The sequence below is a fragment of the Scyliorhinus torazame genome, chromosome 16 (assembly GCF_047496885.1).
Source record: "Scyliorhinus torazame isolate Kashiwa2021f chromosome 16, sScyTor2.1, whole genome shotgun sequence".
NCBI classification, from domain to species: Eukaryota; Metazoa; Chordata; class Chondrichthyes; order Carcharhiniformes; family Scyliorhinidae; genus Scyliorhinus; species Scyliorhinus torazame.
In genome coordinates, this window is record NC_092722.1 from 94,075,995 (window position 1) to 94,220,173 (window position 144,179).

A 144,179-nucleotide genomic window follows, 5' to 3' on the forward strand; every position below is an offset into this window, starting at 1 on the left:
ATTTTTTGCCAGGCATTCATTGTGGAACAAAAGTTATTTTCTCGGCGAGTTAAGCATTTTGAGTAATTTGCCGATTGGTTTCAGAACGTCTTGCATTGAAATTTACCATTTTTTGCCAGGCATTCATTGTGCAACAAAAGTGATTTTCTCGGCGAGTTAAGCATTTTGAGTAATTTGCCGGTTGGTTTCAGAACGTCTTGCATCAAAATGATCTATTTTTTCCCAGACTTTCATTTTGGAAAAAAAGTGATTTTCTCGGCGAGTTAAGCATTTTGAGTAATTTGCCGATTGGTTTCAGAACACCTTGCATCGAAATTAACTATTTTTTGCCAGACATTCATTGTGGAACAAAAGTGATTTTCTCGGTGAGTTAAGCATTTTGAGTAATTTGCCGATTGGTTTCAGAACGGCTTGCATCAAAATTAACTATTTTTTGCCAGACATTCATTGTGGAAAGAAAGTGATTTTTTCGGCGAGTTAAGCATTTTGAGTAATTTACCGATTGGTTTCAGAACGGCTTGCATCAAAATTAACTATTTTTTGCTAGATATTCATTGTGGAAAGAAAGTGATTTTCTCGGCGAGTTAAGCATTTTGAGTAATTTGCCGATTAGTTTCAGAACGGCTTGCATCACAATTAACTATTTTTTGCCAGGCATTCATTGTGGAACAAAAGTTATTTTCTCGGCGAGTTGAGCATTTTGAGTAATTTGCCGATTGGTTTCAGAACGGCTTGCATTGAAATTTACCATTTTTTGCCAGACATTCATTGTGGAAAGAAAGTGATTTTCTCGGCGAGTTAAGCATTTTGAGTCATTTGCCGATTTGTTTCAGAACGTCTTGCATTGAAATTAACTATTTTTTGCGAACCATTCATTGTGGAACAAAAGTGGTTTTCTCGGCGCGTTAAGCATTTTGAGTAATTTGCCGATTGGTTTCAGAATGTCTTGCATTGAAATTAACTATTTTTTGCCAACCATTCATTGTGGGAAAAAAGTAATTTTCTCGGCGAGTTAAGCATTTTGAGTAATTTGCCGATTGGTTTCAGAACATCTTGCATTGAAATTTACTATTTTTTGCCAGACATTCATTGTGGAACAAAAGTGATTTTCTCGGCGAGTTAAGCATTTTGAGTAAGTTGCCGATTGGTTTCAGAACGGCTTGCATTGAAATTTACCATTTTTTGCCAGACATTCATTGTGGGGAAAATGTGATTTTCTCGGCGACTTAAGCATTTTGAGTAATTTGCCGATTAGTTTCAGATCGGCATCCATCACAATTAACTATTTTTTGCCAGACATTCATTGTGGAACAAAATGATTTTCTCGGCGAGTTAAGCATTTTGAGTAATTTACCGATTGGTTTCAGAAAGTCTTGCATTGGAATTTACTATTTTTTGCCAGACATTCATTGTGGAACAGAAGTGATTTTCTCGGCGAGTTAAGCATTTTGAGTTATTTTTCGATTGGTTTCAGAACGTCTTGCATTGAAATTTACTATTTTTTGCCAGGCATTCATTGTGCAACAAAAGTGATTTTCTCGGTGAGTTTAGCATTTTCAGTAATTGGCCGATTGGTTTCAGAACGGCTTGCATCACAATTAACTATTTTTTGCCAGACATTCATTGTGGAAAGAAAGTGATTTTCTCGGCGAGTTAAGCATTTTGAGTAATTTGCCGATTGGTTTCAGAACGGCTTGCATCAAAATTAACTATTTTTTGCCAGACATTCATTGTGGAAATAAACTGATTTTCTCGGCGAGTTAAGCATTTTGAGTAATTTACCGATTGGTTTCAGAACGGCTTGCATTGAAATTTACTATTTTTTGCCAGACATTCATTGTGGAACAAAAGTGATTTTCTCGGCGAGTTAAGCATTTTGAGTAAGTTGCCGATTGGTTTCAGAACGGCTTGCATTGAAATTTACCATTTTTTACCAGACATTCATTGTGGGGAAAATGTGATTTTCTCGGCGACTTAAGCGTTTTGAGTAATTTGCCGATTGGTTTCAGAACGGCTTGCATCACAATTAACTATTTTTTGCCAGACATTCATTGTGGAAAGAAAGTGATTTTCTCGGCGAGTTAAGCATTTTGAGTAATTTGCCGATTGGTTTCAGAACGTCTTGCATCAAAATGAACAATTTTTTGCCAGCCATTCATTCTGGGGAAAAAGTGATTTTCTCGGCGAGTTAAGCATTTTGAGTAATTTGCCGATTGGTTTCAGAACGGCTTGCATTGAAATTAACTATTTTTTGCGAACCATTCATTGTGGGGAACAAGTGATTTTCTCGGCTAGTTAATCATTATGAGTAATTTGCCGATTGGTTTCAGAACGGCTTGCATCAAAATTAACTATTTTATGCCAGACATTCATTGTGGAAATAAACTGATTTTCTCGGCGAGTTAAGCATTTTGAGTAATTTACCGATTGGTTTCAGTACGGCTTGCATCAAATTTAACTATTTTTTGCTAGATATTCATTGTGGAAAGAAAGTGATTTTCTCGGCGAGTTAAGCATTTTGAGTAATTTACCGATTGGTTTCAGAACGGTTGCATTGGAATTTACTAATTTTTGCCAGACATTCATTGTGGAACAAAAGTGATTTTCTCGGCGAGTTAAGCATTTTGAGTTATTTTTCGATTGGTTTCAGAACGTCTTGCATTGAAATTTACTATTTTTTGCCAGGCATTCATTGTGCAACAAAAGTGATTTCCTCGGCGAGTTAAGCATTTTGAGTAATTTGCCGGTTGGTTTCAGAACGTCTTGCATCAAAATGATCTATTTTTTCCCAGACTTTCATTTTGGAAAAAAAGTGATTTTCTCGGCGAGTTAAGCATTTTGAGTAATTTACCGATTGGTTTCAGAACGGCTAACATTGAAATTAACTATTTTTTGCGAACCATTCATTGTGGGAAAAAGTGATTTTGTCCGCGAGTTAAGGATTTTGAGCAATTTGCCGATTGGTTTCAGAACGGCTTGCATCAAAATTAACTATTTTTTGCCAGACATTCATTGTGGAAATAAACTGATTTTGTCGGCGAGTTAAGCATTTTGAGTAATTTACCGATTGGTTTCAGAACGGCTTGCATTGAAATTTACTATTTTTTGCCAGACATTCATTGTGGAACAAAAGTGATTTTCTCGGCGAGTTAAGCATTTTGAGTAATTTGCCGATTGGTTTCAGAACGGCTTGCATCGAAATTTACTATTTTTTGCCAGACATTCATTGTGGAACAAAAGTGATTTTCTCGGCGAGTTAAGCATTTTGAGTAATTTGCCGATTGGTTTCAGAACGGCTTGCATCGAAATTAACTATTTTTTGCCGGACATTCATTATGGAACAAAAGTGATTTTCTCGGTGAGTTAAGCATTTTGAGTAATTTGCCGATTGGTTTCAGAACGGCTTGCATCACAATTAACTATTTTTTGCCAGACATTCATTGTGGAAAGAAAGTGATTTTCTCGGCGAGTTAAGCATTTTGAGTAATTTGCCGATTGGTTTCAGAACGTCTTGCATCAAAATGAACAATTTTTTGCCAGCCATTCATTCTGGGGAAAAAGTGATTTTCTCGGCGAGTTAAGCATTTTGAGTAATTTGCCGATTGGTTTCAGAACGGCTTGCATTGAAATTAACTATTTTTTGCGAACCATTCATTGTGGGGAACAATTGATTTTCTCGGCTAGTTAATCATTATGAGTAATTTGCCGATTGGTTTCAGAACGGCTTGCATCAAAATTAACTATTTTTTGCCAGACATTCATTGCGGAAATAAACTGATTTTCTCGGCGAGTTAAGCATTTTGAGTAATTTACCGATTGGTTTCAGTACGGCTTGCACCAAAATTAACTATTTTTTGCTAGATATTCATTGTGGAAAGAAAGTGATTTTCTCGGCGAGTTAAGCATTTTGAGTAATTTACCGATTGGTTTCAGAACGGCTTGCATTGGAATTTACTAATTTTTGCCAGACATTCATTGTGGAACAAAAGTGATTTTCTCGGCGAGTTAAGCATTTTGAGTTATTTTTCGATTGGTTTCAGAACGTCTTGCATTGAAATTTACTATTTTTTGCCAGGCATTCATTGTGCAACAAAAGTGATTTTCTCGGCGAGTTAAGCATTTTGAGTAATTTGCCGGTTGGTTTCAGAACGTCTTGCATCAAAATGATCTATTTTTTCCCAGACTTTCATTTTGGAAAAAAAGTGATTTTCTCGGCGAGTTAAGCATTTTGAGTAATTTGCCGATTGGTTTCAGAACGCCTTGCATCGAAATTAACTATTTTTTGCCAGACATTCATTGTGGAACAAAAGTGATTTTCTCGGTGAGTTAAGCATTTTGAGTAATTTGCCGATTGGTTTCAGAACGGCTTGCATCACAATTAACTATTTTTTTGCCAGACATTCATTGTGGAACAAAAGTGATTTTCTCGGCGAGTTAAGCATTTTGAGTAATTTTCCGATTGGTTTCAGAACGGCTTGCATTGGAATTTACTATTTTTTGCCAGGCATTCATTGTGCAACAAAAGTGATTTTCTCGACGAGTTAAGCATTTTGAGTAATTTGCGGATTGGTTTCAGAACGGCTAACATTGAAATTAACTATTTTTTGCGAACCATTCATTGTGGGAAAAAATGATTTTGTCCGCGAGTTAAGGATTTTGAGCAATTTGCCGATTGGTTTCAGAACGGCTTGCATCAAAATTAACTATTTTTTGCCAGACATTCATTGTGGAAATAAACTGATTTTGTCGGCGAGTTAAGCATTTTGAGTAATTTACCGATTGGTTTCAGAACGGCTTGCATTGGAATTTACTAATTTTTGCCAGACATTCATTGTGGAACAAAAGTGATTTTCTCGGCGAGTTAAGCATTTTGAGTTATTTTTCGATTGGTTTCAGAACGTCTTGCATTGAAATTTACTATTTTTTGCCAGGCATTCATTGTGCAACAAAAGTGATTTTCTCGGCGAGTTAAGCATTTTGAGTAATTTGCCGGTTGGTTTCAGAACGTCTTGCATCAAAATGATCTATTTTTTCCCAGACTTTCATTTTGGAAAAAAAGTGATTTTCTCGGCGAGTTAAGCATTTTGAGTAATTTGCCGATTGGTTTCAGAACGCCTTGCATCGAAATTAACTATTTTTTGCCAGACATTCATTGTGGAACAAAAGTGATTTTCTCGGTGAGTTAAGCATTTTGAGTAATTTGCCGATTGGTTTCAGAACGGCTTGCATCACAATTAACTATTTTTTTGCCAGACATTCATTGTGGAACAAAAGTGATTTTCTCGGCGAGTTAAGCATTTTGAGTAATTTTCCGATTGGTTTCAGAACGGCTTGCATTGGAATTTACTATTTTTTGCCAGGCATTCATTGTGCAACAAAAGTGATTTTCTCGACGAGTTAAGCATTTTGAGTAATTTGCGGATTGGTTTCAGAACGGCTAACATTGAAATTAACTATTTTTTGCGAACCATTCATTGTGGGAAAAAATGATTTTGTCCGCGAGTTAAGGATTTTGAGCAATTTGCCGATTGGTTTCAGAACGGCTTGCATCAAAATTAACTATTTTTTGCCAGACATTCATTGTGGAAATAAACTGATTTTGTCGGCGAGTTAAGCATTTTGAGTAATTTACCGATTGGTTTCAGAACGGCTTGCATTGAAATTTACTATTTTTTGCCAGACATTCATTGTGGAACAAAAGTGATTTTCTCGGCGAGTTAAGCATTTTGAGTAATTTGCCGATTGGTTTCAGAACGGCTTGCATCGAAATTAACTATTTTTTGCCAGACATTCATTATGGAACAAAAGTGATTTTCTCGGTGAGTTAAGCATTTTGAGTAATTTGCCGATTGGTTTCAGAACGGCTTACATCACAATTAACTATTTTTTGCCAGACATTCATTGTGGAAAGAAAGTGATTTTCTCGGCGAGTTAAGCATTTTGAGTAATTTGCCGATTGGTTTCAGAACGTCTTGCATCAAAATGAACAATTTTTTGCCAGCCATTCATTCTGGGGAAAAAGTGATTTTCTCGGCGAGTTAAGCATTTTGAGTAATTTGCCGATTGGTATCAGAACGGCTTGCATTGAAATTAACTATTTTTTGCGAACCATTCATTGTGGGGAAAAAGTGATTTTCTCGGCTGGTTAATCATTTTGAGTAATTTGCCGATTGGTTTCAGAACGGCTTGCATCAAAATTAACTATTTTTTGCCAGACATTCATTGTGGAAATAAACTGATTTTCTCGGCGAGTTAAGCATTTTGAGTAATTTACCGATTGGTTTCAGAACGGCTTGCATCAAAATTAACTATTTTTTGCTCGATATTCATTGTGGAAAGAAAGTGATTTTCTCGGCGAGTTAAGCATTTTGAGTAATTTGCCGATTAGTTTCAGAACGGCTTGCATCACAATTAACTATTTTTTGCCAGGCATTCATTGTGGAACAAAAGTTATATTCTCGGCGAGTTAAGCATTTTGAGTATTTTGCCGATTGGTTTCAGAACGTCTTGCATTGAAATTTACTATTTTTTGCCAGACATTCATTGTGGAACAAAAGTGATTTTCTCGGCGAGTTAAGCATTTTGAGTAATTTGCCGACTAGTTTCAGAACGGCTTGCATCACAATTTACTATTTTTTGCCAAGCATTCATTGTGGAACAAAAGTGATTTTCTCGGCTAGTTAAGCATTTTGAGTAATTTGCCGATTGGTTTCAGAACGTCTTGCATTGAAATTTACTATTTTTTGCCAGATATTCATTGTGGAACAAAAGTGATTTTCTCGGCGAGTTAAGCATTTTGAGTAATTTGCCGATTGGTTTCAGAACTTCTTGCATTGAAATTTACTATTTTTTGCCAGACATTCATTGTGGAACAAAAGTGATTTTCTCGGCGAGTTAAGCATTTTGAGTAATTTGCCGATTGGTTTCAGAACGGCTTGCATCACAATTAACTATTTTTTGCCAGACATTCATTGTGGAAAGAAAGTGATTTTCTCGGCGAGTTAAACATTTTGAGTAATTTGCCGATTGGTTTCAGAACGTCTTGCATCAAAATGAACAATTTTTTGCCAGCCATTCATTCTGGGGAAAAAGTGATTTTCTCGGCGAGTTAAGCATTTTGAGTAATTTGCCGATTGGTTTCAGAACGGCTTGCATTGAAATTAACTATTTTTTGCGAACCATTCATTGTGGGGAACAAATGATTTTCTCGGCTAGTTAATCATTTTGAGTAATTTGCCGATTGGTTTCAGAACGGCTTGCATCAAAATTAACTATTTTTTGCCAGACATTCATTGTGGAAATAAACTGATTTTCTCGGCGAGTTAAGCATTTTGAGTAATTTACCGATTGGTTTCAGAACGGCTTGCATTGAAATTTACTATTTTTTGCCAGACATTCATTGTGGAACAAAAGTGATTTTCTCGGCGAGCTAAGCATTTTGAGTAATTTGCCGATTGGTTTCAGAACGGCTTGCATTGAAATTAACTATTTTTTGCGAACCATTCATTGTGGGGAAAAAGTGATTTTCTCGGCTAGTTAATCATTTTGAGTAATTTGCCGATTGGTTTCAGAACGGCTTGCATCAAAATTAACTATTTTTTGCCAGACATTCATTGTGGAAATAAACTGATTTTCTCGGCGAGTTAAGTATTTTGAGTAATTTACCGATTGGTTTCAGAACGGCTTGCATCAAAATTAACTATTTTTTGCTAGATATTCATTGTGGAAAGAAAGTGATTTTCTCGGCGAGTTAAGCATTTTGAGTAATTTGCCGATTAGTTTCAGAACGGCTTGCATCACAATTAACTATTTTTTGCCAGGCATTCATTGTGGAACAAAAGTTATTTTCTCGGCGAGTTAAGCATTTTGAGTAATTTGCCGATTGGTTTCAGAACGTCTTGCATTGAAATTTACTATTTTTTGCCAGGCATTCATTGTGCAACAAAAGTGATTTTCTCGGCGAGTTAAGCATTTTGAGTAATTTGCCGGTTGGTTTCAGAACGTCTTGCATCAAAATGATCTATTTTTTCCCAGACTTTCATTTTGGAAAAAAAGTGATTTTCTCGGCGAGTTAAGCATTTTGAGTAATTTGCCGATTGGTTTCAGAACACCTTGCATCGAAATTAACTATTTTTTGCCAGACATTCATTGTGGAACAAAAGTGATTTTCTCGGTGAGTTAAGCATTTTGAGTAATTTGCCGATTGGTTTCAGAACGGCTTGCATCAAAATTAACTATTTTTTGCCAGACATTCATTGTGGAAAGAAAGTGATTTTTTCGGCGAGTTAAGCATTTTGAGTAATTTACCGATTGGTTTCAGAACGGCTTGCATCAAAATTAACTATTTTTTGCTAGATATTCATTGTGGAAAGAAAGTGATTTTCTCGGCGAGTTAAGCATTTTGAGTAATTTGCCGATTAGTTTCAGAACGGCTTGCATCACAATTAACTATTTTTTGCCAGGCATTCATTGTGGAACAAAAGTTATTTTCTCGGCGAGTTGAGCATTTTGAGTAATTTGCCGATTGGTTTCAGAACGGCTTGCATTGAAATTTACCATTTTTTGCCAGACATTCATTGTGGAAAGAAAGTGATTTTCTCGGCGAGTTAAGCATTTTGAGTCATTTGCCGATTTGTTTCAGAACGTCTTGCATTGCAATTAACTATTTTTTGCGAACCATTCATTGTGGAACAAAAGTGGTTTTCTCGGCGCGTTAAGCATTTTGAGTAATTTGCCGATTGGTTTCAGAATGTCTTGCATTGAAATTAACTATTTTTTGCCAACCATTCATTGTGGGAAAAAAGTAATTTTCTCGGCGAGTTAAGCATTTTGAGTAATTTGCCGATTGGTTTCAGAACATCTTGCATTGAAATTTACTATTTTTTGCCAGACATTCATTGTGGAACAAAAGTGATTTTCTCGGCGAGTTAAGCATTTTGAGTAAGTTGCCGATTGGTTTCAGAACGGCTTGCATTGAAATTTACCATTTTTTGCCAGACATTCATTGTGGGGAAAATGTGATTTTCTCGGCGACTTAAGCATTTTGAGTAATTTGCCGATTAGTTTCAGATCGGCTTCCATCACAATTAACTATTTTTTGCCAGACATTCATTGTGGAACAAAATGATTTTCTCGGCGAGTTAAGCATTTTGAGTAATTTGCCGATTGGTTTCAGAAAGTCTTGCATTGGAATTTACTATTTTTTGCCAGACATTCATTGTGGAACAGAAGTGATTTTCTCGGCGAGTTAAGCATTTTGAGTAATTTGCCGATTGGTTTCAGAACGTCTTGCATCAAAATGATCTATTTTTTCCCAGCCATTCATTTTGGAAAAAAAGTGATTTTCTCGGCGAGTTAAGCATTTTGAGTAATTTGCCGATTGGTTTCAGAACGCCTTGCATCGAAATTAACTATTTTTTGCCAGACATTCATTGTGGAACAAAAGTGATTTTCTCGGTGAGTTTAGCATTTTCAGTAATTGGCCGATTGGTTTCAGAACGGCTTGCATCACAATTAACTATTTTTTGCCAGACATTCATTGTGGAAAGAAAGTGATTTTCTCGGCGAGTTAAGCATTTTGAGTAATTTGCCGATTGGTTTCAGAACGCCTTGCATCGAAATTAACTATTTTTTGCCAGACATTCATTGTGGAACAAAAGTGATTTTCTCGGTGAGTTAAGCATTTTGAGTAATTTGCCGATTGGTTTCAGAACGGCTTGCATCAAAATTAACTATTTTTTGCCAGACATTCATTGTGGAAATAAACTGATTTTCTCGGCGAGTTAAGCATTTTGAGTAATTTACCGATTGGTTTCAGAACGGCTTGCATTGAAATTTACTATTTTTTGCCAGACATTCATTGTGGAACAAAAGTGATTTTCTCGGCGAGTTAAGCATTTTGAGTAAGTTGCCGATTGGTTTCAGAACGGCTTGCATTGAAATTTACCATTTTTTGCCAGACATTCATTGTGGGGAAAATGTGATTTTCTCGGCGACTTAAGCGTTTTGAGTAATTTGCCGATTAGTTTCAGATCGGCTTCCATCACAATTAACTATTTTTTGCCAGACATTCATTGTGGAACAAAATGATTTTCTCGGCGAGTTAAGCATTTTGAGTAATTTGCCGATTGGTTTCAGAACGTCTTGCATTGAAATTTACTATTTTTTGCAAGACATTCATTGTGGAACAAAAGTGATTTTCTCGACGAGTTAAGCATTTTGAGTAATTTGCCGATTAGTTTCAGAACGGCTTGCATCACAATTAAGTATTTTTTGCCAGGCATTCATTGTGGAACAAAGTGATTTTCTCGGCGAGTTAAGCATTTTGAGTAATTTGCCATTGGTTTCAGAACGTCTTGCATTGAAATTTACTATTTTTTGCCAGACATTCATTGTGGAACAAAAGTGATTTTCTCGGCGAGTTAAGCATTTTGAGTAATTTGCCGATTAGTTTCAGAACGGCTTGCAGCACAATTAACTATTTTTTGCCAGGTATTCATTGTGGGAAAAATGTGATTTTCTCGGCGAGTTAAGCATTTTGAGTAATTTGCCGATTGGTTTCAGAACGTCTTGCATTGAAAATTACTATTTTTCGCCAGACATTCGTTGTGGGAAAAAACTGATTTTCTCGCCGAGTTAAACATTTTGAGTAATTTGCCGATTGGTTTCAGAACGTCTTGCATTGAAATTTACTATTTTTTGCCAGACATTCATTGTGGAACAGAAGTGATTTTCTCGGCGAGTTAAGCATTTTGAGTAAGTTACCGATTGGTTTCAGAACGGTTTGCATTGGAAAATTAACTATTTTTTGCCAGACATTCATTGTGGAAAGAAAGTGATTTTTTCGGCGAGTTAAGCATTTTGAGTAATTTACCGATTGGTTTCAGAACGGCTTGCATCAAAATTAACTATTTTTTGCTAGATATTCATTGTGGAAAGAAAGTGATTTTCTCGGCGAGTTAAGCATTTTGAGTAATTTGCCGATTAGTTTCAGAACGGCTTGCATCACAATTAACTATTTTTTGCCAGGCATTCATTGTGGAACAAAAGTTATTTTCTCGGCGAGTTGAGCATTTTGAGTAATTTGCCGATTGGTTTCAGAACGGCTTGCATTGAAATTTACCATTTTTTGCCAGACATTCATTGTGGAAAGAAAGTGATTTTCTCGGCGAGTTAAGCATTTTGAGTCATTTGCCGATTTGTTTCAGAACGTCTTGCATTGCAATTAACTATTTTTTGCGAACCATTCATTGTGGAACAAAAGTGGTTTTCTCGGCGCGTTAAGCATTTTGAGTAATTTGCCGATTGGTTTCAGAATGTCTTGCATTGAAATTAACTATTTTTTGCCAACCATTCATTGTGGGAAAAAAGTAATTTTCTCGGCGAGTTAAGCATTTTGAGTAATTTGCCGATTGGTTTCAGAACATCTTGCATTGAAATTTACTATTTTTTGCCAGACATTCATTGTGGAACAAAAGTGATTTTCTCGGCGAGTTAAGCATTTTGAGTAAGTTGCCGATTGGTTTCAGAACGGCTTGCATCAAAATGATCTATTTTTTCCCAGCCATTCATTTTGGAAAAAAAGTGATTTTCTCGGCGAGTTAAGCATTTTGAGTAATTTGCCGATTGGTTTCAGAACGCCTTGCATCGAAATTAACTATTTTTTGCCAGACATTCATTGTGGAACAAAAGTGATTTTCTCGGTGAGTTTAGCATTTTCAGTAATTGGCCGATTGGTTTCAGAACGGCTTGCATCACAATTAACTATTTTTTGCCAGACATTCATTGTGGAAAGAAAGTGATTTTCTCGGCGAGTTAAGCATTTTGAGTAATTTGCCGATTGGTTTCAGAACGCCTTGCATCGAAATTAACTATTTTTTGCCAGACATTCATTGTGGAACAAAAGTGATTTTCTCGGTGAGTTAAGCATTTTGAGTAATTTGCCGATTGGTTTCAGAACGGCTTGCATCAAAATTAACTATTTTTTGCCAGACATTCATTGTGGAAATAAACTGATTTTCTCGGCGAGTTAAGCATTTTGAGTAATTTACCGATTGGTTTCAGAACGGCTTGCATTGAAATTTACTATTTTTTGCCAGACATTCATTGTGGAACAAAAGTGATTTTCTCGGCGAGTTAAGCATTTTGAGTAAGTTGCCGATTGGTTTCAGAACGGCTTGCATTGAAATTTACCATTTTTTGCCAGACATTCATTGTGGGGAAAATGTGATTTTCTCGGCGACTTAAGCGTTTTGAGTAATTTGCCGATTAGTTTCAGATCGGCTTCCATCACAATTAACTATTTTTTGCCAGACATTCATTGTGGAACAAAATGATTTTCTCGGCGAGTTAAGCATTTTGAGTAATTTGCCGATTGGTTTCAGAACGTCTTGCATTGAAATTTACTATTTTTTGCAAGACATTCATTGTGGAACAAAAGTGATTTTCTCGACGAGTTAAGCATTTTGAGTAATTTGCCGATTAGTTTCAGAACGGCTTGCATCACAATTAAGTATTTTTTGCCAGGCATTCATTGTGGAACAAAGTGATTTTCTCGGCGAGTTAAGCATTTTGAGTAATTTGCCATTGGTTTCAGAACGTCTTGCATTGAAATTTACTATTTTTTGCCAGACATTCATTGTGGAACAAAAGTGATTTTCTCGGCGAGTTAAGCATTTTGAGTAATTTGCCGATTAGTTTCAGAACGGCTTGCAGCACAATTAACTATTTTTTGCCAGGTATTCATTGTGGGAAAAATGTGATTTTCTCGGCGAGTTAAGCATTTTGAGTAATTTGCCGATTGGTTTCAGAACGTCTTGCATTGAAAATTACTATTTTTTGCCAGACATTCGTTGTGGGAAAAAACTGATTTTCTCGCCGAGTTAAACATTTTGAGTAATTTGCCGATTGGTTTCAGAACGTCTTGCATTGAAATTTACTATTTTTTGCCAGACATTCATTGTGGAACAGAAGTGATTTTCTCGGCGAGTTAAGCATTTTGAGTAAGTTACCGATTGGTTTCAGAACGGTTTGCATTGGAATTTACTATTTTTTGCCAGACATTCATTGTGGAACAGAAGTGTTTTTCTCGGCGAGTTAAGCATTTTGAGTAATTTGCCGATTGGTTTCAGAACGTCTTGCATCAAAATGATCTATTTTTTCCCAGCCATTCATTTTGGAAAAAAAGTGATTTTCTCGGCGAGTTAAGCATTTTGAGTAATTTGCCGATTAGTTTCAGAACGGCTTGCATCACAATTAACTATTTTTTGCCAGGCATTCATTGTGGAACAAAAGTTATTTTCTCGGCGAGTTAAGCATTTTGAGTATTTTGCCGATTGGTTTCAGAACGTCTTGCATTGAAATTTACTATTTTTTGCCAGACATTCATTGTGGAACAAAAGTGATTTTCTCGGCGAGTTAAGCATTTTGAGTAATTTGCCGACTAGTTTCAGAACGGCTTGCATCACAATTTACTATTTTTTGCCAGGCATTCATTGTGGAACAAAAGTGATTTTCTCGGCTAGTTAAGCATTTTGAGTAATTTGCCGATTGGTTTCAGAACGTCTTGCATTGAAATTTACTATTTTTTGCCAGATATTCATTGTGGAACAAAAGTGATTTTCTCGGCGAGTTAAGCATTTTGAGTAATTTGCCGATTGGTTTCAGAACTTCTTGCATTGAAATTTACTATTTTTTGCCAGACATTCATTGTGGAACAAAAGTGATTTTCTCGGCGAGTTAAGCATTTTGAGTAATTTGCCGATTGGTTTCAGAACGGTTTGCATCGCAATTAACTATTTTTTGCCAGACATTCATTGTGGAAAGAAAGTGATTTTCTCGGCGAGTTAAACATTTTGGGTAATTTGCCGATTGGTTTCAGAACGTCTTGCATCAAAATGAACAATTTTTTGCCAGCCATTCATTCTGGGGAAAAAGTGATTTTCTCGGGGAGTTAAGCATTTTGAGTAATTTGCCGATTGGTTTCAGAACGGCTTGCATTGAAATTAACTATTTTTTGCGAACCATTCATTGTGGGGAACAAGTGATTTTCTCGGCTAGTTAATCATTTTGTGTAATTTGCCGATTGGTTTCAGAACGGCTTGCATTGAAATTTACTATTTTTTGCCAGACATTCATTGTGGAACAAAAGTGATTTTCTCGGCGAGCTAAGCATTTTGAGTAATTTGCCGATTGGTTTCAGAACGGCTTGCATTGAAATTAACTATTTTTTGCGAACCATTCATTGTGGGGAAAAAGTGATTTTCTCGGCTAATCATTTTGAGTAATTTGCCGATTGGTTTCAGAACGGCTTGCATCAAAATTAACTATTTTTTGCCAGACATTCATTGTGGAAATAAACTGATTTTCTCGGCGAGTTAAGTATTTCGAGTAATTTACCGATTGGTTTCAGAACGGCTTGCATCAAAATTAACTATTTTTTGCTAGATATTCATTGTGGAAAGAAAGTGATTTTCTCGGCGAGTTAAGCATTTTGAGTAATTTGCCGATTAGTTTCAGAACGGCTTGCATCACAATTAACTATTTTTTGCCAGGCATTCATTGTGGAACAAAAGTTATTTTCTCGGCGAGTTAAGCATTTTGAGTAATTTGCCGATTGGTTTCAGAACGTCTTGCATTGAAATTTACTATTTTTTGCCAGGCATTCATTGTGCAACAAAAGTGATTTTCTCGGCGAGTTAAGCATTTTGAGTAATTTGCCGGTTGGTTTCAGAACGTCTTGCATCAAAATGATCTATTTTTTCCCAGACTTTCATTTTGGAAAAAAAGTGATTTTCTCGGCGAGTTAAGCATTTTGAGTAATTTGCCGATTGGTTTCAGAACACCTTGCATCGAAATTAACTATTTTTTGCCAGACATTCATTGTGGAACAAAAGTGATTTTCTCGGTGAGTTAAGCATTTTGAGTAATTTGCCGATTGGTTTCAGAACGGCTTGCATCAAAATTAACTATTTTTTGCCAGACATTCATTGTGGAAAGAAAGTGATTTTTTTCGGCGAGTTAAGCATTTTGAGTAATTTACCGATTGGTTTCAGAACGGCTTGCATCAAAATTAACTATTTTTTGCTAGATATTCATTGTGGAAAGAAAGTGATTTTCTCGGCGAGTTAAGCATTTTGAGTAATTTGCCGATTAGTTTCAGAACGGCTTGCATCACAATTAACTATTTTTTGCCAGGCATTCATTGTGGAACAAAAGTTATTTTCTCGGCGAGTTGAGCATTTTGAGTAATTTGCCGATTGGTTTCAGAACGGCTTGCATTGAAATTTACCATTTTTTGCCAGACATTCATTGTGGAAAGAAAGTGATTTTCTCGGCGAGTTAAGCATTTTGAGTCATTTGCCGATTTGTTTCAGAACGTCTTGCATTGAAATTAACTATTTTTTGCGAACCATTCATTGTGGAACAAAAGTGGTTTTCTCGGCGCGTTAAGCATTTTGAGTAATTTGCCGATTGGTTTCAGAATGTCTTGCATTGAAATTAACTATTTTTTGCCAACCATTCATTGTGGGAAAAAAGTAATTTTCTCGGCGAGTTAAGCATTTTGAGTAATTTGCCGATTGGTTTCAGAACATCTTGCATTGAAATTTACTATTTTTTGCCAGACATTCATTGTGGAACAAAAGTGATTTTCTCGGCGAGTTAAGCATTTTGAGTAAGTTGCCGATTGGTTTCAGAACGGCTTGCATTGAAATTTACCATTTTTTGCCAGACATTCATTGTGGGGAAAATGTGATTTTCTCGGCGACTTAAGCATTTTGAGTAATTTGCCGATTAGTTTCAGATCGGCTTCCATCACAATTAACTATTTTTTGCCAGACATTCATTGTGGAACAAAATGATTTTCTCGGCGAGTTAAGCATTTTGAGTAATTTGCCGATTGGTTTCAGAAAGTCTTGCATTGGAATTTACTATTTTTTGCCAGACATTCATTGTGGAACAGAAGTGATTTTCTCGGCGAGTTAAGCATTTTGAGTAATTTGCCGATTGGTTTCAGAACGTCTTGCATCAAAATGATCTATTTTTTCCCAGCCATTCATTTTGGAAAAAAAGTGATTTTCTCGGCGAGTTAAGCATTTTGAGTAATTTGCCGATTGGTTTCAGAACGCCTTGCATCGAAATTAACTATTTTTTGCCAGACATTCATTGTGGAACAAAAGTGATTTTCTTGGTGAGTTTAGCATTTTCAGTAATTGGCCGATTGGTTTCAGAACGGCTTGCATTGAAATTTACTATTTTTTGCCAGACATTCATTGTGGAACAAAAGTGATTTTCTCGGCGAGTTAAGCATTTTGAGTAAGTTGCCGATTGGTTTCAGAACGGCTTTCATTGAAATTTACCATTTTTTGCCAGACATTCATTGTGGGGAAAATGTGATTTTCTCGGCGACTTAAGCGTTTTGAGTAATTTGCCGATTAGTTTCAGATCGGCTTCCATCACAATTAACTATTTTTTGCCAGACATTCATTGTGGAACAAAATGATTTTCTCGGCGAGTTAAGCATTTTGAGTAATTTGCCGATTGGTTTCAGAACGTCTTGCATTGAAATTTACTATTTTTTGCAAGACATTCATTGTGGAACAAAAGTGATTTTCTCGACGAGTTAAGCATTTTGAGTAATTTGCCGATTGGTTTCAGAACGTCTTGCATTGAAATTTACTATTTTTTGCGAACCATTCATTGTGGGGAAAAAGTGATTTTCTCGGCTAATCATTTTGAGTAATTTGCCGATTGGTTTCAGAACGGCTTGCATCAAAATTAACTATTTTTTGCCAGACATTCATTGTGGAAATAAACTGATTTTCTCGGCGAGTTAAGTATTTTGAGTAATTTACCGATTGGTTTCAGAACGGCTTGCATCAAAATTAACTATTTTTTGCTAGATATTCATTGTGGAAAGAAAGTGATTTTCTCGGCGAGTTAAGCATTTTGAGTAATTTGCCGATTAGTTTCAGAACGGCTTGCATCACAATTAACTATTTTTTGCCAGGCATTCATTGTGGAACAAAAGTTATTTTCTCGGCGAGTTAAGCATTTTGAGTAATTTGCCGATTGGTTTCAGAACGTCTTGCATTGAAATTTACTATTTTTTGCCAGGCATTCATTGTGCAACAAAAGTGATTTTCTCGGCGAGTTAAGCATTTTGAGTAATTTGCCGGTTGGTTTCAGAACGTCTTGCATCAAAATGATCTATTTTTTCCCAGACTTTCATTTTGGAAAAAAAGTGATTTTCTCGGCGAGTTAAGCATTTTGAGTAATTTGCCGATTGGTTTCAGAACACCTTGCATCGAAATTAACTATTTTTTGCCAGACATTCATTGTGGAACAAAAGTGATTTTCTCGGTGAGTTAAGCATTTTGAGTAATTTGCCGATTGGTTTCAGAACGGCTTGCATCAAAATTAACTATTTTTTGCCAGACATTCATTGTGGAAAGAAAGTGATTTTTTTCGGCGAGTTAAGCATTTTGAGTAATTTACCGATTGGTTTCAGAACGGCTTGCATCAAAATTAACTATTTTTTGCTAGATATTCATTGTGGAAAGAAAGTGATTTTCTCGGCGAGTTAAGCATTTTGAGTAATTTGCCGATTAGTTTCAGAACGGCTTGCATCACAATTAACTATTTTTTGCCAGGCATTCATTGTGGAACAAAAGTTATTTTCTCGGCGAGTTGAGCATTTTGAGTAATTTGCCGATTGGTTTCAGAACGGCTTGCATTGAAATTTACCATTTTTTGCCAGACATTCATTGTGGAAAGAAAGTGATTTTCTCGGCGAGTTAAGCATTTTGAGTCATTTGCCGATTTGTTTCAGAACGTCTTGCATTGAAATTAACTATTTTTTGCGAACCATTCATTGTGGAACAAAAGTGGTTTTCTCGGCGCGTTAAGCATTTTGAGTAATTTGCCGATTGGTTTCAGAATGTCTTGCATTGAAATTAACTATTTTTTGCCAACCATTCATTGTGGGAAAAAAGTAATTTTCTCGGCGAGTTAAGCATTTTGAGTAATTTGCCGATTGGTTTCAGAACATCTTGCATTGAAATTTACTATTTTTTGCCAGACATTCATTGTGGAACAAAAGTGATTTTCTCGGCGAGTTAAGCATTTTGAGTAAGTTGCCGATTGGTTTCAGAACGGCTTGCATTGAAATTTACCATTTTTTGCCAGACATTCATTGTGGGGAAAATGTGATTTTCTCGGCGACTTAAGCATTTTGAGTAATTTGCCGATTAGTTTCAGATCGGCTTCCATCACAATTAACTATTTTTTGCCAGACATTCATTGTGGAACAAAATGATTTTCTCGGCGAGTTAAGCATTTTGAGTAATTTGCCGATTGGTTTCAGAAAGTCTTGCATTGGAATTTACTATTTTTTGCCAGACATTCATTGTGGAACAGAAGTGATTTTCTCGGCGAGTTAAGCATTTTGAGTAATTTGCCGATTGGTTTCAGAACGTCTTGCATCAAAATGATCTATTTTTTCCCAGCCATTCATTTTGGAAAAAAAGTGATTTTCTCGGCGAGTTAAGCATTTTGAGTAATTTGCCGATTGGTTTCAGAACGCCTTGCATCGAAATTAACTATTTTTTGCCAGACATTCATTGTGGAACAAAAGTGATTTTCTTGGTGAGTTTAGCATTTTCAGTAATTGGCCGATTGGTTTCAGAACGGCTTGCATTGAAATTTACTATTTTTTGCCAGACATTCATTGTGGAACAAAAGTGATTTTCTCGGCGAGTTAAGCATTTTGAGTAAGTTGCCGATTGGTTTCAGAACGGCTTTCATTGAAATTTACCATTTTTTGCCAGACATTCATTGTGGGGAAAATGTGATTTTCTCGGCGACTTAAGCGTTTTGAGTAATTTGCCGATTAGTTTCAGATCGGCTTCCATCACAATTAACTATTTTTTGCCAGACATTCATTGTGGAACAAAATGATTTTCTCGGCGAGTTAAGCATTTTGAGTAATTTGCCGATTGGTTTCAGAACGTCTTGCATTGAAATTTACTATTTTTTGCAAGACATTCATTGTGGAACAAAAGTGATTTTCTCGACGAGTTAAGCATTTTGAGTAATTTGCCGATTAGTTTCAGAACGGCTTGCATCACAATTAAGTATTTTTTGCCAGGCATTCATTGTGGAACAAAGTGATTTTCTCGGCGAGTTAAGCATTTTGAGTAATTTGCCATTGGTTTCAGAACGTCTTGCATTGAAATTTACTATTTTTTGCCAGACATTCATTGTGGAACAAAAGTGATTTTCTCGGCGAGTTAAGCATTTTGAGTAATTTGCCGATTGGTTTCAGAACGGCTTGCATCACAATTAACTATTTTTTGCCAGACATTCATTGTGGAAAGAAAGTGATTTTCTCGGCGAGTTAAGCATTTTGAGTAATTTGCCGATTGGTTTCAGAACGCCTTGCATCGAAATTAACTATTTTTTGCCAGACATTCATTGTGGAACAAAAGTGATTTTCTCGGTGAGTTAAGCATTTTGAGTAATTTGCCGATTGGTTTCAGAACGGCTTGCATCAAAATTAACTATTTTTTGCCAGACATTCATTGTGGAAATAAACTGATTTTCTCGGCGAGTTAAGCATTTTGAGTAATTTACCGATTGGTTTCAGAACGGCTTGCATTGAAATTTACTATTTTTTGCCAGACATTCATTGTGGAACAAAAGTGATTTTCTCGGCGAGTTAAGCATTTTGAGTAAGTTGCCGATTGGTTTCAGAACGGCTTGCATTGAAATTTACCATTTTTTGCCAGACATTCATTGTGGGGAAAATGTGATTTTCTCGGCGACTTAAGCGTTTTGAGTAATTTGCCGATTAGTTTCAGATCGGCTTCCATCACAAATAACTATTTTTTGCCAGACATTCATTGTGGAACAAAATGATTTTCTCGGCGAGTTAAGCATTTTGAGTAATTTGCCGATTGGTTTCAGAACGTCTTGCATTGAAATTTACTATTTTTTGCAAGACATTCATTGTGGAACAAAAGTGATTTTCTCGACGAGTTAAGCATTTTGAGTAATTTGCCGATTAGTTTCAGAACGGCTTGCATCACAAATAAGTATTTTTTGCCAGGCATTCATTGTGGAACAAAGTGATTTTCTCGGCGAGTTAAGCATTTTGAGTAATTTGCCATTGGTTTCAGAACGTCTTGCATTGAAATTTACTATTTTTTGCCAGACATTCATTGTGGAACAAAAGTGATTTTCTCGGCGAGTTAAGCATTTTGAGTAATTTGCCGATTAGTTTCAGAACGGCTTGCAGCACAATTAACTATTTTTTGCCAGGTATTCATTGTGGGAAAAAAGTGATTTTCTCGGCGAGTTAAGCATTTTGAGTAATTTGCCGATTGGTTTCAGAACGTCTTGCATTGAAATTTACTATTTTTTGCCAGACATTCGCTGTGGGAAAAAACTGATTTTCTCGCCGAGTTAAACATTTTGAGTAATTTGCCGATTGGTTTCAGAACGGCTTGCATCAAAATTAACTATTTTTTGCTAGATATTCATTGTGGAAAGAAAGTGATTTTCTCGGCGAGTTAAGCATTTTGAGTAATTTACCGATTGGTTTCAGAACGGCTTGCATTGGAATTTACCAATTTTTGCCAGGCATTCATTGTGCAACAAAAGTGATTTTCTCGGCGAGTTAAGCATTTTGAGTAATTTACCGATTGGTTTCAGAACGGCTTGCATCAAAATTAACTATTTTTTGCTAGATATTCATTGTGGAAAGAAAGTGATTTTCTCGGCGAGTTAAGCATTTTGAGTAATTTACCGATTGGTTTCAGAACGGCTTGCATCAAAATTAACTATTTTTTGCTAGATATTCATTGTGGAAAGAAAGTGATTTTCTCGGCGAGTTAAGCATTTTGAGTAATTTACCGATTGGTTTCAGAACGGCTTGCATTGGAATTTACTAATTTTTGCCAGGCATTCATTGTGCAACAAAAGTGATTTTCTCGGCGCGTTAAGCATTTTGAGTAATTTACCGATTGGTTTCAGAACGGCTTGCATTGAAATTTACTATTTTTTGCCAGACATTCATTGTGGAACAAAAGTGATTTTCTCGGCGAGTTAAGCATTTTGAGTAATTTGCCGATTGGTTTCAGAACGGCTTGCATCGAAATTAACTATTTTTTGCCAGACATTCATTATGGAACAAAAGTGATTTTCTCGGTGAGTTAAGCATTTTGAGTAATTTGCCGATTGGTTTCAGAACGGCTTACATCACAATTAACTATTTTTTGCCAGACATTCATTGTGGAAAGAAAGTGATTTTCTCGGCGAGTTAAGCATTTTGAGTAATTTGCCGATTGGTTTCAGAACGTCTTGCATCAAAATGAACAATTTTTTGCCAGCCATTCATTCTGGGGAAAAAGTGATTTTCTCGGCGAGTTAAGCATTTTGAGTAATTTGCCGATTGGTATCAGAACGGCTTGCATTGAAATTAACTATTTTTTGCGAACCATTCATTGTGGGGAAAAAGTGATTTTCTCGGCTGGTTAATCATTTTGAGTAATTTGCCGATTGGTTTCAGAACGGCTTGCATCAAAATTAACTATTTTTTGCCAGACATTCATTGTGGAAATAAACTGATTTTCTCGGCGAGTTAAGCATTTTGAGTAATTTACCGATTGGTTTCAGAACGGCTTGCATCAAAATTAACTATTTTTTGCTCGATATTCATTGTGGAAAGAAAGTGATTTTTTCGGCGAGTTAAGCATTTTGAGTAATTTACCGATTGGTTTCAGAACGGCTTGCATCAAAATTAACTATTTTTTGCTAGATATTCATTGTGGAAAGAAAGTGATTTTCTCGGCGAGTTAAGCATTTTGAGTAATTTGCCGATTAGTTTCAGAACGGCTTGCATCACAATTAACTATTTTTTGCCAGGCATTCATTGTGGAACAAAAGTTATTTTCTCGGCGAGTTGAGCATTTTGAGTAATTTGCCGATTGGTTTCAGAACGGCTTGCATTGAAATTTACCATTTTTTGCCAGACATTCATTGTGGAAAGAAAGTGATTTTCTCGGCGAGTTAAGCATTTTGAGTCATTTGCCGATTTGTTTCAGAACGTCTTGCATTGAAATTAACTATTTTTTGCGAACCATTCATTGTGGAACAAAAGTGGTTTTCTCGGCGCGTTAAGCATTTTGAGTAATTTGCCGATTGGTTTCAGAATGTCTTGCATTGAAATTAACTATTTTTTGCCAACCATTCATTGTGGGAAAAAAGTAATTTTCTCGGCGAGTTAAGCATTTTGAGTAATTTGCCGATTGGTTTCAGAACATCTTGCATTGAAATTTACTATTTTTTGCCAGACATTCATTGTGGAACAAAAGTGATTTTCTCGGCGAGTTAAGCATTTTGAGTAAGTTGCCGATTGGTTTCAGAACGGCTTGCATTGAAATTTACCATTTTTTGCCAGACATTCATTGTGGGGAAAATGTGATTTTCTCGGCGACTTAAGCATTTTGAGTAATTTGCCGATTAGTTTCAGATCGGCTTCCATCACAATTAACTATTTTTTGCCAGACATTCATTGTGGAACAAAATGATTTTCTCGGCGAGTTAAGCATTTTGAGTAATTTGCCGATTGGTTTCAGAAAGTCTTGCATTGGAATTTACTATTTTTTGCCAGACATTCATTGTGGAACAGAAGTGATTTTCTCGGCGAGTTAAGCATTTTGAGTAATTTGCCGATTGGTTTCAGAACGTCTTGCATCAAAATGATCTATTTTTTCCCAGCCATTCATTTTGGAAAAAAAGTGATTTTCTCGGCGAGTTAAGCATTTTGAGTAATTTGCCGATTGGTTTCAGAACGCCTTGCATCGAAATTAACTATTTTTTGCCAGACATTCATTGTGGAACAAAAGTGATTTTCTCGGTGAGTTTAGCATTTTCAGTAATTGGCCGATTGGTTTCAGAACGGCTTGCATCACAATTAACTATTTTTTGCCAGACATTCATTGTGGAAAGAAAGTGATTTTCTCGGCGAGTTAAGCATTTTGAGTAATTTGCCGATTGGTTTCAGAACGCCTTGCATCGAAATTAACTATTTTTTGCCAGACATTCATTGTGGAACAAAAGTGATTTTCTCGGTGAGTTAAGCATTTTGAGTAATTTGCCGATTGGTTTCAGAACGGCTTGCATCAAAATTAACTATTTTTTGCCAGACATTCATTGTGGAAATAAACTGATTTTCTCGGCGAGTTAAGCATTTTGAGTAATTTGCCGATTGGTTTCAGAACGCCTTGCATCGAAATTAACTATTTTTTGCCAGACATTCATTGTGGAACAAAAGTGATTTTCTCGGTGAGTTTAGCATTTTCAGTAATGGCCGATTGGTTTCAGAACGGCTTGCATCACAATTAACTATTTTTTGCCAGACATTCATTGTGGAAAGAAAGTGATTTTCTCGGCGAGTTAAGCATTTTGAGTAATTTGCCGATTGGTTTCAGAACGCCTTGCATCGAAATTAACTATTTTTTGCCAGACATTCATTGTGGAACAAAAGTGATTTTCTCGGTGAGTTAAGCATTTTGAGTAATTTGCCGATTGGTTTCAGAACGGCTTGCATCAAAATTAACTATTTTTTGCCAGACATTCATTGTGGAAATAAACTGATTTTCTCGGCGAGTTAAGCATTTTGAGTAATTTACCGATTGGTTTGAGAACGGCTTGCATTGAAATTTACTATTTTTTGCCAGACATTCATTGTGGAACAAAAGTGATTTTCTCGGCGAGTTAAGCATTTTGAGTAAGTTGCCGATTGGTTTCAGAACGGCTTGCATTGAAATTTACCATTTTTTGCCAGACATTCATTGTGGGGAAAATGTGATTTTCTCGGCGACTTAAGCGTTTTGAGTAATTTGCCGATTAGTTTCAGATCGGCTTCCATCACAATTAACTATTTTTTGCCAGACATTCATTGTGGAACAAAATGATTTTCTCGGCGAGTTAAGCATTTTGAGTAATTTGCCGATTGGTTTCAGAACGGCTTGCATCAAAATTAACTATTTTTTGCCAGACATTCATTGTGGAAATAAACTGATTTTCTCGGCGAGTTAAGCATTTTGAGTAATTTACCGATTGGTTTCAGAACGCCTTGCATCGAAATTAACTATTTTTTGCCAGACATTCATTGTGGAACAAAAGTGATTTTCTCGGTGAGTTAAGCATTTTGAGTAATTTGCCGATTGGTTTCAGAACGGCTTGCATCAAAATTAACTATTTTTTGCCAGACATTCATTGTGGAAATAAACTGATTTTCTCGGCGAGTTAAGCATTTTGAGTAATTTACCGATTGGTTTCAGAACGGCTTGCATTGAAATTTACTATTTTTTGCCAGACATTCATTGTGGAACAAAAGTGATTTTCTCGGCGAGTTAAGCATTTGGAGTAAGTTGCCGATTGGTTTCAGAACGGCTTGCATTGAAATTTACCATTTTTTGCCAGACATTCATTGTGGGGAAAATGTGATTTTCTCGGCGACTTAAGCGTTTTGAGTAATTTGCCGATTAGTTTCAGATCGGCTTCCATCACAATTAACTATTTTTTGCCAGACATTCATTGTGGAACAAAATGATTTTCTCGGCGAGTTAAGCATTTTGAGTAATTTGCCGATTGGTTTCAGAACGTCTTGCATTGAAATTTACTATTTTTTGCAAGACATTCATTGTGGAACAAAAGTGATTTTCTCGACGAGTTAAGCATTTTGAGTAATTTGCCGATTAGTTTCAGAACGGCTTGCATCACAATTAAGTATTTTTTGCCAGGCATTCATTGTGGAACAAAGTGATTTTCTCGGCGAGTTAAGCATTTTGAGTAATTTGCCATTGGTTTCAGAACGTCTTGCATTGAAATTTACTATTTTTTGCCAGACATTCATTGTGGAACAAAAGTGATTTTCTCGGCGAGTTAAGCATTTTGAGTAATTTGCCGATTAGTTTCAGAACGGCTTGCAGCACAATTAACTATTTTTTGCCAGGTATTCATTGTGGGAAAAAAGTGATTTTCTCGGCGAGTTAAGCATTTTGAGTAATTTGCCGATTGGTTTCAGAACGTCTTGCATTGAAATTTACTATTTTTTGCCAGACATTCGTTGTGGGAAAAAACTGATTTTCTCGCCGAGTTAAACATTTTGAGTAATTTGCCGATTGGTTTCAGAACGGCTTGCATCAAAATTAACTATTTTTTGCTAGATATTCATTGTGGAAAGAAAGTGATTTTCTCGGCGAGTTAAGCATTTTGAGTAATTTACCGATTGGTTTCAGAACGGCTTGCATTGGAATTTACCAATTTTTGCCAGGCATTCATTGTGCAACAAAAGTGATTTTCTCGGCGAGTTAAGCATTTTGAGTAATTTACCGATTGGTTTCAGAACGGCTTGCATCAAAATTAACTATTTTTTGCTAGATATTCATTGTGGAAAGAAAGTGATTTTCTCGGCGAGTTAAGCATTTTGAGTAATTTACCGATTGGTTTCAGAACGGCTTGCATCAAAATTAACTATTTTTTGCTAGATATTCATTGTGGAAAGAAAGTGATTTTCTCGGCGAGTTAAGCATTTTGAGTAATTTACCGATTGGTTTCAGAACGGCTTGCATTGGAATTTACTAATTTTTGCCAGGCATTCATTGTGCAACAAAAGTGATTTTCTCGGCGAGTTAAGCATTTTGAGTAATTTACCGATTGGTTTCAGAACGGCTTGCATTGAAATTTACTATTTTTTGCCAGACATTCATTGTGGAACAAAAGTGATTTTCTCGGCGAGTTAAGCATTTTGAGTAATTTGCCGATTGGTTTCAGAGCGGCTTGCATCGAAATTAACTATTTTTTGCCAGACATTCATTATGGAACAAAAGTGATTTTCTCGGTGAGTTAAGCATTTTGAGTAATTTGCCGATTGGTTTCAGAACGGCTTACATCACAATTAACTATTTTTTGCCAGACATTCATTGTGGAAAGAAAGTGATTTTCTCGGCGAGTTAAGCATTTTGAGTAATTTGCCGATTGGTTTCAGAACGTCTTGCATCAAAATGAACAATTTTTTGCCAGCCATTCATTCTGGGGAAAAAGTGATTTTCTCGGCGAGTTAAGCATTTTGAGTAATTTGCCGATTGGTATCAGAACGGCTTGCATTGAAATTAACTATTTTTTGCGAACCATTCATTGTGGGGAAAAAGTGATTTTCTCGGCTGGTTAATCATTTTGAGTAATTTGCCGATTGGTTTCAGAACGGCTTGCATCAAAATTAACTATTTTTTGCCAGACATTCATTGTGGAAATAAACTGATTTTCTCGGCGAGTTAAGCATTTTGAGTAATTTACCGATTGGTTTCAGAACGGCTTGCATCAAAATTAACTATTTTTTGCTCGATATTCATTGTGGAAAGAAAGTGATTTTCTCGGCGAGTTAAGCATTTTGAGTAATTTGCCGATTAGTTTCAGAACGGCTTGCATCACAATTAACTATTTTTTGCCAGGCATTCATTGTGGAACAAAAGTTATATTCTCGGCGAGTTAAGCATTTTGAGTATTTTGCCGATTGGTTTCAGAACGTCTTGCATTGAAATTTACTATTTTTTGCCAGACATTCATTGTGGAACAAAAGTGATTTTCTCGGCGAGTTAAGCATTTTGAGTAATTTGCCGACTAGTTTCAGAACGGCTTGCATCACAATTTACTATTTTTTGCCAGGCATTCATTGTGGAACAAAAGTGATTTTCTCGGCTAGTTAAGCATTTTGAGTAATTTGCCGATTGGTTTCAGAACGTCTTGCATTGAAATTTACTATTTTTTGCCAGATATTCATTGTGGAACAAAAGTGATTTTCTCGGCGAGTTAAGCATTTTGAGTAATTTGCCGATTGGTTTCAGAACTTCTTGCATTGAAATTTACTATTTTTTGCCAGACATTCATTGTGGAACAAAAGTGATTTTCTCGGCGAGTTAAGCATTTTGAGTAATTTGCCGATTGGTTTCAGAACGGCTTGCATCACAATTAACTATTTTTTGCCAGACATTCATTGTGGAAAGAAAGTGATTTTCTCGGCGAGTTAAACATTTTGAGTAATTTGCCGATTGGTTTCAGAACGTCTTGCATCAAAATGAACAATTTTTTGCCAGCCATTCATTCTGGGGAAAAAGTGATTTTCTCGGCGAGTTAAGCATTTTGAGTAATTTGCCGATTGGTTTCAGAACGGCTTGCATTGAAATTAACTATTTTTTGCGAACCATTCATTGTGGAAATAAACTGATTTTCTCGGCGAGTTAAGCATTTTGAGTAATTTACCGATTGGTTTCAGAACGGCTTGCATTGAAATTTACTATTTTTTGCCAGACATTCATTGTGGAACAAAAGTGATTTTCTCGGCGAGCTAAGCATTTTGAGTAATTTGCCGATTGGTTTCAGAACGGCTTGCATTGAAATTAACTATTTTTTGCGAACCATTCATTGTGGGGAAAAGGTGATTTTCTCGGCTAGTTAATCATTTTGAGTAATTTCACGATTGGTTTCAGAACGGCTTGCATCAAAATTAACTATTTTTTGCCAGACATTCATTGTGGAAATAAACTGATTTTCTCGGCGAGTTAAGTATTTTGAGTAATTTACCGATTGGTTTCAGAACGGCTTGCATCAAAATTAACTATTTTTTGCTAGATATTCTTTGTGGAAAGAAAGTGATTTTCTCGGCGAGTTAAGCATTTTGAGTAATTTGCCGATTAGTTTCAGAACGGCTTGCATCACAATTAACTATTTTTTGCCAGGCATTCATTGTGGAACAAAAGTTATTTTCTCGGCGAGTTAAGCATTTTGAGTAATTTGCCGATTGGTTTCAGAACGTCTTGCATTGAAATTTACTATTTTTTGCCAGGCATTCATTGTGCAACAAAAGTGATTTTCTCGGCGAGTTAAGCATTTTGAGTAATTTGCCGGTTGGTTTCAGAACGTCTTGCATCAAAATGATCTATTTTTTCCCAGACTTTCATTTTGGAAAAAAAGTGATTTTCTCGGCGAGTTAAGCATTTTGAGTAATTTGCCGATTGGTTTCAGAACACCTTGCATCGAAATTAACTATTTTTTGCCAGACATTCATTGTGGAACAAAAGTGATTTTCTCGGTGAGTTAAGCATTTTGAGTAATTTGCCGATTGGTTTCAGAACGGCTTGCATCAAAATTAACTATTTTTTGCCAGACATTCATTGTGGAAAGAAAGTGATTTTTTCGGCGAGTTAAGCATTTTGAGTAATTTACCGATTGGTTTCAGAACGGCTTGCATCAAAATTAACTATTTTTTGCTAGATATTCATTGTGGAAAGAAAGTGATTTTCTCGGCGAGTTAAGCATTTTGAGTAATTTGCCGATTAGTTTCAGAACGGCTTGCATCACAATTAACTATTTTTTGCCAGGCATTCATTGTGGAACAAAAGTTATTTTCTCGGCGAGTTGAGCATTTTGAGTAATTTGCCGATTGGTTTCAGAACGGCTTGCATTGAAGTTTACCATTTTTTGCCAGACATTCATTGTGGAAAGAAAGTGATTTTCTCGGCGAGTTAAGCATTTTGAGTCATTTGCCGATTTGTTTCAGAACGTCTTGCATTGCAATTAACTATTTTTTGCGAACCATTCATTGTGGAACAAAAGTGGTTTTCTCGGCGCGTTAAGCATTTTGAGTAATTTGCCGATTGGTTTCAGAATGTCTTGCATTGAAATTAACTATTTTTTGCCAACCATTCATTGTGGGAAAAAAGTAATTTTCTCGGCGAGTTAAGCATTTTGAGTAATTTGCCGATTGGTTTCAGAACATCTTGCATTGAAATTTACTATTTTTTGCCAGACATTCATTGTGGAACAAAAGTGATTTTCTCGGCGAGTTAAGCATTTTGAGTAAGTTGCCGATTGGTTTCAGAACGGCTTGCATTGAAATTTACCATTTTTTGCCAGACATTCATTGTGGGGAAAATGTGATTTTCTCGGCGACTTAAGCATTTTGAGTAATTTGCCGATTAGTTTCAGATCGGCTTCCATCACAATTAACTATTTTTTGCCAGACATTCATTGTGGAACAAAATGATTTTCTCGGCGAGTTAAGCATTTTGAGTAATTTGCCGATTGGTTTCAGAAAGTCTTGCATTGGAATTTACTATTTTTTGCCAGACATTCATTGTGGAACAGAAGTGATTTTCTCGGCGAGTTAAGCATTTTGAGTAATTTGCCGATTGGTTTCAGAACGTCTTGCATCAAAATGATCTATTTTTTCCCAGCCATTCATTTTGGAAAAAAAGTTATTTTCTCGGCGAGTTAAGCATTTTGAGTAATTTGCCGATTGGTTTCAGAACGCCTTGCATCGAAATTAACTATTTTTTGCCAGACATTCATTGTGGAACAAAAGTGATTTTCTCGGTGAGTTTAGCATTTTCAGTAATTGGCCGATTGGTTTCAGAACGGCTTGCATCACAATTAACTATTTTTTGCCAGACATTCATTGTGGAAAGAAAGTGATTTTCTCGGCGAGTTAAGCATTTTGAGTAATTTGCCGATTGGTTTCAGAACGCCTTGCATCGAAATTAACTATTTTTTGCCAGACATTCATTGTGGAACAAAAGTGATTTTCTCGGTGAGTTAAGCATTTTGAGTAATTTGCGGATTGGTTTCAGAACGGCTTGCATCAAAATTAACTATTTTTTGCCAGACATTCATTGTGGAAATAAACTGATTTTCTCGGCGAGTTAAGCATTTTGAGTAATTTACCGATTGGTTTCAGAACGGCTTGCATTGAAATTTACTATTTTTTGCCAGACATTCATTGTGGAACAAAAGTGATTTTCTCGGCGAGTTAAGCATTTTGAGTAAGTTGCCGATTGGTTTCAGAACGGCTTGCATTGAAATTTACCATTTTTTGCCAGACATTCATTGTGGGGAAAATGTGATTTTCTCGGCGACTTAAGCGTTTTGAGTAATTTGCCGATTAGTTTCAGATCGGCTTCCATCACAATTAACTATTTTTTGCCAGACATTCATTGTGGAACAAAATGATTTTCTCGGCGAGTTAAGCATTTTGAGTAATTTGCCGATTGGTTTCAGAACGTCTTGCATTGAAATTTACTATTTTTTGCAAGACATTCATTGTGGAACAAAAGTGATTTTCTCGACGAGTTAAGCATTTTGAGTAATTTGCCGATTAGTTTCAGAACGGCTTGCATCACAATTAAGTATTTTTTGCCAGGCATTCATTGTGGAACAAAGTGATTTTCTCGGCGAGTTAAGCATTTTGAGTAATTTGCCATTGGTTTCAGAACGTCTTGCATTGAAATTTACTATTTTTTGCCAGACATTCATTGTGGAACAAAAGTGATTTTCTCGGCGAGTTAAGCATTTTGAGTAATTTGCCGATTAGTTTCAGAACGGCTTGCAGCACAATTAACTATTTTTTGCCAGGTATTCATTGTGGGGAAAAAAGTGATTTTCTCGGCGAGTTAAGCATTTTGAGTAATTTGCCGATTGGTTTCAGAACGTCCTGCATTGAAATTTACTATTTTTTGCCAGACATTCGTTGTGGGAAAAAACTGATTTTCTCGCCGAGTTAAACATTTTGAGTAATTTGCCGATTGGTTTCAGAACGTCTTGCATTGAAATTTACTATTTTTTGCCAGACATTCATTGTGGAACAGAAGTGATTTTCTCGGCGAGTTAAGCATTTTGAGTAAGTTACCGATTGGTTTCAGAACGGTTTGCATTGGAATTTACTATTTTTTGCCAGACATTCATTGTGGAACAGAAGTGATTTTCTCGGCGAGTTAAGCATTTTGAGTAATTTGCCGATTGGTTTCAGAACGTCTTGCATCAAAATGATCTATTTTTTCCCAGCCATTCATTTTGGAAAAAAAGTGATTTTCTCGGCGAGTTAAGCATTTTGAGTAATTTGCCGATTAGTTTCAGAACGGCTTGCATCACAATTAACTATTTTTTGCCAGGCATTCATTGTGGAACAAAAGTTATTTTCTCGGCGAGTTAAGCATTTTGAGTATTTTGCCGATTGGTTTCAGAACGTCTTGCATTGAAATTTACTATTTTTTGCCAGACATTCATTGTGGAACAAAAGTGATTTTCTCGGCGAGTTAAGCATTTTGAGTAATTTGCCGACTAGTTTCAGAACGGCTTGCATCACAATTTACTATTTTTTGCCAGGCATTCATTGTGGAACAAAAGTGATTTTCTCGGCTAGTTAAGCATTTTGAGTAATTTGCCGATTGGTTTCAGAACGTCTTGCATCAAAATGAACAATTTTTTGCCAGCCATTCATTCTGGGGAAAAAGTGATTTTCTCGGCGAGTTAAGCATTTTGAGTAATTTGCCGATTGGTTTCAGAACGGCTTGCATTGAAATTAACTATTTTTTGCGAACCATTCATTGTGGGGAACAAGTGATTTTCTCGGCTAGTTAATCATTTTGAGTAATTTGCCGATTGGTTTCAGAACGGCTTGCATCAAAATTAACTATTTTTTGCCAGACATTCATTGTGGAAATAAACTGATTTTCTCGGCGAGTTAAGCATTTTGTGTAATTTACCGATTGGTTTCAGAACGGCTTGCATTGAAATTTACTATTTTTTGCCAGACATTCATTGTGGAACAAAAGTGATTTTCTCGGCTAGCTAAGCATTTTGAGTAATTTGCCGATTGGTTTCAGAACGGCTTGCATTGAAATTAACTATTTTTTGCGAACCATTCATTGTGGGGAAAAAGTGATTTTCTCGGCTAGTTAATCATTTTGAGTAATTTGCCGATTGGTTTCAGAACGGCTTGCATCAAAATTAACTATTTTTTGCCAGACATTCATTGTGGAAATAAACTGATTTTCTCGGCGAGTTAAGTATTTTGAGTAATTTACCGATTGGTTTCAGAACGGCTTGCATCAAAATTAACTATTTTTTGCTAGATATTCATTGTGGAAAGAAAGTGATTTTCTCGGCGAGTTAAGCATTTTGAGTAATTTGCCGATTAGTTTCAGAACGGCTTGCATCACAATTAACTATTTTTTGCCAGGCATTCATTGTGGAACAAAAGTGATTTTCTCGGCGAGTTAAACATTTTGAGTAATTTGCCGATTGGCTTCAGAACGTCTTGCATTGAAATTTACTATTTGATGCCAGGCATTCATTGTGCAACAAAAGTGATTTTCTCGGCGAGTTAAGCATTTTGAGTAATTTGCCGGTTGGTTTCAGAACGTCTTGCATCAAAATGATCTATTTTTTCCCAGACTTTCATTTTGGAAAAAAAGTGATTTTCTCGGCGAGTTAAGCATTTTGAGTAATTTGCCGATTGGTTTCAGAACACCTTGCATCGAAATTAACTATTTTTTGCCAGACATTCATTGTGGAACAAAAGTGATTTTCTCGGTGAGTTAAGCATTTTGAGTAATTTGCCGATTGGTTTCAGAACGGCTTGCATCAAAATTAACTATTTTTTGCCAGACATTCATTGTGGAAAGAAAGTGATTTTTTCGGCGAGTTAAGCATTTTGAGTAATTTACCGATTGGTTTCAGAACGGCTTGCATCAAAATTAACTATTTTTTGCTAGATATTCATTGTGGAAAGAAAGTGATTTTCTCTGCGAGTTAAGCATTTTGAGTAATTTGCCGATTAGTTTCAGAACGGCTTGCATCACAATTAACTATTTTTTGCCAGGCATTCATTGTGGAACAAAAGTTATTTTCTCGGCGAGTTGAGCATTTTGAGTAATTTGCCGATTGGTTTCAGAACGGCTTGCATTGAAATTTACCATTTTTTGCCAGACATTCATTGTGGAAAGAAAGTGATTTTCTCGGCGAGTTAAGCATTTTGAGTCATTTGCCGATTTGTTTCAGAACGTCTTGCATTGAAATTAACTATTTTTTGCGAACCATTCATTGTGGAACAAAAGTGGTTTTCTCGGCGCGTTAAGCATTTTGAGTAATTTGCCGATTGGTTTCAGAATGTCTTGCATTGAAATTAACTATTTTTTGCCAACCATTCATTGTGGGAAAAAAGTAATTTTCTCGGCGAGTTAAGCATTTTGAGTAATTTGCCGATTGGTTTCAGAACATCTTGCATTGAAATTTACTATTTTTTGCCAGACATTCATTGTGGAACAAAAGTGATTTTCTCGGCGAGTTAAGCATTTTGAGTAAGTTGCCGATTGGTTTCAGAACGGCTTGCATTGAAATTTACCATTTTTTGCCAGACATTCATTGTGGGGAAAATGTGATTTTCTCGGCGACTTAAGCATTTTGAGTAATTTGCCGATTAGTTTCAGATCGGCTTCCATCACAATTAACTATTTTTTGCCAGACATTCATTGTGGAACAAAATGATTTTCTCGGCGAGTTAAGCATTTTGAGTAATTTGCCGATTGGTTTCAGAAAGTCTTGCATTGGAATTTACTATTTTTTGCCAGACATTCATTGTGGAACAGAAGTGATTTTCTCGGCGAGTTAAGCATTATGAGTAATTTGCCGATTGGTTTCAGAACGTCTTGCATCAAAATGATCTATTTTTTCCCAGACATTCATTTTGGAAAAAAAGTGATTTTCTCGGCGAGTTAAGCATTTTGAGTAATTTGCCGATTGGTTTCAGAACGCCTTGCATCGAAATTAACTATTTTTTGCCAGACATTCATTGTGGAACAAAAGTGATTTTCTCGGTGAGTTTAGCATTTTCAGTAATTGGCCGATTGGTTTCAGAACGGCTTGCATCACAATTAACTATTTTTTGCCAGACATTCATTGTGGAAAGAAAGTGATTTTCTCGGCGAGTTAAGCATTTTGAGTAATTTGCCGATTGGTTTCAGAACGCCTTGCATCGAAATTAACTATTTTTTGCCAGACATTCATTGTGGAACAAAAGTGATTTTCTCGGTGAGTTAAGCATTTTGAGTAATTTGCCGATTGGTTTCAGAACGGCTTGCATCAAAATTAACTATTTTTTGCCAGACATTCATTGTGGAAATAAACTGATTTTCTCGGCGAGTTAAGCATTTTGAGTAATTTACCGATTGGTTTCAGAACGGCTTGCATTGAAATTTACTATTTTTTGCCAGACATTCATTGTGGAACAAAAGTGATTTTCTCGGCGAGTTAAGCATTTTGAGTAAGTTGCCGATTGGTTTCAGAACGGCTTGCATTGAAATTTACCATTTTTTGCCAGACATTCATTGTGGGGAAAATGTGATTTTCTCGGCGACTTAAGCGTTTTGAGTAATTTGCCGATTAGTTTCAGATCGGCTTCCATCACAATTAACTATTTTTTGCCAGACATTCATTGTGGAACAAAATGATTTTCTCGGCGAGTTAAGCATTTTGAGTAATTTGCCGATTGGTTTCAGAAAGTCTTGCATTGGAATTTACTATTTTTTGCCAGACATTCATTGTGGAACAGAAGTGATTTTCTCGGCGAGTTAAGCATTTTGAGTAATTTGCCGATTGGTTTCAGAACGTCTTGCATCAAAATGATCTATTTTTTCCCAGCCATTCATTTTGGAAAAAAAGTGATTTTCTCGGCGAGTTAAGCATTTTGAGTAATTTGCCGATTGGTTTCAGAACGCCTTGCATCGAAATTAACTATTTTTTGCCAGACATTCATTGTGGAACAAAAGTGATTTTCTCGGTGAGTTTAGCATTTTCAGTAATTGGCCGATTGGTTTCAGAACGGCTTGCATCACAATTAACTATTTTTTGCCAGACATTCATTGTGGAAAGAAAGTGATTTTCTCGGCGAGTTAAGCATTTTGAGTAATTTGCCGATTGGTTTCAGAACGCCTTGCATCGAAATTAACTATTTTTTGCCAGACATTCATTGTGGAACAAAAGTGATTTTCTCGGTGAGTTAAGCATTTTGAGTAATTTGCCGATTGGTTTCAGAACGGCTTGCATCAAAATTAACTATTTTTTGCCAGACATTCATTGTGGTAATAAACTGATTTTCTCGGCGAGTTAAGCATTTTGAGTAATTTACCGATTGGTTTCAGAACGGCTTGCATTGAAATTTACTATTTTTTGCCAGACATTCATTGTGGAACAAAAGTGATTTTCTCGGCGAGTTAAGCATTTTGAGTAAGTTGCCGATTGGTTTCAGAACGGCTTGCATTGAAATTTACCATTTTTTGCCAGACATTCATTGTGGGGAAAATGTGATTTTCTCGGCGACTTAAGCGTTTTGAGTAATTTGCCGATTAGTTTCAGATCGGCTTCCATCACAATTAACTATTTTTTGCCAGACATTCATTGTGGAACAAAATGATTTTCTCGGCGAGTTAAGCATTTTGAGTAATTTGCCGATTAGTTTCAGAACGGCTTGCATCACAATTAAGTATTTTTTGCCAGGCATTCATTGTGGAACAAAGTGATTTTCTCGGCGAGTTAAGCATTTTGAGTAATTTGCCATTGGTTTCAGAACGTCTTGCATTGAAATTTACTATTTTTTGCCAGACATTCATTGTCGAACAAAAGTGATTTTCTCGGCGAGTTAAGCATTTTGAGTAATTTGCCGATTGGTTTCAGAACGGCTTGCATCACAATTAACTATTTTTTGCCAGACATTCATTGTGGAAAGAAAGTGATTTTCTCGGCGAGTTAAGCATTTTGAGTAATTTGCCGATTGGTTTCAGAACGCCTTGCATCGAAATTAACTATTTTTTGCCAGACATTCATTGTCGAACAAAAGTGATTTTCTCGGCGAGTTAAGCATTTTGAGTAATTTGCCGATTGGTTTCAGAACGGCTTGCATCACAATTAACTATTTTTTGCCAGACATTCATTGTGGAAAGAAAGTGATTTTCTCGGCGAGTTAAGCATTTTGAGTAATTTGCCGATTGGTTTCAGAACGCCTTGCATCGAAATTAACTATTTTTTGCCAGACATTCATTGTGGAACAAAAGTGATTTTCTCGGTGAGTTAAGCATTTTGAGTAATTTGCCGATTGGTTTCAGAACGGCTTGCATCATAATTAACTATTTTTTGCCAGACATTCATTGTGGAAATAAACTGATTTTCTCGGCGAGTTAAGCATTTTGAGTAATTTACCGATTGGTTTCAGAACGGCTTGCATTGAAATTTACTATTTTTTGCCAGACATTCATTGTGGAACAAAAGTGATTTTCTCGGCGAGTTAAGCATTTTGAGTAAGTTGCCGATTGGTTTCAGAACGGCTTGCATTGAAATTTACCATTTTTTGCCAGACATTCATTGTGGGGAAAATGTGATTTTCTCGGCGACTTAAGCGTTTTGAGTAATTTGCCGATTAGTTTCAGATCGGCTTCCATCACAATTAACTATTTTTTGCCAGACATTCATTGTGGAACAAAATGATTTTCTCGGCGAGTTAAGCATTTTGAGTAATTTGCCGATTGGTTTCAGAACGGCTTGCATCAAAATTAACTATTTTTTGCTAGATATTCATTGTGGAAAGAAAGTGATTTTCTCGGCGAGTTAAGCATTTTGAGTAATTTGCCGATTAGTTTCAGAACGGCTTGCATCACAATTAACTACTTTTTGCCAGGCATTCATTGTGGAACAAAAGTTATTTTCTCGGCGAGTTGAGCATTTTGAGTAATTTGCCGATTGGTTTCAGAACGGCTTGCATTGAAATTTACCATTTTTTGCCAGACATTCATTGTGGAAAGAAAGTGATTTTCTCGGCGAGTTAAGCATTTTGAGTCATTTGCCGATTTGTTTCAGAACGTCTTGCATTGAAATTAACTATTTTTTGCGAACCATTCATTGTGGAACAAAAGTGGTTTTCTCGGCGCGTTAAGCATTTTGAGTAATTTGCCGATTGGTTTCAGAATGTCTTGCATTGAAATTAACTATTTTTTGCCAACCATTCATTGTGGGAAAAAAGTAATTTTCTCGGCGAGTTAAGCATTTTGAGTAATTTGCCGATTGGTTTCAGAACATCTTGCATTGAAATTTACTATTTTTTGCCAGACATTCATTGTGGAACAAAAGTGATTTTCTCGGCGAGTTAAGCATTTTGAGTAAGTTGCCGATTGGTTTCAGAACGGCTTGCATTGAAATTTACCATTTTTTGCCAGACATTCATTGTGGGGAAAATGTGATTTTCTCGGCGACTTAAGCATTTTGAGTAATTTGCCGATTAGTTTCAGATCGGCTTCCATCACAATTAACTATTTTTTGCCAGACATTCATTGTGGAACAAAATGATTTTCTCGGCGAGTTAAGCATTTTGAGTAATTTGCCGATTGGTTTCAGAAAGTCTTGCATTGGAATTTACTATTTTTTGCCAGACATTCATTGTGGAACAGAAGTGATTTTCTCGGCGAGTTAAGCATTTTGAGTAATTTGCCGATTGGTTTCAGAACGTCTTGCATCAAAATGATCTATTTTTTCCCAGCCATTCATTTTGGAAAAAAAGTGATTTTCTCGGCGAGTTAAGCATTTTGCGTAATTTGCCGATTGGTTTCAGAACGCCTTGCATCGAAATTAACTATTTTTTGCCAGACATTCATTGTGGAACAAAAGTGATTTTCTCGGTGAGTTTAGCATTTTCAGTAATTGGCCGATTGGTTTCAGAACGGCTTGCATCACAATTAACTATTTTTTGCCAGACATTCATTGTGGAAAGAAAGTGATTTTCTCGGCGAGTTAAGCATTTTGAGTAATTTGCCGATTGGTTTCAGAACGCCTTGCATCGAAATTAACTATTTTTTGCCAGACATTCATTGTGGAACAAAAGTGATTTTCTCGGTGAGTTAAGCATTTTGAGTAATTTGCCGATTGGTTTCAGAACGGCTTGCATCAAAATTAACTATTTTTTGCCAGACATTCATTGTGGAAATAAACTGATTTTCTCGGCGAGTTAAGCATTTTGAGTAATTTACCGATTGGTTTCAGAACGGCTTGCATTGAAATTTACTATTTTTTGCCAGACATTCATTGTGGAACAAAAGTGATTTTCTCGGCGAGTTAAGCATTTTGAGTAAGTTGCCGATTGGTTTCAGAACGGCTTGCATTGAAATTTACCATTTTTTGCCAGACATTCATTGTGGGGAAAATGTGATTTTCTCGGCGACTTAAGCGTTTTGAGTAATTTGCCGATTAGTTTCAGATCGGCTTCCATCACAATTAACTATTTGTTGCCAGACATTCATTGTGGAACAAAATGATTTTCTCGGCGAGTTAAGCATTTTGAGTAATTTGCCGATTGGTTTCAGAAAGTCTTGCATTGGAATTTACTATTTTTTGCCAGACATTCATTGTGGAACAGAAGTGATTTTCTCGGCGAGTTAAGCATTTTGAGTAATTTGCCGATTGGTTTCAGAACGTCTTGCATCAAAATGATCTATTTTTTCCCAGCCATTCATTTTGGAAAAAAAGTGATTTTCTCGGCGAGTTAAGCATTTTGAGTAATTTGCCGATTGGTTTCAGAACGCCTTGCATCGAAATTAACTATTTTTTGCCAGACATTCATTGTGGAACAAAAGTGATTTTCTCGGTGAGTTTAGCATTTTCAGTAATTGGCCGATTGGTTTCAGAACGGCTTGCATCACAATTAACTATTTTTTGCCAGACATTCATTGTGGAAAGAAAGTGATTTTCTCGGCGAGTTAAGCATTTTGAGTAATTTGCCGATTGGTTTCAGAACGCCTTGCATCGAAATTAACTATTTTTTGCCAGACATTCATTGTGGAACAAAAGTGATTTTCTCGGTGAGTTAAGCATTTTGAGTAATTTGCCGATTGGTTTCAGAACGGCTTGCATCAAAATTAACTATTTTTTGCCAGACATTCATTGTGGAAATAAACTGATTTTCTCGGCGAGTTAAGCATTTTGAGTAATTTACCGATTGGTTTCAGAACGGCTTGCATTGAAATTTACTATTTTTTGCCAGACATTCATTGTGGAACAAAAGTGATTTTCTCGGCGAGTTAAGCATTTTGAGTAAGTTGCCGATTGGTTTCAGAACGGCTTGCATTGAAATTTACCATTTTTTGCCAGACATTCATTGTGGGGAAAATGTGATTTTCTCGGCGACTTAAGCGTTTTGTGTAATTTGCCGATTAGTTTCAGATCGGCTTCCATCACAATTAACTATTTTTTGCCAGACATTCATTGTGGAACAAAATGATTTTCTCGGCGAGTTAAGCATTTTGAGTAATTTGCCGATTGGTTTCAGAACGTCTTGCATTGAAATTTACTATTTTTTGCAAGACATTCATTGTGGAACAAAAGTGATTTTCTCGACGAGTTAAGCATTTTGAGTAATTTGCCGATTAGTTTCAGAACGGCTTGCATCACAATTAAGTATTTTTTGCCAGGCATTCATTGTGGAACAAAGTGATTTTCTCGGCGAGTTAAGCATTTTGAGTAATTTGCCATTGGTTTCCGAACGTCTTGCATTGAAATTTACTATTTTTTGCCAGACATTCATTGTCGAACAAAAGTGATTTTCTCGGCGAGTTAAGCATTTTGAGTAATTTGCCGATTGGTTTCAGAACGGCTTGCATCACAATTAACTATTTTTTGCCAGACATTCATTGTGGAAAGAAAGTGATTTTCTCGGCGAGTTAAGCATTTTGAGTAATTTGCCGACTGGTTTCAGAACGCCTTGCATCGAAATTTACCATTTTTTGCCAGACATTCATTGTGGGGAAAATGTGATTTTCTCGGCGACTTAAGCGTTTTGAGTAATTTGCCGATTAGTTTCAGATCGGCTTCCATCACAATTAACTATTTTTTGCCAGACATTCATTGTGGAAAAAAAGTGATTTTCTCGGCGAGTTAAGCATTTTGAGTAATTTGCCGATTGGTTTCAGAACGCCTTGCATCGAAATTAACTATTTTTTGCCAGACATTCATTGTGGAACAAAAGTGATTTTCTCGGCGAGTTAAGCATTTTGAGTAAGTTGCCGATTGGTTTCAGAACGGCTTGCATTGAAATTTACCATTTTTTGCCAGACATTCATTGTGGGGAAAATGTGATTTTCTCGGCGACTTAAGCGTTTTGAGTAATTTGCCGATTAGTTTCAGATCGGCTTCCATCACAATTAACTATTTTTTGCCAGACATTCATTGTGGAACAAAATGATTTTCTCGGCGAGTTAAGCATTTTGAGTAATTTGCCGATTGGTTTCAGAACGGCTTGCATCAAAATTAACTATTTTTTGCTAGATATTCATTGTGGAAAGAAAGTGATTTTCTCGGCGAGTTAAGCATTTTGAGTAATTTGCCGATTAGTTTCAGAACGGCTTGCATCACAATTAACTATTTTTTGCCAGGCATTCATTGTGGAACAAAAGTTATTTTCTCGGCGAGTTGAGCATTTTGAGTAATTTGCCGATTGGTTTCAGAACGGCTTGCATTGAAATTTACCATTTTTTGCCAGACATTCATTGTGGAAAGAAAGTGATTTTCTCGGCGAGTTAAGCATTTTGAGTCATTTGCCGATTTGTTTCAGAACGTCTTGCATTGAAATTAACTATTTTTTGCGAACCATTCATTGTGGAACAAAAGTGGTTTTCTCGGCGCGTTAAGCATTTTGAGTAATTTGCCGATTGGTTTCAGAATGTCTTGCATTGAAATTAACTATTTTTTGCCAACCATTCATTGTGGGAAAAAAGTAATTTTCTCGGCGAGTTAAGCATTTTGAGTAATTTGCCGATTGGTTTCAGAACATCTTGCATTGAAATTTACTATTTTTTGCCAGACATTCATTGTGGAACAAAAGTGATTTTCTCGGCGAGTTAAGCATTTTGAGTAAGTTGCCGATTGGTTTCAGAACGGCTTGCATTGAAATTTACCATTTTTTGCCAGACATTCATTGTGGGGAAAATGTGATTTTCTCGGCGACTTAAGCATTTTGAGTAATTTGCCGATTAGTTTCAGATCGGCTTCCATCACAATTAACTATTTTTTGCCAGACATTCATTGTGGAACAAAATGATTTTCTCGGCGAGTTAAGCATTTTGAGTAATTTGCCGATTGGTTTCAGAAAGTCTTGCATTGGAATTTACTATTTTTTGCCAGACATTCATTGTGGAACAGAAGTGATTTTCTCGGCGAGTTAAGCATTTTGAGTAATTTGCCGATTGGTTTCAGAACGTCTTGCATCAAAATGATCTATTTTTTCCCAGCCATTCATTTTGGAAAAAAAGTGATTTTCTCGGCGAGTTAAGCATTTTGAGTAATTTGCCGATTGGTTTCAGAACGCCTTGCATCGAAATTAACTATTTTTTGCCAGACATTCATTGTGGAACAAAAGTGATTTTCTCGGTGAGTTTAGCATTTTCAGTAATTGGCCGATTGGTTTCAGAACGGCTTGCATCACAATTAACTATTTTTTGCCAGACATTCATTGTGGAAAGAAAGTGATTTTCTCGGCGAGTTAAGCATTTTGAGTAATTTGCCGATTGGTTTCAGAACGCCTTGCATCGAAATTAACTATTTTTTGCCAGACATTCATTGTGGAACAAAAGTGATTTTCTCGGCGAGTTAAGCATTTTGAGTAAGTTGCCGATTGGTTTCAGAACGGCTTGCATCAAAATTAACTATTTTTTGCCAGACATTCATTGTGGAAATAAACTGATTTTCTCGGCGAGTTAAGCATTTTGAGTAATTTACCGATTGGTTTCAGAACGGCTTGCATTGAAATTTACTATTTTTTGCCAGACATTCATTGTGGAACAAAAGTGATTTTCTCGGCGAGTTAAGCATTTTGAGTAAGTTGCCGATTGGTTTCAGAACGGCTTGCATTGAAATTTACCATTTTTTGCCAGACATTCATTGTGGGGAAAATGTGATTTTCTCGGCGACTTAAGCGTTTTGAGTAATTTGCCGATTAGTTTCAGATCGGCTTCCATCACAATTAACTATTTTTTGCCAGACATTCATTGTGGAACAAAATGATTTTCTCGGCGAGTTAAGCATTTTGAGTAATTTGCCGATTGGTTTCAGAAAGTCTTGCATTGGAATTTACTATTTTTTGCCAGACATTCATTGTGGAACAGAAGTGATTTTCTCGGCGAGTTAAGCATTTTGAGTAATTTGCCGATTGGTTTCAGAACGTCTTGCATCAAAATGATCTATTTTTTCCCAGCCATTCATTTTGGAAAAAAAGTGATTTTCTCGGCGAGTTAAGCATTTTGAGTAATTTGCCGATTGGTTTCAGAACGCCTTGCATCGAAATTAACTATTTTTTGCCAGACATTCATTGTGGAACAAAAGTGATTTTCTCGGTGAGTTTAGCATTTTCAGTAATTGGCCGATTGGTTTCAGAACGGCTTGCATCACAATTAACTATTTTTTGCCAGACATTCATTGTGGAAAGAAAGTGATTTTCTCGGCGAGTTAAGCATTTTGAGTAATTTGCCGATTGGTTTCAGAACGCCTTGCATCGAAATTAACTATTTTTTGCCAGACATTCATTGTGGAACAAAAGTGATTTTCTCGGTGAGTTAAGCATTTTGAGTAATTTGCCGATTGGTTTCAGAACGGCTTGCATCAAAATTAACTATTTTTTGCCAGACATTCATTGTGGAAATAAACTGATTTTCTCGGCGAGTTAAGCATTTTGAGTAATTTACCGATTGGTTTCAGAACGGCTTGCATTGAAATTTACTATTTTTTGCCAGACATTCATTGTGGAACAAAAGTGATTTTCTCGGCGAGTTAAGCATTTTGAGTAAGTTGCCGATTGGTTTCAGAACGGCTTGCATTGAAATTTACCATTTTTTGCCAGACATTCATTGTGGGGAAAATGTGATTTTCTCGGCGACTTAAGCGTTTTGAGTAATTTGCCGATTAGTTTCAGATCGGCTTCCATCACAATTAACTATTTTTTGCCAGACATTCATTGTGGAACAAAATGATTTTCTCGGCGAGTTAAGCATTTTGAGTAATTTGCCGATTGGTTTCAGAACGTCTTGCATTGAAATTTACTATTTTTTGCAAGACATTCATTGTGGAACAAAAGTGATTTTCTCGACGAGTTAAGCATTTTGAGTAATTTGCCGATTAGTTTCAGAACGGCTTGCATCACAATTAAGTATTTTTTGCCAGGCATTCATTGTGGAACAAAGTGATTTTCTCGGCGAGTTAAGCATTTTGAGTAATTTGCCATTGGTTTCAGAACGTCTTGCATTGAAATTTACTATTTTTTGCCAGACATTCATTGTCGAACAAAAGTGATTTTCTCGGCGAGTTAAGCATTTTGAGTAATTTGCCGATTGGTTTCAGAACGGCTTGCATCACAATTAACTATTTTTTGCCAGACATTCATTGTGGAAAGAAAGTGATTTTCTCGGCGAGTTAAGCATTTTGAGTAATTTGCCGATTGGTTTCAGAACGGCTTGCATCACAATTAACTATTTTTTGCCAGACATTCATTGTGGAAAGAAAGTGATTTTCTCGGCGAGTTAAGCATTTTGAGTAATTTGCCGATTGGTTTCAGAACGCCTTGCATCGAAATTAACTATTTTTTGCCAGACATTCATTGTGGAACAAAAGTGATTTTCTCGGCGAGTTAAGCATTTTGAGTAATTTGCCGATTGGTTTCAGAACGGCTTGCATCACAATTAACTATTTTTTGCCAGACATTCATTGTGGAAAGAAAGTGATTTTCTCGGCGAGTTAAGCATTTTGAGTAATTTGCCGATTGGTTTCAGAACGCCTTGCATCGAAATTTACCATTTTTTGCCAGACATTCATTGTGGGGAAAATGTGATTTTCTCGGCGACTTAAGCGTTTTGAGTAATTTGCCGATTAGTTTCAGATCGGCTTCCATCACAATTAACTATTTTTTGCCAGACATTCATTGTGGAAAAAAAGTGATTTTCTCGGCGAGTTAAGCATTTTGAGTAATTTGCCGATTGGTTTCAGAACGCCTTGCATCGAAATTAACTATTTTTTGCCAGACATTCATTGTGGAACAAAAGTGATTTTCTCGGTGAGTTTAGCATTTTCAGTAATTGGCCGATTGGTTTCAGAACGGCTTGCATCACAATTAACTATTTTTTGCCAGACATTCATTGTGGAAAGAAAGTGATTTTCTCGGCGAGTTAAGCATTTTGAGTAATTTGCCGATTGGTTTCAGAACGCCTTGCATCGAAATTAACTATTTTTTGCCAGACATTCATTGTGGAACAAAAGTGATTTTCTCGGTGAGTTAAGCATTTTGAGTAATTTGCCGATTGGTTTCAGAACGGCTTGCATCAAAATTAACTATTTTTTGCCAGACATTCATTGTGGAAATAAACTGATTTTCTCGGCGAGTTAAGCATTTTGAGTAATTTGCCGATTGGTTTCAGAACTTCTTGCATTGAAATTTACTATTTTTTGCCAGACATTCATTGTGGAACAAAAGTGCTTTTCTCGGCGAGTTATTTTTTTGAGTAATTTGCCGGTTGGTTTCAGAACGTCTTGCATCAAAATGATCTATTTTTTCCCAGACTTTCATTTTGGAAAAAAAGTGATTTTCTCGGCGAGTTAAGCATTTTGAGTAATTTGCCGATTGGTTTCAGAACGCCTTGCATCGTAATTAACTATTTTTTGCCAGACATTCATTGTGGAACAAAAGTGATTTTCTCGGTGAGTTAAGCATTTTGAGTAATTTGCCGATTGGTTTCAGAACGGCTTGCATCACAATTAACTATTTTTTTGCCAGACATTCATTGTGGAACAAAAGTGATTTTCTCGGCGAGTTAAGCATTTTGAGTAATTTTCCGATTGGTTTCAGAACGGCTTGCATTGGAATTTACTATTTTTTGCCAGGCATTCATTGTGCAACAAAAGTGATTTTCTCGACGAGTTAAGCATTTTGAGTAATTTGCCGATTGGTTTCAGAACTTCTTGCATTGAAATTTACTATTTTTTGCCAGACATTCATTGTGGAACAAAAGTGCTTTTCTCGGCGAGTTATTTTTTTGAGTAATTTGCCGGTTGGTTTCAGAACGTCTTGCATCAAAATGATCTATTTTTTCCCAGACTTTCATTTTGGAAAAAAAGTGATTTTCTCGGCGAGTTAAGCATTTTGAGTAATTTGCCGATTGGTTTCAGAACGCCTTGCATCGTAATTAACTATTTTTTGCCAGACATTCATTGTGGAACAAAAGTGATTTTCTCGGTGAGTTAAGCATTTTGAGTAATTTGCCGATTGGTTTCAGAACGGCTTGCATCACAATTAACTATTTTTTTGCCAGACATTCATTGTGGAACAAAAGTGATTTTCTCGGCGAGTTAAGCATTTTGAGTAATTTTCCGATTGGTTTCAGAACGGCTTGCATTGGAATTTACTATTTTTTGCCAGGCATTCATTGTGCAACAAAAGTGATTTTCTCGACGAGTTAAGCATTTTGAGTAATTTGCGGATTGGTTTCAGAACGGCTAACATTGAAATTAACTATTTTTTGCGAACCATTCATTGTGGGAAAAAGTGATTTTGTCCGCGAGTTAAGGATTTTGAGCAATTTGCCGATTGGTTTCAGAACGGCTTGCATCAAAATTAACTATTTTTTGCCAGACATTCATTGTGGAAATAAACTGATTTTGTCGGCGAGTTAAGCATTTTGAGTAATTTACCGATTGGTTTCAGAACGGCTTGCATTGAAATTTACTATTTTTTGCCAGACATTCATTGTGGAACAAAAGTGATTTTCTCGGCGAGTTAAGCATTTTGAGTAATTTGCCGATTGGTTTCAGAACGGCTTGCATCGAAATTTACTATTTTTTGCCAGACATTCATTGTGGAACAAAAGTGCTTTTCTCGGCGAGTTAAGCATTTTGAGTAATTTGCCGATTGGTTTCAGAACGGCTTGCATCGAAATTAACTATTTTTTGCCGGACATTCATTGTGGAACAAAAGTGATTTTCTCGGTGAGTTAAGCATTTTGAGTAATTTGCCGATTCCGATTGGTTTCAGAACGGCTTGCATCACAATTAACTATTTTTTGCCAGACATTCATTGTGGAAAGAAAGTGATTTTCTCGGCGAGTTAAGCATTTTGAGTAATTTGCCGATTGGTTTCAGAACGTCTTGCATCAAAATGAACAATTTTTTGCCAGCCATTCATTCTGGGGAAAAAGTGATTTTCTCGGCGAGTTAAGCATTTTGAGTAATTTGCCGATTGGTTTCAGAACGGCTTGCATTGAAATTAACTATTTTTTGCGAACCATTCATTGTGGGGAACAAGTGATTTTCTCGGCTAGTTAATCATTATGAGTAATTTGCCGATTGGTTTCAGAACGGCTTGCATCAAAATTAACTATTTTTTGCCAGACATTCATTGTGGAAATAAACTGATTTTCTCGGCGAGTTAAGCATTTTGAGTAATTTACCGATTGGTTTCAGTACGGCTTGCATCAAAATTAACTATTTTTTGCTAGATATTCATTGTGGAAAGAAAGTGATTTTCTCGGCGAGTTAAGCATTTTGAGTAATTTACCGATTGGTTTCAGAACGGCTTGCATTGGAATTTACTAATTTTTGCCAGACATTCATTGTGGAACAAAAGTGATTTTCTCGGCGAGTTAAGCATTTTGAGTTATTTTTCGATTGGTTTCAGAACGTCTTGCATTGAAATTTACTATTTTTTGCCAGGCATTCATTGTGCAACAAAAGTGATTTTCTCGGCGAGTTAAGCATTTTGAGTAATTTGCCGGTTGGTTTCAGAACGTCTTGCATCAAAATGATCTATTTTTTCCCAGACTTTCATTTTGGAAAAAAAGTGATTTTCTCGGCGAGATAAGCATTTTGAGTAATTTGCCGATTGGTTTCAGAACGCCTTGCATCGAAATTAACTATTTTTTGCCAGACATTCATTGTGGAACAAAAGTGATTTTCTCGGTGAGTTAAGCATTTTGAGTAATTTGCCGATTGGTTTCAGAACGGCTTGCATCACAATTAACTATTTTTTTGCCAGACATTCATTGTGGAACAAAAGTGATTTTCTCGGCGAGTTAAGCATTTTGAGTAATTTTCCGATTGGTTTCAGAACGGCTTGCATTGGAATTTACTATTTTTTGCCAGGCATTCATTGTGCAACAAAAGTGATTTTCTCGACGAGTTAAGCATTTTGAGTAATTTGCGGATTGGTTTCAGAACGGCTAACATTGAAATTAACTATTTTTTGCGAACCATTCATTGTGGGAAAAAGTGATTTTGTCCGCGAGTTAAGGATTTTGAGCAATTTGCCGATTGGTTTCAGAACGGCTTGCATCAAAATTAACAATTTTTTGCCAGACATTCATTGTGGAAATAAACTGATTTTGTCGGCGAGTTAAGCATTTTGAGTAATTTACCGATTGGTTTCAGAACGGCTTGCATTGAAATTTACTATTTTTTGCCAGACATTCATTGTGGAACAAAAGTGATTTTCTCGGCGAGTTAAGCATTTTGAGTAATTTGCCGATTGGTTTCAGAACGGCTTGCATCGAAATTAACTATTTTTTGCCAGACATTCATTGTGGAAAGAAAGTGATTTTCTCGGCGAGTTAAGCATTTTGAGTAATTTGCCGATTGGTTTCAGAACGTCTTGCATCAAAATGAACAATTTTTTGCCAGCCATTCATTCTGGGGAAAAAGTGATTTTCTCGGCGAGTTAAGCATTTTGAGTAATTTGCCGATTGGTTTCACAACGGCTTGCATTGAAATTAACTATTTTTTGCGAGACATTCATTGTGGAAAGAAAGTGATTTTCTCGGCGAGTTAAGCATTTTGAGTAATTTACCGATTGGTTTCAGAACGGCTTGCATCAAAATTAACTATTTTTTGCTAGATATTCATTGTGGAAAGAAAGTGATTTTCTCGGCGAGTTAAGCATTTTGAGTAATTTACCGATTGGTTTCAGAACGGCTTGCATTGGAATTTACTAATTTTTGCCAGGCATTCATTGTGCAACAAAAGTGATTTTCTCGGCGAGTTAAGCATTTTGAGTAATTTACCGATTGGTTTCAGAACGGCTTGCATTGAAATTTACTATTTTTTGCCAGACATTCATTGTGGAACAAAAGTGATTTTCTCGGCGAGTTAAGCATTTTGAGTAATTTGCCGATTGGTTTCAGAACGGCTTGCATCGAAATTAACTATTTTTTGCCAGACATTCATTATGGAACAAAAGTGATTTTCTCGGTGAGTTAAGCATTTTGAGTAATTTGCCGATTGGTTTCAGAACGGCTTACATCAAAATTAACTATTTTTTGCCAGACATTCATTGTGGAAAGAAAGTGATTTTCTCGGCGAGTTAAGCATTTTGAGTAATTTGCCGATTGGTTTCAGAACGTCTTGCATCAAAATGAACAATTTTTTGGCAGCCATTCATTCTGGGGAAAAAGTGATTTTCTCGGCGAGTTAAGCATTTTGAGTAATTTGCCGATTGGTATCAGAACGGCTTGCATTGAAATTAACTATTTTTTGCGAACCATTCATTGTGGGGAAAAAGTGATTTTCTCGGCTGGTTAATCATTTTGAGTAATTTGCCGATTGGTTTCAGAACGGCTTGCATCAAAATTAACTATTTTTTGCCAGACATTCATTGTGGAAATAAACTGATTTTCTCGGCGAGTTCAGCATTTTGAGTAATTTACCGATTGGTTTCAGAACGGCTTGCATCAAAATTAACTATTTTTTGCTCGATATTCATTGTGGAAAGAAAGTGATTTTCTCGGCGAGTTAAGCATTTTGAGTAATTTGCCGATTAGTTTCAGAACGGCTTGCATCACAATTAACTATTTTTTGCCAGGCATTCATTGTGGAACAAAAGTTATTTTCTCGGCGAGTTAAGCATTTTGAGTATTTTGCCGATTGGTTTCAGAACGTCTTGCATTGAAATTTACTATTTTTTGCCAGACATTCATTGTGGAACAAAAGTGATTTTCTCGGCGAGTTAAGCATTTTGAGTAATTTGCCGACTAGTTTCAGAACGGCTTGCATCACAATTTACTATTTTTTGCCAGGCATTCATTGTGGAACAAAAGTGATTTTCTCGGCTAGTTAAGCATTTTGAGTAATTTGCCGATTGGTTTCAGAACGTCTTGCATTGAAATTTACTATTTTTTGCCAGATATTCATTGTGGAACAAAAGTGATTTTCTCGGCGAGTTAAGCATTTTGAGTAATTTGCCGATTGGTTTCAGAACTTCTTGCATTGAAATTTACTATTTTTTGCCAGACATTCATTGTGGAAATAAACTGATTTTCTCGGCGAGTTAAGCATTTTGAGTAATTTACCGATTGGTTTCAGTACGGCTTGCATCAAAATTAACTATTTTTTGCTAGATATTCATTGTGGAAAGAAAGTGATTTTCTCGGCGAGTTAAGCATTTTGAGTAATTTACCGATTGGTTTCAGAACGGCTTGCATTGGAATTTACTAATTTTTGCCAGACATTCATTGTGGAACAAAAGTGATTTTCTCGGCGAGTTAAGCATTTTGAGTTATTTTTCGATTGGTTTCAGAACGTCTTGCATTGAAATTTACTATTTTTTGCCAGGCATTCATTGTGCAACAAAAGTGATTTTCTCGGCGAGTTAAGCATTTTGAGTAATTTGCCGGTTGGTTTCAGAACGTCTTGCATCAAAATGATCTATTTTTTCCCAGACTTTCATTTTGGAAAAAAAGTGATTTTCTCGGCGAGATAAGCATTTTGAGTAATTTGCCGATTGGTTTCAGAACGCCTTGCATCGAAATTAACTATTTTTTGCCAGACATTCATTGTGGAACAAAAGTGATTTTCTCGGTGAGTTAAGCATTTTGAGTAATTTGCCGATTGGTTTCAGAACGGCTTGCATCACAATTAACTATTTTTTTGCCAGACATTCATTGTGGAACAAAAGTGATTTTCTCGGCGAGTTAAGCATTTTGAGTAATTTTCCGATTGGTTTCAGAACGGCTTGCATTGGAATTTACTATTTTTTGCCAGGCATTCATTGTGCAACAAAAGTGATTTTCTCGACGAGTTAAGCATTTTGAGTAATTTGCGGATTGGTTTCAGAACGGCTAACATTGAAATTAACTATTTTTTGCGAACCATTCATTGTGGGAAAAAGTGATTTTGTCCGCGAGTTAAGGATTTTGAGCAATTTGCCGATTGGTTTCAGAACGGCTTGCATCAAAATTAACAATTTTTTGCCAGACATTCATTGTGGAAATAAACTGATTTTGTCGGCGAGTTAAGCATTTTGAGTAATTTACCGATTGGTTTCAGAACGGCTTGCATTGAAATTTACTATTTTTTGCCAGACATTCATTGTGGAACAAAAGTGATTTTCTCGGCGAGTTAAGCATTTTGAGTAATTTGCCGATTGGTTTCAGAACGGCTTGCATCGAAATTAACTATTTTTTGCCAGACATTCATTGTGGAAAGAAAGTGATTTTCTCGGCGAGTTAAGCATTTTGAGTAATTTGCCGATTGGTTTCAGAACGTCTTGCATCAAAATGAACAATTTTTTGCCAGCCATTCATTCTGGGGAAAAAGTGATTTTCTCGGCGAGTTAAGCATTTTGAGTAATTTGCCGATTGGTTTCACAACGGCTTGCATTGAAATTAACTATTTTTTGCGAGACATTCATTGTGGAAAGAAAGTGATTTTCTCGGCGAGTTAAGCATTTTGAGTAATTTACCGATTGGTTTCAGAACGGCTTGCATCAAAATTAACTATTTTTTGCTAGATATTCATTGTGGAAAGAAAGTGATTTTCTCGGCGAGTTAAGCATTTTGAGTAATTTACCGATTGGTTTCAGAACGGCTTGCATTGGAATTTACTAATTTTTGCCAGGCATTCATTGTGCAACAAAAGTGATTTTCTCGGCGAGTTAAGCATTTTGAGTAATTTACCGATTGGTTTCAGAACGGCTTGCATTGAAATTTACTATTTTTTGCCAGACATTCATTGTGGAACAAAAGTGATTTTCTCGGCGAGTTAAGCATTTTGAGTAATTTGCCGATTGGTTTCAGAACGGCTTGCATCGAAATTAACTATTTTTTGCCAGACATTCATTATGGAACAAAAGTGATTTTCTCGGTGAGTTAAGCATTTTGAGTAATTTGCCGATTGGTTTCAGAACGGCTTACATCAAAATTAACTATTTTTTGCCAGACATTCATTGTGGAAAGAAAGTGATTTTCTCGGCGAGTTAAGCATTTTGAGTAATTTGCCGATTGGTTTCAGAACGTCTTGCATCAAAATGAACAATTTTTTGGCAGCCATTCATTCTGGGGAAAAAGTGATTTTCTCGGCGAGTTAAGCATTTTGAGTAATTTGCCGATTGGTATCAGAACGGCTTGCATTGAAATTAACTATTTTTTGCGAACCATTCATTGTGGGGAAAAAGTGATTTTCTCGGCTGGTTAATCATTTTGAGTAATTTGCCGATTGGTTTCAGAACGGCTTGCATCAAAATTAACTATTTTTTGCCAGACATTCATTGTGGAAATAAACTGATTTTCTCGGCGAGTTCAGCATTTTGAGTAATTTACCGATTGGTTTCAGAACGGCTTGCATCAAAATTAACTATTTTTTGCTCGATATTCATTGTGGAAAGAAAGTGATTTTCTCGGCGAGTTAAGCATTTTGAGTAATTTGCCGATTAGTTTCAGAACGGCTTGCATCACAATTAACGATTTTTTGCCAGGCATTCATTGTGGAACAAAAGTTATTTTCTCGGCGAGTTAAGCATTTTGAGTATTTTGCCGATTGGTTTCAGAACGTCTTGCATTGAAATTTACTATTTTTTGCCAGACATTCATTGTGGAACAAAAGTGATTTTCTCGGCGAGTTAAGCATTTTGAGTAATTTGCCGACTAGTTTCAGAACGGCTTGCATCACAATTTACTATTTTTTGCCAGGCATTCATTGTGGAACAAAAGTGATTTTCTCGGCTAGTTAAGCATTTTGAGTAATTTGCCGATTGGTTTCAGAACGTCTTGCATTGAAATTTACTATTTTTTGCCAGATATTCATTGTGGAACAAAAGTGATTTTCTCGGCGAGTTAAGCATTTTGAGTAATTTGCCGATTGGTTTCAGAACTTCTTGCATTGAAATTTACTATTTTTTGCCAGACATTCATTGTGGAACAAAAGTGATTTTCTCGGCGAGTTAAGCATTTTGAGTAATTTGCCGATTGGTTTCAGAACGGCTTGCATCACAATTAACTATTTTTTGCCAGACATTCATTGTGGAAAGAAAGTGATTTTCTCGGCGAGTTAAACATTTTGAGTAATTTGCCGATTGGTTTCAGAACGTCTTGGATCAAAATGAACAATTTTTTGCCAGCCATTCATTCTGGGGAAAAAGTGATTTTCTCGGCGAGTTAAGCATTTTGAGTAATTTGCCGATTGGTTTCAGAACGGCTTGCATTGAAATTAACTATTTTTTGCGAACCATTCATTGTGGGGAACAAGTGATTTTCTCGGCTAGTTAATCATTTTGAGTAATTTGCCGATTGGTTTCAGAACGGCTTGCATCAAAATTAACTATTTTTTGCCAGACATTCATTGTGGAAATAAACTGATTTTCTCGGCGAGTTAAGCATTTTGAGTAATTTACCGATTGGTTTCAGAACGGCTTGCATTGAAATTTACTATTTTTTGCAAGACATTCATTGTGGAACAAAAGTGATTTTCTCGGCGAGCTAAGCATTTTGAGTAATTTGCCGATTGGTTTCAGAACGGCTTGCATTGAAATTAACTATTTTTTGCGAACCATTCATTGTGGGGAAAAAGTGATTTTCTCGGCTAGTTAATCATTTTGAGTAATTTGCCGATTGGTTTCAGAACGGCTTGCATCAAAATTAACTATTTTTTGCCAGACATTCATTGTGGAAATAAACTGATTTTCTCGGCGAGTTAAGTATTTTGAGTAATTTACCGATTGGTTTCAGAACGGCTTGCATCAAAATTAACTATTTTTTGCTAGATATTCATTGTGGAAAGAAAGTGATTTTCTCGGCGAGTTAAGCATTTTGAGTAATTTGCCGATTAGTTTCAGAACGGCTTGCATCACAATTAACTATTTTTTGCCAGGCATTCATTGTGGAACAAAAGTTATTTTCTCGGCGAGTTAAGCATTTTGAGTAATTTGCCGATTGGTTTCAGAACGTCTTGCATTGAAATGTACTATTTTTTGCCAGACATTCATTGTGGAACAAAAGTGATTTTATCGGCGAGTTAAGCATTTTGAGTAATTTGCCGACTAGTTTCAGAACGGCTTGCATCACAATTTACTATTTTTTGCCAGGCATTCATTGTGGAACAAAAGTGATTTTCTCGGCGAGTTAAGCATTTTGAGTAATTTGCCGATTGGTTTCAGAACGTCTTGCATTGAAATTTACTATTTTTTGCCAGACATTCATTGTGGAACAAAAGTGATTTTCTCGGCGGGTTAAGCATTTCGAGTAATTTGCCGATTGGTTTCAGAACGGCTTGAATTGAAATTTACCATTTTTTGCCAGACATTCATTGTGTGGAAAAAGTGATTTTCTCGGCGAGTTAAGCATGTTGACTAATTTGCCGATTGGTTTCAGAACGGCTTGCATCGAAATTAACTATTTTTTGCCAGCCATTCATTGTGGAACAAAAGTGATTTTCTCGGCGAGTTAAGCATTTTGAGTAATTTGCCGATTGGTTTCAGAACGGCTTGCATTGAAATTCACTATTTTTTGCCAGACATTCATTATGGAAAGAAAGTGATTTTCTCGGCGAGTTAAGAATTTTGAGTAATTTGCCGATTGGTTTCAGAACGTCTTGCATTGAAATTAACTATTTTTTGCGAACCATTCATTGTGGAACAAAAGTGGTTTTCTCGGCGTGTTTAGCATTTTGAGTAATTTGCCGATTGGTTTCAGAACGGCTTGCATTGAAATTTACCAGGTTTTGCCAGACATTCATTGTGGGGAAAAATTGATTTTCTCGGCGAGTTAAGCATTTCGAGTAATTTGCCGATTGGTTTCAGAACGGCTTGCATCACAATTAACGATTTTTCCCCTGGCATTCACTGTACAACAAAAGTGATTTTCTCGGCGAGTTAAGCATTTTGAGTAATTTGCCGATTGGTTTCAGAACAGCTTGCATCGAAAATAACTATTTTTTGCCAGCCATTCATTGTGGAACAAAAGTGATTTCCTCGGCGAGTTAAGCATTTTGAGAAATTTGCCGAATGTTTTCAGAACGGCTTGCATTGAAATTCACTATTTTTTGCCAGACGTTCATTGTGGGGGGAAAAGTGATTTTCCCGGCGAGTTAAGCATTTTGAGTAATTTACCGATTGGTTTCAGAACGGCTTGCATCACAATTAACTATTTTTTGCCAGGCATTCATTGTGGAACAAAAGTGATTTTCTCGGCCAGTTAAGCATTTTGAGTAATTTGCCGATTGGTTTCAGAACGGCTTGCATTGAAATTAAGTATTTTTTGCCAGGCATTCAATGTGGAACAAAAGTGATTTTCTCGGCGAGTTAAGCATTTTGAGTAATTTGCCGATTGGTTTCAGAACGGCTTGCATCGAAATTAACTATTTTTTGCCAGACATTCATTGTGGAAAGAAAGTGATTTTCTCGGCGAGTTAAGCATTTTGAGTAATTTGCCGATTGGTTTCAGAACGTCTTGCATCAAAATGAACAATTTTTTGCCAGCCATTCATTCTGGGGAAAAAGTGATTTTCTCGGCGAGTTAAGCATTTTGAGTAATTTGCCGATTGGTTTCACAACGGCTTGCATTGAAATTAACTATTTTTTGCGAGACATTCATTGTGGAAAGAAAGTGATTTTCTCGGCGAGTTAAGCATTTTGAGTAATTTACCGATTGGTTTCAGAACGGCTTGCATCAAAATTAACTATTTTTTGCTAGATATTCATTGTGGAAAGAAAGTGATTTTCTCGGCGAGTTAAGCATTTTGAGTAATTTACCGATTGGTTTCAGAACGGCTTGCATTGGAATTTACTAATTTTTGCCAGGCATTCATTGTGCAACAAAAGTGATTTTCTCGGCGAGTTAAGCATTTTGAGTAATTTACCGATTGGTTTCAGAACGGCTTGCATTGAAATTTACTATTTTTTGCCAGACATTCATTGTGGAACAAAAGTGATTTTCTCGGCGAGTTAAGCATTTTGAGTAATTTGCCGATTGGTTTCAGAACGGCTTGCATCGAAATTAACTATTTTTTGCCAGACATTCATTATGGAACAAAAGTGATTTTCTCGGTGAGTTAAGCATTTTGAGTAATTTGCCGATTGGTTTCAGAACGGCTTACATCAAAATTAACTATTTTTTGCCAGACATTCATTGTGGAAAGAAAGTGATTTTCTCGGCGAGTTAAGCATTTTGAGTAATTTGCCGATTGGTTTCAGAACGTCTTGCATCAAAATGAACAATTTTTTGGCAGCCATTCATTCTGGGGAAAAAGTGATTTTCTCGGCGAGTTAAGCATTTTGAGTAATTTGCCGATTGGTATCAGAACGGCTTGCATTGAAATTAACTATTTTTTGCGAACCATTCATTGTGGGGAAAAAGTGATTTTCTCGGCTGGTTAATCATTTTGAGTAATTTGCCGATTGGTTTCAGAACGGCTTGCATCAAAATTAACTATTTTTTGCCAGACATTCATTGTGGAAATAAACTGATTTTCTCGGCGAGTTCAGCATTTTGAGTAATTTACCGATTGGTTTCAGAACGGCTTGCATCAAAATTAACTATTTTTTGCTCGATATTCATTGTGGAAAGAAAGTGATTTTCTCGGCGAGTTAAGCATTTTGAGTAATTTGCCGATTAGTTTCAGAACGGCTTGCATCACAATTAACTATTTTTTGCCAGGCATTCATTGTGGAACAAAAGTTATTTTCTCGGCGAGTTAAGCATTTTGAGTATTTTGCCGATTGGTTTCAGAACGTCTTGCATTGAAATTTACTATTTTTTGCCAGACATTCATTGTGGAACAAAAGTGATTTTCTCGGCGAGTTAAGCATTTTGAGTAATTTGCCGACTAGTTTCAGAACGGCTTGCATCACAATTTACTATTTTTTGCCAGGCATTCATTGTGGAACAAAAGTGATTTTCTCGGCTAGTTAAGCATTTTGAGTAATTTGCCGATTGGTTTCAGAACGTCTTGCATTGAAATTTACTATTTTTTGCCAGATATTCATTGTGGAACAAAAGTGATTTTCTCGGCGAGTTAAGCATTTTGAGTAATTTGCCGATTGGTTTCAGAACTTCTTGCATTGAAATTTACTATTTTTTGCCAGACATTCATTGTGGAACAAAAGTGATTTTCTCGGCGAGTTAAGCATTTTGAGTAATTTGCCGATTGGTTTCAGAACGGCTTGCATCACAATTAACTATTTTTTGCCAGACATTCATTGTGGAAAGAAAGTGATTTTCTCGGCGAGTTAAACATTTTGAGTAATTTGCCGATTGGTTTCAGAACGTCTTGGATCAAAATGAACAATTTTTTGCCAGCCATTCATTCTGGGGAAAAAGTGATTTTCTCGGCGAGTTAAGCATTTTGAGTAATTTGCCGATTGGTTTCAGAACGGCTTGCATTGAAATTAACTATTTTTTGCGAACCATTCATTGTGGGGAACAAGTGATTTTCTCGGCTAGTTAATCATTTTGAGTAATTTGCCGATTGGTTTCAGAACGGCTTGCATCAAAATTAACTATTTTTTGCCAGACATTCATTGTGGAAATAAACTGATTTTCTCGGCGAGTTAAGCATTTTGAGTAATTTACCGATTGGTTTCAGAACGGCTTGCATTGAAATTTACTATTTTTTGCAAGACATTCATTGTGGAACAAAAGTGATTTTCTCGGCGAGCTAAGCATTTTGAGTAATTTGCCGATTGGTTTCAGAACGGCTTGCATTGAAATTAACTATTTTTTGCGAACCATTCATTGTGGGGAAAAAGTGATTTTCTCGGCTAGTTAATCATTTTGAGTAATTTGCCGATTGGTTTCAGAACGGCTTGCATCAAAATTAACTATTTTTTGCCAGACATTCATTGTGGAAATAAACTGATTTTCTCGGCGAGTTAAGTATTTTGAGTAATTTACCGATTGGTTTCAGAACGGCTTGCATCAAAATTAACTATTTTTTGCTAGATATTCATTGTGGAAAGAAAGTGATTTTCTCGGCGAGTTAAGCATTTTGAGTAATTTGCCGATTAGTTTCAGAACGGCTTGCATCACAATTAACTATTTTTTGCCAGGCATTCATTGTGGAACAAAAGTTATTTTCTCGGCGAGTTAAGCATTTTGAGTAATTTGCCGATTGGTTTCAGAACGTCTTGCATTGAAATGTACTATTTTTTGCCAGACATTCATTGTGGAACAAAAGTGATTTTATCGGCGAGTTAAGCATTTTGAGTAATTTGCCGACTAGTTTCAGAACGGCTTGCATCACAATTTACTATTTTTTGCCAGGCATTCATTGTGGAACAAAAGTGATTTTCTCGGCGAGTTAAGCATTTTGAGTAATTTGCCGATTGGTTTCAGAACGTCTTGCATTGAAATTTACTATTTTTTGCCAGACATTCATTGTGGAACAAAAGTGATTTTCTCGGCGGGTTAAGCATTTCGAGTAATTTGCCGATTGGTTTCAGAACGGCTTGAATTGAAATTTACCATTTTTTGCCAGACATTCATTGTGTGGAAAAAGTGATTTTCTCGGCGAGTTAAGCATGTTGACTAATTTGCCGATTGGTTTCAGAACGGCTTGCATCGAAATTAACTATTTTTTGCCAGCCATTCATTGTGGAACAAAAGTGATTTTCTCGGCGAGTTAAGCATTTTGAGTAATTTGCCGATTGGTTTCAGAACGGCTTGCATTGAAATTCACTATTTTTTGCCAGACATTCATTATGGAAAGAAAGTGATTTTCTCGGCGAGTTAAGAATTTTGAGTAATTTGCCGATTGGTTTCAGAACGTCTTGCATTGAAATTAACTATTTTTTGCGAACCATTCATTGTGGAACAAAAGTGGTTTTCTCGGCGTGTTTAGCATTTTGAGTAATTTGCCGATTGGTTTCAGAACGGCTTGCATTGAAATTTACCAGGTTTTGCCAGACATTCATTGTGGGGAAAAATTGATTTTCTCGGCGAGTTAAGCATTTCGAGTAATTTGCCGATTGGTTTCAGAACGGCTTGCATCACAATTAACGATTTTTCCCCTGGCATTCACTGTACAACAAAAGTGATTTTCTCGGCGAGTTAAGCATTTTGAGTAATTTGCCGATTGGTTTCAGAACAGCTTGCATCGAAAATAACTATTTTTTGCCAGCCATTCATTGTGGAACAAAAGTGATTTCCTCGGCGAGTTAAGCATTTTGAGAAATTTGCCGAATGTTTTCAGAACGGCTTGCATTGAAATTCACTATTTTTTGCCAGACGTTCATTGTGGGGGGAAAAGTGATTTTCCCGGCGAGTTAAGCATTTTGAGTAATTTACCGATTGGTTTCAGAACGGCTTGCATCACAATTAACTATTTTTTGCCAGGCATTCATTGTGGAACAAAAGTGATTTTCTCGGCCAGTTAAGCATTTTGAGTAATTTGCCGATTGGTTTCAGAACGGCTTGCATTGAAATTAACTATTTTTTGCCAACCATTCATTGTGGGAAAAAAGTAATTTTCTCGGCGAGTTAAGCATTTTGAGTAATTTGCCGATTGGTTTCAGAACGTCTTGCATTGAAATTTACTATTTTTTGCCAGACATTCATTGTGGAACAAAAGTGATTTTCTCGGCGAGTTAAGCATTTTGAGTAATTTGCCGATTAGTTTCAGAACGGCTTGCATCACAATTAAGTATTTTTTGCCAGGCATTCAATGTGGAACAAAAGTGATTTTCTCGGCGAGTTAAGCATTTTGAGTAATTTGCCATTGGTTTCAGAACGTCTTGCATTGAAATTTACTATTTTTTGCCAGACATTCATTGTGGAACAAAAGTGATTTTCTCGGCGAGTTAAGCATTTTGAGTAATTTGCCGATTGGTTTCAGAACTTCTTGCATTGAAATTTACTATTTTTTGCCAGACATTCATTGTGGAACAAAAGTGATTTTCTCGGCGAGTTAAGCATTTTGAGTAATTTGCCGATTGGTTTCAGAACGGCTTGCATCGAAATTAACTATTTTTTGCCGGACATTCATTATGGAACAAAAGTGATTTTCTCGGTGAGTTAAGCATTTTGAGTAATTTGCCGATTGGTTTCAGAACGGCTTGCATCACAATTAACTATTTTTTGCCAGACATTCATTGTGGAAAGAAAGTGATTTTCTCGGCGAGTTAAACATTTTGAGTAATTTGCCGATTGGTTTCAGAACGTCTTGCATCAAAATGAACAATTTTTTGCCAGCCATTCATTCTGGGGAAAAAGTGATTTTCTCGGCGAGTTAAGCATTTTGAGTAATTTGCCGATTGGTTTCAGAACGGCTTGCATTGAAATTAACTATTTTTTGCGAACCATTCATTGTGGGGAACAAGTGATTTTCTCGGTTAGTTAATCATTTTGAGTAATTTGCCGATTGGTTTCAGAACGGCTTGCATCAAAATTAACTATTTTTTGCCAGACATTCATTGTGGAAATAAACTGATTTTCTCGGCGAGTTAAGCATTTTGAGTAATTTACCGATTGGTTTCAGAACGGCTTGCATTGAAATTTACTATTTTTTGCCAGACATTCATTGTGGAACAAAAGTGATTTTCTCGGCGAGTTAAGCATTTTGAGTAATTTACCGATTGGTTTCAGTACGGCTTGCATCAAAATTAACTATTTTTTGCTAGATATTCATTGTGGAAAGAAAGTGATTTTCTCGGCGAGTTAAGCATTTTGAGTAATTTACCGATTGGTTTCAGAACGGCTTGCATTGGAATTTACTAATTTTTGCCAGACATTCATTGTGGAACAAAAGTGATTTTCTCGGCGAGTTAAGCATTTTGAGTTATTTTTCGATTGGTTTCAGAACGTCTTGCATTGAAATTTACTATTTTTTGCCAGGCATTCATTGTGCAACAAAAGTGATTTTCTCGGCGAGTTAAGCATTTTGAGTAATTTGCCGGTTGGTTTCAGAACGTCTTGCATCAAAATGATCTATTTTTTCCCAGACTTTCATTTTGGAAAAAAAGTGATTTTCTCGGCGAGATAAGCATTTTGAGTAATTTGCCGATTGGTTTCAGAACGCCTTGCATCGAAATTAACTATTTTTTGCCAGACATTCATTGTGGAACAAAAGTGATTTTCTCGGCCAGTTAAGCATTTTGAGTAATTTGCCGATTGGTTTCAGAACGGCTTGCATTGAAATTAACTATTTTTTGCCAACCATTCATTGTGGGAAAAAAGTGATTTTCTCGGCGAGTTAAGCATTTTGAGTAATTTGCCGATTGGTTTCAGAACGTCTTTCATTGAAATTTACTATTTTTTGCCAGGCATTCATTGTGGAACAAAAGTGATTTTCTCGGCTAGTTAAGCATTTTGAGTAATTTGCCGATTGGTTTCAGAACGTCTTGCATTGAAATTTACTATTTTTTGCCAGATATTCATTGTGGAACAAAAGTGATTTTCTCGGCGAGTTAAGCATTTTGAGTAATTTGCCGATTGGTTTCAGAACTTCTTGCATTGAAATTTACTATTTTTTGCCAGACATTCATTGTGGAACAAAAGTGATTTTCTCGGCGAGTTAAGCATTTTGAGTAATTTGCCGATTGGTTTCAGAACGGCTTGCATCACAATTAACTATTTTTTGCCAGACATTCATTGTGGAAAGAAAGTGATTTTCTCGGCGAGTTAAACATTTTGAGTAATTTGCCGATTGGTTTCAGAACGTCTTGGATCAAAATGAACAATTTTTTGCCAGCCATTCATTCTGGGGAAAAAGTGATTTTCTCGGCGAGTTAAGCATTTTGAGTAATTTGCCGATTGGTTTCAGAACGGCTTGCATTGAAATTAACTATTTTTTGCGAACCATTCATTGTGGGGAACAAGTGATTTTCTCGGCTGGTTAATCATTTTGAGTAATTTGCCGATTGGTTTCAGAACGGCTTGCATCAAAATTAACTATTTTTTGCCAGACATTCATTGTGGAAATAAACTGATTTTCTCGGCGAGTTAAGCATTTTGAGTAATTTACCGATTGGTTTCAGAACGGCTTGCATTGAAATTTACTATTTTTTGCAAGACATTCATTGTGGAACAAAAGTGATTTTCTCGGCGAGCTAAGCATTTTGAGTAATTTGCCGATTGGTTTCAGAACGGCTTGCATTGAAATTAACTATTTTTTGCGAACCATTCATTGTGGGGAAAAAGTGATTTTCTCGGCTAGTTAATCATTTTGAGTAATTTGCCGATTGGTTTCAGAACGGCTTGCATCAAAATTAACTATTTTTTGCCAGACATTCATTGTGGAAATAAACTGATTTTCTCGGCGAGTTAAGTATTTTGAGTAATTTACCGATTGGTTTCAGAACGGCTTGCATCAAAATTAACTATTTTTTGCTAGATATTCATTGTGGAAAGAAAGTGATTTTCTCGGCGAGTTAAGCATTTTGAGTAATTTGCCGATTAGTTTCAGAACGGCTTGCATCACAATTAACTATTTTTTGCCAGGCATTCATTGTGGAACAAAAGTTATTTTCTCGGCGAGTTAAGCATTTTGAGTAATTTGCCGATTGGTTTCAGAACGTCTTGCATTGAAATGTACTATTTTTTGCCAGACATTCATTGTGGAACAAAAGTGATTTTATCGGCGAGTTAAGCATTTTGAGTAATTTGCTGACTAGTTTCAGAACGGCTTGCATCACAATTTACTATTTTTTGCCAGGCATTCATTGTGGAACAAAAGTGATTTTCTCGGCGAGTTAAGCATTTTGAGTAATTTGCCGATTGGTTTCAGAACGTCTTGCATTGAAATTTACTATTTTTTGCCAGACATTCATTGTGGAACAAAAGTGATTTTCTCGGCGGGTTAAGCATTTTGAGTAATTTGCCGATTGGTTTCAGAACGGCTTGCATTGAAATTTACCAGGTTTTGCCAGACATTCATTGTGGGGAAAAATTGATTTTCTCGGCGAGTTAAGCATTTCGAGTAATTTGCCGATTGGTTTCAGAACGGCTTGCATCACAATTAACGATTTTTCCCCTGGCATTCACTGTACAACAAAAGTGATTTTCTCGGCGAGTTAAGCACTTTGAGTAATTTGCCGATTGGTTTCAGAACAGCTTGCATCGAAAATAACTATTTTTTGCCAGCCATTCATTGTGGAACAAAAGTGATTTCCTCGGCGAGTTAAGCATTTTGAGAAATTTGCCGAATGTTTTCAGAACGGCTTGCATTGAAATTCACTATTTTTTGCCAGACGTTCATTGTGGGGGGAAAAGTGATTTTCCCGGCGAGTTAAGCATTTTGAGTAATTTACCGATTGGTTTCAGAACGGCTTGCATCACAATTAACTATTTTTTGCCAGGCATTCATTGTGGAACAAAAGTGATTTTCTCGGCCAGTTAAGCATTTTGAGTAATTTGCCGATTGGTTTCAGAACGGCTTGCATTGAAATTAACTATTTTTTGCCAACCATTCATTGTGGGAAAAAAGTAATTTTCTCGGCGAGTTAAGCATTTTGAGTAATTTGCCGATTGGTTTCAGAACGTCTTGCATTGAAATTTACTATTTTTTGCCAGACATTCATTGTGGAACAAAAGTGATTTTCTCGGCGAGTTAAGCATTTTGAGTAATTTGCCGATTAGTTTCAGAACGGCTTGCATCACAATTAAGTATTTTTTGCCAGGCATTCAATGTGGAACAAAAGTGATTTTCTCGGCGAGTTAAGCATTTTGAGTAATTTGCCATTGGTTTCAGAACGTCTTGCATTGAAATTTACTATTTTTTGCCAGACATTCATTGTGGAACAAAAGTGATTTTCTCGGCGAGTTAAGCATTTTGAGTAATTTGCCGATTGGTTTCAGAACTTCTTGCATTGAAATTTACTATTTTTTGCCAGACATTCATTGTGGAACAAAAGTGATTTTCTCGGCGAGTTAAGCATTTTGAGTAATTTGCCGATTGGTTTCAGAACGGCTTGCATCGAAATTAACTATTTTTTGCCGGACATTCATTATGGAACAAAAGTGATTTTCTCGGTGAGTTAAGCATTTTGAGTAATTTGCCGATTGGTTTCAGAACGGCTTGCATCACAATTAACTATTTTTTGCCAGACATTCATTGTGGAAAGAAAGTGATTTTCTCGGCGAGTTAAACATTTTGAGTAATTTGCCGATTGGTTTCAGAACGTCTTGCATCAAAATGAACAATTTTTTGCCAGCCATTCATTCTGGGGAAAAAGTGATTTTCTCGGCGAGTTAAGCATTTTGAGTAATTTGCCGATTGGTTTCAGAACGGCTTGCATTGAAATTAACTATTTTTTGCGAACCATTCATTGTGGGGAACAAGTGATTTTCTCGGTTAGTTAATCATTTTGAGTAATTTGCCGATTGGTTTCAGAACGGCTTGCATCAAAATTAACTATTTTTTGCCAGACATTCATTGTGGAAATAAACTGATTTTCTCGGCGAGTTAAGCATTTTGAGTAATTTACCGATTGGTTTCAGAACGGCTTGCATTGAAATTTACTATTTTTTGCCAGACATTCATTGTGGAACAAAAGTGATTTTCTCGGCGAGTTAAGCATTTTGAGTAATTTACCGATTGGTTTCAGTACGGCTTGCATCAAAATTAACTATTTTTTGCTAGATATTCATTGTGGAAAGAAAGTGATTTTCTCGGCGAGTTAAGCATTTTGAGTAATTTACCGATTGGTTTCAGAACGGCTTGCATTGGAATTTACTAATTTTTGCCAGACATTCATTGTGGAACAAAAGTGATTTTCTCGGCGAGTTAAGCATTTTGAGTTATTTTTCGATTGGTTTCAGAACGTCTTGCATTGAAATTTACTATTTTTTGCCAGGCATTCATTGTGCAACAAAAGTGATTTTCTCGGCGAGTTAAGCATTTTGAGTAATTTGCCGGTTGGTTTCAGAACGTCTTGCATCAAAATGATCTATTTTTTCCCAGACTTTCATTTTGGAAAAAAAGTGATTTTCTCGGCGAGATAAGCATTTTGAGTAATTTGCCGATTGGTTTCAGAACGCCTTGCATCGAAATTAACTATTTTTTGCCAGACATTCATTGTGGAACAAAAGTGATTTTCTCGGTGAGTTAAGCATTTTGAGTAATTTGCCGATTGGTTTCAGAACGGCTTGCATCACAATTAACTATTTTTTTGCCAGACATTCATTGTGGAACAAAAGTGATTTTCTCGGCGAGTTAAGCATTTTGAGTAATTTTCCGATTGGTTTCAGAACGGCTTGCATTGGAATTTACTATTTTTTGCCAGGCATTCATTGTGCAACAAAAGTGATTTTCTCGACGAGTTAAGCATTTTGAGTAATTTGCGGATTGGTTTCAGAACGGCTAACATTGAAATTAACTATTTTTTGCGAACCATTCATTGTGGGAAAAAGTGATTTTGTCCGCGAGTTAAGGATTTTGAGCAATTTGCCGATTGGTTTCAGAACGGCTTGCATCAAAATTAACTATTTTTTGCCAGACATTCATTGTGGAAATAAACTGATTTTGTCGGCGAGTTAAGCATTTTGAGTAATTTACCGATTGGTTTCAGAACGGCTTGCATTGAAATTTACTATTTTTTGCCAGACATTCATTGTGGAACAAAAGTGATTTTCTCGGCGAGTTAAGCATTTTGAGTAATTTGCCGATTGGTTTCAGAACGGCTTGCATCGAAATTAACTATTTTTTGCCAGACATTCATTGTGGAAAGAAAGTGATTTTCTCGGCGAGTTAAGCATTTTGAGTAATTTGCCGATTGGTTTCAGAACGTCTTGCATCAAAATGAACAATTTTTTGCCAGCCATTCATTCTGGGGAAAAAGTGATTTTCTCGGCGAGTTAAGCATTTTGAGTAATTTGCCGATTGGTTTCACAACGGCTTGCATTGAAATTAACTATTTTTTGCGAGACATTCATTGTGGAAAGAAAGTGATTTTCTCGGCGAGTTAAGCATTTTGAGTAATTTACCGATTGGTTTCAGAACGGCTTGCATCAAAATTAACTATTTTTTGCTAGATATTCATTGTGGAAAGAAAGTGATTTTCTCGGCGAGTTAAGCATTTTGAGTAATTTACCGATTGGTTTCAGAACGGCTTGCATTGGAATTTACTAATTTTTGCCAGGCATTCATTGTGCAACAAAAGTGATTTTCTCGGCGAGTTAAGCATTTTGAGTAATTTACCGATTGGTTTCAGAACGGCTTGCATTGAAATTTACTATTTTTTGCCAGACATTCATTGTGGAACAAAAGTGATTTTCTCGGCGAGTTAAGCATTTTGAGTAATTTGCCGATTGGTTTCAGAACGGCTTGCATCGAAATTAACTATTTTTTGCCAGACATTCATTATGGAACAAAAGTGATTTTCTCGGTGAGTTAAGCATTTTGAGTAATTTGCCGATTGGTTTCAGAACGGCTTACATCAAAATTAACTATTTTTTGCCAGACATTCATTGTGGAAAGAAAGTGATTTTCTCGGCGAGTTAAGCATTTTGAGTAATTTGCCGATTGGTTTCAGAACGTCTTGCATCAAAATGAACAATTTTTTGGCAGCCATTCATTCTGGGGAAAAAGTGATTTTCTCGGCGAGTTAAGCATTTTGAGTAATTTGCCGATTGGTATCAGAACGGCTTGCATTGAAATTAACTAATTTTTGCGAACCATTCATTGTGGGGAAAAAGTGATTTTCTCGGCTGGTTAATCATTTTGAGTAATTTGCCGATTGGTTTCAGAACGGCTTGCATCAAAATTAACTATTTTTTGCCAGACATTCATTGTGGAAATAAACTGATTTTCTCGGCGAGTTCAGCATTTTGAGTAATTTACCGATTGGTTTCAGAACGGCTTGCATCAAAATTAACTATTTTTTGCTCGATATTCATTGTGGAAAGAAAGTGATTTTCTCGGCGAGTTAAGCATTTTGAGTAATTTGCCGATTAGTTTCAGAACGGCTTGCATCACAATTAACTATTTTTTGCCAGGCATTCATTGTGGAACAAAAGTTATTTTCTCGGCGAGTTAAGCATTTTGAGTATTTTGCCGATTGGTTTCAGAACGTCTTGCATTGAAATTTACTATTTTTTGCCAGACATTCATTGTGGAACAAAAGTGATTTTCTCGGCGAGTTAAGCATTTTGAGTAATTTGCCGACTAGTTTCAGAACGGCTTGCATCACAATTTACTATTTTTTGCCAGGCATTCATTGTGGAACAAAAGTGATTTTCTCGGCTAGTTAAGCATTTTGAGTAATTTGCCGATTGGTTTCAGAACGTCTTGCATTGAAATTTACTATTTTTTGCCAGATATTCATTGTGGAACAAAAGTGATTTTCTCGGCGAGTTAAGCATTTTGAGTAATTTGCCGATTGGTTTCAGAACTTCTTGCATTGAAATTTACTATTTTTTGCCAGACATTCATTGTGGAACAAAAGTGATTTTCTCGGCGAGTTAAGCATTTTGAGTAATTTGCCGATTGGTTTCAGAACGGCTTGCATCACAATTAACTATTTTTTGCCAGACATTCATTGTGGAAAGAAAGTGATTTTCTCGGCGAGTTAAACATTTTGAGTAATTTGCCGATTGGTTTCAGAACGTCTTGGATCAAAATGAACAATTTTTTGCCAGCCATTCATTCTGGGGAAAAAGTGATTTTCTCGGCGAGTTAAGCATTTTGAGTAATTTGCCGATTGGTTTCAGAACGGCTTGCATTGAAATTAACTATTTTTTGCGAACCATTCATTGTGGGGAACAAGTGATTTTCTCGGCTAGTTAATCATTTTGAGTAATTTGCCGATTGGTTTCAGAACGGCTTGCATCAAAATTAACTATTTTTTGCCAGACATTCATTGTGGAAATAAACTGATTTTCTCGGCGAGTTAAGCATTTTGAGTAATTTACCGATTGGTTTCAGAACGGCTTGCATTGAAATTTACTATTTTTTGCAAGACATTCATTGTGGAACAAAAGTGATTTTCTCGGCGAGCTAAGCATTTTGAGTAATTTGCCGATTGGTTTCAGAACGGCTTGCATTGAAATTAACTATTTTTTGCGAACCATTCATTGTGGGGAAAAAGTGATTTTCTCGGCTAGTTAATCATTTTGAGTAATTTGCCGATTGGTTTCAGAACGGCTTGCATCAAAATTAACTATTTTTTGCCAGACATTCATTGTGGAAATAAACTGATTTTCTCGGCGAGTTAAGTATTTTGAGTAATTTACCGATTGGTTTCAGAACGGCTTGCATCAAAATTAACTATTTTTTGCTAGATATTCATTGTGGAAAGAAAGTGATTTTCTCGGCGAGTTAAGCATTTTGAGTAATTTGCCGATTAGTTTCAGAACGGCTTGCATCACAATTAACTATTTTTTGCCAGGCATTCATTGTGGAACAAAAGTTATTTTCTCGGCGAGTTAAGCATTTTGAGTAATTTGCCGATTGGTTTCAGAACGTCTTGCATTGAAATGTACTATTTTTTGCCAGACATTCATTGTGGAACAAAAGTGATTTTATCGGCGAGTTAAGCATTTTGAGTAATTTGCCGACTAGTTTCAGAACGGCTTGCATCACAATTAACTATTTTTTGCCAGGCATTCATTGTGGAACAAAAGTGATTTTCTCGGCGAGTTAAGCATTTTGAGTAATTTGCCGATTGGTTTCAGAACGTCTTGCATTGAAATTTACTATTTTTTGCCAGACATTCATTGTGGAACAAAAGTGATTTTCTCGGCGGGTTAAGCATTTCGAGTAATTTGCCGATTGGTTTCAGAACGGCTTGAATTGAAATTTGCCATTTTTTGCCAGACATTCATTGTGTGGAAAAAGTGATTTTCTCGGCGAGTTAAGCATGTTGACTAATTTGCCGATTGGTTTCAGAACGGCTTGCATCGAAATTAACTATTTTTTGCCAGCCATTCATTGTGGAACAAAAGTGATTTTCTCGGCGAGTTAAGCATTTTGAGTAATTTGCCGATTGGTTTCAGAACGGCTTGCATTGAAATTCACTATTTTTTGCCAGACATTCATTATGGAAAGAAAGTGATTTTCTCGGCGAGTTAAGAATTTTGAGTAATTTGCCGATTGGTTTCAGAACGTCTTGCATTGAAATTAACTATTTTTTGCGAACCATTCATTGTGGAACAAAAGTGGTTTTCTCGGCGTGTTTAGCATTTTGAGTAATTTGCCGATTGGTTTCAGAACGGCTTGCATTGAAATTTACCAGGTTTTGCCAGACATTCATTGTGGGGAAAAATTGATTTTCTCGGCGAGTTAAGCATTTCGAGTAATTTGCCGATTGGTTTCAGAACGGCTTGCATCACAATTAACGATTTTTCCCCTGGCATTCACTGTACAACAAAAGTGATTTTCTCGGCGAGTTAAGCATTTTGAGTAATTTGCCGATTGGTTTCAGAACAGCTTGCATCGAAAATAACTATTTTTTGCCAGCCATTCATTGTGGAACAAAAGTGATTTCCTCGGCGAGTTAAGCATTTTGAGAAATTTGCCGAATGTTTTCAGAACGGCTTGCATTGAAATTCACTATTTTTTGCCAGACGTTCATTGTGGGGGGAAAAGTGATTTTCCCGGCGAGTTAAGCATTTTGAGTAATTTGCCGATTGGTTTCAGAACGGCTTGCATTGAAATTAACTATTTTTTGCGAACCATTCATTGTGGGGAACAAGTGATTTTCTCGGTTAGTTAATCATTTTGAGTAATTTGCCGATTGGTTTCAGAACGGCTTGCATCAAAATTAACTATTTTTTGCCAGACATTCATTGTGGAAATAAACTGATTTTCTCGGCGAGTTAAGCATTTTGAGTAATTTACCGATTGGTTTCAGAACGGCTTGCATTGAAATTTACTATTTTTTGCCAGACATTCATTGTGGAACAAAAGTGATTTTCTCGGCGAGTTAAGCATTTTGAGTAATTTGCCGATTGGTTTCAGAACAGCTTGCATCGAAAATAACTATTTTTTGCCAGCCATTCATTGTGGAACAAAAGTGATTTCCTCGGCGAGTTAAGCATTTTGAGTAATTTGACGAATGTTTTCAGAACGGCTTGCATTGAAATTCACTATTTTTTGTCAGGCATTCATTGTGGAACAAAAGTGATTTTCTCGGCCAGTTAAGCATTTTGAGTAATTTGCCGATTGGTTTCAGAACGGCTTGCATTGAAATTAACTATTTTTTGCCAACCATTCATTGTGGGAAAAAAGTAATTTTCTCGGCGAGTTAAGCATTTTGAGTAATTTGCCGATTGGTTTCAGAACGTCTTGCATTGAAATTTACTATTTTTTGCCAGACATTCATTGTGGAACAAAAGTGATTTTCTCGGCGAGTTAAGCATTTTGAGTAATTTGCCGATTAGTTTCAGAACGGCTTGCATCACAATTAAGTATTTTTTGCCAGGCATTCAATGTGGAACAAAAGTGATTTTCTCGGCGAGTTAAGCATTTTGAGTAATTTGCCATTGGTTTCAGAACGTCTTGCATTGAAATTTACTATTTTTTGCCAGACATTCATTGTGGAACAAAAGTGATTTTCTCGGCGAGTTAAGCATTTTGAGTAATTTGCCGATTGGTTTCAGAACTTCTTGCATTGAAATTTACTATTTTTTGCCAGACATTCATTGTGGAACAAAAGTGATTTTCTCGGCGAGTTAAGCATTTTGAGTAATTTGCCGATTGGTTTCAGAACGGCTTGCATCTAAATTAACTATTTTTTGCCGGACATTCATTATGGAACAAAAGTGATTTTCTCGGTGAGTTAAGAATTTTGAGTAATTTGCCGATTGGTTTCAGAACGGCTTGCATCACAATTAACTATTTTTTGCCAGACATTCATTGTGGAAAGAAAGTGATTTTCTCGGCGAGTTAAACATTTTGAGTAATTTGCCGATTGGTTTCAGAACGTCTTGCATCAAAATGAACAATTTTTTGCCAGCCATTCATTCTGGGGAAAAAGTGATTTTCTCGGCGAGTTAAGCATTTTGAGTAATTTGCCGATTGGTTTCAGAACGGCTTGCATTGAAATTAACTATTTTTTGCGAACCATTCATTGTGGGGAACAAGTGATTTTCTCGGTTAGTTAATCATTTTGAGTAATTTGCCGATTGGTTTCAGAACGGCTTGCATCAAAATTAACTATTTTTTGCCAGACATTCATTGTGGAAATAAACTGATTTTCTCGGCGAGTTAAGCATTTTGAGTAATTTACCGATTGGTTTCAGAACGGCTTGCATTGAAATTTACTATTTTTTGCCAGACATTCATTGTGGAACAAAAGTGATTTTCTCGGCGAGTTAAGCATTTTGAGTAATTTGCCGATTGGTTTCAGAACAGCTTGCATCGAAAATAACTATTTTTTGCCAGCCATTCATTGTGGAACAAAAGTGATTTCCTCGGCGAGTTAAGCATTTTGAGTAATTTGACGAATGTTTTCAGAACGGCTTGCATTGAAATTCACTATTTTTTGCCAGACATTCATTGTGGGGGGAAAAGTGATTTTCCCGGCGAGTTAAGCATTTGAGTAATTTGCCGATTGGTTTCAGAACGGCTTGCATCACAATTAACTATTTTTTGCCAGGCATTCATTGTGGAACAAAAGTTATTTTCTCGGCGAGTTAAGCATTTTGAGTAATTTGCCGATTGGTTTCAGAACGCCTTGCATTGAAATTTACTATTTTTTGCAAGACATTCATTGTGGAACAAAAGTGATTTTCTCGGCGAGTTAAGCATTTTGAGTAATTTGCCGACTAGTTTCAGAACGGCTTGCATCACAATTTACTATTTTTTGCCAGGCATTCATTGTGGAACAAAAGTGATTTTCTCGGCGAGTTAAGCATTTTGAGTAATTTGCCGATTGGTTTCAGAACGTCTTGCATTGAAATTTACTATTTTTTGCCAGACATTCATTGTGGAACAAAAGTGATTTTCTCGGCGAGTTAAGCATTTTGAGTAATTTGCCGATTGGTTTCAGAACGGCTTGCATTGAAATATACCAGGTTTTGCCAGACATTCATTGTGGCGAAAAAGTGATTTTCTCGGCGGGTTAAGCATTTCGAGTAATTTGCCGATTGGTTTCAGAACGGCTTGCATCACCATTAACTATTTTTTGCCAGGCATTCATTGTGGAACAAAAGTGATTTTCTCGGCGAGTTAAGCATGTTGACTAATTTGCCGATTGGTTTCAGAACGGCTTGCATCGAAATTAACTATTTTTTGCCAGCCATTCATTGTGGAACAAAAGTGATTTTCTCGGCGAGTTAAGCATTTTGAGTAATTTGCCGATTGGTTTCAGAACGGCTTGCATTGAAATTCACTATTTTTTGCCAGACATTCATTATGGAAAGAAAGTGATTTTCTCGGCGAGTTAAGAATTTTGAGTAATTTGCCGATTGGTTTCAGAACGTCTTGCATTGAAATTAACTATTTTTTGCGAACCATTCATTGTGGAACAAAAGTGGTTTTCTCGGCGTGTTTAGCATTTTGAGTAATTTGCCGATTGGTTTCAGAACGGCTTGCATTGAAATTTACCAGGTTTTGCCAGACATTCATTGTGGGGAAAAATTGATTTTCTCGGCGAGTTAAGCATTTCGAGTAATTTGCCGATTGGTTTCAGAACGGCTTGCATCACAATTAACGATTTTTCCCCTGGCATTCACTGTACAACAAAAGTGATTTTCTCGGCGAGTTAAGCATTTTGAGTAATTTGCCGATTGGTTTCAGAACAGCTTGCATCGAAAATAACTATTTTTTGCCAGCCATTCATTGTGGAACAAAAGTGATTTCCTCGGCGAGTTAAGCATTTTGAGAAATTTGCCGAATGTTTTCAGAACGGCTTGCATTGAAATTCACTATTTTTTGCCAGACGTTCATTGTGGGGGGAAAAGTGATTTTCCCGGCGAGTTAAGCATTTTGAGTAATTTACCGATTGGTTTCAGAACGGCTTGCATCACAATTAACTATTTTTTGCCAGGCATTCATTGTGGAACAAAAGTGATTTTCTCGGCCAGTTAAGCATTTTGAGTAATTTGCCGATTGGTTTCAGAACGGCTTGCATTGAAATTAACTATTTTTTGCCAACCATTCATTGTGGGAAAAAAGTAATTTTCTCGGCGAGTTAAGCATTTTGAGTAATTTGCCGATTGGTTTCAGAACGTCTTGCATTGAAATTTACTATTTTTTGCCAGACATTCATTGTGGAACAAAAGTGATTTTCTCGGCGAGTTAAGCATTTTGAGTAATTTGCCGATTAGTTTCAGAACGGCTTGCATCACAATTAAGTATTTTTTGCCAGGCATTCAATGTGGAACAAAAGTGATTTTCTCGGCGAGTTAAGCATTTTGAGTAATTTGCCATTGGTTTCAGAACGTCTTGCATTGAAATTTACTATTTTTTGCCAGACATTCATTGTGGAACAAAAGTGATTTTCTCGGCGAGTTAAGCATTTTGAGTAATTTGCCGATTGGTTTCAGAACTTCTTGCATTGAAATTTACTATTTTTTGCCAGACATTCATTGTGGAACAAAAGTGATTTTCTCGGCGAGTTAAGCATTTTGAGTAATTTGCCGATTGGTTTCAGAACGGCTTGCATCGAAATTAACTATTTTTTGCAGGACATTCATTATGGAACAAAAGTGATTTTCTCGGTGAGTTAAGCATTTTGAGTAATTTGCCGATTGGTTTCAGAACGGCTTGCATCACAATTAACTATTTTTTGCCAGACATTCATTGTGGAAAGAAAGTGATTTTCTCGGCGAGTTAAACATTTTGAGTAATTTGCCGATTGGTTTCAGAACGTCTTGCATCAAAATGAACAATTTTTTGCCAGCCATTCATTCTGGGGAAAAAGTGATTTTCTCGGCGAGTTAAGCATTTTGAGTAATTTGCCGATTGGTTTCAGAACGGCTTGCATTGAAATTAACTATTTTTTGCGAACCATTCATTGTGGGGAACAAGTGATTTTCTCGGTTAGTTAATCATTTTGAGTAATTTGCCGATTGGTTTCAGAACGGCTTGCATCAAAATTAACTATTTTTTGCCAGACATTCATTGTGGAAATAAACTGATTTTCTCGGCGAGTTAAGCATTTTGAGTAATTTACCGATTGGTTTCAGAACGGCTTGCATTGAAATTTACTATTTTTTGCCAGACATTCATTGTGGAACAAAAGTGATTTTCTCGGCGAGTTAAGCATTTTGAGTAATTTGCCGATTGGTTTCAGAACAGCTTGCATCGAAAATAACTATTTTTTGCCAGCCATTCATTGTGGAACAAAAGTGATTTCCTCGGCGAGTTAAGCATTTTGAGTAATTTGACGAATGTTTTCAGAACGGCTTGCATTGAAATTCACTATTTTTTGTCAGGCATTCATTGTGGAACAAAAGTGATTTTCTCGGCCAGTTAAGCATTTTGAGTAATTTGCCGATTGGTTTCAGAACGGCTTGCATTGAAATTAACTATTTTTTGCCAACCATTCATTGTGGGAAAAAAGTAATTTTCTCGGCGAGTTAAGCATTTTGAGTAATTTGCCGATTGGTTTCAGAACGTCTTGCATTGAAATTTACTATTTTTTGCCAGACATTCATTGTGGAACAAAAGTGATTTTCTCGGCGAGTTAAGCATTTTGAGTAATTTGCCGATTAGTTTCAGAACGGCTTGCATCACAATTAAGTATTTTTTGCCAGGCATTCAATGTGGAACAAAAGTGATTTTCTCGGCGAGTTAAGCATTTTGAGTAATTTGCCATTGGTTTCAGAACGTCTTGCATTGAAATTTACTATTTTTTGCCAGACATTCATTGTGGAACAAAAGTGATTTTCTCGGCGAGTTAAGCATTTTGAGTAATTTGCCGATTGGTTTCAGAACTTCTTGCATTGAAATTTACTATTTTTTGCCAGACATTCATTGTGGAACAAAAGTGATTTTCTCGGCGAGTTAAGCATTTTGAGTAATTTGCCGATTGGTTTCAGAACGGCTTGCATCGAAATTAACTATTTTTTGCCGGACATTCATTATGGAACAAAAGTGATTTTCTCGGTGAGTTAAGCATTTTGAGTAATTTGCCGATTGGTTTCAGAACGGCTTGCATCACAATTAACTATTTTTTGCCAGACATTCATTGTGGAAAGAAAGTGATTTTCTCGGCGAGTTAAACATTTTGAGTAATTTGCCGATTGGTTTCAGAACGTCTTGCATCAAAATGAACAATTTTTTGCCAGCCATTCATTCTGGGGAAAAAGTGATTTTCTCGGCGAGTTAAGCATTTTGAGTAATTTGCCGATTGGTTTCAGAACGGCTTGCATTGAAATTAACTATTTTTTGCGAACCATTCATTGTGGGGAACAAGTGATTTTCTCGGTTAGTTAATCATTTTGAGTAATTTGCCGATTGGTTTCAGAACGGCTTGCATCAAAATTAACTATTTTTTGCCAGACATTCATTGTGGAAATAAACTGATTTTCTCGGCGAGTTAAGCATTTTGAGTAATTTACCGATTGGTTTCAGAACGGCTTGCATTGAAATTTACTATTTTTTGCCAGACATTCATTGTGGAACAAAAGTGATTTTCTCGGCGAGTTAAGCATTTTGAGTAATTTGCCGATTGGTTTCAGAACAGCTTGCATCGAAAATAACTATTTTTTGCCAGCCATTCATTGTGGAACAAAAGTGATTTCCTCGGCGAGTTAAGCATTTTGAGTAATTTGACGAATGTTTTCAGAACGGCTTGCATTGAAATTTACTATTTTTTGCAAGACATTCATTGTGGAACAAAAGTGATTTTCTCGGCGAGTTAAGCATTTTGAGTAATTTGCCGACTAGTTTCAGAACGGCTTGCATCACAATTTACTATTTTTTGCCAGGCATTCATTGTGGAACAAAAGTGATTTTCTCGGCGAGTTAAGCATTTTGAGTAATTTGCCGATTGATTTCAGAACGTCTTGCATTGAAATTTACTATTTTTTGCCAGACATTCATTGTGGAACAAAAGTGATTTTCTCGGCGAGTTAAGCATTTTGAGTAATTTGCCGATTGGTTTCAGAACGGCTTGCATTGAAATATACCAGGTTTTGCCAGACATTCATTGTGGCGAAAAAGTGATTTTCTCGGCGGGTTAAGCATTTCGAGTAATTTGCCGATTGGTTTCAGAACGGCTTGCATCACCATTAACTATTTTTTGCCAGGCATTCATTGTGGAACAAAAGTGATTTTCTCGGGGAGTTAATCATTTTGAGTAATTTGCCGATTGGTTTCAGAACGGCTTGCATCGAAATTAAGTATTTTTTGCCAGCCATTCATTGTGGAACAAAAGTGATTTTCTCGGCGAGTTAAGCATTTTGAGTAATTTGCCGATTGGTTTCAGAACGGCTTGAATTGAAATTTACCATTTTTTGCCAGACATTCATTGTGTGGAAAAAGTGATTTTCTCGGCGAGTTAAGCATGTTGATTAATTTGCCGATTGGTTTCAGAACGGCTTGCATCGAAATTAACTATTTTTTGCCAGCCATTCATTGTGGAACAAAAGTGATTTTCTCGGCGAGTTAAGCATTTTGAGTAATTTGCCGATTGGTTTCAGAACGGCTTGCATTGAAATTCACTATTTTTTGCCAGACATTCATTATGGAAAGAAAGTGATTTTCTCGGCGAGTTAAGCATTTTGAGTAATTTGCCGATTGGTTTCAGAACGTCTTGCATTGAAATTAACTATTTTTTGCGAACCATTCATTGTGGAACAAAAGTGGTTTTCTCGGCGTGTTTAGCATTTTGAGTAATTTGCCGATTGGTTTCAGAACGGCTTGCATTGAAATTTACCAGGTTTTGCCAGACATTCATTGTGGGGAAAAATTGATTTTCTCGGCGAGTTAAGCATTTCGAGTAATTTGCCGATTGGTTTCAGAACGGCTTGCATCACAATTAACGATTTTTCCCCTGGCATTCACTGTACAACAAAAGTGATTTTCTCGGCGAGTTAAGCATTTTGAGTAATTTGCCGATTGGTTTCAGAACAGCTTGCATCGAAAATAACTATTTTTTGCCAGCCATTCATTGTGGAACAAAAGTGATTTCCTCGGCGAGTAAAGCATTTTGAGTAATTTGCCGAATGTTTTCAGAACGGCTTGCATTGAAATTCACTATTTTTTGCCAGACATTCATTGTGGGGGGAAAAGTGATTTTCCCGGCGAGTTAAGCATTTTGAGTAATTTACCGATTGGTTTCAGAACGGCTTGCATCACAATTAACTATTTTTTGCCAGGCATTCATTGTGGAACAAAAGTAATTTTCTCGGCGAGTTAAGCATTTTGAGTAATTTGCCGATTGGTTTCAGAACGTCTTGCATTGAAATTTACTATTTTTTGCCAGACATTCATTGTGGAACAAAAGTGATTTTCTCGGCGAGTTAAGCATTTTGAGTAATTTGCCGATTAGTTTCAGAACGGCTTGCTTCACAATTAAGTATTTTTTGCCAGGCATTCAATGTGGAACAAAAGTGATTTTCTCGGCGAGTTAAGCATTTTGAGTAATTTGCCATTGGTTTCAGAACGTCTTGCATTGAAATTTACTATTTTTTGCCAGATATTCATTGTGGAACAAAAGTGATTTTCTCGGCGAGTTAAGCATTTTGAGTAATTTGCCGATTAGTTTCAGAACGGCTTGCATCACAATTAACTATTTTTTGCCAGGTATTCATTGTGGGAAAAAAGTGATTTTCTCGGCGAGTTAAGCATTTTGAGTAATTTGCCGATTGGTTTCAGAACGTCTTGCATTGAAATTTACGATTTTTTGCCAGACATTCGTTGTGGGAAAAAACTGATTTTCTCGCCGAGTTAAGCATTTTGAGTAATTTGCCGATTGGTTTCAGAACGGCTTGCATCACAATTAACTATTTTTTGCCAGACATTCATTGTGGAAAGAAAGTGATTTTCTCGGCGAGTTAAGCATTTTGAGTAATTTGCCGATTGGTTTCAGAACGCCTTGCATCGAAATTAACTATTTTTTGCCAGACATTCATTGTGGAACAAAAGTGATTTTCTCGGTGAGTTAAGCATTTTGAGTAATTTGCCGATTGGTTTCAGAACGGCTTGCATCACAATTAACTATCTTTTGCCAGACATTCATTGTGGAACAAAAGTGATTTTCTCGGCGATTTAAGCATTTTGAGTAATTTGCCGATTGGTTTCAGAACGGCTTGCATCAAAATTAACTATTTTTTGCCAGACATTCATTGTGGAAATAAACTGATTTTCTCGGCGAGTTCAGCATTTTGAGTAATTTACCGATTGGTTTCAGAACGGCTTGCATTGGAATTTACTATTTTTTGCCGGACATTCATTATGGAACAAAAGTGATTTTCTCGGTGAGTTAAGCATTTTGAGTAATTTGCCGATTGGTTTCAGAACGGCTTGCATTGAAATTAACTATTTTTTGCGAACCATTCATTGTGGGGAACAAGTGATTTTCTCGGCTAGTTAATCATTTTGAGTAATTTGCCGATTGGTTTCAGAACGGCTTGCATCAAAATTAACTATTTTTTGCTAGATATTCATTGTGGAAAGAAAGTGATTTTCTCGGCGAGTTAAGCATTTTGAGTAATTTACCGATTGGTTTCAGAACGTCTTGCATTGAAATTTACTATTTTTTGCCAGACATTCATTGTGGAACAAAAGTGATTTTCTCGGCGAGTTAAGCATTTTGAGTAATTTGCCGATTAGTTTCAGAACGGCTTGCATCACAATTAAGTATTTTTTGCCAGGCATTCAATGTGGAACAAAAGTGATTTTCTCGGCGAGTTAAGCATTTTGAGTAATTTGCCGATTGGTTTCAGAACGTCTTGCATTGAAATTTACGATTTTTTGCCAGACATTCGTTGTGGGAAAAAACTGATTTTCTCGCCGAGTTAAGCATTTTGAGTAATTTGCCGATTGGTTTCAGAACGGCTTGCATCACAATTAACTATTTTTTGCCAGACATTCATTGTGGAAAGAAAGTGATTTTCTCGGCGAGTTAAGCATTTTGAGTAATTTGCCGATTGGTTTCAGAACGCCTTGCATCGAAATTAACTATTTTTTGCCAGACATTCATTGTGGAACAAAAGTGATTTTCTCGGTGAGTTAAGCATTTTGAGTAATTTGCCGATTGGTTTCAGAACGGCTTGCATCACAATTAACTATCTTTTGCCAGACATTCATTGTGGAACAAAAGTGATTTTCTCGGCGATTTAAGCATTTTGAGTAATTTGCCGATTGGTTTCAGAACTTCTTGCATTGAAATATACTATTTTTTGCCAGACATTCATTGTGGAACAAAAGTGATTTTCTCGGCGAGTTAAGCATTTTGAGTAATTTGCCGATTGGTTTCAGAACGGCTTGCATCGAAATTAACTATTTTTTGCCGGACATTCATTATGGAACAAAAGTGATTTTCTCGGTGAGTTAAGCATTTTGAGTAATTTGCCGATTGGTTTCAGAACGGCTTGCATCACAATTAACTATTTTTTGCCAGGCATTCATTGTGGAAAGAAAGTGATTTTCTCGGCGAGTTAAACATTTTGAGTAATTTACGATTGGTTTCAGAACGTCTTGCATCAAAATGAACAATTTTTTGCCAGCCATTCATTCTGGGGAAAAAGTGATTTTCTCGGCGAGTTAAGCATTTTGAGTAATTTGCCGATTGGTTTCAGAACGGCTTGCATTGAAATTAACTATTTTTTGCGAACCATTCATTGTGGGGAACAAGTGATTTTCTCGGCTAGTTAATCATTTTGAGTAATTTGCCGATTGGTTTCAGAACGGCTTGCATCAAAATTAACTATTTTTTGCTAGATATTCATTGTGGAAAGAAAGTGATTTTCTCGGCGAGTTAAGCATTTTGAGTAATTTACCGATTGGTTTCAGAACGGCTTGCATTGGAATTTACTATTTTTTGCCAGGCATTCATTGTGGAACTAAAGTGATTTTCTCGGCGAGTTAAGCATTTTGAGTAATTTGCCGATTGGTTTCAGAACGGCTTGCATTGAAATTAACTATTTTTTGCGAACCATTCATTGTGGGGAACAAGTGATTTTCTCGGCTAGTTAATCATTTTGAGTAATTTGCCGATTGGTTTCAGAACGGTTTGCATCAAAATTAACTATTTTTTGCTAGATATTCATTGTGGAAAGAAAGTGATTTTCTCGGCGAGTTAAGCATTTTGAGTAATTTACCGATTGGTTTCAGAACGGCTTGCATTGGAATTTACTATTTTTTGCCAGACATTCATTGTGGAACAAAAGTGATTTTCTCGGCGAGTTAAGCACTTTGAGTAATTTGCCGATTGGTTTCAGAACTTCTTGCATTGAAATTTACTATTTTTTGCCAGGCATTCATTGTGGAACTAAAGTGATTTTCTCGGCGAGTTAAGCATTTTGAGTAATTTGCCGATTGGTTTCAGAACGGCTTGCATCACAATTAACTATTTTTTGCCAGGCATTCATTGTGGAAAGAAAGTGATTTTCTCGGCGAGTTAAACATTTTGAGTAATTTACGATTGGTTTCAGAACGTCTTGCATCAAAATGAACAATTCTTTGCCAGCCATTCATTCTGGGGAAAAAGTGATTTTCTCGGCGAGTTAAGCATTTTGAGTAATTTGCCGATTGGTTTCAGAACGGCTTGCATTGAAATAACTATTTTTTGCGAACCATTCATTGTGGGGAACAAGTGATTTTCTCGGCTAGTTAATCATTTTGAGTAATTTGCCGATTGGTTTCAGAACGGCTTGCATCAAAATTAACTATTTTTTGCTAGATATTCATTGTGGAAAGAAAGTGATTTTCTCGGCGAGTTAAGCATTTTGAGTAATTTACCGATTGGTTTCAGAACGGCTTGCATTGGAATTTACTAATTTTTGCCAGACATTCATTGTGGAACAAAAGTGATTTTCTCGGCGAGTTAAGCATTTTGAGTTATTTTTCGATTGGTTTCAGAACGTCTTGCATTGAAATTTACTATTTTTTGCCAGGCATTCATTGTGCAACAAAAGTGATTTTCTCGGCGAGTTAAGCATTTTGAGTAATTTGCCGGTTGGTTTCAGAACTTCTTGCAGCAAAATGATCTATTTTTTCCCAGACATTCATTTTGGAAAAAAAGTGATTTTCTCGGCGAGTTAAGCATTTTGAGTAATTTGCCGATTGGTTTCAGAACACCTTGCATCGAAATTAACTATTTTTTGCCAGACATTCATTGTGGAACAAAAGTGATTTTCTCGGTGAGTTAAGCATTTTGAGTAATTTGCCGATTGGTTTCAGAACGGCTTGCATCACAATTAACTATTTTTTGCCAGACATTCAGTGTGGAAAGAAAGTGATTTTCTCGGCTAGTTAAGCATTTTGAGTAATTTGCCGATTGGTTTCAGAACGCCTTGCATCGAAATTAACTCTTTTTTGCCAGACATTCATTGTGGAACAAAAGTGATTTTCTCGGTGAGTTAAGCATTTTGAGTAATTTGCCGATTGGTTTCAGAACGGTTTGCATCACAATTAACTATTTTTTGCCAGGCATTCTTGTGGAACAAAAGCGATTTTCTCGGCGAGTTAAGCATTTTGAGTAATTTGCCGATTGGTTTCAGAACGGCTTGCATCATAATTAACTATTTTTTGCCAGACATTCATTGTGGAAAGAAAGTGATTTTCTCGGCGAGTTAAGCATTTTGAGTAATATGCCGATTAGTTTCAGAACGGCTTGCATCACAATTAAGTATTTTTTGCCAGGCATTCAATGTGGAACAAAAGTGATTTTCTCGGCGAGTTAAGCATTTTGAGTAATTTGCCATTGGTTTCAGAACGTCTTGCATTGAAATTTACTATTTTTTGCCAGACATTCATTGTGGAACAAAAGTGATTTTCTCGGCGAGTTAAGCATTTTGAGTAATTTGCCGATTGGTTTCAGAACTTCTTGCATTGAAATTTACTATTTTTTGCCAGACATTTATTGTGGAACAAAAGTGATTTTCTCGGCGAGTTAAGCATTTTGAGTAATTTGCCGATTGGTTTCAGAACGGCTTGCATCGAAATTAACTATTTTTTGCCGGACATTCATTATGGAACAAAAGTGATTTTCTCGGTGAGTTAAGCATTTTGAGTAATTTGCCGATTGGTTTCAGAACGGCTTGCATCACAATTAACTATTTTTTGCCAGACATTCATTGTGGAAAGAAAGTGATTTTCTCGGCGAGTTAAACATTTTGAGTAATTTGCCGATTGGTTTCAGAACGTCTTGCATCAAAATGAACAATTTTTTGCCAGCCATTCATTCTGGGGAAAAAGTGATTTTCTCGGCGAGTTAAGCATTTTGAGTAATTTGCCGATTGGTTTCAGAACGGCTTGCATTGAAATTAACTATTTTTTGCGAACCATTCATTGTGGGGAACAAGTGATTTTCTCGGTTAGTTAATCATTTTGAGTAATTTGCCGATTGGTTTCAGAACGGCTTGCATCAAAATTAAATATTTTTTGCCAGACATTCATTGTGGAAATAAACTGATTTTCTCGGCGAGTTAAGCATTTTGAGTAATTTACCGATTGGTTTCAGAACGGCTTGCATTGAAATTTACTATTTTTTGCCAGACATTCATTGTGGAACAAAAGTGATTTTCTCGGCGAGTTAAGCATTTTGAGTAATTTGCCGATTGGTTTCAGAACAGCTTGCATCGAAAATAACTATTTTTTGCCAGCCATTCATTGTGGAACAAAAGTGATTTCCTCGGCGAGTTAAGCATTTTGAGTAATTTGACGAATGTTTTCAGAACGGCTTGCATTGAAATTCACTATTTTTTGCCAGACATTCATTGTGGGGGGAAAAGTGATTTTCCCGGCGAGTTAAGCATTTGAGTAATTTGCCGATTGGTTTCAGAACGGCTTGCATCACAATTAACTATTTTTTGCCAGGCATTCATTGTGGAACAAAAGTTATTTTCTCGGCGAGTTAAGCATTTTGAGTAATTTGCCGATTGGTTTCAGAACGTCTTGCATTGAAATTTACCATTTTTTGCAAGACATTCATTGTGGAACAAAAGTGATTTTCTCGGCGAGTTAAGCATTTTGAGTAATTTGCCGACTAGTTTCAGAACGGCTTGCATCACCATTAACTATTTTTTGCCAGGCATTCATTGTGGAACAAAAGTGATTTTCTCGGGGAGTTAAGCATTTTGAGTAATTTGCCGATTGGTTTCAGAACGGCTTGCATTGAAATTCACTATTTTTTGCCAGACATTCATTATGGAAAGAAAGTGATTTTCTCGGCGAGTTAAGCATTTTGAGTAATTTGCCGATTGGTTTCAGAACGTCTTGCATTGAAATTAACTATTTTTTGCGAACCATTCATTGTGGAACAAAAGTGGTTTTCTCGGCGTGTTTAGCATTTTGAGTAATTTGCCGATTGGTTTCAGAACGGCTTGCATTGAAATTTACCAGGTTTTGCCAGACATTCATTGTGGGGAAAAATTGATTTTCTCGGCGAGTTAAGCATTTCGAGTAATTTGCCGATTGGTTTCAGAACGGCTTGCATCACAATTAACGATTTTTCCCCTGGCATTCACTGTACAACAAAAGTGATTTTCTCGGCGAGTTAAGCATTTTGAGTAATTTGCCGATTGGTTTCAGAACAGCTTGCATCGAAAATAACTATTTTTTGCCAGCCATTCATTGTGGAACAAAAGTGATTTCCTCGGCGAGTAAAGCATTTTGAGTAATTTGCCGAATGTTTTCAGAACGGCTTGCATTGAAATTCACTATTTTTTGCCAGACATTCATTGTGGGGGGAAAAGTGATTTTCCCGGCGAGTTAAGCATTTTGAGTAATTTACCGATTGGTTTCAGAACGGCTTGCATCACAATTAACTATTTTTTGCCAGGCATTCATTGTGGAACAAAAGTGATTTTCTCGGCGATTTAAGCATTTTGAGTAATTTGCCGATTGGTTTCAGAACGTCTTGCATTGAAATTTACTATTTTTTGCCAGACATTCATTGTGGAACAAAAGTGATTTTCTCGGCGAGTTAAGCATTTTGAGTAATTTGCCGATTAGTTTCAGAACGGCTTGCATCACAATTAAGTATTTTTTGCCAGGCATTCAATGTGGAACAAAAGTGATTTTCTCGGCGAGTTAAGCATTTTGAGTAATTTGCCATTGGTTTCAGAACGTCTTGCATTGAAATTTACTATTTTTTGCCAGACATTCATTGTGGAACAAAAGTGATTTTCTCGGCGAGTTAAGCATTTTGAGTAATTTGCCGATTAGTTTCAGAACGGCTTGCATCACAATTAACTATATTTTGCCAGGTATTCATTGTGGGAAAAAAGTGATTTTCTCGGCGAGTTAAGCATTTTGAGTAATTTGCCGATTGGTTTCAGAACGGCTTGCATCACAATTAACTATTTTTTGCCAGACATTCGTTGTGGGAAAAAACTGATTTTCTCGCCGAGTTAAGCATTTTGAGTAATTTACCGATTGGTTTCAGAACGTCTTGCATTGAAATTTACTATTTTTTGCCAGACATTCATTGTGGAACAAAAGTGATTTTCTCGGCGAGTTAAGCATTTTGAGTAATTTGCCGATTAGTTTCAGAACGGCTTGCATCACAATTAAGTATTTTTTGCCAGGCATTCAATGTGGAACAAAAGTGATTTTCTCGGCGAGTTAAGCATTTTGAGTAATTTGCTATTGGTTTCAGAACGTCTTGCATTGAAATTTACTATTTTTTGCCAGACATTCATTGTGGAACAAAAGTGATTTTCTCGGCGAGTTAAGCATTTTGAGTAATTTGCCGATTAGTTTCAGAACGGCTTGCATCACAATTAACTATTTTTGCCAGGTATTCATTGTGGGAAAAAAGTGATTTTCTCGGCGAGTTAAGCATTTTGAGTAATTTGCCGATTGGTTTCAGAACGTCTTGCATTGAAATTTACGATTTTTTGCCAGACATTCGTTGAGGGAAAAAACTGATTTTCTCGCCGAGTTAAGCATTTTGAGTAATTTGCCGATTGGTTTCAGAACGGCTTGCATCACAATTAACTATTTTTTGCCAGACATTCATTGTGGAAAGAAAGTGATTTTCTCGGCGAGTTAAGCATTTTGAGTAATTTGCCGATTGGTTTCAGAACGCCTTGCATCGAAATTAACTATTTTTTGCCAGACATTCATTGTGGAACAAAAGTGATTTTCTCGGCGAGTTAAGCATTTTGAGTAATTTACCGATTGGTTTCAGAACTTCTTGCATTGAAATATACTATTTTTTGCCAGACATTCATTGTGGAACAAAAGTGATTTTCTCGGCGAGTTAAGCATTTTGAGTAATTTGCCGATTGGTTTCAGAACGGCTTGCATCGAAATTAACTATTTTTTGCCGGACATTCATTATGGAACAAAAGTGATTTTCTCGGTGAGTTAAGCATTTTGAGTAATTTGCCGATTGGTTTCAGAACGGCTTGCATCACAATTAACTATTTTTTGCCAGGCATTCATTGTGGAAAGAAAGTGATTTTCTCGGCGAGTTAAACATTTTGAGTAATTTACGATTGGTTTCAGAACGTCTTGCATCAAAATGAACAATTTTTTGCCAGCCATTCATTCTGGGGAAAAAGTGATTTTCTCGGCGAGTTAAGCATTTTGAGTAATTTGCCGATTGGTTTCAGAACGGCTTGCATTGAAATTAACTATTTTTTGCGAACCATTCATTGTGGGGAACAAGTGATTTTCTCGGCTAGTTAATCATTTTGAGTAATTTGCCGATTGGTTTCAGAACGGCTTGCATCAAAATTAACTATTTTTTGCTAGATATTCATTGTGGAAAGAAAGTGATTTTCTCGGCGAGTTAAGCATTTTGAGTAATTTACCGATTGGTTTCAGAACGGCTTGCATTGGAATTTACTAATTTTTGCCAGACATTCATTGTGGAACAAAAGTGATTTTCTCGGCGAGTTAAGCATTTTGAGTTATTTTTCGATTGGTTTCAGAACGTCTTGCATTGAAATTTACTATTTTTTGCCAGGCATTCATTGTGCAACAAAAGTGATTTTCTCGGTGAGTTAAGCATTTTGAGTAATTTGCCGATTGGTTTCAGAACACCTTGCATCGAAATTAAGTATTTTTTGCCAGACATTCATTGTGGAACAAAAGTGATTTTCTCGGTGAGTTAAGCATTTTGAGTAATTTGCCGATTGGTTTCAGAACGGCTTGCATCACAATTAACTATTTTTTGCCAGACATTCATTGTGGAAAGAAAGTGATTTTCTCGGCGAGTTAAGCATTTTGAGTAATTTGCCGATTGGTTTCAGAACGCCTTGCATCGAAATTAACTATTTTTTGCCAGACATTCATTGTGGAAATAAACTGATTTTCTCGGCGAGTTCAGCATTTTGAGTAATTTACCGATTGGTTTCAGAACGGCTTGCATTGAAATTAACTATTTTTTGCGAACCATTCATTGTGGGGAACAAGTGATTTTCTCGGCTAGTTAATCATTTTGAGTAATTTGCCGATTGGTTTCAGAACGGCTTGCATCAAAATTAACTATTTTTTGCTCGATATTCATTGTGGAAAGAAAGTGATTTTCTCGGCGAGTTAAGCATTTTGAGTAATTTACCGATTGGTTTCAGAACGTCTTGCATTGAAATTTACTATTTTTTGCCAGGCATTCAATGTGGAACAAAAGTGATTTTCTCGGCGAGTTAAGCATTTTGAGTAATTTGCTATTGGTTTCAGAACGTCTTGCATTGAAATTTACTATTTTTTGCCAGACATTCATTGTGGAACAAAAGTGATTTTCTCGGCGAGTTAAGCATTTTGAGTAATTTGCCGATTAGTTTCAGAACGGCTTGCATCACAATTAAGTATTTTTGGCCAGGTATTCATTGTGGGAAAAAAGTGATTTTCTCGGCGAGTTAAGCATTTTGAGTAATTTGCCGATTGGTTTCAGAACGTCTTGCATTGAAATTTACGATTTTTTGCCAGACATTCGTTGTGGGAAAAAACTGATTTTCTCGCCGAGTTAAGCATTTTGAGTAATTTGCCGATTGGTTTCAGAACGGCTTGCATCACAATTAACTATTTTTTGCCAGACATTCATTGTGGGAAGAAAGTGATTTTCTCGGCGAGTTAAGCATTTTGAGTAATTTGCCGATTGGTTTCAGAACGCCTTGCATCGAAATTAACTATTTTTTGCCAGACATTCATTGTGGAACAAAAGTGATTTTCTCGGCGAGTTAAGCATTTTGAGTAATTTACCGATTGGTTTCAGAACTTCTTGCATTGAAATATACTATTTTTTGCCAGACATTCATTGTGGAACAAAAGTGATTTTCTCGGCGAGTTAAGCATTTTGAGTAATTTGCCGATTGGTTTCAGAACGGCTTGCATCGAAATTAACTATTTTTTGCCGGACATTCATTATGGAACAAAAGTGATTTTCTCGGTGAGTTAAGCATTTTGAGTAATTTGCCGATTGGTTTCAGAACGGCTTGCATCACAATTAACTATTTTTTGCCAGGCATTCATTGTGGAAAGAAAGTGATTTTCTCGGCGAGTTAAACATTTTGAGTAATTTACGATTGGTTTCAGAACGTCTTGCATCAAAATGAACAATTTTTTGCCAGCCATTCATTCTGGGGAAAAAGTGATTTTCTCGGCGAGTTAAGCATTTTGAGTAATTTGCCGATTGGTTTCAGAACGGCTTGCATTGAAATTAACTATTTTTTGCGAACCATTCATTGTGGGGAACAAGTGATTTTCTCGGCTAGTTAATCATTTTGAGTAATTTGCCGATTGGTTTCAGAACGGCTTGCATCAAAATTAACTATTTTTTGCTAGATATTCATTGTGGAAAGAAAGTGATTTTCTCGGCGAGTTAAGCATTTTGAGTAATTTACCGATTGGTTTCAGAACGGCTTGCATTGGAATTTACTAATTTTTGCCAGACATTCATTGTGGAACAAAAGTGATTTTCTCGGCGAGTTAAGCATTTTGAGTTATTTTTCGATTGGTTTCAGAACGTCTTGCATTGAAATTTACTATTTTTTGCCAGGCATTCATTGTGCAACAAAAGTGATTTTCTCGGTGAGTTAAGCATTTTGAGTAATTTGCCGATTGGTTTCAGAACGGCTTGCATCACAATTAACTATTTTTTGCCAGACATTCATTTTGGAAAAAAAGTGATTTTCTCGGCGAGTTAAGCATTTTGAGTAATTTGCCGATTGGTTTCAGAACACCTTGCATCGAAATCAACTATTTTTTGCCAGACATTCATTGTGGAACAAAAGTGATTTTCTCGGTGAGTTAAGCATTTTGAGTAATTTGCCGATTGGTTTCAGAACGGCTTGCATCACAATTAACTATTTTTTGCCAGACATTCATTGTGGAAAGAAAGTGATTTTCTCGGCGAGTTAAGCATTTTGAGTAATTTGCCGATTGGTTTCAGAACGCCTTGCATCGAAATTAACTATTTTTTGCCAGACATTCATTGTGGAACAAAAGTGATTTTCTCGGTGAGTTAAGCATTTTGAGTAATTTGCCGATTGGTTTCAGAACGGCTTGCATCACAATTAACTATTTTTTGCCAGACATTCATTGTGGAACAAAAGTGATTTTCTCGGTGAGTTAAGCATTTTGAGTAATTTGCCGATTGGTTTCAGAACGGCTTGCATCAAAATTAACTATTTTTTGCCAGACATTCATTGTGGAAATAAACTGATTTTCTCGGCGAGTTCAGCATTTTGAGTAATTTACCGATTGGTTTCAGAACGGCTTGCATTGAAATTAACTATTTTTTGCGAACCATTCATTGTGGGGAACAAGTGATTTTCTCGGCTAGTTAATCATTTTGAGTAATTTGCCGATTGGTTTCAGAACGGCTTGCATCAAAATTAACTATTTTTTGCTCGATATTCATTGTGGAAAGAAAGTGATTTTCTCGGCGAGTTAAGCATTTTGAGTAATTTACCGATTGGTTTCAGAACGTCTTGCATTGAAATTTACTATTTTTTGCCAGACATTCATTGTGGAACAAAAGTGATTTTCTCGGCGAGTTAAGCATTTTGAGTAATTTGCCGATTAGTTTCAGAACGGCTTGCATCACAATTAAGTATTTTTTGCCAGGCATTCAATGTGGAACAAAAGTGATTTTCTCGGCGAGTTAAGCATTTTGAGTAATTTGCTATTGGTTTCAGAACGTCTTGCATTGAAATTTACTATTTTTTGCCAGACATTCATTGTGGAACAAAAGTGATTTTCTCGGCGAGTTAAGCATTTTGAGTAATTTGCCGATTAGTTTCAGAACGGCTTGCATCACAATTAAGTATTTTTGGCCAGGTATTCATTGTGGGAAAAAAGTGATTTTCTCGGCGAGTTAAGCATTTTGAGTAATTTGCCGATTGGTTTCAGAACGTCTTGCATTGAAATTTACGATTTTTTGCCAGACATTCGTTGTGGGAAAAAACTGATTTTCTCGCCGAGTTAAGCATTTTGAGTAATTTGCCGATTGGTTTCAGAACGGCTTGCATCACAATTAACTATTTTTTGCCAGACATTCATTGTGGGAAGAAAGTGATTTTCTCGGCGAGTTAAGCATTTTGAGTAATTTGCCGATTGGTTTCAGAACGCCTTGCATCGAAATTAACTATTTTTTGCCAGACATTCATTGTGGAACAAAAGTGATTTTCTCGGCGAGTTAAGCATTTTGAGTAATTTACCGATTGGTTTCAGAACTTCTTGCATTGAAATATACTATTTTTTGCCAGACATTCATTGTGGAACAAAAGTGATTTTCTCGGCGAGTTAAGCATTTTGAGTAATTTGCCGATTGGTTTCAGAACGGCTTGCATCGAAATTAACTATTTTTTGCCGGACATTCATTATGGAACAAAAGTGATTTTCTCGGTGAGTTAAGCATTTTGAGTAATTTGCCGATTGGTTTCAGAACGGCTTGCATCACAATTAACTATTTTTTGCCAGGCATTCATTGTGGAAAGAAAGTGATTTTCTCGGCGAGTTAAACATTTTGAGTAATTTACGATTGGTTTCAGAACGTCTTGCATCAAAATGAACAATTTTTTGCCAGCCATTCATTCTGGGGAAAAAGTGATATTCTCGGCGAGTTAAGCATTTTGAGTAATTTGCCGATTGGTTTCAGAACGGCTTGCATTGAAATTAACTATTTTTTTGCGAACCATTCATTGTGGGGAACAAGTGATTTTCTCGGCTAGTTAATCATTTTGAGTAATTTGCCGATTGGTTTCAGAACGGCTTGCATCAAAATTAACTATTTTTTGCTAGATATTCATTGTGGAAAGAAAGTGATTTTCTCGGCGAGTTAAGCATTTTGAGTAATTTACCGATTGGTTTCAGAACGGCTTGCATTGGAATTTACTAATTTTTGCCAGACATTCATTGTGGAACAAAAGTGATTTTCTCGGCGAGTTAAGCATTTTGAGTTATTTTTCGATTGGTTTCAGAACGTCTTGCATTGAAATTTACTATTTTTTGCCAGGCATTCATTGTGCAACAAAAGTGATTTTCTCGGTGAGTTAAGCATTTTGAGTAATTTGCCGATTGGTTTCAGAACGGCTTGCATCACAATTAACTATTTTTTGCCAGACATTCATTTTGGAAAAAAAGTGATTTTCTCGGCGAGTTAAGCAGTTTGAGTAATTTGCCGATTGGTTTCAGAACACCTTGCATCGAAATCAACTATTTTTTGCCAGACATTCATTGTGGAACAAAAGTGATTTTCTCGGTGAGTTAAGCATTTTGAGTAATTTGCCGATTGGTTTCAGAACGGCTTGCATCACAATTAACTATTTTTTGCCAGACATTCATTGTGGAAAGAAAGTGATTTTCTCGGCGAGTTAAGCATTTTGAGTAATTTGCCGATTGGTTTCAGAACGCCTTGCATCGAAATTAACTATTTTTTGCCAGACATTCATTGTGGAACAAAAGTGATTTTCTCGGTGAGTTAAGCATTTTGAGTAATTTGCCGATTGGTTTCAGAACGGCTTGCATCACAATTAACTATTTTTTGCCAGACATTCATTGTGGAACAAAAGTGATTTTCTCGGTGAGTTAAGCATTTTGAGTAATTTGCCGATTGGTTTCAGAACGGCTTGCATCAAAATTAACTATTTTTTGCCAGACATTCATTGTGGAAATAAACTGATTTTCTCGGCGAGTTCAGCATTTTGAGTAATTTACCGATTGGTTTCAGAACGGCTTGCATTGGAATTTACTATTTTTTGCCAGACATTCATTGTGGAACAAAAGTGATTTTCTCGGCGAGTTAAGCACTTTGAGTAATTTGCCGATTGGTTTCAGAACTTCTTGCATTGAAATTTACTATTTTTTGCCAGGCATTCATTGTGGAACTAAAGTGATTTTCTCGGCGAGTTAAGCATTTTGAGTAATTTGCCGATTGGTTTCAGAACGGCTTGCATCACAATTAACTATTTTTTGCCAGGCATTCATTGTGGAAAGAAAGTGATTTTCTCGGCGAGTTAAACATTTTGAGTAATTTACGATTGGTTTCAGAACGTCTTGCATCAAAATGAACAATTCTTTGCCAGCCATTCATTCTGGGGAAAAAGTGATTTTCTCGGCGAGTTAAGCATTTTGAGTAATTTGCCGATTGGTTTCAGAACGGCTTGCATTGAAATTAACTATTTTTTGCGAACCATTCATTGTGGGGAACAAGTGATTTTCTCGGCTAGTTAATCATTTTGAGTAATTTGCCGATTGGTTTCAGAACCGCTTGCATCAAAATTAACTATTTTTTGCTAGATATTCATTGTGGAAAGAAAGTGATTTTTTCGGCGAGTTAAGCATTTTGAGTAATTTACCGATTGGTTTCAGAACGGCTTGCATTGGAATTTACTAATTTTTGCCAGACATTCATTGTGGAACAAAAGTGATTTTCTCGGCGAGTTAAGCATTTTGAGTTATTTTTCGATTGGTTTCAGAACGTCTTGCATTGAAATTTACTATTTTATGCCAGGCATTCATTGTGCAACAAAAGTGATTTTCTCGGCGAGTTAAGCATTTTGAGTAATTTGCCGGTTGGTTTCAGAACTTCTTGCATCAAAATGATCTATTTTTTCCCAGACATTCATTTTGGAAAAAAAGTGATTTTCTCGGCGAGTTAAGCATTTTGAGTAATTTGCCGATTGGTTTCAGAACACCTTGCATCGAAATTAACTATTTTTTGCCAGACATTCATTGTGGAACAAAAGTGATTTTCTCGGTGAGTTAAGCATTTTGAGTAATTTGCCGATTGGTTTCAGAACGGCTTGCATCACAATTAACTATTTTTTGCCAGACATTCATTGTGGAAAGAAAGTGATTTTCTCGGCTAGTTAAGCATTTTGAGTAATTTGCCGATTGGTTTCAGAACGCCTTGCATCGAAATTAACTATTTTTTGCCAGACATTCATTGTGGAACAAAAGTGATTTTCTCGGTGAGTTAAGCATTTTGAGTAATTTGCCGATTGGTTTCAGAACGGCTTGCATCACAATTAACTATTTTTTGCCAGACATTCATTGTGGAACAAAAGTGATTTTCTCGGCGAGTTAAGCATTTTGAGTAATTTTCCGATTGGTTTCAGAACGGCTTGCATTGGAATTTACTATTTTTTGCCAGGCATTCATTGTGCAACAAAAGTGATTTTCTCGGCGAGTTAAGCATTTTGAGTAATTTGCCGATTAGTTTCAGAACGGCTGGCATCACAATTAACTATTTTTTGCCAGGTGTTCATTGTGGGAAAAAAGTGATTTTCTCGGCGAGTTAAGCACTTTGAGTAATTTGCCGATAGGTTTCAGAGCGTCTTGCATCGAAATTTACCATTTTTTGCCAGACATTCATTGTTGGGAAAAAGTGATTTTCTCGGCGAGTTAAGCATTTTGAGTAATTTGCCGATTGGTTTCAGAACGGCTTGCATCACAATTAACTATTTTTTGCCAGGCATTCTTGTGGAACAAAAGCGATTTTCTCGGCGAGTTAAGCATTTTGAGTAATTTGCCGATTGGTTTCAGAACGGCTTGCATCATAATTAACTATTTTTTGCCAGACATTCATTGTGGAAAGAAAGTGATTTTCTCGGCTAGTTAAGCATTTTGAGTAATTTGCCGATTGGTTTCAGAACGCCTTGCATCGAAATTAACTATTTTTTGCCAGACATTCATTGTGGAACAAAAGTGATTTTCTCGGTGAGTTAAGCATTTTGAGTAATTTGCCGATTGGTTTCAGAACGGCTTGCATCACAATTAACTATTTTTTGCCAGACATTCATTGTGGAACAAAAGTGATTTTCTCGGCGAGTTAAGCATTTTGAGTAATTTTCCGATTGGTTTCAGAACGGCTTGCATTGGAATTTACTATTTTTTGCCAGGCATTCATTGTGCAACAAAAGTGATTTTCTCGGCGAGTTAAGCACTTTGAGTAATTTGCCGATTGGTTTCAGAACGTCTTGCATCGAAATTAACTATTTTTTGCCATTGTGGAACAAAAGTGATTTTCTCGGCGAGTTAAGCATTTTGAGTAATTTGCCGATTGGTTTCAGAACGTCTTGCATTGAAATTTACCATTTTTTGCCAGCCATTCATTGTGGAACAAAAGTGATTTTCTCGGCGAGTTAAGCATTTTGAGTAATTTGCCGATTGGTTTCAGAACGGCTTGCATTGAAATTCACTATTTTTTGCCAGACATTCATTGTGGAAAGAAAGTGATTTTCTCGGTGAGTTAAGCATTTTGAGTAATTTGCCGATTGGTTTCAGAACGGCTTGCATCACAATTAACTATTTTTTGCGAACCTTTCATTGTGGAACAAAAGTGGTTTTCTCGGCGCGTTAAGCATTTTGAGTAATTTGCCGATTGTTTTCAGAATGTCTTGCATTGAAATTAACTCTTTTTTGCCAACCATTCATTGTGGGAAAAAAGTGATTTTCTCGGCGAGTTAAGCATTTTGAGTAATTTGCCGATTGGTTTCAGAACGTCTTGCATTGAAATTTACTATTTTTTGCCAGACATTCATTGTGGAACAAAAGTGATTTTCTCGGCGAGTTAAGCATTTTGAGTAAGTTGCCGATTGGTTTCAGAACGGCTTGCATTGAAATTTACCATTTTTTGCCAGACATTCATTTGTGGGGAAAAAGTGATTTTCTCGGCGAGTTAAGCATTTTGAGTAATTTGCCGATTGGTTTCAGAACGGCTTGCATCACAATTAACTATTTTTTGCCAGGCATTCTTGTGGAACAAAAGCGATTTTCTCGGCGAGTTAAGCATTTTGAGTAATTTGCCGATAGGTTTCAGAACGGCTTGCATCATAATTAACTATTTTTTGCCAGACATTCATTGTGGAAAGAAAGTGATTTTCTCGGCTAGTTAAGCATTTTGAGTAATTTGCCGATTGGTTTCAGAACGCCTTGCATCGAAATTAACTATTTTTTGCCAGACATTCATTGTGGAACAAAAGTGATTTTCTCGGTGAGTTAAGCATTTTGAGTAATTTGCGATTGGTTTCAGAACGGCTTGCATCACAATTAACTATTTTTTGCCAGACATTCATTGTGGAACAAAAGTGATTTTCTCGGCGAGTTAAGCATTTTGAGTAATTTTCCGATTGGTTTCAGAACGGCTTGCATTGGAATTTACTATTTTTTGCTGGACATTCATTGTGGGAAAAAAGTGATTTTCTCGGCGAGTTAAGCACTTTGAGTAATTTGCCGATTGGTTTCAGAACGTCTTGCATCGAAATTAACTATTTTTTGCCATTGTGGAACAAAAGTGATTTTCTCGGCGAGTTAAGCATTTTGAGTAATTTGCCGATTGGTTTCAGAACGTCTTGCATTGAAATTTACCATTTTTTGCCAGCCATTCATTGTGGAACAAAAGTGATTTTCTCGGCGAGTTAAGCATTTTGAGTAATTTGCCGATTGGTTTCAGAACGGCTTGCATTGAAATTCACTATTTTTTGCCAGACATTCATTGTGGAAAGAAAGTGATTTTCTCGGTGAGTTAAGCATTTTGAGTAATTTGCCGATTGGTTTCAGAACGGCTTGCATCACAATTAACTATTTTTTGCGAACCATTCATTGTGGAACAAAAGTGGTTTTCTCGGCGCGTTAAGCATTTTGAGTAATTTGCCGATTGGTTTCAGAATGTCTTGCATTGAAATTAACTCTTTTTTGCCAACCATTCATTGTGGGAAAAAAGTGATTTTCTCGGCGAATTAAGCATTTTGAGTAATTTGCCGATTGGTTTCAGAACGTCTTGCATTGAAATTTACTATTTTTTGCCAGACATTCATTGTGGAACAAAAGTGATTTTCTCGGCGAGTTAAGCATTTTGAGTAAGTTGCCGATTGGTTTCAGAACGGCTTGCATTGAAATTTACCATTTTTTGCCAGACATTCATTGTGGGGAAAATGTGATTTTCTCGGCGAGTTAAGCATTTTGAGAAATTTGCCGATTAGTTTCAGAACGGCTTGCATCACAATTAACTATTTTTTGCCAGGCATTCATTGTGGATCAAAAGTGATTTTTTCGGCGAGTTAAGCATTTTGAGTAATTTGCCGATTGGTTTCAGAACGTCTTTCATTGAAATTTGCTATTTTTTGCAAGACATTCATTGTGGAACAAAAGTGATTTTCTCGACGAGTTAAGCATTTTGAGTAATTTGCCGATTAGTTTCAGAACGGCTGGCATCACAATTAACTATTTTTTGCCAGGTATTCATTGTGGGAAAAAATTGATTTTCTCGGCGAGTTAAGCATTTTGAGTAATTTGCCGATTGGTTTCAGAACGTCGTGCATCGAAAGTAACTATTTTTTGCCAGCCATTCATTGTGGAACAAAAGTGATTTTCTCGGCGAGTTAAGCATTTTGAGTAATTTGCCGATTGTTTTCAGGACGGCTTGCATTGAAATTCACTATTTTTTGCCAGACATTCATTGTGGGGGGAAAAGTGATTTTCCCGGCGAGTTAAGCATTTTGAGTAATTTGCCGATTGGTTTCAGAACGTCTTGCATTGAAATTTACTATTTTTTGCCAGACATTCATTGTGGAACAAAAGTGATTTTCTCGGCGAGTTAAGCATTTTGAGTAATTTGCCGATTGGTTTCAGAACGTCTTGCATCGAAATTAACTATTTTTTGCCAGCCATTCATTGTGGAACAAAAGTGATTTTCTCGGCGAGTTAAGCATTTTGAGTAATTTGCCGATTGGTTTCAGAACGGCTTGCATCACAATTAACTATTTTTTGCCAGGCATTCATTGTGGAACAAAAGTGATTTTCTCGGCGAGTTAAGCATTTTGAGTAATTTGCCGATTGGTTTCAGAACGGCTTGCATTGAAATTAACTATTTTTTGCGAACCATTCATTGTGGGGAACAAGTGATTTTCTCGGCTAGTTAATCATTTTGAGTAATTTGCCGATTGGTTTCAGAACGGCTTGCATCAAAATTAACTATTTTTTCCTAGATATTCATTGTGGAAAGAAAGTGATTTTCTCGGCGAGTTAAGCATTTTGAGTAATTTACCGATTGGTTTCAGAACGTCTTGCATTGAAATTTACTATTTTTTGCCAGACATTCATTGTGGAACAAAAGTGATTTTCTCGGCGAGTTAAGCATTTTGAGTAATTTGCCGATTAGTTTCAGAACGGCTTGCATCACAATTAAGTATTTTTTGCCAGGCATTCATTGTGGAACAAAAGTGATTTTCTCGGCGAGTTAAGCATTTTGAGTAATTTGCCGATTGGTTTCAGAACGTCTTGCATTGAAATTTACTATTTTTTGCCAGACATTCATTGTGGAACAAAAGTGATTTTCTCGGCGAGTTAAGCATTTTGAGTAATTTGCCGATTGGTTTCAGAACGGCTTGCATTGAAATATACCAGGTTTTGCCAGACATTCATTGTGGCGAAAAAGTGATTTTCTCGGCGGGTTAAGCATTTCGAGTAATTTGCCGATTGGTTTCAGAACGGCTTGCATCACCATTAACTATTTTTTGCCAGGCATTCATTGTGGAACAAAAGTGATTTTCTCGGGGAGTTAAGCATTTTGAGTAATTTGCCGATTGGTTTCAGAACGGCTTGCATTGAAATTCACTATTTTTTGCCAGACATTCATTATGGAAAGAAAGTGATTTTCTCGGCGAGTTAAGCATTTTGAGTAATTTGCCGATTGGTTTCAGAACGTCTTGCATTGAAATTAACTATTTTTTGCGAACCATTCATTGTGGAACAAAAGTGGTTTTCTCGGCGTGTTTAGCATTTTGAGTAATTTGCCGATTGGTTTCAGAACGGCTTGCATTGAAATTTACCAGGTTTTGCCAGACATTCATTGTGGGGAAAAATTGATTTTCTCGGCGAGTTAAGCATTTCGAGTAATTTGCCGATTGGTTTCAGAACGGCTTGCATCACAATTAACGATTTTTCCCCTGGCATTCACTGTACAACAAAAGTGATTTTCTCGGCGAGTTAAGCATTTTGAGTAATTTGCCGATTGGTTTCAGAACAGCTTGCATCGAAAATAACTATTTTTTGCCAGCCATTCATTGTGGAACAAAACTGATTTCCTCGGCGAGTAAAGCATTTTGAGTAATTTGCCGAATGTTTTCAGAACGGCTTGCATTGAAATTCACTATTTTTTGCCAGACATTCATTGTGGGGGGAAAAGTGATTTTCCCGGCGAGTTAAGCATTTTGAGTAATTTACCGATTGGTTTCAGAACGGCTTGCATCACAATTAACTATTTTTTGCCAGGCATTCATTGTGGAACAAAAGTGATTTTCTCGGCGATTTAAGCATTTTGAGTAATTTGCCGATTGGTTTCAGAACGTCTTGCATTGAAATTTACTATTTTTTGCCAGACATTCATTGTGGAACAAAAGTGATTTTCTCGGCGAGTTAAGCATTTTGAGTAATTTGCCGATTAGTTTCAGAACGGCTTGCATCACAATTAAGTATTTTTTGCCAGGCATTCAATGTGGAACAAAAGTGATTTTCTCGGCGAGTTAAGCATTTTGAGTAATTTGCCATTGGTTTCAGAACGTCTTGCATTGAAATTTACTATTTTTTGCCAGACATTCATTGTGGAACAAAAGTGATTTTCTCGGCGAGTTAAGCATTTTGAGTAATTTGCCGATTAGTTTCAGAACGGCTTGCATCACAATTAACTATTTTTTGCCAGGTATTCATTGTGGGAAAAAAGTGATTTTCTCGGCGAGTTAAGCATTTTGAGTAATTTGCCGATTGGTTTCAGAACGTCTTGCATTGAAATTTACGATTTTTTGCCAGACATTCGTTGTGGGAAAAAACTGATTTTCTCGCCGAGTTAAGCATTTTGAGTAATTTGCCGATTGGTTTCAGAACGGCTTGCATCACAATTAACTATTTTTTGCCAGACATTCATTGTGGAAAGAAAGTGATTTTCTCGGCGAGTTAAGCATTTTGAGTAATTTGCCGATTGGTTTCAGAACGCCTTGCATCGAAATTAACTATTTTTTGCCAGACATTCATTGTGGAACAAAAGTGATTTTCTCGGTGAGTTAAGCATTTTGAGTAATTTGCCGATTGGTTTCAGAACGGCTTGCATCACAATTAACTATCTTTTGCCAGACATTCATTGTGGAACAAAAGTGATTTTCTCGGCGATTTAAGCATTTTGAGTAATTTGCCGATTGGTTTCAGAACGGCTTGCATCAAAATTAACTATTTTTTGCCAGACATTCATTGTGGAAATAAACTGATTTTCTCGGCGAGTTCAGCATTTTGAGTAATTTACCGATTGGTTTCAGAACGGCTTGCATTGGAATTTACTATTTTTTGCCGGACATTCATTATGGAACAAAAGTGATTTTCTCGGTGAGTTAAGCATTTTGAGTAATTTGCCGATTGGTTTCAGAACGGCTTGCATTGAAATTAACTATTTTTTGCGAACCATTCATTGTGGGGAACAAGTGATTTTCTCGGCTAGTTAATCATTTTGAGTAATTTGCCGATTGGTTTCAGAACGGCTTGCATCAAAATTAACTATTTTTTGCTAGATATTCATTGTGGAAAGAAAGTGATTTTCTCGGCGAGTTAAGCATTTTGAGTAATTTACCGATTGGTTTCAGAACGTCTTGCATTGAAATTTACTATTTTTTGCCAGACATTCATTGTGGAACAAAAGTGATTTTCTCGGCGAGTTAAGCATTTTGAGTAATTTGCCGATTAGTTTCAGAACGGCTTGCATCACAATTAAGTATTTTTTGCCAGGCATTCAATGTGGAACAAAAGTGATTTTCTCGGCGAGTTAAGCATTTTGAGTAATTTGCTATTGGTTTCAGAACGTCTTGCATTGAAATTTACTATTTTTTGCCAGACATTCATTGTGGAACAAAAGTGATTTTCTCGGCGAGTTAAGCATTTTGAGTAATTTGCCGATTAGTTTCAGAACGGCTTGCATCACAATTAACTATTTTTGCCAGGTATTCATTGTGGGAAAAAAGTGATTTTCTCGGCGAGTTAAGCATTTTGAGTAATTTGCCGATTGGTTTCAGAACGTCTTGCATTGAAATTTACGATTTTTTGCCAGACATTCGTTGAGGGAAAAAACTGATTTTCTCGCCGAGTTAAGCATTTTGAGTAATTTGCCGATTGGTTTCAGAACGGCTTGCATCACAATTAACTATTTTTTGCCAGACATTCATTGTGGAAAGAAAGTGATTTTCTCGGCGAGTTAAGCATTTTGAGTAATTTGCCGATTGGTTTCAGAACGCCTTGCATCGAAATTAACTATTTTTTGCCAGACATTCATTGTGGAACAAAAGTGATTTTCTCGGCGAGTTAAGCATTTTGAGTAATTTACCGATTGGTTTCAGAACTTCTTGCATTGAAATATACTATTTTTTGCCAGACATTCATTGTGGAACAAAAGTGATTTTCTCGGCGAGTTAAGCATTTTGAGTAATTTGCCGATTGGTTTCAGAACGGCTTGCATCGAAATTAACTATTTTTTGCCGGACATTCATTATGGAACAAAAGTGATTTTCTCGGTGAGTTAAGCATTTTGAGTAATTTGCCGATTGGTTTCAGAACGGCTTGCATCACAATTAACTATTTTTTGCCAGGCATTCATTGTGGAAAGAAAGTGATTTTCTCGGCGAGTTAAACATTTTGAGTAATTTACGATTGGTTTCAGAACGTCTTGCATCAAAATGAACAATTTTTTGCCAGCCATTCATTCTGGGGAAAAAGTGATTTTCTCGGCGAGTTAAGCATTTTGAGTAATTTGCCGATTGGTTTCAGAACGGCTTGCATTGAAATTAACTATTTTTTGCGAACCATTCATTGTGGGGAACAAGTGATTTTCTCGGCTAGTTAATCATTTTGAGTAATTTGCCGATTGGTTTCAGAACGGCTTGCATCAAAATTAACTATTTTTTGCTAGATATTCATTGTGGAAAGAAAGTGATTTTCTCGGCGAGTTAAGCATTTTGAGTAATTTACCGATTGGTTTCAGATCGGCTTGCATTGGAATTTACTAATTTTTGCCAGACATTCATTGTGGAACAAAAGTGATTTTCTCGGCGAGTTAAGCATTTTGAGTTATTTTTCGATTGGTTTCAGAACGCCTTGCATCGAAATTAACTATTTTTTGCCAGACATTCATTGTGGAACAAAAGTGATTTTCTCGGTGAGTTAAGCATTTTGAGTAATTTGCCGATTGGTTTCAGAACGGCTTGCATCACAATTAACTATCTTTTGCCAGACATTCATTGTGGAACAAAAGTGATTTTCTCGGCGATTTAAGCATTTTGAGTAATTTGCCGATTGGTTTCAGAACGGCTTGCATCAAAATTAACTATTTTTTGCCAGACATTCATTGTGGAAATAAACTGATTTTCTCGGCGAGTTCAGCATTTTGAGTAATTTACCGATTGGTTTCAGAACGGCTTGCATTGGAATTTACTATTTTTTGCCGGACATTCATTATGGAACAAAAGTGATTTTCTCGGTGAGTTAAGCATTTTGAGTAATTTGCCGATTGGTTTCAGAACGGCTTGCATTGAAATTAACTATTTTTTGCGAACCATTCATTGTGGGGAACAAGTGATTTTCTCGGCTAGTTAATCATTTTGAGTAATTTGCCGATTGGTTTCAGAACGGCTTGCATCAAAATTAACTATTTTTTGCTCGATATTCATTGTGGAAAGAAAGTGATTTTCTCGGCGAGTTAAGCATTTTGAGTAATTTACCGATTGGTTTCAGAACGTCTTGCATTGAAATTTACTATTTTTTGCCAGACATTCATTGTGGAACAAAAGTGATTTTCTCGGCGAGTTAAGCATTTTGAGTAATTTGCCGATTAGTTTCAGAACGGCTTGCATCACAATTAAGTATTTTTTGCCAGGCATTCAATGTGGAACAAAAGTGATTTTCTCGGCGAGTTAAGCATTTTGAGTAATTTGCTATTGGTTTCAGAACGTCTTGCATTGAAATTTACTATTTTTTGCCAGACATTCATTGTGGAACAAAAGTGATTTTCTCGGCGAGTTAAGCATTTTGAGTAATTTGCCGATTAGTTTCAGAACGGCTTGCATCACAATTAAGTATTTTTGGCCAGGTATTCATTGTGGGAAAAAAGTGATTTTCTCGGCGAGTTAAGCATTTTGAGTAATTTGCCGATTGGTTTCAGAACGTCTTGCATTGAAATTTACGATTTTTTGCCAGACATTCGTTGTGGGAAAAAACTGATTTTCTCGCCGAGTTAAGCATTTTGAGTAATTTGCCGATTGGTTTCAGAACGGCTTGCATCACAATTAACTATTTTTTGCCAGACATTCATTGTGGGAAGAAAGTGATTTTCTCGGCGAGTTAAGCATTTTGAGTAATTTGCCGATTGGTTTCAGAACGCCTTGCATCGAAATTAACTATTTTTTGCCAGACATTCATTGTGGAACAACAGTGATTTTCTCGGCGAGTTAAGCATTTTGAGTAATTACCGATTGGTTTCAGAACTTCTTGCATTGAAATATACTATTTTTTGCCAGACATTCATTGTGGAACAAAAGTGATTTTCTCGGCGAGTTAAGCATTTTGAGTAATTTGCCGATTGGTTTCAGAACGGCTTGCATCGAAATTAACTATTTTTTGCCGGACATTCATTATGGAACAAAAGTGATTTTCTCGGTGAGTTAAGCATTTTGAGTAATTTGCCGATTGGTTTCAGAACGGCTTGCATCACAATTAACTATTTTTTGCCAGGCATTCATTGTGGAAAGAAAGTGATTTTCTCGGCGAGTTAAACATTTTGAGTAATTTACGATTGGTTTCAGAACGTCTTGCATCAAAATGAACAATTTTTTGCCAGCCATTCATTCTGGGGAAAAAGTGATTTTCTCGGCGAGTTAAGCATTTTGAGTAATTTGCCGATTGGTTTCAGAACGGCTTGCATTGAAATTAACTATTTTTTGCGAACCATTCATTGTGGGGAACAAGTGATTTTCTCGGCTAGTTAATCATTTTGAGTAATTTGCCGATTGGTTTCAGAACGGCTTGCATCAAAATTAACTATTTTTTGCTAGATATTCATTGTGGAAAGAAAGTGATTTTCTCGGCGAGTTAAGCATTTTGAGTAATTTACCGATTGGTTTCAGAACGGCTTGCATTGGAATTTACTAATTTTTGCCAGACATTCATTGTGGAACAAAAGTGATTTTCTCGGCGAGTTAAGCATTTTGAGTTATTTTTCGATTGGTTTCAGAACGTCTTGCATTGAAATTTACTATTTTTTGCCAGGCATTCATTGTGCAACAAAAGTGATTTTCTCGGTGAGTTAAGCATTTTGAGTAATTTGCCGATTGGTTTCAGAACGGCTTGCATCACAATTAACTATTTTTTGCCAGACATTCATTTTGGAAAAAAAGTGATTTTCTCGGCGAGTTAAGCATTTTGAGTAATTTGCCGATTGGTTTCAGAACACCTTGCATCGAAATCAACTATTTTTTGCCAGACATTCATTGTGGAACAAAAGTGATTTTCTCGGTGAGTTAAGCATTTTGAGTAATTTGCCGATTGGTTTCAGAACGGCTTGCATCACAATTAACTATTTTTTGCCAGACATTCATTGTGGAAAGAAAGTGATTTTCTCGGCGAGTTAAGCATTTTGAGTAATTTGCCGATTGGTTTCAGAACGCCTTGCATCGAAATTAACTATTTTTTGTCAGACATTCATTGTGGAACAAAAGTGATTTTCTCGGTGAGTTAAGCATTTTGAGTCATTTGCCGATTGGTTTCAGAACGGCTTGCATCACAATTAACTATTTTTTGCCAGACATTCATTGTGGAACAAAAGTGATTTTCTCGGTGAGTTAAGCATTTTGAGTAATTTGCCGATTGGTTTCAGAACGGCTTGCATCAAAATTAACTATTTTTTGCCAGACATTCATTGTGGAAATAAACTGATTTTCTCGGCGAGTTCAGCATTTTGAGTAATTTACCGATTGGTTTCAGAACGGCTTGCATTGAAATTAACTATTTTTTGCGAACCATTCATTGTGGGGAACAAGTGATTTTCTCGGCTAGTTAATCATTTTGAGTAATTTGCCGATTGGTTTCAGAACGGCTTGCATCAAAATTAACTATTTTTTGCTCGATATTCATTGTGGAAAGAAAGTGATTTTCTCGGCGAGTTAAGCATTTTGAGTAATTTACCGATTGGTTTCAGAACGTCTTGCATTGAAATTTACTATTTTTTGCCAGACATTCATTGTGGAACAAAAGTGATTTTCTCGGCGAGTTAAGCATTTTGAGTAATTTGCCGATTAGTTTCAGAACGGCTTGCATCACAATTAAGTATTTTTTGCCAGGCATTCAATGTGGAACAAAAGTGATTTTCTCGGCGAGTTAAGCATTTTGAGTAATTTGCTATTGGTTTCAGAACGTCTTGCATTGAAATTTACTATTTTTTGCCAGACATTCATTGTGGAACAAAAGTGATTTTCTCGGCGAGTTAAGCATTTTGAGTAATTTGCCGATTAGTTTCAGAACGGCTTGCATCACAATTAAGTATTTTTGGCCAGGTATTCATTGTGGGAAAAAAGTGATTTTCTCGGCGAGTTAAGCATTTTGAGTAATTTGCCGATTGGTTTCAGAACGTCTTGCATTGAAATTTACGATTTTTTGCCAGACATTCGTTGTGGGAAAAAACTGATTTTCTCGCCGAGTTAAGCATTTTGAGTAATTTGCCGATTGGTTTCAGAACGGCTTGCATCACAATTAACTATTTTTTGCCAGACATTCATTGTGGGAAGAAAGTGATTTTCTCGGCGAGTTAAGCATTTTGAGTAATTTGCCGATTGGTTTCAGAACGCCTTGCATCGAAATTAACTATTTTTTGCCAGACATTCATTGTGGAACAACAGTGATTTTCTCGGCGAGTTAAGCATTTTGAGTAATTACCGATTGGTTTCAGAACTTCTTGCATTGAAATATACTATTTTTTGCCAGACATTCATTGTGGAACAAAAGTGATTTTCTCGGCGAGTTAAGCATTTTGAGTAATTTGCCGATTGGTTTCAGAACGGCTTGCATCGAAATTAACTATTTTTTGCCGGACATTCATTATGGAACAAAAGTGATTTTCTCGGTGAGTTAAGCATTTTGAGTAATTTGCCGATTGGTTTCAGAACGGCTTGCATCACAATTAACTATTTTTTGCCAGGCATTCATTGTGGAAAGAAAGTGATTTTCTCGGCGAGTTAAACATTTTGAGTAATTTACGATTGGTTTCAGAACGTCTTGCATCAAAATGAACAATTTTTTGCCAGCCATTCATTCTGGGGAAAAAGTGATTTTCTCGGCGAGTTAAGCATTTTGAGTAATTTGCCGATTGGTTTCAGAACGGCTTGCATTGAAATTAACTATTTTTTGCGAACCATTCATTGTGGGGAACAAGTGATTTTCTCGGCTAGTTAATCATTTTGAGTAATTTGCCGATTGGTTTCAGAACGGCTTGCATCAAAATTAACTATTTTTTGCTAGATATTCATTGTGGAAAGAAAGTGATTTTCTCGGCGAGTTAAGCATTTTGAGTAATTTACCGATTGGTTTCAGAACGGCTTGCATTGGAATTTACTAATTTTTGCCAGACATTCATTGTGGAACAAAAGTGATTTTCTCGGCGAGTTAAGCATTTTGAGTTATTTTTCGATTGGTTTCAGAACGTCTTGCATTGAAATTTACTATTTTTTGCCAGGCATTCATTGTGGAACAAAAGTGATTTTCTCGGTGAGTTAAGCATTTTGAGTAATTTGCCGATTGGTTTCAGAACGGCTTGCATCACAATTAACTATTTTTTGCCAGACATTCATTTTGGAAAAAAAGTGATTTTCTCGGCGAGTTAAGCATTTTGAGTAATTTGCCGATTGGTTTCAGAACACCTTGCATCGAAATCAACTATTTTTTGCCAGACATTCATTGTGGAACAAAAGTGATTTTCTCGGTGAGTTAAGCATTTTGAGTAATTTGCCGATTGGTTTCAGAACGGCTTGCATCACAATTAACTATTTTTTGCCAGACATTCATTGTGGAAAGAAAGTGATTTTCTCGGCGAGTTAAGCATTTTGAGTAATTTGCCGATTGGTTTCAGAACGCCTTGCATCGAAATTAACTATTTTTTGTCAGACATTCATTGTGGAACAAAAGTGATTTTCTCGGTGAGTTAAGCATTTTGAGTAATTTGCCGATTGGTTTCAGAACGGCTTGCATCACAATTAACTATTTTTTGCCAGACATTCATTGTGGAACAAAAGTGATTTTCTCGGTGAGTTAAGCATTTTGAGTAATTTGCCGATTGGTTTCAGAACGGCTTGCATCAAAATTAACTATTTTTTGCCAGACATTCATTGTGGAAATAAACTGATTTTCTCGGCGAGTTCAGCATTTTGAGTAATTTACCGATTGGTTTCAGAACGGCTTGCATTGAAATTAACTATTTTTTGCGAACCATTCATTGTGGGGAACAAGTGATTTTCTCGGCTAGTTAATCATTTTGAGTAATTTGCCGATTGGTTTCAGAACGGCTTGCATCAAAATTAACTATTTTTTGCTCGATATTCATTGTGGAAAGAAAGTGATTTTCTCGGCGAGTTAAGCATTTTGAGTAATTTACCGATTGGTTTCAGAACGTCTTGCATTGAAATTTACTATTTTTTGCCAGACATTCATTGTGGAACAAAAGTGATTTTCTCGGCGAGTTAAGCATTTTGAGTAATTTGCCGATTAGTTTCAGAACGGCTTGCATCACAATTAAGTATTTTTTGCCAGGCATTCAATGTGGAACAAAAGTGATTTTCTCGGCGAGTTAAGCATTTTGAGTAATTTGCTATTGGTTTCAGAACGTCTTGCATTGAAATTTACTATTTTTTGCCAGACATTCATTGTGGAACAAAAGTGATTTTCTCGGCGAGTTAAGCATTTTGAGTAATTTGCCGATTAGTTTCAGAACGGCTTGCATCACAATTAAGTATTTTTGGCCAGGTATTCATTGTGGGAAAAAAGTGATTTTCTCGGCGAGTTAAGCATTTTGAGTAATTTGCCGATTGGTTTCAGAACGGCTTGCATCGAAATTAACTATTTTTTGCCAGACATTCATTGTGGAACAAAAGTGATTTTCTCGGCGAGTTAAGCATTTTGAGTAATTTACCGATTGGTTTCAGAACTTCTTGCATTGAAATATACTATTTTTTGCCAGACATTCATTGTGGAACAAAAGTGATTTTCTCGGCGAGTTAAGCATTTTGAGTAATTTGCCGATTGGTTTCAGAACGGCTTGCATCGAAATTAACTATTTTTTGCCGGACATTCATTATGGAACAAAAGTGATTTTCTCGGTGAGTTAAGCATTTTGAGTAATTTGCCGATTGGTTTCAGAACGGCTTGCATCACAATTAACTATTTTTTGCCAGGCATTCATTGTGGAAAGAAAGTGATTTTCTCGGCGAGTTAAACATTTTGAGTAATTTACGATTGGTTTCAGAACGTCTTGCATCAAAATGAACAATTTTTTGCCAGCCATTCATTCTGGGGAAAAAGTGATTTTCTCGGCGAGTTAAGCATTTTGAGTAATTTGCCGATTGGTTTCAGAACGGCTTGCATTGAAATTAACTATTTTTTGCGAACCATTCATTGTGGGGAACAAGTGATTTTCTCGGCTAGTTAATCATTTTGAGTAATTTGCCGATTGGTTTCAGAACGGCTTGCATCAAAATTAACTATTTTTTGCTAGATATTCATTGTGGAAAGAAAGTGATTTTCTCGGCGAGTTAAGCATTTTGAGTAATTTACCGATTGGTTTCAGAACGGCTTGCATTGGAATTTACTAATTTTTGCCAGACATTCATTGTGGAACAAAAGTGATTTTCTCGGCGAGTTAAGCATTTTGAGTTATTTTTCGATTGGTTTCAGAACGTCTTGCATTGAAATTTACTATTTTTTGCCAGGCATTCATTGTGCAACAAAAGTGATTTTCTCGGTGAGTTAAGCATTTTGAGTAATTTGCCGATTGGTTTCAGAACGGCTTGCATCACAATTAACTATTTTTTGCCAGACATTCATTTTGGAAAAAAAGTGATTTTCTCGGCGAGTTAAGCATTTTGAGTAATTTGCCGATTGGTTTCAGAACACCTTGCATCGAAATCAACTATTTTTTGCCAGACATTCATTGTGGAACAAAAGTGATTTTCTCGGTGAGTTAAGCATTTTGAGTAATTTGCCGATTGGTTTCAGAACGGCTTGCATCACAATTAACTATTTTTTGCCAGACATTCATTGTGGAAAGAAAGTGATTTTCTCGGCGAGTTAAGCATTTTGAGTAATTTGCCGATTGGTTTCAGAACGCCTTGCATCGAAATTAACTATTTTTTGCCAGACATTCATTGTGGAACAAAAGTGATTTTCTCGGTGAGTTAAGCATTTTGAGTAATTTGCCGATTGGTTTCAGAACGGCTTGCATCACAATTAACTATTTTTTGCCAGACATTCATTGTGGAACAAAAGTGATTTTCTCGGTGAGTTAAGCATTTTGAGTAATTTGCCGATTGGTTTCAGAACGGCTTGCATCAAAATTAACTATTTTTTGCCAGACATTCATTGTGGAAATAAACTGATTTTCTCGGCGAGTTCAGCATTTTGAGTAATTTACCGATTGGTTTCAGAACGGCTTGCATCAAAATTAACTATTTTTTGCCAGACATTCATTGTGGAACAAAAGTGATTTTCTCGGCGAGTTAAGCACTTTGAGTAATTTGCCGATTGGTTTCAGAACTTCTTGCATTGAAATTTACTATTTTTTGCCAGGCATTCATTGTGGAACTAAAGTGATTTTCTCGGCGAGTTAAGCATTTTGAGTAATTTGCCGATTGGTTTCAGAACGGCTTGCATCACAATTAACTATTTTTTGCCAGGCATTCATTGTGGAAAGAAAGTGATTTTCTCGGCGAGTTAAACATTTTGAGTAATTTACGATTGGTTTCAGAACGTCTTGCATCAAAATGAACAATTCTTTGCCAGCCATTCATTCTGGGGAAAAAGTGATTTTCTCGGCGAGTTAAGCATTTTGAGTAATTTGCCGATTGGTTTCAGAACGGCTTGCATTGAAATTAACTATTTTTTGCGAACCATTCATTGTGGGGAACAAGTGATTTTCTCGGCTAGTTAATCATTTTGAGTAATTTGCCGATTGGTTTCAGAACCGCTTGCATCAAAATTAACTATTTTTTGCTAGATATTCATTGTGGAAAGAAAGTGATTTTTTCGGCGAGTTAAGCATTTTGAGTAATTTACCGATTGGTTTCAGAACGGCTTGCATTGGAATTTACTAATTTTTGCCAGACATTCATTGTGGAACAAAAGTGATTTTCTCGGCGAGTTAAGCATTTTGAGTTATTTTTCGATTGGTTTCAGAACGTCTTGCATTGAAATTTACTATTTTTTGCCAGGCATTCATTGTGCAACAAAAGTGATTTTCTCGGCGAGTTAAGCATTTTGAGTAATTTGCCGGTTGGTTTCAGAACTTCTTGCATCAAAATGATCTATTTTTTCCCAGACATTCATTTTGGAAAAAAAGTGATTTTCTCGGCGAGTTAAGCATTTTGAGTAATTTGCCGATTGGTTTCAGAACACCTTGCATCGAAATTAACTATTTTTTGCCAGACATTCATTGTGGAACAAAAGTGATTTTCTCGGTGAGTTAAGCATTTTGAGTAATTTGCCGATTGGTTTCAGAACGGCTTGCATCACAATTAACTATTTTTTGCCAGACATTCATTGTGGAAAGAAAGTGATTTTCTCGGCTAGTTAAGCATTTTGAGTAATTTGCCGATTGGTTTCAGAACGCCTTGCATCGAAATTAACTATTTTTTGCCAGACATTCATTGTGGAACAAAAGTGATTTTCTCGGTGAGTTAAGCATTTTGAGTAATTTGCCGATTGGTTTCAGAACGGCTTGCATCACAATTAACTATTTTTTGCCAGACATTCATTGTGGAACAAAAGTGATTTTCTCGGCGAGTTAAGCATTTTGAGTAATTTTCCGATTGGTTTCAGAACGGCTTGCATTGGAATTTACTATTTTTTGCCAGGCATTCATTGTGCAACAAAAGTGATTTTCTCGGCGAGTTAAGCATTTTGAGTAATTTGCCGATTAGTTTCAGAACGGCTGGCATCACAATTAACTATTTTTTGCCAGGTGTTCATTGTGGGAAAAAAGTGATTTTCTCGGCGAGTTAAGCACTTTGAGTAATTTGCCGATTGGTTTCAGAACGTCTTGCATCGAAATTTACCATTTTTTGCCAGACATTCATTGTTGGGAAAAAGTGATTTTCTCGGCGAGTTAAGCATTTTGAGTAATTTGCCGATTGGTTTCAGAACGGCTTGCATCACAATTAACTATTTTTTGCCAGGCATTCTTGTGGAACAAAAGCGATTTTCTCGGCGAGTTAAGCATTTTGAGTAATTTGCCGATTGGTTTCAGAACGGCTTGCATCATAATTAACTATTTTTTGCCAGACATTCATTGTGGAAAGAAAGTGATTTTCTCGGCTAGTTAAGCATTTTGAGTAATTTGCCGATTGGTTTCAGAACGCCTTGCATCGAAATTAACTATTTTTTGCCAGACATTCATTGTGGAACAAAAGTGATTTTCTCGGTGAGTTAAGCATTTTGAGTAATTTGCCGATTGGTTTCAGAACGGCTTGCATCACAATTAACTATTTTTTGCCAGACATTCATTGTGGAACAAAAGTGATTTTCTCGGCGAGTTAAGCATTTTGAGTAATTTTCCGATTGGTTTCAGAACGGCTTGCATTGGAATTTACTATTTTTTGCCAGGCATTCATTGTGCAACAAAAGTGATTTTCTCGGCGAGTTAAGCACTTTGAGTAATTTGCCGATTGGTTTCAGAACGTCTTGCATCGAAATTAACTATTTTTTGCCATTGTGGAACAAAAGTGATTTTCTCGGCGAGTTAAGCATTTTGAGTAATTTGCCGATTGGTTTCAGAACGTCTTGCATTGAAATTTACCATTTTTTGCCAGCCATTCATTGTGGAACAAAAGTGATTTTCTCGGCGAGTTAAGCATTTTGAGTAATTTGCCGATTGGTTTCAGAACGGCTTGCATTGAAATTCACTATTTTTTGCCAGACATTCATTGTGGAAAGAAAGTGATTTTCTCGGTGAGTTAAGCATTTTGAGTAATTTGCCGATTGGTTTCAGAACGGCTTGCATCACAATTAACTATTTTTTGCGAACCTTTCATTGTGGAACAAAAGTGGTTTTCTCGGCGCGTTAAGCATTTTGAGTAATTTGCCGATTGTTTTCAGAATGTCTTGCATTGAAATTAACTCTTTTTTGCCAACCATTCATTGTGGGAAAAAAGTGATTTTCTCGGCGAGTTAAGCATTTTGAGTAATTTGCCGATTGGTTTCAGAACGTCTTGCATTGAAATTTACTATTTTTTGCCAGACATTCATTGTGGAACAAAAGTGATTTTCTCGGCGAGTTAAGCATTTTGAGTAAGTTGCCGATTGGTTTCAGAACGGCTTGCATTGAAATTTACCATTTTTTGCCAGACATTCATTTGTGGGGAAAAAGTGATTTTCTCGGCGAGTTAAGCATTTTGAGTAATTTGCCGATTGGTTTCAGAACGGCTTGCATCACAATTAACTATTTTTTGCCAGGCATTCTTGTGGAACAAAAGCGATTTTCTCGGCGAGTTAAGCATTTTGAGTAATTTGCCGATAGGTTTCAGAACGGCTTGCATCATAATTAACTATTTTTTGCCAGACATTCATTGTGGAAAGAAAGTGATTTTCTCGGCTAGTTAAGCATTTTGAGTAATTTGCCGATTGGTTTCAGAACGCCTTGCATCGAAATTAACTATTTTTTGCCAGACATTCATTGTGGAACAAAAGTGATTTTCTCGGTGAGTTAAGCATTTTGAGTAATTTGCGATTGGTTTCAGAACGGCTTGCATCACAATTAACTATTTTTTGCCAGACATTCATTGTGGAACAAAAGTGATTTTCTCGGCGAGTTAAGCATTTTGAGTAATTTTCCGATTGGTTTCAGAACGGCTTGCATTGGAATTTACTATTTTTTGCCCGGCATTCATTGTGCAACAAAAGTGATTTTCTCGGCGAGTTAAGCATTTTGAGTAATTTGCCGATTGGTTTCAGAACGGCTTGCATCACAATTAACTATTTTTTGCCAGGCATTCATTGTGGAACAAAAGTGATTTTCTCGGCGAGTTAAGCATTTTGAGTAATTTGCCGATTGGTTTCAGAACGGCTTGCATTGAAATTAACTATTTTTTGCGAACCATTCATTGTGGGGAACAAGTGATTTTCTCGGCTAGTTAATCATTTTGAGTAATTTGCCGATTGGTTTCAGAACGGCTTGCATCAAAATTAACTATTTTTTGCTAGATATTCATTGTGGAAAGAAAGTGATTTTATCGGCGAGTTAAGCATTTTGAGTAATTTACCGATTGGTTTCAGAACGTCTTGCATTGAAATTTACTATTTTTTGCCAGACATTCATTGTGGAACAAAAGTGATTTTCTCGGCGAGTTAAGCATTTTGAGTAATTTGCCGATTAGTTTCAGAACGGCTTGCATCACAATTAAGTATTTTTTGCCAGGCATTCAATGTGGAACAAAAGTGATTTTCTCGGCGAGTTAAGCATTTTGAGTAATTTGCTATTGGTTTCAGAACGTCTTGCATTGAAATTTACTATTTTTTGCCAGACATTCATTGTGGAACAAAAGTGATTTTCTCGGCGAGTTAAGCATTTTGAGTAATTTGCCGATTAGTTTCAGAACGGCTTGCATCACAATTAACTATTTTTTGCCAGGTATTCATTGTGGGAAAAAAGTGATTTTCTCGGCGAGTTAAGCATTTTGAGTAATTTGCCGATTGGTTTCAGAACGTCTTGCATTGAAATTTACGATTTTTTGCCAGACATTCGTTGTGGGAAAAAACTGATTTTCTCGCCGAGTTAAGCATTTTGAGTAATTTGCCGATTGGTTTCAGAACGGCTTGCATCACAATTAACTATTTTTTGCCAGACATTCATTGTGGAAAGAAAGTGATTTTCTCGGCGAGTTAAGCATTTTGAGTAATTTGCCGATTGGTTTCAGAACACCTTGCATCGAAATTAACTATTTTTTGCCAGACATTCATTGTGGAACAAAAGTGATTTTCTCGGTGAGTTAAGCATTTTGAGTAATTTGCCGATTGGTTTCAGAACGGCTTGCATCACAATTAACTATCTTTTGCCAGACATTCATTGTGGAACAAAAGTGATTTTCTCGGCGATTTAAGCATTTTGAGTAATTTGCCGATTGGTTTCAGAACGGCTTGCATCAAAATTAACTATTTTTTGCCAGACATTCATTGTGGAAATAAACTGATTTTCTCGGCGAGTTCAGCATTTTGAGTAATTTACCGATTGGTTTCAGAACGGCTTGCATTGGAATTTACTATTTTTTGCCAGACATTCATTGTGGAACAAAAGTGATTTTCTCGGCGAGTTAAGCATTTTGAGTAATTTGCCGATTGGTTTCAGAACTTCTTGCATTGAAATATACTATTTTTTGCCAGACATTCATTGTGGAACAAAAGTGATTTTCTCGGCGAGTTAAGCATTTTGAGTAATTTGCCGATTGGTTTCAGAACGGCTTGCATCGAAATTAACTATTTTTTGCCGGACATTCATTATGGAACAAAAGTGATTTTCTCGGTGAGTTAAGCATTTTGAGTAATTTGCCGATTGGTTTCAGAACGGCTTGCATCACAATTAAGTATTTTTTGCCAGGCATTCATTGTGGAAAGAAAGTGATTTTCTCGGCGAGTTAAACATTTTGAGTAATTTACGATTGGTTTCAGAACGTCTTGCATCAAAATGAACAATTTTTTGCCAGCCATTCATTCTGGGGAAAAAGTGATTTTCTCGGCGAGTTAAGCATTTTGAGTAATTTGCCGATTGGTTTCAGAACGGCTTGCATTGAAATTAATTATTTTTTGCGAACCATTCATTGTGGGGAACAAGTGATTTTCTCGGCTAGTTAATCATTTTGAGTAATTTGCCGATTGGTTTCAGAACGGCTTGCATCAAAATTAACTATTTTTTGCTAGATATTCATTGTGGAAAGAAAGTGATTTTCTCGGCGAGTTAAGCATTTTGAGTAATTTACCGATTGGTTTCAGAACGGCTTGCATTGGAATTTACTAATTTTTGCCAGACATTCATTGTGGAACAAAAGTGATTTTCTCGGCGAGTTAAGCATTTTGAGTTATTTTTCGATTGGTTTCAGAACGTCTTGCATTGAAATTTACTATTTTTTGCCAGGCATTCATTGTGCAACAAAAGTGATTTTCTCGGCGAGTTAAGCATTTCGAGTAATTTGCCGGTTGGTTTCAGAACGTCTTGCATCAAAATGATCTATTTTTTCCCAGACATTCATTTTGGAAAAAAAGTGATTTTCTCGGCGAGTTAAGCATTTTGAGTAATTTGCCGATTGGTTTCAGAACACCTTGCATCGAAATTAACTATTTTTTGCCAGACATTCATTGTGGAACAAAATTGATTTTCTCGGTGAGTTAAGCATTTTGAGTAATTTGCCGATTCGTTTCAGAACGGCTTGCATCACAATTAACTATTTTTTGCCAGACATTCATTGTGGAACAAAAGTGATTTTCTCGGTGAGTTAAGCATTTTGAGTAATTTGCCGATTGGTTTCAGAACGGCTTGCATCAAAATTAACTATTTTTTGCCAGACATTCATTGTGGAAATAAACTGATTTTCTCGGCGAGTTCAGCATTTTGAGTAATTTACCGATTGGTTTCAGAACGGCTTGCATTGGAATTTACTATTTTTTGCCAGACATTCATTGTGGAACAAAAGTGATTTTCTCGGCGAGTTAAGCACTTTGAGTAATTTGCCGATTGGTTTCAGAACTTCTTGCATTGAAATTTACTATTTTTTGCCAGGCATTCATTGTGGAACTAAAGTGATTTTCTCGGCGAGTTAAGCATTTTGAGTAATTTGCCGATTGGTTTCAGAACGGCTTGCATCACAATTAACTATTTTTTGCCAGGCATTCATTGTGGAAAGAAAGTGATTTTCTCGGCGAGTTAAACATTTTGAGTAATTTACGATTGGTTTCAGAACGTCTTGCATCAAAATGAACAATTCTTTGCCAGCCATTCATTCTGGGGAAAAAGTGATTTTCTCGGCGAGTTAAGCATTTTGAGTAATTTGCCGATTGGTTTCAGAACGGCTTGCATTGAAATTAACTATTTTTTGCGAACCATTCATTGTGGGGAACAAGTGATTTTCTCGGCTAGTTAATCATTTTGAGTAATTTGCCGATTGGTTTCAGAACGGCTTGCATCAAAATTAACTATTTTTTGCTCGATATTCATTGTGGAAAGAAAGTGATTTTCTCGGCGAGTTAAGCATTTTGAGTAATTTACCGATTGGTTTCAGAACAGCTTGCATTGGAATTTACTAATTTTTGCCAGACATTCATTGTGGAACAAAAGTGATTTTCTCGGCGAGTTAAGCATTTTGAGTTATTTTTCGATTGGTTTCAGAACGTCTTGCATTGAAATTTACTATTTTTTGCCAGGCATTCATTGTGCAACAAAAGTGATTTTCTCGGCGAGTTAAGCATTTTGATTAATTTGCCGGTTGGTTTCAGAACTTCTTGCATCAAAATGATCTATTTTTTCCCAGACATTCATTTTGGAAAAAAAGTGATTTTCTCGGCGAGTTAAGCATTTTGAGTAATTTGCCGATTGGTTTCAGAACACCTTGCATCGAAATTAACTATTTTTTGCCAGACATTCATTGTGGAACAAAAGTGATTTTCTCGGTGAGTTAAGCATTTTGAGTAATTTGCCGATTGGTTTCAGAACGGCTTGCATCACAATTAACTATTTTTTGCCAGACATTCATTGTGGAAAGAAAGTGATTTTCTCGGCTAGTTAAGCATTTTGAGTAATTTGCCGATTGGTTTCAGAACGCCTTGCATCGAAATTAACTATTTTTTGCCAGACATTCATTGTGGAACAAAAGTGATTTTCTCGGTGAGTTAAGCATTTTGAGTAATTTGCCGATTGGTTTCAGAACGGCTTGCATCACAATTAACTATTTTTTGCCAGACATTCATTGTGGAACAAAAGTGATTTTCTCGGCGAGTTAAGCATTTTGAGTAATTTTCCGATTGGTTTCAGAACGGCTTGCATTGGAATTTACTATTTTTTGCCAGGCATTCATTGTGCAACAAAAGTGATTTTCTCGGCGAGTTAAGCATTTTGAGTAATTTGCCGATTAGTTTCAGAACGGCTGGCATCACAATTAACTATTTTTTGCCAGGTGTTCATTGTGGGAAAAAAGTGTTTTTCTCGGCGAGTTAAGCACTTTGAGTAATTTGCCGATTGGTTTCAGAACGTCTTGCATCGAAATTTACCATTTTTTGGCAGACATTCATTGTTGGGAAAAAGTGATTTTCTCGGCGAGTTAAGCATTTTGAGTAATTTGCCGATTGGTTTCAGAACGGCTTGCATCATAATTAACTATTTTTTGCCAGACATTCATTGTGGAAAGAAAGTGATTTTCTCGGCTAGTTAAGCATTTTGAGTAATTTGCCGATTGGTTTCAGAACGCCTTGCATCGAAATTAACTATTTTTTGCCAGACATTCATTGTGGAACAAAAGTGATTTTCTCGGTGAGTTAAGCATTTTGAGTAATTTGCCGATTGGTTTCAGAACGGCTTGCATCACAATTAACTATTTTTTGCCAGACATTCATTGTGGAACAAAAGTGATTTTCTCGGCGAGTTAAGCATTTTGATTAATTTTCCGATTGGTTTCAGAACGACTTGCATTGGAATTTACTATTTTTTGCCAGGCATTCATTGTGCAACAAAAGTGATTTTCTCGGCGAGTTAAGCACTTTGAGTAATTTGCCGATTGGTTTCAGAACGTCTTGCATCGAAATTAACTATTTTTTGCCATTGTGGAACAAAAGTGATTTTCTCGGCGAGTTAAGCATTTTGAGTAATTTGCCGATTGGTTTCAGAACGTCTTGCATTGAAATTTACCATTTTTTGCCAGCCATTCATTGTGGAACAAAAGTGATTTTCTCGGCGAGTTAAGCATTTTGAGTAATTTGCCGATTGGTTTCAGAACGGCTTGCATTGAAATTCACTATTTTTTGCCAGACATTCATTGTGGAAAGAAAGTGATTTTCTCGGTGAGTTAAGCATTTTGAGTAATTTGCCGATTGGTTTCAGAACGGCTTGCATCACAATTAACTATTTTTTGCGAACCTTTCATTGTGGAACAAAAGTGGTTTTCTCGGCGCGTTAAGCATTTTGAGTAATTTGCCGATTGTTTTCAGAATGTCTTGCATTGAAATTAACTCTTTTTTGCCAACCATTCATTGTGGGAAAAAAGTGATTTTCTCGGCGAGTTAAGCATTTTGAGTAATTTGCCGATTGGTTTCAGAACGTCTTGCATTGAAATTTACTATTTTTTGCCAGACATTCATTGTGGAACAAAAGTGATTTTCTCGGCGAGTTAAGCATTTTGAGTAAGTTGCCGATTGGTTTCAGAACGGCTTGCATTGAAATTTACCATTTTTTGCCAGACATTCATTTGTGGGGAAAAAGTGATTTTCTCGGCGAGTTAAGCATTTTGAGTAATTTGCCGATTGGTTTCAGAACGGCTTGCATCACAATTAACTATTTTTTGCCAGGCATTCTTGTGGAACAAAAGCGATTTTCTCGGCGAGTTAAGCATTTTGAGTAATTTGCCGATAGGTTTCAGAACGGCTTGCATCATAATTAACTATTTTTTGCCAGACATTCATTGTGGAAAGAAAGTGATTTTCTCGGCTAGTTAAGCATTTTGAGTAATTTGCCGATTGGTTTCAGAACGCCTTGCATCGAAATTAACTATTTTTTGCCAGACATTCATTGTGGAACAAAAGTGATTTTCTCGGTGAGTTAAGCATTTTGAGTAATTTGCGATTGGTTTCAGAACGGCTTGCATCACAATTAACTATTTTTTGCCAGACATTCATTGTGGAACAAAAGTGATTTTCTCGGCGAGTTAAGCATTTTGAGTAATTTTCCGATTGGTTTCAGAACGGCTTGCATTGGAATTTACTATTTTTTGCCCGGCATTCATTGTGCAACAAAAGTGATTTTCTCGGCGAGTTAAGCATTTTGAGTAATTTGCCGATTGGTTTCAGAACGGCTTGCATTGAAATTTACTATTTTTTGCTGGACATTCATTGTGGAACAAAAGTGATTTTCTCGGCGAGTTAAGCATTTTGAGTAATTTGCCGATTGGTTTCAGAACGTCTTGCATTGAAATTTACCATTTTTTGCCAGCCATTCATTGTGGAACAAAAGTGATTTTCTCGGCGAGTTAAGCATTTTGAGTAATTTGCCGATTGGTTTCAGAACGGCTTGCATTGAAATTCACTATTTTTTGCCAGACATTCATTGTGGAAAGAAAGTGATTTTCTCGGTGAGTTAAGCATTTTGAGTAATTTGCCTATTGGTTTCAGAACGGCTTGCATCACAATTAACTATTTTTTGCGAACCATTCATTGTGGAACAAAAGTGGTTTTCTCGGCGCGTTAAGCATTTTGAGTAATTTGCCGATTGGTTTCAGAATGTCTTGCATTGAAATTAACTCTTTTTTGCCAACCATTCATTGTGGGAAAAAAGTGATTTTCTCGGCGAGTTAAGCATTTTGAGTAATTTGCCGATTGGTTTCAGAACGTCTTGCATTGAAATTTACTATTTTTTGCCAGACATTCATTGTGGAACAAAAGTGATTTTCTCGGCGAGTTAAGCATTTTGAGTAAGTTGCCGATTGGTTTCAGAACGGCTTGCATTGAAATTTACCATTTTTTGCCAGACATTCATTGTGGGGAAAATGTGATTTTCTCGGCGAGTTAAGCATTTTGAGAAATTTGCCGATTAGTTTCAGAACGGCTTGCATCACAATTAACTATTTTTTGCCAGGCATTCATTGTGGAACAAAAGTGATTTTCTCGGCGAGTTAAGCATTTTGAGTAATTTGCCGATTGGTTTCAGAACGTCTTTCATTGAAATTTACTATTTTTTGCAAGACATTCATTGTGGAACAAAAGTGATTTTCTCGACGAGTTAAGCATTTTGAGTAATTTGCCGATTAGTTTCAGAACGGCTGGCATCACAATTAACTATTTTTTGCCAGGTATTCATTGTGGGAAAAAATTGATTTTCTCGGCGAGTTAAGCATTTTGAGTAATTTGCCGATTGGTTTCAGAACGTCGTGCATCGAAATTAACTATTTTTTGCCAGCCATTCATTGTGGAACAAAAGTGATTTTCTCGGCGAGTTAAGCATTTTGAGTAATTTGCCGATTGTTTTCAGGACGGCTTGCATTGAAATTCACTATTTTTTGCCAGACATTCATTGTGGGGGGAAAAGTGATTTTCCCGGCGAGTTAAGCATTTTGAGTAATTTGCCGATTGGTTTCAGAACGTCTTGCATTGAAATTTACTATTTTTTGCCAGACATTCATTGTGGAACAAAAGTGATTTTCTCGGCGAGTTAAGCATTTTGAGTAATTTGCCGATTGGTTTCAGAACGGCTTGCATCACAATTAACTATTTTTTGCCAGGCATTCATTGTGGAACAAAAGTGATTTTCTCGGCGAGTTAAGCATTTTGAGTAATTTGCCGATAGGTTTCAGAACGGCTTGCATTGAAATTCACTATTTTTTTGCCAGACATTCATTGTGGAAAGAAAGTGATTTTCTCGGTGAGTTAAGCATTTTGAGTAATTTGCCGATTGGTTTCAGAACGGCTTGCATCACAATTAACTATTTTTTGCGAACCATTCATTGTGGAACAAAAGTGATTTTCTCGACGAGTTAAGCATTTTGAGTAATTTGCCGATTAGTTTCAGAACGGCTTGCATCACAATTAAGTATTTTTTGCCAGGCATTCATTGTGGAACAAAAGTGATTTTCTCGGCGAGTTAAGCATTTTGAGTAATTTGCCGATTGGTTTCAGAACGTCTTGCATTGAAATTTACTATTTTTTTGCCAGACATTCATTGTGGAACAAAAGTGATTTTCTCGGCGAGTTAAGCATTTTGAGTAATTTGCCGATTAGTTTCAGAACGGCTGGCATCACAATTAACTATTTTTTGCCAGGTATTCATTGTGGGAAAAAATTGATTTTCTCGGCGAGTTAAGCATTTTGAGTAATTTGCCGATTGGTTTCAGAACGTCGTGCATCGAAATTAACTATTTTTTGCCAGCCATTCATTGTGGAACAAAAGTGATTTTCTCGGCGAGTTAAGCATTTTGAGTAATTTGCCGATTGTTTTCAGGACGGCTTGCATTGAAATTCACTATTTTTTGCCAGACATTCATTGTGGGGGGAAAAGTGATTTTCCCGGCGAGTTAAGCATTTTGAGTAATTTGCCGATTGGTTTCAGAACGTCTTGCATTGAAATTTACTATTTTTTGCCAGACATTCATTGTGGAACAAAAGTGATTTTCTCGGCGAGTTAAGCATTTTGAGTAATTTGCCGATTGGTTTCAGAACGACTTGCATCGAAATTAACTATTTTTTGCCAGCCATTCATTGTGGAACAAAAGTGATTTTCTCGGCGAGTTAAGCATTTTGAGTAATTTGCCGATTGGTTTCAGAACGGCTTGCATCACAATTAACTATTTTTTGCCAGGCATTCATTGTGGAACAAAAGTGATTTTCTCGGCGAGTTAAGCATTTTGAGTAATTTGCCGATTGGTTTCAGAACGGCTTGCATCGAAATTAACTATTTTTTGCCAGGCATTCATTGTGGAACAAAAGTGATTTTCTCGGCGAGTTAAGCATTTTGAGTAATTTGCCGATTGGTTTCAGAACGTCTTGCATTGAAATTTACTATTTTTTGCCAGACATTCATTGTGGAACAAAAGTGATTTTCTCGGCGAGTTAAGCATTTTGAGTAATTTGCTGATTGTTTTCAGGACGGCTTGCATTGAAATTCACTATTTTTTGCCAGACATTCATTGTGGGGGGAAAAGTGATTTTCCCGGCGAGTTAAGCATTTTGAGAAATTTGCCGATTAGTTTCAGAACGGCTTGCATCACAATTAACTATTTTTTGCCAGGCATTCATTGTGGAACAAAAGTGATTTTCTCGGCGAGTTAAGCATTTTGAGTAATTTGCCGATTGGTTTCAGAACGTCTTTCATTGAAATTTACTATTTTTTGCAAGACATTCATTGTGGAACAAAAGTGATTTTCTCGACGAGTTAAGCATTTTGAGTAATTTGCCGATTAGTTTCAGAACGGCTTGCATCACAATTAACTATTTTTTGCCAGGCATTCATTGTGGAACAAAAGTGATTTTCTCGGCGAGTTAAGCATTTTGAGTAATTTGCCGATTGGTTTCAGAACGTCTTGCATTGAAATTTACTATTTTTTTGCCAGACATTCATTGTGGAACAAAAGTGATTTTCTCGGCGAGTTAAGCATTTTGAGTAATTTGCCGATTAGTTTCAGAACGGCTGGCATCACAATTAACTATTTTTTGCCAGGTATTCATTGTGGGAAAAAATTGATTTTCTCGGCGAGTTAAGCATTTTGAGTAATTTGCCGATTGGTTTCAGAACGTCGTGCATCGAAATTAACTATTTTTTGCCAGCCATTCATTGTGGAACAAAAGTGATTTTCTCGGCGAGTTAAGCATTTTGAGTAATTTGCTGATTGTTTTCAGGACGGCTTGCATTGAAATTCACTATTTTTTGCCAGACATTCATTGTGGGGGGAAAAGTGATTTTCCCGGCGAGTTAAGCATTTTGAGTAATTTGCCGATTGGTTTCAGAACGGCTTGCATCACAATTAACTATTTTTTGCCAGGCATTCATTGTGGAACAAAAGTGATTTTCTCGGCGAGTTAAGCATTTTGAGTAATTTGCCGATTGGTTTCAGAACGGCTTGCATCGAAATTAACTATTTTTTGCCAGCCATTCATTGTGGAACAAAAGTGATTTTCTCGGCGAGTTAAGCATTTTGAGTAATTTGCCGATTAGTTTCAGAACGGCTTGCATCACAATTAAGTATTTTTTGCCAGGCATTCATTGTGGAACAAAAGTGATTTTCTCGGCGAGTTAAGCATTTTGAGTAATTTGCCGATTGGTTTCAGAACGTCTTGCATTGAAATTTACTATTTTTTGCCAGACATTCATTGTGGAACAAAAGTGATTTTCTTGGCGAGTTAAGCATTTTGAGTAATTTGCCGATTAGTTTCAGAACGGCTGGCATCACAATTAACTATTTTTTGCCAGGTATTCATTGTGGGAAAAAAGTTATTTTCTCGGCGAGTTAAGCATTTTGAGTAATTTGCCGATTGGTTTCAGAACGTCGTGCATCGAAATTAACTATTTTTTGCCAGCCATTCATTGTGGAACAAAAGTGATTTTCTCGGCGAGTTAAGCATTTTGAGTAATTTGTCAATTGTTTTCAGGACGGCTTGCATTGAAATTCACTATTTTTTGCCAGACATTCATTGTGTGGGGAAAAGTGATTTTCCCGGCGAGTTAAGCATTTTGAGTAATTTGCCGATTGGTTTCCGAACGTCTTGCATTGAAATTTACTATTTTTTGCCAGACATTCATTGTGGAACAAAAGTGATTTTCTCGGCGAGTTAAGCATTTTGAGTAATTAGCCGATTGGTTTCAGAACGTCTTGCATCGAAATTAACTATTTTTTGCCAGCCATTCATTGTGGAACAAAAGTGATTTTCTCGGCGAGTTTAGCATTTTGAGTATTTTGCCGATTGGTTTCAGAACGGCTTGCATCACAATTAACTATTTTTTGCCAGGCATTCATTGAGGAACAAAAGTGATTTTCTCGGCGAGTTAAGCATTTTGAGTAATTTGCCGATTGGTTTCAGAACGGCTTGCATCGAAATTAACTATTTTTTGCCAGCCATTCATTGTGGATCAAAAGTGATTTTCTCGGCGTGTTAAGCATTTTGAGTAATTTGCCGATTAGTTTCAGAACGGCTTGCATCACAATTAAGTATTTTTTGCCAGGCATTCATTGTGGAACAAAAGTGATTTTCTCGGCGAGTTAAGCATTTTGAGTAATTTGCCGATTGGTTTCAGAACGTCTTGCATTGAAATTTACTATTTTTTGCCAGACATTCATTGTGGAACAAAAGTGATTTTCTCGGCGAGTTAAGCATTTTGAGTAATTTGCTGATTGTTTTCAGAACGGCTTGCATTGAAATTCACTATTTTTTGCCACACATTCATTGTGGGAGGAAAAGTGATTTTCCCGGCGAGTTAAGCATTTTGAGTAATTTGCCGATTGGTTTCAGAACGGCTTGCATCACAATTAACTATTTTTTGCCAGGCATTCATGGTGGAACAAACGTGATTTTCTCGGCGAGTTAAGCATTTTGAGTAATTTGCCGATTGGTTTCAGAACGGCTTGCATCGAAATTAACTATTTTTTGCCAGCCATTCATTGTGGAACAAAAGTGATTTTCTCGGCGAGTTAAGCATTTTGAGTAATTTGCCGATTAGTTTCAGAACGGCTTGCATCACAATTCAGTATTTTTTGCCAGGCATTCATTGTGGAACAAAAGTGATTTTCTCGGCGAGTTAAGCATTTTGAGTAATTTGCCGATTGGTTTCAGAACGTCTTGCATTGAAATTTACTATTTTTTGCCAGACATTCATTGTGGAACAAAAGTGATTTTCTCGGCGAGTTAAGCATTTTGAGTAATTTGCCGATTAGTTTCAGAACGGCTGGCATCACAATTAACTATTTTTTGCCAGGTATTCATTGTGGGAAAAAGTGATTTTCTCGGCGAGTTAAGCATTTTGAGTAATTTGCCGATTGGTTTCAGAACGTCTTGCATCGAAATTAACTATTTTTTGCCAGCCATTCATTGTGGAACAAAAGTGATTTTCTCGGCGAGTTAAGCATGTTGAGTAATTTGCCGATTGGTTTCAGAACGTCTTGCATTGAAATTTACTATTTTTTGCAAGACATTCATTGTGGAACAAAAGTGATTTTCTCGACGAGTTAAGCATTTTGAGTAATTTGCCGATTAGTTTCAGAACGGCTTGCATCACAATTAAGTATTTTTTGCCAGGCATTCATTGTGGAACAAAAGTGATTTTCTCGGCGAGTTAAGCATTTTGAGTAATTTGCCGATTGGTTTCAGAACGTCTTGCATTGAAATTTACTATTTTTTGCCAGACATTCATTGTGGAACAAAAGTGATTTTCTCGGCGAGTTAAGCATTTTGAGTAATTTGCTGATTGTTTTCAGAACGGCTTGCATTGAAATTCACTATTTTTTGCCAGACATTCATTGTGGGGGGGAAAAGTGATTTTCCCGGCGAGTTAAGCATTTTGAGTAATTTGCCGATTGGTTTCAGAACGGCTTGCATCACAATTAACTATTTTTTGCCAGGCATTCATTGTGGAACAAAAGTGATTTCCTCGGCGAGTTAAGCATTTTGAGTAATTTGCCGATTGGTTTCAGAACGGCTTGCATCGAAATTAACTATTTTTTGCCAGCCATTCATTGTGGAACAAAAGTGATTTTCTCGGCGAGTTAAGCATTTTGAGTAATTTGCCGATTAGTTTCAGAACGGCTTGCATCAAAATTAAGTATTTTTTGCCAGGCATTCATTGTGGAACAAAAGTGATTTTCTCGGCGAGTTAAGCATTTTGAGTAATTTGCCGATTGGTTTCAGAACGTCTTGCATTGAAATTTACTATTTTTTGCCAGACATTCATTGTGGAACAAAAGTGATTTTCTCGGCGAGTTAAGCATTTTGAGTAATTTGCCGATTAGTTTCAGAACGGCTGGCATCACAATTAACTATTTCTTGCCAGGTATTCATTTTGGGAAAAAGTGATTTTCTCGGCGAGTTAAGCATTTTGAGTAATTTGCCGATTGGTTTCAGAACGTCTTGCATCGAAATTAACTATTTTTTGCCAGGCATTCATTGTGGAACAAAAGTGATTTTCTCGGCGAGTTAAGCATTTTGAGTAATTTGCCGATTGGTTTCAGGACGGCTTGCATTGAAATTCACTATTTTTTGCCAGACACTCATTGTGGGGGAAAAAGTGATTTTCCCGGCGAGTTAAGCATTTTGAGTAATTTGCCGATTGATTTCAGAACGTCTTGCATTGAAATTTACTATTTTTTGCCAGACATTCATTGTGGAACAAAAGTGATTTTCTCGGCGAGTTAAGCATTTTGAGTAATTTGCCGATTGGTTTCAGAACGTCTTGCATCGAAATTAACTATTTTTTGCCAGCCATTCATTGTGGAACAAAAGTGATTTTCTCGGCGAGTTAAGCATTTTGAGTAATTTGCCGATTGGTTTCAGAACGGCTTGCATCACAATTAACTATTTTTTGCCAGGCATTCATTGTGGAACAAAAGTGATTTTCTCGGCGAGTTCAGCATTTTGAGTAATTTGCCGATTGGTTTCAGAACGGCTTGCATCGAAATTAACTATTTTTTGCCAGCCATTCATTGTGGATCAAAAGTGATTTTCTCGGCGTGTTAAGCATTTTGAGTAATTTGCCGATTAGTTTCAGAACGGCTTGCATCACAATTAAGTATTTTTTGCCAGGCATTCATTGTGGAACAAAAGTGATTTTCTCGGCGAGTTAAGCATTTTGAGTAATTTGCCGATTGGTTTCAGAACGTCTTGCATTGAAATTTACTATTTTTTGCCAGACATTCATTGTGGAACAAAAGTGATTTTCTCGGCGAGTTAAGCATTTTGAGTAATTTGCTGATTGTTTTCAGAACGGCTTGCATTGAAATTCACTATTTTTTGCCAGACATTCATTGTGGGGGGAAAAGTGATTTTCCCGGCGAGTTAAGCATTTTGAGTAATTTGCCGATTGGTTTCAGAACGGCTTGCATCACAATTAACTATTTTTTGCCATGCATTCATTGTGGAACAAAAGTGATTTTCTCGGCGAGTTAAGCATTTTGAGTAATTTGCCGATTGGTTTCAGAACGGCTTGCATCGAAATTAACTATTTTTTGCCAGCCATTCATTGTGGAACAAAAGTGATTTTCTCGGCGAGTTAAGCATTTTGAGTAATTTGCCGATTACTTTCAGAACGGCTTGCATCACAATTAAGTATTTTTTGCCAGGCATTCATTGTGGAACAAAAGTGATTTTCTCGGCGAGTTAAGCATTTTGAGTAATTTGCCGATTGGTTTCAGAACGTCTTGCATTGAAATTTACTATTTTTTGCCAGACATTCATTGTGGAACAAAAGTGATTTTCTCGGCGAGTTAAGCATTTTGAGTAATTTGCCGATTAGTTTCAGAACGGCTGGCATCACAATTAACTATTTTTTGCCAGGTATTCATTGTGGGAAAAAGTGATTTTCTCGGCGAGTTAAGCATTTTGAGTAATTTGCCGATTGGTTTCAGAACGTCGTGCATCGAAATTAACTATTTTTTGCCAGCCATTCATTGTGGAACAAAAGTGATTTTCTCGGCGAGTTAAGCATTTTGAGTAATTTGCCGATTGTTTTCAGGACGGCTTGCATTGAAATTCACTATTTTTTGCCAGACATTCATTGTGTGGGGAAAAGTGATTTTCCCGGCGAGTTAAGCATTTTGAGTAATTTGCCGATTGGTTTCCGAACGTCTTGCATTGAAATTTACTATTTTTTGCCAGACATTCATTGTGGAACAAAAGTGATTTTCTCGGCGAGTTAAGCATTTTGAGTAATTAGCCGATTGGTTTCAGAACGTCTTGCATCGAAATTAACTATTTTTTGCCAGCCATTCATTGTGGAACAAAAGTGATTTTCTCGGCGAGTTAAGCATTTTGAGTATTTTGCCGATTGGTTTCAGAACGGCTTGCATCACAATTAACTATTTTTTGCCAGGCATTCATTGTGGAACAAAAGTGATTTTCTCGGCGAGTTAAGTATTTTGAGTAATTTGCCGATTGGTTTCAGAACGGCTTGCATTGAAATTCACTATTTTTTGCCAGACATTCATTGTGGAAAGAAAGTGATTTTCTCGGTGAGTTAAGCATTTTGAGTAATTTGCCGATTGGTTTCAGAACGGCTTGCATCACAATTAACTATTTTTTGCGAACCATTCATTGTGGAACAAAAGTGATTTTCTCGACGAGTTAAGCATTTTGAGTAATTTGCCGATTAGTTTCAGAACGGCTTGCATCACAATTAAGTATTTTTTGCCAGGCATTCATTGTGGAACAAAAGTGATTTTCTCGGCGAGTTAAGCATTTTGAGTAATTTGCCGATTGGTTTCAGAACGTCTTGCATTGAAATTTACTATTTTTTTGCCAGACATTCATTGTGGAACAAAAGTGATTTTCTCGGCGAGTTAAGCATTTTGAGTAATTTGCCGATTAGTTTCAGAACGGCTGGCATCACAATTAACTATTTTTTGCCAGGTATTCATTGTGGGAAAAAATTGATTTTCTCGGCGAGTTAAGCATTTTGAGTAATTTGCCGATTGGTTTCAGAACGTCGTGCATCGAAATTAACTATTTTTTGCCAGCCATTCATTGTGGAACAAAAGAGATTTTCTCGGCGAGTTAAGCATTTTGAGTAATTTGCCGATTGTTTTCAGGACGGCTTGCATTGAAATTCACTATTTTTTGCCAGACATTCATTGTGGGGGGAAAAGTGATTTTCCCGGCGAGTTAAGCATTTTGAGTAATTTGCCGATTGGTTTCAGAACGTCTTGCATTGAAATTTACTATTTTTTGCCAGACATTCATTGTGGAACAAAAGTGATTTTCTCGGCGAGTTAAGCATTTTGAGTAATTTGCCGATTGGTTTCAGAACGACTTGCATCGAAATTAACTATTTTTTGCCAGCCATTCATTGTGGAACAAAAGTGATTTTCTCGGCGAGTTAAGCATTTTGAGTAATTTGCCGATTGGTTTCAGAACGGCTTGCATCACAATTAACTATTTTTTGCCAGGCATTCATTGTGGAACAAAAGTGATTTTCTCGGCGAGTTAAGCATTTTGAGTAATTTGCCGATTGGTTTCAGAACGGCTTGCATCGAAATTAACTATTTTTTGCCAGGCATTCATTGTGGAACAAAAGTGATTTTCTCGGCGAGTTAAGCATTTTGAGTAATTTGCCGATTGGTTTCAGAACGTCTTGCATTGAAATTTACTATTTTTTGCCAGACATTCATTGTGGAACAAAAGTGATTTTCTCGGCGAGTTAAGCATTTTGAGTAATTTGCTGATTGTTTTCAGGACGGCTTGCATTGAAATTCACTATTTTTTGCCAGACATTCATTGTGGGGGGAAAAGTGATTTTCCCGGCGAGTTAAGCATTTTGAGAAATTTGCCGATTAGTTTCAGAACGGCTTGCATCACAATTAACTATTTTTTGCCAGGCATTCATTGTGGAACAAAAGTGATTTTCTCGGCGAGTTAAGCATTTTGAGTAATTTGCCGATTGGTTTCAGAACGTCTTTCATTGAAATTTACTATTTTTTGCAAGACATTCATTGTGGAACAAAAGTGATTTTCTCGACGAGTTAAGCATTTTGAGTAATTTGCCGACTAGTTTCAGAACGGCTTGCATCACAATTAAGTATTTTTTGCCAGGCATTCATTGTGGAACAAAAGTGATTTTCTCGGCGAGTTAAGCATTTTGAGTAATTTGCCGATTGGTTTCAGAACGTCTTGCATTGAAATTTACTATTTTTTTGCCAGACATTCATTGTGGAACAAAAGTGATTTTCTCGGCGAGTTAAGCATTTTGAGTAATTTGCCGATTAGTTTCAGAACGGCTGGCATCACAATTAACTATTTTTTGCCAGGTATTCATTGTGGGAAAAAATTGATTTTCTCGGCGAGTTAAGCATTTTGAGTAATTTGCCGATTGGTTTCAGAACGTCGTGCATCGAAATTAACTATTTTTTGCCAGCCATTCATTGTGGAACAAAAGTGATTTTCTCGGCGAGTTAAGCATTTTGAGTAATTTGCTGATTGTTTTCAGGACGGCTTGCATTGAAATTCACTATTTTTTGCCAGACATTCATTGTGGGGGGAAAAGTGATTTTCCCGGCGAGTTAAGCATTTTGAGTAATTTGCCGATTGGTTTCAGAACGGCTTGCATCACAATTAACTATTTTTTGCCAGGCATTCATTGTGGAACAAAAGTGATTTTCTCGGCGAGTTAAGCATTTTGAGTAATTTGCCGATTGGTTTCAGAACGGCTTGCATCGAAATTAACTATTTTTTGCCAGCCATTCATTGTGGAACAAAAGTGATTTTCTCGGCGAGTTAAGCATTTTGAGTAATTTGCCGATTAGTTTCAGAACGGCTTGCATCACAATTAAGTATTTTTTGCCAGGCATTCATTGTGGAACAAAAGTGATTTTCTCGGCGAGTTAAGCATTTTGAGTAATTTGCCGATTGGTTTCAGAACGTCTTGCATTGAAATTTACTATTTTTTGCCAGACATTCATTGTGGAACAAAAGTGATTTTCTTGGCGAGTTAAGCATTTTGAGTAATTTGCCGATTAGTTTCAGAACGGCTGGCATCACAATTAACTATTTTTTGCCAGGTATTCATTGTGGGAAAAAAGTTATTTTCTCGGCGAGTTAAGCATTTTGAGTAATTTGCCGATTGGTTTCAGAACGTCGTGCATCGAAATTAACTATTTTTTGCCAGCCATTCATTGTGGAACAAAAGTGATTTTCTCGGCGAGTTAAGCATTTTGAGTAATTTGCCGATTGTTTTCAGGACGGCTTGCATTGAAATTCACTATTTTTTGCCAGACATTCATTGTGTGGGGAAAAGTGATTTTCCCGGCGAGTTAAGCATTTTGAGTAATTTGCCGATTGGTTTCCGAACGTCTTGCATTGAAATTTACTATTTTTTGCCAGACATTCATTGTGGAACAAAAGTGATTTTCTCGGCGAGTTAAGCATTTTGAGTAATTAGCCGATTGGTTTCAGAACGTCTTGCATCGAAATTAACTATTTTTTGCCAGCCATTCATTGTGGAACAAAAGTGATTTTCTCGGCGAGTTAAGCATTTTGAGTAATTTGCCGATTAGTTTCAGAACGGCTTGCATCAAAATTAAGTATTTTTTGCCAGGCATTCATTGTGGAACAAAAGTGATTTTCTCGGCGAGTTAAGCATTTTGAGTAATTTGCCGATTGGTTTCAGAACGTCTTGCATTGAAATTTACTATTTTTTGCCAGACATTCATTGTGGAACAAAAGTGATTTTCTCGGCGAGTTAAGCATTTTGAGTAATTTGCCGATTAGTTTCAGAACGGCTGGCATCACAATTAACTATTTCTTGCCAGGTATTCATTTTGGGAAAAAGTGATTTTCTCGGCGAGTTAAGCATTTTGAGTAATTTGCCGATTGGTTTCAGAACGTCTTGCATCGAAATTAACTATTTTTTGCCAGGCATTCATTGTGGAACAAAAGTGATTTTCTCGGCGAGTTAAGCATTTTGAGTAATTTGCCGATTGGTTTCAGAACGTCTTGCATTGAAATTTACTATTTTTTGCCAGACATTCATTGTGGAACAAAAGTGATTTTCTCGGCGAGTTAAGCATTTTGAGTAATTTGCCGATTAGTTTCAGAACGGCTGGCATCACAATTAACTATTTTTTGCCAGGTATTCATTGTGGGAAAAAAGTGATTTTCTCGGCGAGTTAAGCATTTTGAGTAATTTGCCGATTGTTTTCAGGACGGCTTGCATTGAAATTCACTATTTTTTGCCAGACACTCATTGTGGGGGAAAAAGTGATTTTCCCGGCGAGTTAAGCATTTTGAGTAATTTGCCGATTGATTTCAGAACGTCTTGCATTGAAATTTACTATTTTTTGCCAGACATTCATTGTGGAACAAAAGTGATTTTCTCGGCGAGTTAAGCATTTTGAGTAATTTGCCGATTGGTTTCAGAACGTCTTGCATCGAAATTAACTATTTTTTGCCAGCCATTCATTGTGGAACAAAAGTGATTTTCTCGGCGAGTTAAGCATTTTGAGTAATTTGCCGATTGGTTTCAGAACGGCTTGCATCACAATTAACTATTTTTTGCCAGGCATTCATTGTGGAACAAAAGTGATTTTCTCGGCGAGTTCAGCATTTTGAGTAATTTGCCGATTGGTTTCAGAACGGCTTGCATCGAAATTAACTATTTTTTGCCAGCCATTCATTGTGGATCAAAAGTGATTTTCTCGGCGTGTTAAGCATTTTGAGTAATTTGCTGATTGTTTTCAGAACGGCTTGCATTGAAATTCACTATTTTTTGCCAGACATTCATTGTGGGGGGAAAAGTGATTTTCCCGGCGAGTTAAGCATTTTGAGTAATTTGCCGATTGGTTTCAGAACGGCTTGCATCACAATTAAGTATTTTTTGCCAGGCATTCATTGTGGAACAAAAGTGATTTTCTCGGCGAGTTAAGCATTTTGAGTAATTTGCCGATTGGTTTCAGAACGTCTTGCATTGAAATTTACTATTTTTTGCCAGACATTCATTGTGGAACAAAAGTGATTTTCTCGGCGAGTTAAGCATTTTGAGTAATTTGCTGATTGTTTTCAGAACGGCTTGCATTGAAATTCACTATTTTTTGCCAGACATTCATTGTGGGGGGAAAAGTGATTTTCCCGGCGAGTTAAGCATTTTGAGTAATTTGCCGATTGGTTTCAGAACGGCTTGCATCACAATTAACTATTTTTTGCCATGCATTCATTGTGGAACAAAAGTGATTTTCTCGGCGAGTTAAGCATTTTGAGTAATTTGCCGATTGGTTTCAGAACGGCTTGCATCGAAATTAACTATTTTTTGCCAGCCATTCATTGTGGAACAAAAGTGATTTTCTCGGCGAGTTAAGCATTTTGAGTAATTTGCCGATTACTTTCAGAACGGCTTGCATCACAATTAAGTATTTTTTGCCAGGCATTCATTGTGGAACAAAAGTGATTTTCTCGGCGAGTTAAGCATTTTGAGTAATTTGCCGATTGGTTTCAGAACGTCTTGCATTGAAATTTACTATTTTTTGCCAGACATTCATTGTGGAACAAAAGTGATTTTCTCGGCGAGTTAAGCATTTTGAGTAATTTGCCGATTAGTTTCAGAACGGCTGGCATCACAATTAACTATTTTTTGCCAGGTATTCATTGTGGGAAAAAGTGATTTTCTCGGCGAGTTAAGCATTTTGAGTAATTTGCCGATTGGTTTCAGAACGTCTTGCATTGAAATTTACTATTTTTTGCCAGCCATTCATTGTGGAACAAAAGTGATTTTCTCGGCGAGTTAAGCATTTTGAGTAATTTGCCGATTGGTTTCAGAACGGCTTGCATCACAATTAACTATTTTTTGCCAGGCATTCATTGTGGAACAAAAGTGATTTTCTCGGCGAGTTAAGCATTTTGAGTAATTTGCCGATTGGTTTCAGAACGGCTTGCATCGAAATTAACTATTTTTTGCCAGCCATTCATTGTGGGGGGAAAAGTGATTTTCCCGGCGAGTTAAGCATTTTGAGTAATTTGCCGATTGGTTTCAGAACGGCTTGCATCACAATTAACTATTTTTTGCCAGGCATTCATGGTGGAACAAACGTGATTTTCTCGGCGAGTTAAGCATTTTGAGTAATTTGCCGATTGGTTTCAGAACGGCTTGCATCGAAATTAACTATTTTTTGCCAGCCATTCATTGTGGAACAAAAGTGATTTTCTCGGCGAGTTAAGCATTTTGAGTAATTTGCCGATTAGTTTCAGAACGGCTTGCATCACAATTAAGTATTTTTTGCCAGGCATTCATTGTGGAACAAAAGTGATTTTCTCGGCGAGTTAAGCATTTTGAGTAATTTGCCGATTGGTTTCAGAACGTCTTGCATTGAAATTTACTATTTTTTGCCAGACATTCATTGTGGAACAAAAGTGATTTTCTCGGCGAGTTAAGCATTTTGAGTAATTTGCCGATTAGTTTCAGAACGGCTGGCATCACAATTAACTATTTTTTGCCAGGTATTCATTGTGGGAAAAAGTGATTTTCTCGGCGAGTTAAGAATTTTGAGTAATTTGCCGATTGGTTTCAGAACTTCTTGCATCGAAATTAACTATTTTTTGCCAGCCATTCATTGTGGAACAAAAGTGATTTTCCCTGCGAGTTAAGCATGTTGAGTAATTTGCCGATTGGTTTCAGAACGTCTTGCATTGAAATTTACTATTTTTTGCAAGACATTCATTGTGGAACAAAAGTGATTTTCTCGACGAGTTCAGCATTTTGAGTAATTTGCCGATTAGTTTCAGAACGGCTTGCATCACAATTAAGTATTTTTTGCCAGGCATTCATTGTGGAACAAAAGTGATTTTCTCGGCGAGTTAAGCATTTTGAGTAATTTGCCGATTGGTTTCAGAACGTCTTGCATTGAAATTTACTATTTTTTGCCAGACATTCATTGTGGAACAAAAGTGATTTTCTCGGCGAGTTAAGCATTTTGAGTAATTTGCTGATTGTTTTCAGAACGGCTTGCATTGAAATTCACTATTTTTTGCCAGACATTCATTGTGGGGGGGAAAAGTGATTTTCCCGGCGAGTTAAGCATTTTGAGTAATTTGCCGATTGGTTTCAGAACGGCTGGCATCACAATTAACTATTTTTTGCCAGGTATTCATTGTGGGAAAAAGTGATTTTCTCGGCGAGTTAAGCATTTTGAATAATTTGCCGATTGGTTTCAGAACGTCTTGCATTGAAATTTACTATTTTTTGCCAGACATTCATTGTGGAACAAAAGTGATTTTCTCGGCGAGTTAAGCATTTTGAGTATTTGCTGATTGTTTTCAGAACGGCTTGCATTGAAATTCACTATTTTTTGCCAGACATTCATTGTGGGGGGAAAAGTGATTTTCCCGGCGAGTTAAGCATTTTGAGTAATTTGCCGATTGGTTTCAGAACGGCTTGCATCACAATTAACTATTTTTTGCCAGCCATTCATTGTGGAACAAAAGTGATTTTCTCGGCGAGTTAAGCATTTTGAGTAATTTGCCGATTAGTTTCAGAACGGCTTGCATCACAATTAAGTATTTTTTGCCAGGCATTCATTGTGGAACAAAAGTGATTTTCTCGGCGAGTTAAGCATTTTGAGTAATTTGCCGATTGGTTTCAAAACGTCTTGCATTGAATTTACTATTTTTTGCCAGACATTCATTGTGGAACAAAAGTGATTTTCTCGGCGAGTTAAGCATTTTGAGTAATTTGCCGATTAGTTTCAGAACGGCTGGCATCACAATTAACTATTTTTTGCCAGGTATTCATTGTGGGAAAAAGTGATTTTCTCGGCGAGTTAAGCATTTTGAGTAATTTGCCGATTGGTTTCAGAACGTCTTGCATCGAAATTAACTATTTTTTGCCAGCCATTCATTGTGGAACAAAAGTGATTTTCTCGGCGAGTTAAGCATGTTGAGTAATTTGCCGATTGGTTTCAGAACGTCTTGCATTGAAATTTACTATTTTTTGCCAGCCATTCATTGTGGAACAAAAGTGATTTTCTCGGCGAGTTAAGCATTTTGAGTAATTTGCCGATTGGTTTCAGAACGGCTTGCATCACAATTAACTATTTTTTGCCAGGCATTCATTGTGGAACAAAAGTGATTTTCTCGGCGAGTTAAGCATTTTGAGTAATTTGCCGATTGGTTTCAGAACGGCTTGCATCGAAATTAACTATTTTTTGCCAGCCATTCATTGTGGGGGGAAAAGTGATTTTCCCGGCGAGTTAAGCATTTTGAGTAATTTGCCGATTGGTTTCAGAACGGCTTGCATCACAATTAACTATTTTTTGCCAGGCATTCATGGTGGAACAAACGTGATTTTCTCGGCGAGTTAAGCATTTTGAGTAATTTGCCGATTGGTTTCAGAACGGCTTGCATCGAAATTAACTATTTTTTGCCAGCCATTCATTGTGGAACAAAAGTGATTTTCTCGGCGAGTTAAGCATTTTGAGTAATTTGCCGATTAGTTTCAGAACGGCTTGCATCACAATTAAGTATTTTTTGCCAGGCATTCATTGTGGAACAAAAGTGATTTTCTCGGCGAGTTAAGCATTTTGAGTAATTTGCCGATTGGTTTCAGAACGTCTTGCATTGAAATTTACTATTTTTTGCCAGACATTCATTGTGGAACAAAAGTGATTTTCTCGGCGAGTTAAGCATTTTGAGTAATTTGCCGATTAGTTTCAGAACGGCTGGCATCACAATTAACTATTTTTTGCCAGGTATTCATTGTGGGAAAAAGTGATTTTCTCGGCGAGTTAAGAATTTTGAGTAATTTGCCGATTGGTTTCAGAACGTCTTGCATCGAAATTAACTATTTTTTGCCAGCCATTCATTGTGGAACAAAAGTGATTTTCTCGGCGAGTTAAGCATGTTGAGTAATTTGCCGATTGGTTTCAGAACGTCTTGCATTGAAATTTACTATTTTTTGCAAGACATTCATTGTGGAACAAAAGTGATTTTCTCGACGAGTTGAGCATTTTGAGTAATTTGCCGATTAGTTTCAGAACGGCTTGCATCACAATTAAGTATTTTTTGCCAGGCATTCATTGTGGAACAAAAGTGATTTTCTCGGCGAGTTAAGCATTTTGAGTAATTTGCCGATTGGTTTCAGAACGGCTTGCATCGAAATTAACTATTTTTTGCCAGCCATTCATTGTGGAACAAAAGTGATTTTCTCGGCGAGTTAAGCATTTTGAGTAATTTGCCGATTAGTTTCAGAACGGCTTGCATCACAATTAAGTATTTTTTGCCAGGCATTCATTGTGGAACAAAAGTGATTTTCTCGGCGAGTTAAGCATTTTGAGTAATTTGCCGATTGGTTTCAGAACGTCTTGCATTGAAATTTACTATTTTTTGCCAGACATTCATTGTGGAACAAAAGTGATTTTCTCGGCGAGTTAAGCATTTTGAGTAATTTGCCGATTAGTTTCAGAACGGCTGGCATCACAATTAACTATTTTTTGCCAGGTATTCATTGTGGGAAAAAGTGATTTTCTCGGCGAGTTAAGAATTTTGAGTAATTTGCCGATTGGTTTCAGAACGTCTTGCATCGAAATTAACTATTTTTTGCCAGCCATTCATTGTGGAACAAAAGTGATTTTCTCGGCGAGTTAAGCATGTTGAGTAATTTGCCGATTGGTTTCAGAACGTCTTGCATTGAAATTTACTATTTTTTGCAAGACATTCATTGTGGAACAAAAGTGATTTTCTCGACGAGTTGAGCATTTTGAGTAATTTGCCGATTAGTTTCAGAACGGCTTGCATCACAATTAAGTATTTTTTGCCAGGCATTCATTGTGGAACAAAAGTGATTTTCTCGGCGAGTTAAGCATTTTGAGTAATTTGCCGATTGGTTTCAGAACGCCTTGCATTGAAATTTACTATTTTTTGCCAGACATTCATTGTGGAACAAAAGTGATTTTCTCGGCGAGTTAAGCATTTTGAGTAATTTGCTGATTGTTTTCAGAACGGCTTGCATTGAAATTCACTATTTTTTGCCAGACATTCATTGTGGGGGGGGAAAGTGATTTTCCCGGCGAGTTAAGCATTTTGAGTAATTTGCCGATTGGTTTCAGAACGGCTTGCATCACAATTAACTATTTTTTGCCAGGCATTCATTGTGGAACAAAAGTGATTTTCTCGGCGAGTTAAGCATTTTGAGTAATTTGCCGATTGGTTTCAGAACGGCTTGCATCGAAATTAACTATTTTTTGCCAGCCATTCATTGTGGAAGAAAAGTGATTTTCTCGGCGAGTTAAGCATTTTGAGTAATTTGCCGATTAGTTTCAGAACGGCTTGCATCAAAATTAAGTATTTTTTGCCAGGCATTCATTGTGGAACAAAAGTGATTTTCTCGGCGAGTTAAGCATTTTGCGTAATTTGCCGATTGGTTTCAGAACGTCTTGCATTGAAATTTACTATTTTTTTGCCAGACATTCATTGTGGAACAAAAGTGATTTTCTCGGCGAGTTAAGCATTTTGAGTAATTTGCCGATTATGTTTCAGAACGGCTGGCATCACAATTAACTATTTCTTGCCAGGTATTCATTTTGGGAAAACGTGATTTTCTCGGCGAGTTAAGCATTTTGAGTAATTTGCTGATTGTTTTCAGAACGGCTTGCATTGAAATTCACTATTTTTTGCCAGACATTCATTGTGGGGGGAAAAGTGATTTTCCCGGCGAGTTAAGCATTTTGAGTAATTTGCCGATTGGTTTCAGAACGGCTTGCATCACAATTAACTATTTTTTGCCATGCATTCATTGTGGAACAAAAGTGATTTTCTCGGCGAGTTAAGCATTTTGAGTAATTTGCCGATTGGTTTCAGAACGGCTTGCATCGAAATTAACTATTTTTTGCCAGCCATTCATTGTGGAACAAAAGTGATTTTCTCGGCGAGTTAAGCATTTTGAGTAATTTGCCGATTAGTTTCAGAACGGCTTGCATCACAATTAAGTATTTTTTGCCAGGCATTCATTGTGGAACAAAAGTGATTTTCTCGGCGAGTTAAGCATTTTGAGTAATTTGCCGATTGGTTTCAGAACGTCTTGCATTGAAATTTACTATTTTTTGCCAGACATTCATTGTGGAACAAAAGTGATTTTCTCGGCGAGTTAAGCATTTTGAGTAATTTGCCGATTAGTTTCAGAACGGCTGGCATCACAATTAACTATTTTCTGCCAGACATTCATTGTGGAACAAAAGTTATTTTCTCGGCGAGTTAAGCATTTTGAGTAATTTGCCGATTGGTTTGAGAACGGCTTGCTTTGAAATTTATCGATCGATCGATCTATCAATCTATCTAACTATCTATCTATCTATCTAACTATCTATCTGTCTATCTATCTATATATATATATGTATCTATATTACTATCGACCTGTTGATTAATGTATCTATCTATCTATCTATTGATCTATCTATCTGTCTATTGACCTGTATATATATATATGTATCTATATTACTACCGACCTGTTTATCAATGTATCTATCTATCTATCAATCTATCTATCTATCTATCTGTCTATCTATCTATGTATCTATCTATCTTTCGATCCATCTAACTATCTATCTAACTATCTAGCCACCTGTATGTATATATATGCATCTATATTACTACCGACCTGTTTATCAATGTATCTATCTTTCTATCTATCTATCTATCTATCTATCTATCTATCTATCTCTCTATCTATATATCTATCTAGCGATCTATCTTTCTATCTATCTATGTATCTACCTATCTATTTATCTATCTATCTTTCTATCTATTTATCAATCTATCTATCAATCAATCTATCTATATATCTATCAATCTATCTATCTATCTATATTACTATCGATCTGTTTATTAATCTATCTATCTATCTATCTATCTATCTATCTATCTATCTATCTATCTATCTATCTATCTATCTATCTATCTATGTTTCTATCTATCTATCTATCCATCTATCTATCTATCTATCTACCTATCTATCTATCTATCTGGGAATTACAGGCCAGTTAGTCTTATTTCGGTGGTAGGCAAAGTAATGGAAAGGGTAGTGAAGGATAGGATTTCTGAGCATCTGGAAAGACACTGATTGATTAGGGATAGTCAGGACGGATTTGTGAGGGGTAGGTCTTGCCTTACAAGTCTTATTGAATTCTTTGAGGAGGTGACCAAGCACGTGGATGAAGGTAAAGCCAAATAGTGTACATGGATTTTAGTAAGGCATTTGATAAGGTTCCCCATGGTAGGCTTATGCAGAAAGTAAGGAGGCATGGGATAGTGAGAAATTTGGCCAGTTGGATAACGAACTGGCTAACCGATAGAAGTCAGTGGATGGCAAATATTCAGCCTGGATCCCAGTTACCAGTGGCGTACCGCAGGGATCAGTTCTGGGTCCTCTGCTCTTTGTGATTTTCATTAATGACTTGGATGAGGGAGTTGAAGGGTGGATCAGTAAATTTGCAGACAATGCAAAGATTGGTGGAGTTGTGGATAGTAAGGAGGGCTGTTGTCGGCTGCAAAGAGACATAGATAGGATGCAGAGCTGGACTGAGAAGTGGCAGATGGAGTTTAACCCTGAAAAGTGTGAGGTTGTCCATTTTGGAAGGACAAATATGAATGCGGAATACAGGGTTAACGGTAGAGTTCTTGGCAATGTGGAGGAGCAAAGAGATCTTGGGGTCTATGTTCATACATCTTTGAAAGTTGCCACTCAAGTGGATAGAGCTGTGAAGAAGGCCTATGGTGTGCTCGTGTTCATTAACAGAGGGATTGAATTTAAGAGCTGTGAGGTGATGATGCAGCTGTACAAAACTTTGGTAAGGTCACATTTGGAGTACTGTGTACAGTTCTGGTCGCCTCATTTTAGGAAGGATGTGAAAGCTTTGGAAAAGGTGCAAAGAAGATTTACCAGGAAGTTGCCTGGAATGGAGAGTAGGTCTTACGAGGAAAGGTTGAGGGTGCTAGGCCTTTTCTCATTAGAACGGAGAAGGATGAGGGGCGACATGATAGAGGTTTATAAGATGATCAGGGGAATAGGTAGAGTAGACAATCAGAGACTTTTTCCCCGGGTGGAACAAACCATTACAAGGGGACATAAATTTAAGGTGAAAGGTGGAAGATATAGGAGGGATATCAGAGGTAGGTTTGACAAATCCCAAATTTCTTTACCCGTCAGTCTGGCCTCAATAAAAGTCGAGATGGATTTGCAGGTACAGCATTAGTTAGTTTATTTGACTTGCAAGCCTGACTCAGTTCACAGCGGTACAAAACACATCTTGCTTCGTACACGTCTGGAATCAAGTGAGTCTGTAGAACAAATAAGTCTCTACTAATACATTCGAATGGCATCAAGTTTCACATACACGATTCCCATAGGTCATCCTATACACCTCCTGACCTATCCATACACTCTAATTGGCTCACTTCCAATCCCTTCCTCTGGCCCCTATTACCCAGCATCCTTTTCTCCTCCTTTGGTGGACACACCTCTTCCTTTGCTTTGCCATGCGGTCTGAAATCCTTTGTCTGTGAACTCACCAGGATTAGACTGGCCTATCTCTACATTACATTAACTAATATCTCTAAAGTAACTATTTTAGATCACATTCGTCATTCCCTCCTTTTATCATTCCATGATAACCGAACTATCCAATCCATAGCTACGGTCCCTCATCTAAAAAGATCCGTTGCTGCATTTCCAATTCCTGGCGTAGCCCCCCTTCATCTGCTGCACCCTCATGGATTTTGACAGCTAAGATTTGAGGGGCGTTGATCTGTTCCAGTGCACCCCGCATTCTACCCATGACACATTTAAGGATGGCTAGGCCCACAAAGATGCAGCCGATAGCCACCACTAAATACATGGCCATATTTATCAACCAGTCCTTCCAACCTCCAAATCCCCAGTTACCCCAAGAGCCAGGATCCTGCATTCCGTCCAGGTGATCCCGTATGTGATCCATAAATTTAGTGATGTTAGCGGTCAAGTCCTGAACTCCCATGATACACTTGCCCTGTACTATGGCACATACCCCACCCTCACGGGCCAGAAGAAAGTCAAGAGCATACCGGTTCTGCATTGCAAACAACCGTAGCTGAGACAATTCCTTGGTTATTGCCCCGAGGACTCCCAAGGATTCATTTCCCAAGATGGTAAGGCCACAAATAAAATAATTCCTATTGCTGACAGCCAAGGAACCCCCCACACCTCCCAGTGTCAAGACGCTCAGAATCCCCCATTCGGCTGAGTGGCCCCGGTTTGGTGCGAGAACCTGAGGTTTTTTCCAGTTCTCGCAAAATTCAGCCGAGACTGCCCGGCGTGCTAACTGATTATGCAGCATCCACGCCGAAGGGCAGGGGACTGTGGTAGGGACTAGAGTCCCAATAGCAATTTGGCGGGGAAATGGGGGTGACAAAACATTGGTCGCTGTGCCATTAAATAAAAAGTAGTATCCTTGCTCCATGTGCAGGCTAGCATCACAATCAGTATATCGGTTGCATAAGGATCCCCCAGTAGCCCAGTTTATCCAGCTTCGAAATGCCCATTCGGGCCGCCTAGCAATGCGGAAAGCCCCAGTCCCAACAGTGATATGAGAGACATTCACCCAGCCACAAAGGAGCTGGAGGCCAGCGTTCAATGGAACGCAAGTGGTGTTGTAACAAACGCATTGGCCAGACGCCTGGGTGATATGACACCTCCTGTCCGTACAGGTGGGGAACAGACATGTTATATTCGTTTCCACCTCTACCAGCAAACAGCCGTATCCTTCACTGCTGAAACAATTCTCGTACGACCGGGAATCCCTATTGGGAGTGAAGTGGCTAGGTATATACGCCCTCCACTGTTGCAGCCTATCATACTGTGAGTGGGAATTATCCCGAGGAAGGGGAAGGCAAATAGCCGGTGGTGCTGAACCTGGATCGTAAGGAAGAGTGACTTGCTCGGGCGGTGGCTCGGAACGCTGACAATGAACCACCATTTGGGGAGTGCCCCAAAGTGGTGAAACAGAAAATAACCTAGACACCGCTGCGGGGTTCGGGTAGCAGACAACCCATCCGAGTCCATACAAGCGGTGGTAAATCTGGTAGAAGAGATTCATACTACCCAGGTTTTCCTCAGTTTGGCCTTTAACTAAATTAAGTGTATCTCCCGATAACCTACGTTCTAGCTGTACTTATCTTCTCACATGCCCCGTCCTCTCTCTAGTCCCTCTCTCTCTCTCACAGTCTCTTCCTACGCTCTCCTGACGGTCTGATGTTACCTTTATCGCACCAATCTTAACACATCCAAAATCAAATTTATATGTACTCCAAAAACAAGGCAATGTCCATGTAATGTTCCCTTCCCATCACCGGGACTGGTGCAATTGCTTCATGACTCCTGCATTCTCCTTAACTTTGACGACCTTCCATGAGTCGATACCATGTTCTCGTATATGGGGACAGCGAAGAACATCACCTTTGCATAACTGAAATGTCCGTGTAGCTTGGTTGGGGTTACAAATGTAGATATTATTTCCCTTTTCCATGTCCGTCGCCAATAACACTCCAAGCGAGGTGAGGCCGAATATCACACAGACGGTGCGTAGCCACCCCATCATGCTCCACACCTGTAAAATAACACTGGGGAAGGGAGGCAGGTTAATCTGTCCAAGAAAATGAGGCCCGTTATCAGAACTCAACTGAGCTGGTATACTGTACCGGGGAATGATTTCCCGCATCAGAACTTTAACCACAGTAGCAGCTTTATTATCGGTAGTCGGATACGCCTCAACCCATCTGCAATGACCAAAACATATTTATAACATTGACACCTTTCCAACTCAATGTAATCCATTCGTAGCGTCTCAAAGGGACCACTGGGCAACGGGGTTTGCCCCATCCCACAAGGGATACCTTTTCCGGTATTATATTGCTGACAAATCAAACACCGATTACTGATACTCTGGGCCAACATCTGCATTTTAGGGTGCCACCAAGTGTCCAGCAACAAATCACTAGTCTCCCGAGCCCCACAATGAGTTGCAAAGTGTACACATTCGATGACCCATAAAGCCAGTACATCAGACATACAAGTCTGATGTGCTGGCGTGGTCCATAAAGAGGAAACAGAATCATATGTACAACCTAACCGTTTCCACATTTGTTTATCACTCTCAGGAGCGTCCTCCTGTAACCTTATGACGTCTTGGATGGTTGGCATTGACTTGTCAGAAGCAGACATATTTATAGTAGATCGTTTAGTCTGACTTAACATTTTAGGCACCATCACTTGCTGAATTTGCGCGGCTGTCAATCTGCTTGTTCATTACCAACGTCAACTGGGGTCTTACCATTTGTGTGGGCAGCGCATTTAATAACGAAAATCTGCGCGGGCATAAGGAGGGCCTGCAGTAAGTCATTAACTAAACCCCGGTGGGATATTTGACCACACATAATCATGTCAGGTTGTTCTGACGAAATATCACTCAAATCGTCCCTTATTGTGGTAGTTTCCTGAATTAAGGCTAAACAGTCGTGGCCAGGTGTGTCTTCATGGACAGGGGGACCACTAAGAAAACAGGCTGGATTGATAGTGGTACAGTGTTTAAATGTCAGACGTGGATTGTTCAAAAGGTATACCTCATACCTATTCTGATGAGCTGCGGTAAGATGCTGAGTCTGCAATTGCCTCAGTAGTGCGATGATCGAGTGGGAGCTATGCACCGTAATATCCTGTTGGAGAATGAGAGCATGTAACGGCTGTGCGATGGCATTGATTGAATGTAATCCTGTACTAATCAGTACTGGTCTGGCTTGGCTGGTTTAGGCACAGCAAGTATGGGGGTGTTCCATTCTGATTGGCAAGGGACCAAAATACCCTGTTGCAACAGCTCTCGGATTAATTTGTCCATAGACGGGGCTGCAGTCGAGTGTTAATCGTTTCAGGGACCTCAAAATATTTTATGGCAGTGCTGTCTGGCGTGCCTTGAAGTGCGTACTCTGTTGGATCTGAATGATCCACTGCCCTCCTTACCATAGGCCCCAAATCCCTGGCATGGTACTGGTCGTGGACCTGACGTGTAATATGAGGGCTTACCGAAGCTGACTGTGGCCATAAATGTGGTGGTATTGTAACAAAATCGGCTGTACCTTCTTTTCCCGTGACTGTGGCTGTAACTTTGACTGGCCATTCGGTCCCAATTAATGGCCGGTATTTGTCCTCCAACTCCCTGTTTTGTCCGGTTCTGTCATAGGCCAGGGTAACGTGATGCAGTGAATGTTCAATGTCTAACGTCCACCACTGGGGGGTGATAGAAATATAGCACTTTTGTCTCATCCTCCATGATTGGACCGATACTTGGGACTACGATGTGGTGGCCATCACGGAAACTTGGATAGAAGAGGGGCAGAAACGGTTGTTGGAGGTCCCTGGTTATAGATGTTTCAATAAGATTAGGGAGGGTGGTAAAAGAGGTGGGGGGGTGGCATTATTAATTAGAGATAGTATAACAGCTGCAGAAAGGCAGTTTGAGGAGTATCACCCTATTGAGGTAGTATGGGTTGAAGTCAGAAATAGGAAAGGAGCAGTCATCTAGTTAGGAGTTTTCTATCGGCCCCCCAATAGTAGCAGAGATGTGGAGGAACAGATTGGGAAACAGATTTTGGAAAGGTGCAGAAGTCATAGGGTAGTAGTCATGGGCGACTTTAACTTCCCGAATATTGAGTGGAAACTCTTTAGATCAAATAGTTTGGATGGGGTGGTGTTTGTGCAGTGTGTCCAGGAAGCTTTTCTAACACAGTATGTAGATTGTCCGACCAGAGGAGGGGCAATATTGGATTTAGTACTGGGTAATGAGCCAGGGCAAGTGATAGATTTGTTAGTGGGGGAGCATTTTGGAGATAGTGACCACAATTCTGTGACTTTCACTTTAGTAATGGAGAGGGATAGGTACGTGCAACAGGGCAAGGTTTACAATTGGGGGAAGGGTAAAAACGATGTTGTCAGACAAGAATTGAAGTGCATCAGTTGGGAACATAGGCTGGCAGGGAAGGACACAAGTGAAATGTGGAACTTGTTCAAGGAACAGGTGCTACGTGTCCTTGATATGTATGTCCCTGTCAGGCAGGGAAGAGATGGTCGAGTGAGGGAACCATGGTTGACAAGAGAGGTTGAATGTCTTGTTAAGAGGAAAAAGGTGACTTATGTAAGGCTGAGGAAACAAGGTTCAGACAGGGCATTGGAGGGATACAAGATAGCCAGGAGGGAACTGAAGAAAGGGATTAGGAGAGCTAAGAGAGGGCATGAACAATCTTTGGCGGGTAGGATCAAGGAAAACCCCAAGGCCTTTTACACATATGTGAGAAATATGAGAATGACTAGAGCGAGAGTAGGTCCGATCAAGGACAGTAGCGGGAGATTGTGTATTGAGTCTGAAGAGATAGGAGAGGTCTTGAATGAGTACTTTTCTTCTGTATTTACAAATGAGAGGGGCAATATTGTTGGAGAGGACAGTGTGAAACAGATTGGTAAGCTCGAGGAAATACTTGTTAGGAAGGAAGATGTGTTGGGCATTTTGAAAAACTTGAGGATAGACAAGTCCCCCGGGCCTGACGGGATATATCCAAGGATTATATGGGAAGCAAGAGATGAAATTGCAGAGCCGTTGGCAATGATCTTTTCGTCCTCACTGTCAACAGGGGTGGTACCAGGGGATTGGAGAGTGGCGAATGTCGTGCCCCTGTTCAAAAAAGGGACTAGGGATAACCCTGGGAATTACAGGCCAGTTAGTCTTACTTCGGTGGTAGGCAAAGTAATGGAAAGGGTACTGAAGGATAGGATTTCTGAGCATCTGGAAAGACACTGCTTGATTAGGGATAGTCAGCACGGATTTGTGAGGGGTAGGTCTTGCCTTACAAGTCTTATTGAA